Source organism: Rhopalosiphum padi, chromosome 3 (assembly GCF_020882245.1).
Source record: "Rhopalosiphum padi isolate XX-2018 chromosome 3, ASM2088224v1, whole genome shotgun sequence".
Classification (NCBI taxonomy): domain Eukaryota; kingdom Metazoa; phylum Arthropoda; class Insecta; order Hemiptera; family Aphididae; genus Rhopalosiphum; species Rhopalosiphum padi.
The window spans coordinates 46,174,594-46,318,772 of record NC_083599.1 but is presented as its reverse complement, the minus strand read 5'-3'; the positions used below and the strand labels follow the sequence as shown (position 1 = coordinate 46,318,772).

Sequence of the window (144,179 nt, the reverse complement as noted above, 5' to 3'; positions counted from 1 at the left end):
ACTGTAAAAATAATAATATTTTACACGTTATAACTAATAGTTATATGTTCAAAGTTGATTTGTCTAAATTTGATTCAATCATTATAAAATAGTATAAATTTGAACTGATAACTAGTAATTTTAAAAATTAGGTCCATAAAAGATTGTTGAAATCATAAACTTATTACTACTCACATTCAAACCCGACGGTTTTTAAAGCTTCTATTGTTAAAATACAAGCATTACAAATTTAATATCGATTAACATAATACTATTGAAAATAATGAGATATATATGAATTAGATAAATTAGATAATATTAATCTTCAAATAATTATTGCCAATGTGTGTTTTTAGAGAGATAAAGGTTGTTAAATAGAGGATGCGATTTACAAATAATGTAGGTAAAGTTGTATTTGGTTACATTATTCTTCAAGCATCATAAAGTTATACCTAACAGTACATTAAATACAAAAATAGTAATATTCAATTCCAGATTAGTCAATCGAATTACAGAGTTAAACTCGATGGGACGCGACAATTATGGGCCGTACAAGTCATGAGAGGCTACTTAAGGAAAATATAGTAAGAATTAAAATTCCAGAAGTGAAGGTTATATGTTGTACTTGCGTAGTTACATAGACCCTAGTGCATGATTGTAGTTTGTTAATATTATATATGGACAATATGGTATAATTACCCTAGGGGCGAAAAAGTAATGTAAATGGTTTTTGAAAAAATTATAAAATATATTATTTACTAATATGATATGCCTTATTACCAATGCAGTCTAAAAAAACAAAATCGAAAAAAAATTAATGTCACTAAAAAAACATAAATAAAAATTATTCATATGTATTTGTAATTCTTTTATATTATCAAAGCTAGGAATTAACGAATAAAAGTGAAATTTATATTTAAACTTTAAGCTAATTTACTCATTGCTTTTTTTCAAATGAACTTTTAACTTAATAAGTTAATTTCTTTGTTAATATCAACTTTCCAGTTAATTTTATACAAAAATATCTAAATTAAGACAATTTGTGTCCGAAGAAAAATGCAAGATTTATTCGGAATTTTTTTTTAAAAAATTGGTTTCTTGATATCTAGTTTGACTTTGATGTATCATTTTAAATTTCCCCAGTAACTTACTTAAGCGTCAAGAAAACCTTTCATATAAACAATATTATGATAAGAAAACTTATATTTGGATTGTGTGTCATAAACGAATTAATTTTTTATACCTACTATTTTTATTGATTACCTACCAACTTCTAATCACATTCAAGCAGGAAAATATGTTTAGAGTTAAAAGTTGAAGAAGCAGGGAAAAATTATTGTACTTGCATAGTGTACATCAGTACATGAACACATGATTGTATGTTATTGATATAAAATATAGACAATATGGTATGTGTACCCAGAGGGCAAAAATATAAAGTAAATTTTGTTTGAAAAAATTGTAAAATATATTAATTATTAATATGATATGCCTTACTATTGTAGTCCTCTAAAAAAAAATTGTAAAATTACCATTTAAGATTTTAAAATTGTATAAATATATTGGCTTATTAATATCTAGGTAATATTTGTATTTAGATGACTTAATTGGAATCCTATCTGTTCTGTATTATATTTTCAGCAAAATCACAATAATTGAATAAATTTATATTTATAAGTATAAATCATTACTTCTATGATATAATGATACTTGTGTATTTCTTACTTAATATCAATTTTATCTTTTAATAATTATTTATTTATAAAGTTATTTTTGTTACCTTCTTTGTTGGAATCACAGTAGCTTATAATACTTATCGCTGTTAATATTATTGAAATTTTAGAAGAAATCATTATTATTGTTTAGATTATTATAAAGAACAAGAATATACTTTATTATTGAAAGTTTAAAGATGATGTGATTATTTTCTGAAAATATACGGCTGTTTATTAACGATTAAGTACACATTACAACCTTATGTTGTATTAAGCTTTAAAAAATACTTAACAGCAAACAACATTAAATTAAGCCAACAGATTTCCACACACATTTTTACATATTCCTTACACATTTAATATAAATAAAAACGATTTTTAACAGCACTAAAGAGAAATCCAAAAAATGAGGTCATATTTTTTGCTATATCGATGGCTGTTTTATTAATCTTTAAATCATTTTAATATTATATTAACAAGCGATACGAAAAAGTATTACGTAAAAGCTATGTTAAGAAAGCAATTATGTTATAATTATACAAACATACGTTTTTATAACTAATAACATGACAAAAAAATGATAAAAATAATATATTTGTTGTAAACTAAGTTAAGATGATGTTTCCGCAATATAATAAGTTATTAAACCAATAATTATAGACGTTCATTAAATATAAATAACATTTAAAATTAACTTGATTCTCAAAAATGTATATAGTATATACAATAATATGCATTATATTCAAAATATATAAATAAAAATAAGCCTAGGGAACCTTTCTGCCTTTACAGAATACTATTATTTTTTTCATTAGCAAAAATATTCTTGTTGAAAATTTAAAAAAAAATAATCAATATAATAACTTGTTTTATTATCATTCGAGTTAAATATAGAAGCCGGAGAAGCAAGGCTCATAAACGTTAGCAACTTATTGATAACTTTGCGAATTCAAAAGCTCGTAAAATTAAATTTTAACTGTTAAAAATACATAGGTAACTGTTATTTTTTAATAAATTATAAATGTATGTATACAAGACAATAAAAAATACTAATAAAATAAACTATTAAGGAGATACTACATACACCTAATTGTATTCTTTTATATGTAAACCAAATAAGAAAGGGGCCCTGTATCATTAAAACTTTAAAATTGTTTAAAATTTCTTCTGGGTTAATATTGTTTGATATAATGATATGTCTCTCTCAATATGTATGTTGGATAAACTGAAAACCGTTTTTGTATCAAGACACAAATATAATATAAACTTCAAAAACCTATTAAAATATATTATATATTGTACAATATTAGCAAAATCAATAAATTATTGCTTTTGTGATACTTTTTTTTCAATGAGGTTAAATATGTGATATCATACTTAACCTATAATTAGTAATGCGAATAAAAAATAAAGATGACTAAAAAATTCCTCTACCATTTTCTAGAGGAGGTGTTAATTAGATATAAGTATAAAATAATTAAATAAGTAACAATAAGTTATGGCCTAGTTATGATGTCATATCTTTTGCTATATCGATGACTGTTATTTTAAGCTTTAAATTATGTATAGATTAAATTAATAGGCGATACGAAATAGTATTACGTAAAAGCTATATTAAGAAAAGAATTATGTTATAATTAAACAAACATTCGTTTTTATAACTAATTACATAACAAAAAAATGATAAAAATGATATTTATATACAGAGGTGCCAGGTTTTGAAAATGTCATTAGGGACACTATTTTATAAACACGTATACAGTTTTACTTAAATATTTACTTAACATTACTAATCGTTAAACAATTATTAAAATATAGTTATTTGTTGTTTTTTATGTTATAACATTTTAATAGTATTAGGCATTAGCAATTCCAATTTTAGGGAGCTGATCTCCCCCGTATTTTATCAAGCTCGTGGGGGGGCTGCAGCCCCCGAGTCCTCCTATACTTGGCGCCCCTGTTTATATATATTTGTCCAAAACTAAGTTAAGATAACATTTCCGCAATATAATAAGTTTTTAAATCAATAATTATAGACGTTCATTAAATGAAATATGAATACCATTTAAAATTGTATGTATATAAAATAATAAAAAATACTAATAAAATAAACTATAAAGGAGATACTATATACACCTAATTTTATTCTTTTATATGTAAACCAAATAAGAAAGGGGCCCTATATCATTAAGACTTTAAAATTGTTTAAAATTTCTTCTCTGTCATTATTGTTATCTATGTCTCTCTCAATATGTATGTTAACATATTAAAACATATCAACAAACACATTGGACCTTATTTCTATCATTATTACTAAATATATTATTACGATAAATTAGTTTAAGTTAATTTTTAGACAATCTGAATTATTTATAAAGTTAGGTATCAGTTATCAGCTTATAAAAAATAAAATGGGTACACATCAATTCTATCATTATTTAAAATATTTCGTTTTTAAAGTACTTTCATCATTCCAAAATATATAACAATACAAGATACAATTAATATAATATTAACAAAAAAACCCATTGGTTTTAGTTAACAAGCTCGTTATATTGGTTAACATTTTATTGAAAATCTATAATATGTTGCACAATATTAGCAAAATCAATAAAATATTATTTCTTTTGTACTTATTTTTTTCTTCAATGACTAATGAGGTTAAATATGTCATACTTAACCTATAATTATTAACGCGAATAAAAAAGAAAGGTAACTACGTGGCATATATAAGTAGTCATAAATATGATATAACTAAGGTATAAATAAAAATAATGAATAAAATAAATCCTTATTTGGATTCTATAATATGAAATATAAAATAATTATTACGGCCCTTTTAACCCAACAGATAAAAACGATAATATAATAATTTAACAAATAATAATATTAGTGCGTAATAATTGATAAGTATTACAAATACATAAAAGTATAAATAATTAAATATAGCTAATGCACGGCCATGTAGTAATTCTATTGTCTATTTAAAATAAAATCGTTTTTAGACTCTTAACAAGATTGTGAGACTTTGAATGATTTGATTTTAATGCTATTAAAATAAAAACATTTCTTAACATCACCTCTAAAGAACTGTCGGAGCACTTTTTCAAAGTTCAAACTTTTGAAATTATTATTGTATTATAAAAAATTCCATTTTTTAAAAATATTTGTTCGATGATTTCCTAGTATAAAATACCTAGTAATATTCACTGAAAATAAATAATAACATTAAACATAATATTTATAGAAATGCAAATAGAAAGAAAATGATTTCACAAGGGCCTGATGAAGACTATGGTGCAGTTCAAACTGAAAATCAAATTGTAGACATGCCATTCACTGAATATGAAAAAAAAAGTAGATTTTCTCAGTAAATTGGAGCTCACTTCAAATGATATTCGTGCATTAGAAAGGAGAACTGTTGACCAATCTAGTAGTGACGAATGGCGGAGACAACGTAAAATACGTCTCACAGCTTTAAATTTCGGAAAAATTGCAAAACTTAGAGCTACTACTTTTCGGGCAAATACTGTCAAATATATATTGTATGAACTATGAACAATGTTGCTACAAGGTTAATTATTTTTTATTAAATTTATCAATTATAAATACGAGTACATGATAATAAATAAGTAAGGTTAAATATTATTTACTTATTATTTACTTCTAAATAATAATTATTAATTGATACCTAGATTTTTCGTTTAGATATGGAATTGAAAATGAGTCAATTGCGAAAAAATGTTTAGAAATTAAACTAGGTGTAAATATTCAGCCTTGTGGTCTTTTGTACATCGAAAATTAACATTTTTGGCAGCTAGCCCTGACGGTTTAATTGATAATGACGGAATAGTTGAGATTAAATGTCCAGCCTCTATTAAAGATATGACACCAGAAGAAGCAATAAAAAATTAAATTTTATGAGTCTTAAAGATGGAATTTTGAAATTGAAAACCACACATAGTTATTATTTTCAAGTACATGAACAATTGGAAATATCAGAAAGAAACTACTGTTACTTTGTTGTGTGGACACCTAAAGGTATCGTTTTAATAAATAAACTATTTCTAATAAATAATATTTTATTTATATTGATGGTTCTTATTTTGGTATATAGGGATGGTAATTGATAAAATATACAAAATTACGATTTCTGGAAAAAAGTTAAACCTCAGTTAGAGAAATTTTACATAGAATGTTTACTTCCTGAACTTGTCGACTCTCAGTTTGATCGAAAACTTCCCCTAAGAACTGGGCTGAATTTATAAAAATGTAATTTTTTTATTTTAATTTTATATTATAACTATTGTTTGACTCCAGTCTTACTTAATTATTATGTAAGAATAGCTATTAGAACTTTTACCTCAGATAATTGTGGCATAAATAATAATAACAAAAAATATATAAAAATAATAATCCATTATTTAACACACGAGATTAGCCGCGTTATTCAGCTATAATATATTATTCATTTCACGAAATTCACAATTAAAATACAAAAATAAATTTACAATATAACAGCTGGTGGGTGTGCAAGTGTGTGTGTGTCGTTCGGTGATAGCAACGCAAACCACATTTATAATTTAGTCTTAGTCAATAAATTTTAGTAAGTTTAGAAAACTAGGTCAACCTATTATATTTTACTATGTAAGATTGTAAGAGATAGGATTAATGATAATCTTTATGTAATACCTATATATTTTAATATCATTAAATTGTTTACTTTAAATTAATTGGCACTAGTCGATTTCGTTTAAATTACATAATGTAATTCAAAACTAGTATTGTTGAATTTATTACGATTGTATAACTGTTAAAAGTATAAAAGTTAAATATACAATCAGGGACGACTACACAGATAGGAGCTCACTATAGCCTCAATATAATAGTTGTGTTGTGTCTACGTAATATATAGTATATACCAACTAACTACATATTAAAGTAAATAGTTATTACTGGTTAACGGATTTGAATGCTAATTGCATTTTTTCCGAAAACGTTGCTTTTCGAGCACAAAGTTTGTTTCATACATCAAGAAATTAAAAAATTTAATCTTTATTTTGCATTTTTTGCATGTTTAAGACTACTCCTTTTAGAGCATTATTTTGATATTTTTATGCTTAAGTCATTTTTGTATAAAAATAAAAAATTGATAAAATTTGATAACAATTTAGTTAAAATTCATTATAGTATTATTTATCTTGGCTGATCGTACTTCTATTTTATTATTTGATATTCTTTTAACCGATCAGAAAAATATAAAGCTAGTTTTTTTAACGAATGTGATATCTATCAAAATGTTGTATTTATTTTTGGGAAATAATTTTCAGGGTAAAATAGAAATAGGAGTAAACGAATAATTAATAAAAATAAAAATAAAAATAAAAATGTAAAAAATAACAAAACAAATTTTTTCAATGTTAAAAATAATTTTATAGTATTTAAAAAATAAATCTGTTGTGAGTGCATAAAATCATATTATTATGATGCAGTTTTCTTGTTTTTTAGAACATTTAAATCCGTTTCCTAGTAATAACTATTAACAAATAGTACGATATTAAATTGTAGTGTTTATTTATTAACAACTAAGTACTCATTGCAGCCATAGATATTATAAAATATGACAAGTCGTAAATGAACAAATAATATACACATATTATACAGTTTAATTTTGATTCTACAAAAATAAAAAAATATCAACTACCTATCACATTTGACTTCATTTATTAATTATTTTTCATTTTATTTAACTTTGAACCAGCTACCAGTACAATTATTTTTGTTAATATAATACATTGTACCAATCTCTTTTTTCTATATTCAAAAAATCGTACAACTATGGCTATTTATTTAATAGTATAGTACACCGTACACCTATTATAGATTGTATAGGGTTCTCACTTAAAAACATTTTAAAAATAGTAGCCCACCCCTGTTAGTAATTTATTGATTTATAATTACATTTATAAATGTACAACAGTCTGGCCGTATAATGTAATTATTAATTCGTAATATTTGGCCTAATTTTTTTCTTAGACACATGATACGAATGCACGACACATATTATTTAATAGCTCACGTTAAAATGTCTACAGGACCAAATCCAAAATTAAACTTTATTTATATTTGTTACATACCTAATTACATATAAAAAGAAGTAGGTACTATCACTATGAACTATTAAATTACTATAGATAAAAAAAAATATATTTTCAAAATAAAAATTATACAATTTTTACCTTTTAAACCAATATAAAAATGATATTACAATAGGGTATATAGGTACTATACATTATACATAAGCCAGCGCTGATCGTGTGGCTATTATATTATACTAAATTGTTTTTGCTTTTTTTTTTATATATATATATATAATATATTCGTTAAAATAGTTAATATGTCGTATGCATATTAATAATATAATCATAATAATAATTATTATTATTTATTTAGCAAATAATTCTAATTCTAATTACCTAACCTAACCAATTGCAACCATTTATATACAAAAAATAAATCAAATATTATCATCTTAAAATCTTTATTTAAGCACATATTCAAAACACAAATGTTTGAAAATTATTTCGTAGTGGGTCTCTACATCATACAACTAAACTACCTACTGACTAAATGTCATACTCATAGGTTCGGCGATGATGAATTAGACAGTATAATATAGGCAATCATAATTAGTTATAACTTATTATAACTTATAAAGCTGTAAGTAATACATTTGATATCGATGAAAAATTTGATATTAAAGGTGACCGGTAAAATTGTAACGGGGTACAATTGTAACATGGCCAATAAGTTGTTCGTTAACCAATACAAAAATCTCAAATAATTATAATAGTTGGTTCTCCTGTATAACAATCGATGTTTCAAGCAAATCAATTAATCAACTCAGACGAAACTGGTATTTATACTGTTCAAAATACAGGAAATGTAATTGCAGCAAAGGGGAAAAACAGGTTGGAGCGATAACTTCAACAGAACGTGGAACTCTAGTTACAATGTGTTTGGCAGTAAATGCAGTTGGAAATGCTATCCCTCCATTCTACAATACTTATTTTCCCTATAGTAAATTATAAAGACCATTTTATTAGGGGTGGTCCATCCATCAGGTTGTATATGCACATCTAACAAATCAGGGTGGATGCAAGGTGAATCATTTTTAATTTTTATGCAACATTTTACTAAACATGTACGTTGTACACAGGAAACTAAAGTCCTAATACTCTTAAATAACCACGTGTCACATTTGTATCACATCAAATTTTATCCATTTTTAATTTTTTATACAAAAATGACTTAAAACATAAAAAATGTCAAAAAATGCTCTAAAAGGAATAGTTTTAAACAAAAAAATGAGAAATAAAAGTCACATTTGTGTTTGGAAAACAATGTTTTCGGACATTCAGAAAGAAATGCAATTATAGCTTATAGTAATTTAGTATAATATGAACTCTTCTGCACTACCTTAAGCATAGGCGAACATCGGGGGGGGGGGGCTTAGGGGGCTTAGCCCCCCTCAAATATTTTAATAGACCCCCCAAAATCGAAACTTAATTTGAAATTTTATTATAATGAAATACAGACAAGTATGGGAATACAAAAATTAGTTATCACTAAGTTAAGTGACACACGTTGGAACTGCAGGTACCGTGACTGTGAAGCTGTAAAAAAAAATTTAAAAGCAATAGTTCTAGCATTAGAGGAAGAAATTGAAGAAGAAAGTGACAGAGATGTGAATGAGGCAATAGGTAATTTTTTGAATTTTAAATTGTAATAATAATTCTAATTATTTTTATTTTATTAATTTTGTTAAAATTTATTTTTTCAAAGGAATACTTTCAAGTATTAGAAAAGTAACATTTACAGTTCATTTATTCATATTACAAAAAATTATTTCTATAATTAACATCTTAACAAATAAACTACAAGAAAAGACAGCAACTCTTGGTAAAGTAAGCAATCTTATCGAAGGTATCATTGCTTCTTTTGAAAGTTTAAGAACATATGTGGCCTTTTCTGAACTTTGGGGAGAAATATCATTGTTTTTGAATGAACATAACATATTGATTGAAATTCCATCTCTAGGTAAATTTAAATACTTGATATATGTACAGATAATAAAATAAATTAAGGTTTCAATATTATGCTTACTGTCATATAGGATCAAAAAGAAAAAGAATGGGGCCAAATACTTTAAAAAATTTTGTTGTCAATACATCTACTAGTGACCAAAATAATATATCTAATGATAATACAAAACAGTCTACTACAGAAGATTATTTCAGAACTAAATTTTTTTATACTGTCATGGATGTAGTTATTGCAAATTTTAAAAAACGATTTTCCCCAGAAAGTCTTATGATGGCTTCATCTATAGATCATTTTTTCAATCTGAATTTTAATGATAGTCTTCATTTTATTAACCATTATCATGTAAATACCTAAAATTATACTACTCTATTGATTTATAAATTACAATATTACTATTAATATATTATTTTATATTAATTTTTAGTCTCTAATGAATGTATCCAAGGAATGTCTTAATTCAGAAATGACAGTGGCTAAAAATGTTGTAGTTAAAAATATTGGTTCTGATGTGAATATTGACATAACTGATGTTATAAGAGTTTTGTCAGAAAACCAAACAGTATTCCCTAATTTGCAAAAACTATTTACAATAGCATTAACGATACCAATCAGTTCAGCAACTTGCGAAAGAAGTTTCAGTGCAATGAAAAAAATAAAAACTTGGCTAAGGATGTCGATACTTCAAGATAGATTCAGCAACCTTTCTATACTATATATTGAAAAAGATATGTCCAAAAAAATTAATAGCAATGATATTTTAAATATCTTTGCTGATAAAAACAGATATTTGCTATTAAAATAAAATTAATTACTAATTATTTTTAAATATATGTTATTTTTTTTTATTATTATAACAAACATTTATATTTATATTAGTAATATTATATATTTATGTATAGGAAAGGGGTGCGGGGGCGAAGCCCCTTCGAGTCACTTTATATTTGATTGTTATAGCCTCCCTAAAAATTTAACCAAATGTCCGCCTATGACCTTAAGGTAAACAATTATAAGTCAACCATAAGTAATTCCAAACTAAATAATCTCCTCATTGGCTCAAGCACATGTCTACATCAGTTACCGTTGTTCTTTGTTGTCTAAAATTTAAAAAAAAACAATTTCTATATAATAACTCATTAGCTAAGTAAAAAATTTGATTTAAAATAGTAACCAATCAAATTATTCATCGACACATAATTTGTGCCAATAGTCAACACACTTGTGTATAGTATGCATTAGGTAGTATGTTAGTAATTTTATTTCCTCAAAAAAAAACCCACTAGGTACCAAAAACAACCGAACCAAACCAAACTGGAACAGGATATAACTATACCGGTGGCAGTGGTGTTGCGGTTTTTTTCTTTTGGTAAGAATCATTCTCTGCAGTAAAATAATACTATAGTACCTACTTATCGTACATAGTATTACAATAGGTACCATTGGGAAACAAATATTTAACTAATTTATAACATTCCTTAATTTCTTTAATTTAGGTAGGTACCTATTTAACATTGTTAATATGTATGTATAATTTTACAATATAAATTAATATATGTTTATACTTTCAAATTGTAATATGTCGTTGGAAATAATATTAATATGTAAGTAATAGTGTAGTACCTACATACATCTATTAAATACTATTACACGGAAACATATAATATGGATGTTGTTAGCTCTGAGCCATTTTATTTATAGTAATATTTTAGCAAGTATGCCTCAATGACTTAAAAACCAATGAAAATTTAGCAAAAATGTACATATAATTTGTACCTGCATAAATTATCAATATTATCAACTTCGGAAAACTCACGTTAAAAGTATTGATACATTTGGCATCATCTTTGTTATTTTTAAAAGCACAAATGTATTGTCATAGGCGCAAATAGGGGGGGGCGCTTAGGGGGTATTAGCACCCCCAATTTTAAAACTAGCACCCTCAAATACTTTTTTTATATAAGCTTTTTTATAGCTATTTAACGCTATGCCCGGAAAATGAAGAGCTTAAGTACCCTCAATTTTTTTATTGAAATTGCGCCCATGTGTATTGTGTATTTACATATACTTTTGGTTAATTCTAAACAAGGTTCTCATATAAATGACTCTCAATGAAAACATGAACATCCATATTATTTTGTTTATTTAAATGTATGAAGAGCCACGCCGGGCTGAATTATATTTGTATTTTCATTATTGTTCATTAGTGACAACCCGTATTTTACGAATTTATTAAAATATGCAATAATACATATAATTTGATACCTACTCATTATTATTTACATGATTTATTCCAACAAAATACTAAATAACACTAAATAATGTAAATTAATTTAACGTAATTTAAAAGTAAAATCATTCTTAGCAAATAATGTGTTCTTTTAACGTTTGAAATACTTTATTGTAAATGGTAAATGAATAAAATAAAATGTATTACATTTTATTTAAGGATTGATTAATGTCTAATGATTATATTATTTCAAAATGGAATTATGTATATACATATATAACGGTTAAGTATAGGCATATCGCATATTGCCACCAGTAGGTATATAAAAAAACGAGCTCCTTTAATACCAAAACACGCAATGTTATTATTGTTAGTTACAGATAAATTTAAAGTTAAGGATATGAAACTTACCTACGACTTATTGAATTGCTGTTGATGTGATGGACAGCGATAAATACGGCGGAGTACGAATAGTACGATTGCGCGCGTTTTACATTTTTAGGTATACGATTGCGCGCAGTGCCAGAATAACAAAGAACATAATTTTAACCATTCAAAGGCGTACGATTGCGCGTGAAATTAGTTGCGGCGTTGCCAAATTTTTTGTTAAACAAAAATTAAGTTATATCATAATTATTTTTAATATTTAAATACAGATACAAATACATTTATTCAGAAACAAAGAATCTAATGCTAATATAGCTGTATTATAATTATCATTAGAACAATTTCAATTTTCGACTTAAAAGGGACTGGATAAATGCGAGAAAAACTGTATATAAATAGATATAAGTAGATATATTTAATGTAAGACTTTTATTATTTCAAAAAAAAATTTTATTGTTCTTTTTTAATTTCTTATTCCAAAGAAGAATATTTTTTGTAGTACAGTAAATAAATCAGAGCCGTCATATGGTCTGTCAGATAATGATGATGTGTTAATAGCTGAAAAGCATATTGAAGTAATGTTTTGACTAGTTTATTTATTATTTTATTTTTTGTGTACCTACTACCATTGATTATAGAATAGACAGATAGCCCATACAATGTTAATATTTGGCGACTATACGTAGGATGCAGCCACTATGGAGCGCTAGTGTAGTCGGGATGCAAGGTGGTGGTACCCCGATCATAGATTTGTAGCATGGATGTACAGGGGGAGGGAGGTAGCTTGTCGCGCGGTGCCTATCTAAAAATAGAATAATAATAAGAAACTGAAATGCTAAAATCATTGGAAATAATAATTATTATCACTACTATCTTGTTAATCGTTCGCTGTGCACTAGCCCGCAACTCGCATTTTCTTGTTCTGTTTTCTGTAGTGTGTAGACTGTATAATTAAATTAATTACTAGTCACAAATTACGTATTTTAAAAAATATTAAAACATGTCTGGAAACAAGTGCCAATATTTAAATTGTGGCAAATCTAAAAAACAATTTCCAAATTTAAAAATGTATCGTTTTCCAAAAGATGAAAGAAAAGAAATATGGATAATAAATTCAGGTAAGGAAATAATTTTAAATTTTCATAAAGCATTAATTCGAATATTATTTTGTCGCTTCCTAATAAATAATTATTATTTTGATTTATTAAAAAGAAAATAGGTATCTATTATATGATAAGTGATTTATAAATTTTAAAATATATCATTTACCTACCTACAAATATTATTTGTTATTTTATTAACTTATTTTTGTAAATTTACACAGGAAACACAAGTTTGTTTTCTGTCGAACCAGATAAACTCCATAATATCTATTCTATATTCTAATGTCTATTCTATAATCAATGCTACTACTTATATAACCGTATACTTAATAATTAAATAATATAAACTGTAATTGTGTTCACAGGAAAATGTAACTAGTTGTGCTACAGACAATAAAAATATATAAAACTTTATCACATTAAACAGCATAAACTATTCACTTGAATTCAGCAATGATGATCAGCATATGATCAATAATTGGGAAATTGGTAGCTAACCAAGTATTATTTTAGGTACACCTGTGTCATATTTTGAAAAAATACCTATGGATCAGGTTAGCCTAACCTAACGCAATTTCACTAAAATAACAAGTTTTTTCCATCGTGATCTTGAAGTTTACATTCTAATGAGATTTATTCTATTAAAAAATTCACAGAAGACAACCATATTATTGATAAATCACTTTTATTGAATACGTATATATTTTAGCCAATTGAATATATCGTATAAAAAGTAAAGAAATCTACTCGTAATTAGACATCAGTGATGTCACATCACCATTTATTTTGATTCATTTTGAAATTTTAAATTTTCCATTTTCCATTTTTTATTTTATGTTAAAAGTTCTCAAAAGTTTATTATTTACCAATTAAAAATATCATAAATTATGAATAATTATAGTATTTTTTATAAGCTCATTTAAATTTAGAATTGTGACAACATTCGTAAAATCTCGAAGATTTTTAAATTATTTTGTACTAGAAATTAATAAAAAATTTATTTTTATATCTTAGGTTTGAAAATTTAAAACAAGTTTCTTTAAAAGTGTTCAACCTCTCTATTGTACATTAGTACAAACTAGATCCAATTTCTTATATATCACAAACCAGCCTAATAATTAAAAATAATAATTGAAAATCTATCCATTACATATAAAAAAAAAGTTATATCATTGTCAAACCAATACAATTATTGAACAGAATTTAATAAGCGTAAGCATCATAATAGAATGATATTACAATTTACAATTAATGAAATAATATACATAGACATATTATAATATCTAACAAGTAACAATAAATTAATATTCAATTTATAAGAATATTTTTTTCATTAAACACAGGTATGTTATTACGACTTATGATTATTGATTAGGTAAGATAACAGGTGAGAATTAATAGGGTTACTCAATACTCAGGCAGCATGTTAAAGTAATAAAGTACCTATAGTTAAGTAATAACTAATAATTGAATTAAGTAAATTAAAAATTAGATTGTTAGTTGTTTTCTAATAATTTATTAGTATATATAAATAATAAATAATACCTAAATTCACCAGAAAAATATAAAAACCCTATACTTTATATTTAAATACCAACTGCAATATTTAAACATTTAATGCAATAGCAATATAATAATATATTATAATATATTCGAATTAATCATGCCGAGTCGTTAAAGGCTCGTTGCAATATTATAGTAATAATAACACGATATATAGGTGGATGACATAATATAACGACTCGGTCGTCCGTGATTCACCCACCGCGGCGATTTAATAGCCCGGGCACACGCGCCCACCAGCCCGCGGGACGCTTTTAAACGATGTGACTTAACCCGTATTATTATTATTATTAGCGTTATTATATTACAGTTATTACGACGTTGTCGTCGTTGTACTTACACAAGTTTCGCAAATTAATACACACAACGGCAGCGGCACGATCCAGTACGGGGACCGATCGCTTACCGGTTCTGCAGGAATAGAAGGGGCGGTTTAATGGTGTGGGAGGGACTTCGTCGGTGGCGGCGGGATCGCGTGACTCCGGACATAACGGCGTGACATACGCATCGGTAATTCGACAGGTACACCAAACGAATAATATTATACCACCTGCAGGCTACTACTATTAAAATATAATGTCAAATACGCAGTGGCGACCGGTGACCTGGACAAGCGAGGAACAGAGAATTACAGTGAGTTCCGCTTAATGTTATCACATTAGTTCAGAATGTTCAGATCATTTTGATTATATAACCGCGGTTGATTTGATAAACGATTTTTTTTAATGATTCTAAATTTATACGCGTGCTTAAAATAAAGTAAAAAAATTATCTATTTTCTATTGTACCTGAGAATCTGCTAGTTTCATTTTCATATTAGCCTGAAATTAAAATTCATATTTAATTAGTATGTACTTATATATAATTTTTAATTATTTAAAATTAAATAAATAATAATGTGTATGCGCATTCAACATTATTGTAACTTTTGGAACAACTGAAAAGTATCGTTATCACCGTATTTTTGAATAGCTCCTTTTAACTTTTCCAAAACAATTCTGTCGCATAATGCATACACGTGATAACAACAACCACTGATAACCTGCTATACATGAACATTAAACAGATTTCTTTTTATTTAAAAAAAAAATGTAATTAAAAAATAGCAATGTATTTTAACTCTAATGATTCTGTTGAGTAGATATGAAAGCACCTCATACACTGCACTGACGTCTATAAGTAAACATAAGTAGATAAGTGCACTGATGTACGCTTATATAGTAGACATTATAGAGTGTACCTCGTAATTGAATAGGTCAGTGTAATGGATGTGTTTAATTTGAATTCAATGATAAATAATTCAATACAACCAACAATTTTGTGCATTAAGAATAAAAATGTATTTTTTTTTTTTTTTTGTAGTAATACACGGTAAGTCAAATTAATTTTTGCAGAAAATATTGCATTTGTTAATTATTATATTACTATATTATTATATATTTATATCATAAATATTATTATTGTTATTATCTTTTGAGTTAATTCCAACTTTGGATTTATTGAATAATAGTGTGAATACCATTGATTATAGAGTAATTTATTCTATAATAATAATATGATCGCGTTATTAACAATTAACGATGGACGAGCTCAGGCCAACATATAATTTTTGTCATTACTCGTTGACGGTCATATCTCGTGTTGATTATCTACTCACCCGATCTATAATGTAAACTTAATTTTAGAATTCGGGTTTTTAATTCCTGTAGTGTTTTCCATTTTCTCGTCTCTTTTTATTAAACTAATTATTTAATAAACAGCCTTACTAGTCCTACTCTACATATGATGAGAATAGTGCACTAGGATTCATTATTTCTATTAGGGGACTAAACCAGTTTATGTTATGTGTTACTGTTTTTAATGTTATACTTATATCGAATTTAGTTTTTTAAAGTTATCAAAAACATGCATTAAAATAGTTTAGTATTTTAATAAATTAAATAAAAATAAAAATAAATAAATAGGCAATAAAAGCTTAAAAATAATCTAAATATTATTGTTTATAGTAAAATTACCTTCAATTTGAAAAACGACATAAATCATAAACTATTGAAAATTGAGATTATGCGTAGAATGTGTTATATATGGATCGATTCTTAATGTGTGGAAATTAAAAAAAAATAATATTTAATTTTAAGATGGTTGGACCAAATAATAACTAAACAAATTAGTTTATTGCAGTATTATACTACTCCTTTTTGTCCAATCATTAAAATAATATTTTAATATTATTTTATAGGAGTAATTGAGGCTGATTGCGCATATTTGGGAATAAATATAAATCCAGTATGAAGTCTATAATAATTCAGCCGCACATTTACACTACGGATAATCGCGTAGGTAATGTATGAAAATTTTCAATTAATAAACAAATAAGTTAGCAAGTAGATAACTGCACTGTTGTATTATCATTGTACGTATAACGAGGGAAGTAGTCCAGGAACTTTACATGCACAATGCACCTCTCCCAGGCCAAAATGTATTTATTTTTTTAAATTTTGTATCCACTAGTACATAACTAGTAGCGTAAAAACAATTTTTTATTGCGTTTTCTTCGAAATATCTTTTATTGACTTACGTCATTTCTCAAATAGGTGGTTCAAATATACGAAATAATAATTATAAATGTAAAAGTTTTTAGTCTTTCAGTGGCGCCAAACTCGGACTTGTTTTGTGAAGCAAAATCTAAAATTGTGGTTTATTTGACTTCTAATATCTAGATCACACGCTATCATTTATCAATTATAATATATATAACACCTTATTTAACTTTATTAATAACTCAGTAACCCAAGAACTCACCTGTACACACCCACCCACATATTTATGAATAGATATGAAGCGATCGCTTACATGACATATGTGTTCGACGCCACAGAGTCTTTGTGAATAATATTTTTGAATTACAACAAAATAACTAAAATTGTAATTTTTCGTTAAAGTATGTAACTACATAAACGATTATACTTTTACTCGTAAATAAAAATATTAAACATAAATTGTAACAAAGTTTAAAAATTCCTGTTTTCCGTAATTTTTTTTTTGAAAAGTACCTACTGATCATTTTAAATTATAATCTTTAAAAGTATCAACAAAATCCAATTTGCTACCAGAAACAATCCTCAATGATAAAGATAAATTTTTGTTTAAATATGATGTAACCATACACACACTTCACTGTAAAACCAATACATTCATGATTCATAGCTCAGAATTTATAATGAGTATTTCCAATAATATCATATTATTGGAAATACTCATTATAAATTAATAATATATATATTATTAATATGAATTTAATTCAATGTAGCTAGGTATAAAGTTATATTTAATATAGACATATAGTAGATAGTATAGTTAAAGGGTAAAATAAAGATACCTGATAAAAATACATTAGCTATCAGCATAACAATTATCTAAAAATAAATACAAATACTTTTCAATTGATTAACAATAATTACCTAATTTTTTTTTTCTTTGACGTTTAAACTCGACCATTGAGGTTAGTAACTCATTTAAACACTATTTAATATATAAATATATGAATATCAAAACATATAACCTATATATTCGAAAAAATATCGTAAAATAACCTACCTACTATACTAACTTAATAAATTAATTTGTACAATGACAACAACTTACTCGCGCGTTTAAGTTTTAATTAAATGTAAACTACTTGTATAGTTGTATCTTTAATACTTAGGTATATCTAATAATTATAGCAAATATAGTATTACCTATATAAAGACTAACATTTTCACTTATTATTTATTGAAATATAGCATGTTACGAGATCAATTTGAGACAACAAACTCAAGAGTTATTTCTCATGTTAGAGGTGAATAATAAATAAATATTAAATACCTATTCCTCCCCGCCCGCCTTCCAAGTAATATAATAAGTAATAATATAGCACCAAGTTTTATCCAAAGTTCAATTGTTGCATTATTATTATTTTTAACTTAGGTTTTTTTAGATATATATATAAATTTACCCATGAATATTGGCTAACAGTTTAATAATTAGTTTGACAATCCGTTTGTTAGATTATCCCGCAAAAACAATGTCATTCCTAACACAATGATACGTATTATTATTTTACAATCTATGGTTATAGCTAAAATGAAAAAGGAATGGTTTTCGTTTTCGCCAAATATACTTTATTCCAAATTTATCGTTTGAGATTTGAGATTTGAGAACCACTAGTCATAATTTTTGGTCTTTTTATGTTTTAATAAATGAGCATAAAACCTAAAATATTGCCAATATAGAGTTTTTGAAAATAGTATAATTATAATATAATATACTATATCTTATTATGCTATGTAATTTGTACCATAATATGTATGCCTAGATTTGATGGAAAATCAAATCAAATCTTTTTTTTTACTTTGGCAGAAATAATATAGTAGGCGGAAACGAAAATTTTTGTTTTTGTGGAAACGAATAACTCCCAACGCACGCCGTAGCCGACGATGATGACAAATGTATATAGGCATAATATATAACTACATAATCGTGGAACGAAGTGAGGTCGGGTCGGGTTATGTAATAGGTAATTTGTCCTAGATTAGCCTTCCTGTGTAAGCGAGCTCGCGCGTGTGTGTATTATATAGTTCCAAACAAAAGTCGACTTATTATTATAACTTTTACCGAAAAAACGAAAAGTCCTGTCACGAAACATCAATTAAACTATATGCGTGGAGCAGCTATATATATATATATATATATATATATATATATTTGTGACTGTTGTTGTGATAGTGAGCCCAATGGGTTGCGTGTGCGCGGGGCGCGGAAGATTCGAAAACGTTCCGAAAACTTTGCGTATTATACGACGACGACGTTAGTCACTCGTGTCCGGGACTTGTAGCACTCGCGGCCCAGCGAGACAATCGCGTATTCCGCTCAGCAAACGAAATATAGTCTTTGCTGTCGCGCAAGTTTGCCAGCCACGTGTAATCGCTTGCCACCTATGTTTTTCATTATTTAGTTTAATAAAATACATAGGTACATAAACGTATATATCGTTAAAATTATATCGTCGTGTCGTGCAGTCGTTTCCACAGAGGTTCCGTCGGGTGGCTGCGATTCGATACAGTATATTATTATATCATAATAATACCTACTAGACCAAAACGAGTAAGTCGAGAAATGATACACCCACCTGTTTTGATAAACCGATGATAAACGTGGCGACATCAATACGTGATTTACACATTTTAATTTTTGTATACCTATAACTGATTGACAACTTAATGTGTATACATGAATTCTAGTGACGCAACCAAGGGATGGTGGAAGGGTACCTGGGCTTAGGTCTGTGCTTAAGTGAGGGTAGTCACAATGGTCACATAAGCCACAACTGAGTATATAGTATTCACGGTATTCACTTCAAGCGATACATTTTATGCAGTAAATTGTAATAATATTTTAATACCTACTAATTAATACCTATATAGGTATATATAACGGATCATCTCTCTGGATATTTCTGGTTGTACTGCTGACGGGTTTCTATACGATTATACAAATGTTATATATTGTTATAGTACTTAAACAAATATATATAGCATCAATATATTGATTCATTATATATTGAAATATATTATACGAAAACAATTAAGTGAAGACAAGTAGAGATTTGAGGGGGATGAATAGAAGATAAACACTATATCAACCAACAAGACAGCTTTTTTCATCCCACAATTATCTAGGATAATAATTTTAAGTTTGAGTACGATCTATGATGACTTTGATAAAATGAATAATTTGAAAAGTGAATAAGAATAAATATGCATTGTGACCAAGTTCACATTGCAACATTGCAGATACTGCATTTGTAAGATGCTATAATTTGAAACAATAATACTGGACATTGAGCATTAACAATATATTTATACTACTGATAAAATTAAGCTTGGTTTTATGTTTTTATACAATATAATATAAATGGGCTTTTCTACCTTCATTTAAACTAAACGGTATATGTAGTTCTTCATTATATTAGTAGTATTTCTTAATTTCTTCATAATCTCATTTATAATTGTTTGTCTTTGGTCCTTTAGGCTCAAGTTTATAAATTATAAATATGTGCCGGACACGGAATACCTACATATAATTATAAAAAAATATTAAAAGAATGAAACACTTTAATCATTACTCTAGTCATCCACTACACCGACTATAATTCATTATATTTATAGCCATAATATGTAGATTTTTTAGTTTGAGTACTGGGTTGGAGAAGGGGCGGAGTGAGTATCTCATATAAAGTCATTAATTACCCTGTGTTTTCGATATAGGTTCTTTAATAAATAAGTACAATGAGCTAGTAATATGTTCACAAACAATTAATAATAATTTTGTTCAGTGTCTTTAAGATCTTAATAGCGAATCGATAAATGTATTGGTTTTACAATAATAATATGTTTACCTATATTTGTTTTGTCTATCATATAAAAAAGTAAAAAAATTCCTAACATTTTTCAAAACAATACAAATCAAAAACTATAAAAAAGGAAAGTATTAATGAGAAAAAAAAATTGTATTCTCGTTATAAGTTAAACATTAATAACCGTAAAAGTGACGTAAATACTTAAAATGTTTACAAAAAAATTATATTAGTATTTATTAATATGAAGAAAACATAGTTTTTTTTAATTTGTTTATGGTTGTAACAAACATTCAAAAATTAATTTTTTTTTATTTATTTAAAATGTCTTATGTAAAAATGTTCAGTTTATACTTCAAATTTTTATAAAATTTGTTAAAATAACGAACATATAAATTACCTATTGTGTACAGCTCAAAATGTATTGAATTATTAATTTTAACACTTAAGGCTTGAAAAATTATATATGATTCCTTGTACATTTTTTGTAGGAATTTAAAGTAAATTGTTTAGTGATAAACTGAATAAATTTTTATGAGCATTTTAAGTTCCAATATTGATGATATTATTGGATACTCATATACCTACGTTTAAGAACAATTGATCAGTAAACGATTTTCATAATTTGTCATAGAAACATATATTCAACTATGACTTAAATTATCATTTTCTAATTTTCTATACACAATTAAATGTTCAAAATTATTTTTAAACTGTTTATATATCCGTCCTATTAAAACTATTCTACGGTACTTAAATTATACGTTACATCAAATGTTTTTTGTTAATATTATAGTTAATTATATTGAATATAATATAACAAACTTATTATCCTTAGAAAATATAAATAAATAACAATCCTTAGTATAATAGATAAGATTTTTTTGCAAAAATTAATTTTTCTATTGTAGTAATGTAAATATAATTTTAATTATAATTAAATAATAAATAATAAATTTGTTTAGTAATACACCTATAATCTATATAGAAAATATAAATTGACATATATGCTCAGCTCAAAATTATTAGTCATGTGGAATTATGTTTTATTGAATTAAAATTAAACACATTCATTACAATTACCTAATCAATGACAATAGGAGGTACACTCGGAATCGTATTATAATATATACATCAGGGAATAAAATGTTCACTGTGTTTTTCTATTATGTTTAGTGTCAAATAAATTTTAAATTCTTAACAATTTTTATAATGTGACTGTAAGCCGTAGGACTCAGTATTATTCTTTCACTCTAAAAACTAATTTTACATTTTTACGGTTAAAATAACGATTGGCGTGTTGGTTAGTTATTATACGATGCACATGGAATCATTATTATTATTGAGTTTCAGGAAGGGATTTTTTTTTTTTTTAGATAAAACAAACACACATTAAGCATATTTCTTGGTAGTTAATTCAATTGAATGCTTTTAGTTTTATTACCATTTAGTAAGACGTACTCTCGATAAATCATTTATAATTAATTTTATTTAAGAGTACCTATACCAAATGAAACAAATAATTACGTACATATCTACTTATCTACTTATCTATGCATATTTATGCATTCACTGTTATTTGTTTTAATCAACTAGGAATGTAATGAATAATAATTCACAAAGAAAATCTTTAAATAATGTAGCTACTGCCCGTTATACCATAAGCATTAAATTTCATAATATAATAATTGATATAAATATATGTATAATAATTATTATTTGTGTACCAACAACAGTTCGTACCCATGTACTTCGTTGCACGTAAAAGTTTTCAACTTCATACCAAGTAAAAACAAAACAAATGGAATCACGCTAAACTCATTACATATATAACTCAAGGATGATGGGTTATAATTAATAGCACTTTATAATAACCACTGAGGCTAAAACATTTTGAATTTTTCATTAATTGAAAAAAAATCCTATTACCTGCATTTTATCAATTTCGGTTTCGGAGTGTATATTAAACATTAAACAATTAAGTTTAAAATTTCAGACATCTAATAATACATGCGTGTGATTGACGTAAACTTCTCAATTTCATTACCTAATTTTTGGTGGAAAAAAGCATGTATGACACATACCCAATACCCAAATAATGTGTAAATTATAAACTTTTTTAATTTTTAATGTAATTTTCACCATACATGTGATTTTTTTTTTTTTTTTTTAATTTTATTACCAGCAGATATATTATACTTATTTTAACAATTAATGAAGTTTTATTACTCTACTGATAAAGTACTTTCTGAGATGTGTGTTTAATATAGGTTAATAGATACTAAATAGTATATCTATATATATATATATATATCGGTTTAAATGATATGGACATCCAGCATAATACTTTTATGTGATATACCTACACATTCACTTAAACACTGCCTATACAATGTACAATATACATTAATACATTTTACAGTGAAACTTCCATACAACGAAGTCAAATAAGCAACAAAAATATAAAGGAATATGTGATAATATGGTGGAATTCGTTAAATAGAATTACGTATTTATTAACAATGAAGGTCATGGTTCTTAAAAATATTTCGTTAAACAGAAAATTGCGTAAAATGGGAGTTCGTTACATGGAAGTTTCACTGTAATTATAAACTTATATATGTATATATATGTATATGTATGTGTTATGTGTATTTAAATTCCTCAATTTATTCTAAGTTTTTACTATAGTCAAATCAAAATTTTTCTTTTTTTTTTAAAGGGGGGTTTGATATAAACTAAGTTAAATTTAATAAATAAATAAAAAGTTAATTTAGTGATTTAAATTTTAGAAAGATTTATTAAATAGGTTCATTGGAATATAGGTACTATAACTATATTTTTAAAAAAATAATTAACTATCATATACTATATTAATATTTAACCGTTAAACTGTTTGACGAGTAGGAACCTAATTCTTAATGTTTAAACAATAAATAGGTATAATAGGTATAATGCTTCAACATATTATACCTATATATTATTAATATTTAAAAAAAAATTACGACTCGTGAGTTATGAGGAATAAATAAATAATAATTTTATCTTTAATTTTGTATAATATAATAAATTATAAAATCAATAGTAATACTCGAACACAACACACCTATATATGTTATACCTATATATTTGTAAATAATTTACTCGTGCAATACCCAATAATTATCAGTCCACAGTCACATAACATTTTTTAAACGTTAATGCAACATAAATATACAATAAACCAAAATATTCAGCAAAAATACTTGTTGGACTCGTCTATTTATTGTGATTTTATCTTTGGAATCGTAACTGTAACATTGTAATAAAAAATAAGTTTTCGAGTTGGCGCGACTCGACTGCGCTTACTATATAGATATAATAAGTTATTATTTCTCAAGAGCTAAGACCTTAACCTATTATTTTTCTTGTACAACACCAGTTTATAAACTTTGAAACAAAATAAAACAATTACAAACCTTAAAAGACATTAGCCAAATATTTACATCGATACTAAACAAAACAATAAAAAACTTGTAAACGGGATACATATCGAGATAGGATTTCGAACACCAAGTAAAAACTTTAACAAATAATAATTATTATTGTTATTATACATTTTAATGCTATGATAAATTTATTACACTAAAAAAAAATAATATTATAGACGCTTCACCTATTATTACAAATAACTAATAAACATATATTCATAGTTTCCCCACAAGTAATTAATTTGACCGTGAATAATAATAATTATTATTATTATTGAAATTGAATAGTGAATTGTATTTAAAAATTTGTTGTAATATTTATGTTTCACTTATATATTAGCATTTGCTAGACACAGAATAACTTTTAAAATATTTTGGTTCATCTTGAACTAAGCTTGAAATTTTATTTTAAAGTTTCTTTATATGTTGTTCATATCCAAATTAAACATCAATGATTTAAACGTACTATAGCTTATCCTTGAATGAGATTTTTTTTATTAATTATTATTCCAAAAATAAAGGAATTTGAAACATTCCATTATTATTTAAATTAAACATTGAAAAATTCTAAATAATTTAATTTCAATTTTTATGCTATATACTTAAAACTTTATATTTGTTATAATTATGTACAACTTGGATTATATACATATTCTACTTTTATTGGAAAATATTTACTATTAGAAATATAAATATCTACTTAATCAGAAATTTTTAGAAATATAGACGAAAATATTGTTTACATATGGAATCATCTTTTGTATGCTAGTACAATGATTTATCATTGAGTTCAAATTGAACTCATCCAGTGAACTACTCATTGATGAGCAGACAAGTTACACTCTACACATCCTATAGCTCTATGCTTCTATACTATATATAACAGAGAAAACTTCCAGTTTTTTATATTATAATCTTTTATTTTAAATATCATATTATCATATAAATATCATTTATCTATATTATTTGTATACTTTTTGGTTATACATGAATGTATGATAGATTAACTCACTAACTGTATAGTACTGTATCAAAGAAGGGAGTTGATCGATTTTTTTTTCTAATTTAATTAGTCTATCATACTATGTATATGTGTCTATGTCTATATACCAACTGCTAATGGGTCTAATTAATATATCGCTCGTATTGTAGCACTATATACAAAATATGTTGCTATATAATTAATCATAAATGTATATTATTGATTTACGTAATATGTTGAATTTATATTTTGTAGGATGACCAGCAAGAAAAAAAATAAGTCAAAGCACAAAAAAAAGAAAGGGAATTTAGATAACGCGGACGACAGTCTACGAATACTTTTACAAGACGAGGCGTTAGTATACTGTAAAATGGAAAACTACGAAAAAGCTATTCATCAATATACGGCGGTAAATATTTTTGTTGTTATTATTTAAAAATCAGGTTTATTAAAGACCGCCTAGCCTTAGAATAACCTAAATTATTAAAAATTCGCACTGAAAATTTTTTTTGCTTTTTCATTAATAGGTACGTCATAAAATGTTTTATTTTTTGCTTTTCTGTGTATATATGAACTATTGCGCTAGAAAAAGTTATTTTAATCTTAGATCATGTTAAAATAAGTAAAAAAAAAAAAATAAATAATTAATGTAAAGGGAGAATTTAAGAAATTTAAAAGAAAAAAATATATTTTATTATAAAACATTTTCAAGTTAGAATTTATTAAGAAATGTCATTATAATCATTAACATTGTATTAATCATTGGGATCACGACGTTGAGCCGACAACTAGTAAGCTGATAGGATATCAAGCCGACAGGGTATCTAAAATTCTAATTTAAATGTTTAAAAATAAAAAATGTATTACTAAATTATAATTTATTATTCATATTTCATACATTATTAATATAATCGTCTAAAAATATTCGTTTTAATAATTAAAAATTTAAAAAAATAAAAATTTAATTTATAGCTTTTAGCTTTATATTATAAGCTATACTTTTTAGAAAATCTATGATGATCTAAGATTTATTATCAATAATATTATTTAAACTTTCTTATTTTTGACCATAACATAGCCATTTATAAAAAGTTTGTTGTTCAACAAAAAACACTCCATTGTTATAAAATAAAATACGACGATAGCACAAACATTACTGATTCAAAATAACATTAGAGCAATAGGACATAACACAAATGTATAATACTGGTTCTATATCTTATCTCAAATAATTTCTTTGATAAATATCGAACTTATTATTATTTGGAAATTGTGGATATAGCCGATATAGGCACACAATATATTATCTTTATTGTAATAAATTTAGGGCCCGGATTTATATGCAGTTGCATGTTCTTTCTAAACAGTCCAAAAAATAGCTAGGTAAGCTACAAGTTTGATTTTTAGTCAATAGATCCGAAATATAAAATTTTATTTTTGCATATTTTTGCATATTCTGTCATTTGTTGACATTTAGTGCATATTTCAGTATTTTACGATTTTTTATTGCATATACCTATACGGTTTTTAAATGGATATAATATATTATGTAATATTTTGCTTATTTTAATTAAAACAACGTATTTATAGTTATTTATATATACATATAATTCATGTAATTTGACGAAGTCGTTTTTTTATTTTATCTGAGACCTATCTGTACAAGTAGTAATCTGTTATTGTCTTATTGAGTAGGTTTTAGTGAATCATACATTAGTCGTGTTTATTTCTTCGTTTTTGACGTAATCCGAGTGCGTAACTTTCATTCGATTTTATTTATTTATATTTAAAATGCCGAAAATCAGTGCAACTACGTAGGCTAAAGAAATTTGTTGCCGAATATAAAAGACATTTTTAATCGATGTTTTCGCATATTTTTTATTTTATAGGGTATATTTTTAAAAAATAAGATCATAAATGTATATTTTATAGTGCATATTTCTGAGGTTTTTAGAGCATATAAATCCGGGCCCTAGACTAATAATAATACCCAACGTCGGCTCAACAGCTGTCGGCTCACCGTCCTAGTCCCGTCCTAGTCATTTTACTGTTTTTTTCACTTCTTACCTATACGTTCATTTCAGTCGTAGTGACCCATTGATTATCAGTCATCAGACCTATTTAATACAGTATACATTTAAGTTAATTTAACTAGACATTTGTTTAGTATTTTATAAAAGTATTTAAAAGTGATATTTTAAATACTTTTTAATTTAATGGATACGTTTTAAAAACGTTTTTATATCATGCAACAACGCAAAACATGGGCTGCACTCAGCAACAGTAAACTATAGACAATTTAAAAGTTAAAACACCTGTCATATCAAAAACTGCGTAAGCCTAAAATTCAAAATATTTTGAATTTATACAGTTATGGATTATGACATAACAACTTTGAGTTTAAAAATACATTTTAATTAAACATTTTTAATTAGAATAAAAAGAGGTCTTACTATACAAGGCACTATAAACGTTTTTTCATAGTACTTCACTACTTCTATTCAAGGTTTTAGTTTTAATCCTAAAATAATGTTCAAAATAGTTAAAAATAGATAGCTACACTTTATAGTTTATACTATAGGTATATAAATACAATATTTAATAATTATTAAAATACATTTAATTAGCAATGTAGTTCGTAGATATGACTAATATAATTTCTCGTTTCTCTCAAATCACGATGTAATACCTATAACATATATCTTACATAGGTACATATAAAGTGAAACTTCCATATAACGAACTTCCATTATACGAAATTTTCTGTTTAACGAAATATTTTTAAGAACTATGACCTTCATAAAAAAAACGTAATACGTAATTCTATTTAACGAATTCCTCTGTATTACGAATTTATTTCCTTGCTGATTGCCGATTGGACTTTGTTATAATGGAAGTTTCGCTGTATTATAAAATAAATTAAATTTTCAGTATGCATTTGTCCGGTTAATTTATGATCAGATTTTCTAGTGAAAACACTGAAAACTTATCGTGATTAGTTCACATATTTATAAATAATCAATGTGTTTTTTTTTTACATATTGTCTTCTGTTCCCGTAAAAATACCATTTGTCAATGGTGTGTTTGAAACTTTGAAAGGATTAATGTTACCCTAAAAATTTCGTTCTAGCTGTTTCAAATTATGCTCATTAATTACGTTTATTCATTTTTTATGGCGCATTATTCAATAAAGCATTACATAGATAACTATCATAACTTTACACAGTATTTTATGTTTTTTTGCAAACAATTATGATAACAAAATTTAATAGGTATACTGTATAAGATTCTTCTTTGGGTTTTTCACCAATAAAAAAAAAATTACTGGAAAGTAATTTTTTATGACTGCAATTTTCTTACATATATTTGTAGTTAAAATTTGTTCCAACATTGGATATTATTTACCTTTATATTAACTTATCTCCTCAAACATTTTTTTGATATTCTGTTGTACTTTAAAAAACTAATAACCGTAGATAACGGAATTTTCATCAAATGTTTACATTAGCATTTTCTACACAATATGCAGTATAATTTTTTAACATGTTGACACTTTTTGAGCTATTTATATATACATTTGAAATTTTCAATTCTTATTAGTTTTTTCTATATAAATATGTTTAAAAATTATTCATCATGACAACATTTTTGAAAATTTAATACAAAAATCCCATTTAAGTTGTTCTTATATCTACATAAAAATACATAAGTACAATTTTTTTTTATTTGCATTTTAATTTCAAATTTGAATATTTAAACCAGTGTTTCTCAACCTTTGTATTATGGCGACACGCTATTAAAAATGTTCATACTTTGTGGCACACAATAAAAAAATAAATAAAAATAATACCTATTAATTTTTGTAAATATAGTGCCAACAAGGTTCGTACAGTATGTAATATTATATTAGTACTTATCGCAACATGTTTGGACTTACCCCGCGACACATCGGTTGAGAAACGCTGATTTAAACAATGAATACTTAATGATATTTATTATTTTATTATAATTTAAAACTTATGTATATTATTATTATTATGTATTATATTTTATATATACAATAAATATAAATATATATTATTATAATCATAGGCGATGCGCACGTGTGCCTACTGCCTAGGCACTCCCCCCCTGACATGTAATTTTGTCTCAAAATTTAAGTCTTATATCATATATATGAGGTCCGTACTCCGTATTTTAACTAGAATGTTACTAGAATAAAAATGTTATTTTTTCTAAAATAAGTGGTAAAAAAAAATTTTATATTTTGAGATAAAAAAAATAATACATCATAAAATAATTTAAATTTGTGCGGTAAAACTTATGATTATAACAGCTAGATGTTATTGACTACAAAAGTAAAAGTAATAAATAAATATTGCAATTATCTTAAAACTAGATTATAGATTCAACTATATCTAATGAAATATTATATAACTATTATTGGTACCTACTAGAAATATCTTCATTGGTTAATATGTGATATAATGTAAGTAATATGTTTATTCTTGCATTATAACTTATTAAATATGTAGGTACATGTTTTGAGAGGGCCCGAAAAAATTGTAGGCACCCCCCGAAATTCAGGTCAACACATGCCTATGATTATAATAATTATTAAATACAGTGAAACTTCCATATAACGAAGTCGAATAAGCAACAAAAAAAAAAAATCATAATACGGAGGAATTCGTTAGATAGAATTACGTATTAATCAATAATGAAGGTCATACTTCTTAAAAATATTTCATTAAACAGAAAATTTCGTAAAATGGAAGTTTGTTATATGTTTCACTGTATTAATAATATATTAATATATAATAAATACAATGTGTTTTGAAAAAATGAAATCAACCTGCCTCAACTTTTGATGCAAGGACGCATCACAAAAAAGCTATGGTGGATATAATGATGTGCGCCTAAGCCATCATATCTTTTTTAAATTTAAAATGTATAATAAAATAATTTTGATAATTGTTAGTAATTAAGGATAAGAATAAGTTACAAATATTAAATAGGACAAAATATATCGATAAGATATTACACACACACACACACACACACATACAACTTCAGAGTCAAGGCCCCAGACGCGTTATTATTGTCTTTTTGTACGGTCAAAGGCGAGTGTAAAAGACTATACACAGATCATCTATGCAATAAGACGTAGTAAGTTAGTTATAAATGTTTATAATAAATTAAAATATGCATATTAATGTGTGTTAAAAAAGTTAAATAAAATTAACAGCAGTGAATCAAAGAAAAAAGTCTTATTATTTTAAAATATAAATCGGTCACTTCATATTATATCTTAGACGCAAACCACGGATTCAACAGGCAAGTCGCTACAAGGGTCGGAGAGGTAATATTACTAAATTATAATATAATAAGTAATTGATTTAAAGACATATAATCGTCCCCGTTAATTTAGAGTCTTTTCAATTATTACAACTAATAGAAAAATAAATAATTTTAATAGGTATATCCAAAAAAATATCATCATGAAATATATACTATTTTTCTAGTTCAGCTTTATAATATTTAGCTTTAGCTTCTTGTATCATGTTAATGTATTCCTATATTTTAAATAGTGCTGTTTAAGTTTATCATTTAATGGATGTTTTTTTAAAGTCTTATACTCTGGTGTAGTTTATACCTACGACAAATCGATATAATAATTGCAGTTGTTACCCAGGGTTTATTAAGAACAATTATTTTCTTCTTTTTTTTTTTAAAGTTCAATAAAGTTGTTTGCTGCAGAATTTACATTCGAGTTATTCATTACTGGTGACCAATCGTATTTCTTTAATAAGCATGATAATTTAAAATGATCAATTTGTTTTATAATTTTTGGATTTAGTGGATTGTTCCTGCTGTGTATTTATGATTGAATTATTTATAAAAGCAATTATTCCATCATTTTGATTTATATATTTTGTAGTCTTGAACATAATATAGTTTAGAATTTGAAATTGATTGTAATTTAGATTAGGTAAACCTAGCCAAGCCTCTGTTAAAATAATTACATCAAAAATAATTTTTTGATTAGATATCTAACATTATGCAAAATTTGTCAAAATTTATATTGAGACTTCTTATAGTCTAAGATATATAATATTTAACGATTGATCCCTATTTAATATCACATTCATGTCTTCCCAATTCCCATGTACCATTATAAGTAATTATTTGTTTATAATTGTTGGCAAAATTATAACTAAGTATATTATTAGCCATTATAAATTTAAGAAAAACGTATTATCAATTTTAAATTGACTTTCCTTTGTACTATAATTTTTACATTTATCAAAATAACGCCCAATTTTTTATAGTAGTGTAATGAAAATTGATTGATTAATGCATTTTATTGAATACGAGATTAAATAGTGAATAAGAGTAGGTCAATACTAGTATAGTCAATATTAATAATTGCGTCTTATTTTTTTTTTATGTATATATAGTATAGTTTAGTAGTGTGAAAATAATCAAAAAGAATTAATAATTTCAGTTGTTTGTGCTTATGTATATACATAACCTACTTCATGTTATATTATTGTATGTTTTATTTAAAGTTTTTAAATAAACTAAAAATATTGTTAAAGTTAATGTCAAATTAAACCCAAAATTAAATAAATTTATCTTATTACCTAATATATTACAGATTATACAGATTAAAACAATGGTTGGATAAAGCGATAACGAATTAAAGAAGTATAGATACATTATAAAAAACATAGATTATCGATTCTTTTTATTTGTGTTTTTTAGTCTTTTTTGCAAAAGATTCTACCATTCCTTGTCCAGATATTTCGGTATCCAAGTTCTTTTGATTTTGATCTAATATCTCTCAGAGCATGCAGCTTCCTGTTGTAAGCTGTTAACCTTTTATTAATGTATATTCTTGATTCTTTGGATTCCTCTCGTTTTTTTTTTTTTTAAGAAAATTCTACGACTATTTGAGGTGCTTCCAAGTTACGATTTTATAATTTTCGGTATGCATTTTTAATATCAAAAAGATTAATATTGACATATATAATTTCAAATTTCAGCAGTGTCATTAACTGTTGTTTCAACATTTTCATTATGTTCCTTTTTTTACACCACTTATTTCCACTAGACACGCTCTTTCATTTTGTTCTAATATGCTGATTTTTATTTCTAGATTTTGTATTATACCGTCTTTTTCTTTTAAAGTTTTTTCGAGTTCTAATATCCGGTTACTTAAGGTTAAGAGAGTTTTATTAGTAGTTGTCTGGTTTTTAATGAGTTCATCTAATCTAGATGTTATAGCTCTGGTGTCTAAATCACTGTTCGTATAAATATTTTGTGCTACTGATACCTATTGGTTTAGATATATTTTTGATAGGTGTACTTTCTCCTCTGTTTATTTAAGCTTTTTTTTGCAGTTTTCACAGTCAAAGTCCACCCCTTTTGATTTCTTAAAGTCTAAGGCGTTTAAGGAATCCGCGTTCATGTTAGAGCATTTCATATATAATACATGATTATATGTAATATATTAAATACTGTCCTTATTTCTCGAAACTGCCACCTTACATTTCGAACATGATGTCGTACTTGAACAAATAATTAACAAAACACGACTTAGTACAATGAACGATCGAACTAAACTGACTACAGTAGAACCTCGATTATCCGAACTATTCCGTTATACGAACTCTCTATTATACGAACTGCAATTAACGTATCCGAACGCAGGGAATCAAAACGGGTTAAGATATTTTGGGTTACGGGTTTTGAGTTTGAAGCCGGTGAACATTTTTAGTGGGTTTTGGATTCATCACCGGGTAAATTTAAAAAAAATATAATAAACATTATAATATGTTCCTATATCCTATGTATGTAATGTCACTAATTTATTTCTAATAATGTAATTATATAATAAATAAAATATTAATAATAATAATAAATATAAATTAACAAAATATAAAATATTTAACTGTTTTAAAAAAATTTTTTTTTAATTTCCAATAGCTGAACTTTTGCATATCCGATCTAGGTGCGGTCCCAATTAATTCGGATAATCCAGATTCTACTGTATATACAATATACATACGTAAACATCTAAGTGTATAACGTTCAAATAATAAGCAATATAATATGCTAAATATATACACATATATATATATACTAATATATGCTCGTAAAAATATTTCGACCAAATGAAAACGTACTATTCAATGTCTAATTAATAAATAGTCAACTAGGGCCTAAATCTTTATACATAACACTTGTCATGATATTTATATGTGATGCGTGTGACTACCGCAGTGGTGGCAAGGTCGTCGTCGAGATATTTGTACATTATAATTCTTCACCTTTAATCGCGTACCACTGTGTCATGACAATATTACATTATACCTACTTTAATAATATTATACCTAATCGTGTAGATACGGAAAATATTCGATTTTTACCGATTCCGTAGCAATTTAACACCGTCGCACGCTACCCGTCACCGCAAACACCACACGCGCACACTTACACTCGCATAGGTCACACACACACACACACACGTTCAGTAACGAACCGTACTAAGCGTTTAAGGTGCGGCTAGGCGTGGTTACTATAGCGACAACACGGAGGTGTTGAATCGACATTTTTTTCTTCGCCTTTTCCAATCACCACCGCCAGTATAACATACTCGCGCGTGTACCGTTAATCGGCCTCGGGCTACTATCCTTCCTACACTACACGAGTGGTCTGCCATCGTACGCGTCGGCCGGAATAAACGCGTGTGACGTTCGTCGCGCGGGTGTAACTGTCACGCCGCCATCATCATGGCTGGGCTGGGCGACACGTCGGGCGACATACAACCGGTGTCCGATCACGCCAAGGACATACTGCAGATGACCCGCGACTCGGAGATGATGCAGAGCTACGTTCGGGTGGGCAAGTCAGACGAGTCGGACGACTGCGGCGGTGGAGGTAGCGAGGCGAATGGCGCATGCGTCGGCGGAGTCGGAGTCGGCTTCGGCCGAGGCGAATCGGATTCGGACGATCTGGCCGGGACGACGGGCTACGCGGTAGGCGTCATCGGTGCGGGCGCGGGCGACGGCCACGGGGGGTCGGGCGCCGGACGAGTCGGCCGGAAGGGCTGCAGGGCGACAGCGGGCCGGCGTCACGGGAGACGTAAGGGAGGTGCCGGCGGTGGTGGCGGCGGCGGCGGCGGTGGTGGTGGTTCTTTCGGGGGTGGCGGTGGTGGCGCGACCACGACGTTTGACGAGCTAACGGAAGAGTTCAAGACGCGCAAATCGGGCACCGGCACTGGAGGTGGTGTCGGTGGTGGTGGCTTTGGTGGCGGCTGGGCCAAGCGGCACAAGCGCGACTCCCGATCCAGGCTGCTCGAAGAGGTGTACACGGACAAGGACCGGGCGGCCGCCGTAAACCTGGGCACGCGCGACATCAAAGCGTCGTTGCGCATGAAACGGCGGCAGGATCGGAACCGAACGCTGCACATACCGTCCACGGCTGAGTCGCCCACCCTGTTGGCGCTGGCCCGGCACTGTATCAACGATGTGAACGTGTCGCTCGAGTTCATCGATAAGGTTAGGGCAGGGATGCGGGTCGGGTCGGGTCGGGTTTGAGAGATCTTTGGTCAGAGAGCCTGGATAATATGATTATCTAGGCTTTGTGCTAGCTTTGGCACATTGCCGGTGAGTTTATACTAAAATGTACACTAGTTTTTACTCGTAATTCATAATAATAAATAGCCCGTTAGCCCGGAGTCTTGATATTTTCATCAAATTTTGATACTAGCATTTTCTAGACAATTTTTAGTTTGTTTTATTACTTATAGAATTAGGCTATCGTAGCAGAATAATTATATAAATAAATAAACTATAAAATACCCTTAGAAATAGAGGCTAAAACACTATATCTGTTATAAATTATTTGTCGTATTCCACGTTTTATTATTATTGAATCTTTATTTAGCACGTCTATTACTGTGATCTTACTCGCTACTCGATGACGAGGTACACTCGAAATATACTTAACAGTAGTTATGAGCAACTTCCCCAGCTTTCATGAATATGTTTTTCAATGTAAATCCAAATCTGACCATAATATAGAAGTTAAAATGCACACCATTTAATGTAATATTATTAGTATTATTACATTCTTGAATCTATACGTAACGATTAGGTTACCACTTTAAAATATAAATTATACATAAAAAAAATATGTGATAAGTAATTGTGAAAAATTAATTAAATTAAAAAAAGAGAAAAACTGAAAACTCTATGTTTTATTGTTGTAGATATAGTAGAACGGTGAGAATAGATATAGTAGTACCTAACTATAAATAATTAAAAATAGCTTAAAAATATTAAATAATCTAAATATTTGAAAATTTCATTATTGATATTTCAAAATATTAAATATATGTTATAGGAAAGATGGTTTTTCTTAAGTATTTAAATTTAAAATTCACAAAAATATACAACTTATTTAAAAATGTAGGTAATCTTTGAGTAATTACACTGTAACCAAATAATCTAATCAATTTATAGATGCAATTTTTTTTATAAACATTTTAAGCTAACATTTGGATGAAATTAAATATTTATGCAAATAATAACAATTTAGTTATTTTGTTGTAATTTAAAAATATTATTCGCGGGTACTTGAAACGTTGAATATTTAATAATTATATATTTTATACTTATACTAGAAATTCGTCTGTCAAAAAATGTGTGTGAAAAAACACACTGGGATGTTTTGACCTTTATTTCTATTAAAAGTACTTTATAATATATTTATTTTTATTACTATTAGTAATTAGTAATACGATAAGTTGGCCTAATTTAATAAAATGTCAAAAAATGTCAAAAATTGTAAATTATAAATTTCGCAAAATATTCAAAATATTTTGAATATTAAATATTAATTATAATATGACTATTATATGGTGCATTTTTTTGGTGCGAGATAATTTAACATTTGTTTAGGCCACCGAATTTCTAGATACAATACAATACATTTAGGCTAATTTTATGCTTTTACCTTCTGTTTATTTCACGAATCTATTCACACCATTCTACGGTAAATATATTAAATAATTAAATCAAACGTTAATAACAATAATAGATATATAATATAAATATAATTTAGTATTTACTATTATAATAATTATAAATATTAATAATACAGTAATTTTGCTACTATAATAGTAAAATTAATTAGGTATATAAATATATTATAAATATATAATATATACATTATACCTACTTAATATTTTTAATTTTATTATTTCATAACTAGAAACTTCAAGTATGAATATTTGGTGAAAGTTTTTCATTTCCAAAATATAACAAAAAAAAAACAAAAAAAATTATTGTCTAAATCTGGATTTGCGTGAGAATTACCATTTTTAGTATTGAGAAATTGTTATTTTGATCCTCCGAACTCCAAAGTACTAACTAGGTTCGATTTTCTATAAAAAAAAAAAATAAAAAAGAACCACTCTTGAAGTTAAAGATTGAAATATTTTTACTGCTCCTAAAATTATGTCAAAGTAGGAAAAAAATACGTATACCTAAAATCAATACTTTACAATTTACAAGTCACGTGTATTCATTACATTTAATTACTATTTTACTATTTATTTCAACTTCTAAAATAAGACTATTTATAATCATTAGATAATATAAAATAATACAAATATTTAATCGAGGAATATAAATAACAATAATATATATTATTTAATTGTATTATCTACCTATTAGTTATTAAATTTATTTGTTTTTTTAACAGTTCGAATTCTTAAAAATATTTTATTTTTAAATACGTGTTTTTATATTTTATTAACTGACACACTATTAACTGCAGTATATAAAATATATAAATAAATAAATTGAAACTAATAATATAAAATTTAGATATGCTATAAGTATCAATATTATATTTAGGTATTTTATTATAGTTTGTAGACGTACAGCAATATATTTTGGAATACCTAATGATAACTGATAAGTGTTGACTTTGAACAAAATAATTGTGTTAAACTTATATAATAACCACTGTCGATTTTTCGACATCTGTACTAAATACTAATATGTATGTCATGTAGGTACTCGTATGCAACAAGTTTTATATGCTGAAAATCTGAAATATTACACGACTATTCATAGTACTAAGAACTTTGTGTTTGGTACGCGAATATAATATATAAACACGCCACACGCGTGTACTATTCATTTGGCTTAGTTGGCTTCACGAAATTCAATATTGGATAAATCTCAAGTTTTAATAAACACCTTTACAAGTTCGTGTTAAGGTTGTCAGAATGTTTTGAGTTATTCGTGTTAAACACTTAATGACGGCAATTTTCACACGTATAACATCATCAATGTTTGCACTGATCGTTTTAAGTGAAGTGTAAACAGACAATTTATAATTATAATTTTTTTTAATTATCTTCCTACTTTTTAAACTTGTTTCTTAGTTTAAGTTTATCAAATTTCAAATCTTCATTTTATTTTGGTAAGCTGCTTGTCTTGCACACGCACAAACTATGCACTTTTTTAGCAATAGTCAGATTACAAGGTTGTAAGTATGCGTGTAACTTATTAGTTACAATGAGTACGGTGAAATAAATAAAAATCTTAACGGCCTGTACATTTCTCAGAATTTTCTCTATATGCATATCGAGGTCAACGCACTCGATGAGCAACGTTAAAGTAAATCATATTAAATTAAATCTTTTGAAATATTTACTTGGTGCATTAATATAATATTTGCACTATTTAATTTTACTTACAATTTTAACGGTTTTAAATAATAATTATAATTGTATCACAGTTATTAATATTATGACTGATTTATTGTCATAGATGTTAATAAAATGCATATTTTTTTTAAATTTAATAATTATAAATAAAACATATTAGTTATAAAAGTACAGCATACATATTTTTTTTAAAAGATAGATAATAATACAGAACAATAAATAACAATGTGCATTTTATAGTTCATCGTGATCAATGGTTGTTTATTGAAAACGTACATAGTGCAATGTGGTGAATATAAGTAGAGTTTCTTGTACATATACCTTTATAATGTTGTATGTACCTACAACTGTGGCACGCGATAATTTTTGATTTATTATTTTTGTTTGAAGGCATTGGAATTGAGCCCCAATGACAAAACGGCTTTGGTTTCTAGAAGCAAATGTTATTTGCTTCTCGGTCAACCACGTTTGGCATTAAAAGACGCCGAAGTGGCGTTGAACGAAGACAGCACATATCTGAAAGGTATCGTAAGAAAATTACAACTTATACTGTATAGGTACAAGGTGAAAAAAATTATACAGGGTATACCTAAATAATATTTTACAATATCTAATCTAAAATGTTTAAATATATCTTATGTGAATATAATTGTGCAGTAAAGGGGTTTTTTAAAATTTTAAAAAAAGCTGGTACTTTTGACGCAGTGTTTCCAATTATTCGGTGCACCACTGCAGTACTACACGTCCATATACTCGGTTTAACGTTTAAGCCATAAGCCATTAAGATTAAATTAATATAATATAAAAACATATTTTATCCATAATGACTGAATGATGTTTTAAGAAAAAATGCAGCAATAATTACCAATAATTGTACTTTGTATCTTGTATAGATAAATTTTAATTTAATTTTAAAGGTAAACAAAGGTGAAAATTCAAAATATTATAAATTAGGTACAGATCAATCAACTATACTCTATAGTAATAATAATAGTTAGTTAACTAATACAGTAGACGCCGCTTATAAGACTCACAGATATAAGGTTCAGTGGCTTATTAGACTCAAAATTGTCTGGTACGGTCCGGACGTATTAAAATACATTAAAAAAAAAAATCGGTTATAAGACTCAACACTTCGGTTATAAGACTCAAATTTCGTAAAATAAATAGTAGAAAATAACTTTTTTGGTTATAATTTAGAAATTAATTGGTATTGAAAATTAAATAATATTCGTGTTGATTATTATACAATACGATTACGAACAGTATATTTTCAGAATATTAGAACAAAATAAAAAACAAACTAAAATTACAAATTTTTTTCAAAAATAATTTTTCAAAATAAAAATAAATACATTATACATACATTCTTTATAACTTTTTATTAATGTATAATTTTTATAATATTTTTATATGTATTGTATTATATCAGGATTATTAAATTTATTCAATGATAAGTATGTATAATACATATAATATATGTCAAATCAATAGTCATTGGTCAGGAAACAACATTTCACATTATGGGCAATAAACATCTATATTATCTTTAATTCATGACTTCGTGAGTCGTATTTTATAAGTAGTGTGTATTTTAAATTATAGTACGCTTTAAATCTTGGTAAATTACTGTCTTAATGAGTTTTATACTTACATCCACAATATCAATAAAAAAAAAATTGTTTATTTTAATTTATAACTTTATAAGCATCTCTAACAAAGTTACTATTTAGAATTTTAGATTCTGAACGGAGTGATGAATGTATTGATTTTACAATGATGTGTGTTTTTTTTTTTTTGTGTCTGTCATCACTTTTTGAAGTAGTAATAATGCTTCGATTTTTGACTTCAGCCCTTCTTTGAAAAGGAAAATTCATCTAGTTGGTACTTTGGGGGGTCAAAAGTAAAAATTTCTTATAGTTTTCAAAAGCGTCGGGAAAAACCCTGAAAAAATTACGGAAAAAACGGGAATTTTTACGCATAACCACTTTTTGACAAAATCGATTTTTTGATTTTGCTGTAACTCAAAAACGAATCATTGTAAATACTTGAAATTTTCACCAAATTTTTATATTAGCGTTATCTATTTACGATTAAATTTTTAAAATATTTAAAAAAATTTTAAGCTACTTATAGACAATTGAAATTTTTGATTTTTTTTAAGTTTTTTTTCTTAAAATGCTGATAAAAAAAATTTGGCTATCCAAAAAATCTTTAAAATTTCATACAAGGTTTATTATAAGTTGAACTAATCGTAGAAAAAAAAATCAAAAATCGTTCGTCCTAATTTTTGTTTATAAGCATTTAAAGTTCAAATATTTACGAAATATATCAAAATCGCGAAAATTTGCAAGGAATTTTGAAGTTGAAAATTCATAAAATTGTTGTGATTTATACTTAAGGTTTAAAAATCTAATACAAGGTTATCCATAAGTTTTCCTTTAAGTAATTGTAAAAAAAAATTCTAGCGTCGATAAAGAAAAAATTTTATGAGCTTAAGAAATTTAATTTTTTACGAAATCGCGTAAAATAACGATATATTACAATTTAAATATAGGTAATAATAATATGATATATCCTGCTAAAGTGCTAATTACCATTAACAGACAAATCATCTCCGTTCAGAATCGTTTTTCGTATACAATGATATCAGTCGTTGCATTCAAATTTAACACACCCATTATAGTAACCAGTGACCTACTCTACATCTCTACTATACAGCAGAGCGATACCCACTTGCCCACTTTTTTTTAATATATATATTATATACATTATACGAACACCAATACACCATGATACAGAACAATGATTCTAAATCTTTTTTAGTCAACGTCTGTCTTTTTGGAACCCTAAAAATATGTTGAAAATAAAAAATGTTAGTTACCTTTTCAATGTTTCTTAAACTGTAAACCTTGGAAAAATATCAATGGGAAAAAGTTGTATTAATCATGCACATTTAAATAGTAGTCAATTACAGTAAAAATGTTCGTAAAATAAATAATATAAAATAATTACCGTGTTGGTATTTTTATCTTTTGCGACCGCTTATATAGGTAGTTATATGTGTGACATTACACAAAGATAAAAAAAAACAATAGATTTAATTGTCAAACCTGACATGAGAATTCAACTTTCATCATTATAAAGCCTAATTTTAAGTATATAATATGCTACCATAGTAACATATATATACTAACATATTATGTTATAATAAAAAGCAATTTCCATCATCTCACTAAAATTTAAGTTTAAAAGTTCTGATTGTTTGTCATTTTAAGACATTTTGGTTAATTCTGAAAATAATTTTTTAATTAAATAAATATTATTATATTAAATAATTGTCAAATTTGTTGCAAATATCTTTAAACCTATATAAAATGTTGCATTAAAACTATAGCAACAAATTAAGGGTTCTATGATAAAAGTAGACATAAAAAAGGTTCTTGAGATAAAAAATATTAAGAAAAGTTGTTCTAAATAATAAATTAAGACTCTCCTACTAATCTAGAATTACTATTATTGACTACATTGTCATCAACACTATCATACACGACATAGACATATATTATTTAATATTATTTTATTTTTGTGTTATGCAGCTATTTATCAAAAAGCGGAAGCACTGTACCATCTTGGCGATTTTGAACATAGTCTCGTATTTTACCACAGGGGACTCCACGTTCGACCGGAACTCGAACAATTCAGGCTCGGCGTTCAAAAATCTAGAGAAGCCATCGAGAACGCTATAGGTAAGTCCAAAACTCCAAAGGTCATCCACATCGCCTGAATTTTACGGCTTGAGTGTAGCCTGCAAAGGCCACTAGGGCCAGTACAATTCTCAATTATGGAGGGGGCGAAAGACTGCACAAAACTTCATTATTTACTACGTTCCTGAAGGATTTAGAGCCGTCCACTCATTAATCATTAACGTTTACATATACATTTTTTATTTTACAAAATTTTTACATAAATCTAAATAACGCGTTAAACGTAATTTATCAAAAAAAAAAATTAGGTGCAGAATAATGGAATAATGTTTTTGTTTACGAACCCACGAAATAACGTTTAATAATACTGGGCTTATTAGGTAGGTAGGTACTCAATATGTAACATAAGTGTAAAATTACGAAAATGGCACTATATAAATATTAGTTTTAATGAAAAATATTGAATATACTGCAAGTACCTACTAGCACAAAAAATAATATTAAGCAAGTCTTATACGTATTTTTCAACTAAATTATTCAAAGACTTTAACTCTGTGTCTCTGTACAACAATTATTTTATAGAAATGTTTTTTATTTTACAAATACAAATTTAATCAATTAGTTTTAAACCAACGTCTTATTAAATAGTATACGACAGAAAAATAATACAGATTTTAACTACTAAAGCATAAAAATCAAGTCTATGTTTTTTCGTAAATAGGATTGAAGTTATTAAATAAAGCCCAAACACATTACACATACTATTAATTGTAAATATTATATTAAATACAAAAAGTCTATTTATCAACTTAGTGTATGTGATGCAAATCTATTTAATCTTTCTAATAAATTATAGTAAAATTATTAAATAATAATGTAACTATTAATAATATGCTATGCTTTGCTTTTCACAGTTTTTTCATATTATATTCATTATACGCATAGAAAATACCTTTTTTTTTAATATTATAATGATAATTTATTTTTATTAATAGATACCTACTCCAATTTCACCAATAAAAAGTTATTCTCAATAGTGATTATGTTATATTTTATAAAAATTGTAATTATATTTAAATGTATCATAATTAGATCATTAGGTATATCATTATAGGTATCCAATAAAATCATTATTAATATATTATTAAAAGATTTCAAAATAAAGAGTGTTGGTCGATAAAAGAATCACTCTGTATATTTCATAAGCGCTAAGTATAAAAGATATCACTGCGCAGGAAAAATGAAGGACACCGCCATCGTGATACAGCAAATTGGTTGGGGAGACAAGCGTCAAGCGACCGTGGCTAGAACAGTCAATGGAGGCGATGTTGGCGTCGGCGGTAGCAGAGGATCGACACCGGCTGTGACGGGGTCGACAACGAGGCGCAAGGAAGCAACAGCGTCGGCTGCTACTACCAAAAGCCAATCGAAAATGCTGCTTAGGGAATTGTGCGTAGACAAGGAATATCTGGAACACTTGACAATAGATCCAAGTAATATAATTATTTCTAGATGACACAGTAGACATTTTTTCTAATATTTTAAAACGTCGCAGCAGAAAATGTGTTATAAATAATTATATTGTATAAATATTAAATAAGCAATTAAAATAATTGATTTCTACAAGTAAAAGTGTTAGACTGAAACTGGCGGACGCTTAAACAATAATCATATATTTATAACACGTATAAAAATTTGTGTAATTTTTTAGGATCACCTTTTGATTGATGTATTTTTTTAAATGTTTGAGGTTCTCGTATGCAACAGTTAACATTTCAAAATAATATGAACTCAAATAATAATAATAAGTACAAATAGTTAAAACTCTCTTAGTATTAGTTTTAATTATTGTCTCCGCAAAATTTAGCTTGATAATAAGTCGTATTTTTTTCGTACAGATATTGTGAGTGCCATTCAAGAAAACGATAACTATATACTCTCCGAGGCGAAAGATGGCATTAGTTTTTTGAACGGCCGAGAAGAATTCTGGAAACAACAAAAACTTATTAATTAGTTTTCTGAGATAGATCCTAGATCGAAATGAATCAGATATAGTTGTACTTAAAGTTTAGGTTAAATACCAATATTAATTAAATAATTTTAATTTTTTTTTATTTATCTATTAGTAAATGTAATAATGCATAATACCTATAATTTATAAGGCTATATAATATTGGTGTTATGTTTTTATTAATTAATTAATTAATAATAAATAATAATATAGTTCATAAATTGTATCTTTAATCATTCATATTAGTATTTAATAACTGTGCGAATCCACTACTTGGCACTTGCCCAGCAAGATTATTTTAAAAAAACTCAGAAAAATTTGCAAAAGACAGTGATAATGAGCTACAATTTCTACCAGCAATTGAATATGAAGTCAATGTTTATGAGAATGACAGTAAAAATGAAGAAGAATAGAGTTTAGACATTGAAATTTAACAAAAATTAAAAATGCTTTGAAATGTTCCAACAGTTTTTAAGGCATTTATATTATTAGGCATGCAATTTTCTATAATAGGTATGCAGCATGCAGGTCGAGTAATGTGAATTTAGTAAGGACTGTGGAGTGGAGCGCGCCCGAATGTATAAGCACATAATATATATTATTATCAAAATATCAAAAACGCACTACGCACATTTATTTATTATTTTTTTTTTTATTAAAGTATCAATCTTTTGCCAGTTATATTAATTTGCCTATAAACCTATTTATACATTTCCGAAGTCATATTTAAATTCGTTATGCGATTATAATATTTATAATGTTTAGTATTTCAAAAGATATTAACATGTAATAAATATTTTAAATAATTAGTTATTTTTATTAAACCTATTCCTTGTAATAAGTGTTTATAAAACAGAAAATATCATCTTCAATTAAGTTAAAAAAAGTTGTCAATAGATTTATTGGCTAGGTAGCTCTAAGCATTCATATATAAAGGATAAAATGTTTTCTAAATTTATAATTATACCACCCATGTGCAACCATATAAGAAATTATTTTTATGTTATTTCACTTCAATACTACACCAATACACTACAATAAGTATGTTTTTAATATGGCCTCATTTACGACATAAATATTTTTAATAATTATGAATCTAATATATTATAAAACAGTAATATATTTAAAAGTTGATACAATTCATATATTTGTACATTGTACACAGTTTAGTCTATAGTCTATACAACAAAATAGTAGATATCAAACTATTGGTAATACCATTACACTAAATTTATTAAAATACTTAATTAGTTTTGAACATTATTTACTTTTTAAATTAAAATATTATGCTTAATTATATACATTTGAAGATAATAAACTTGATTTTATCATATTTTGTATAATATGATACTTAAATTAAAAATACATAGTATATTTACAGTTATCATTTGATTACACGCAAAATCTTTCTATCCTCGATCAAAACTAGTACAAATATCAACTATATAATATTATGTTATACATTTTTAATTTTTTTTAATATTATTAAAGAATATAATTATCAAAATTATCAATTTTTATCATCTTAAATTATAATAAGAAAAATATTTGTATAAAAATTTAAAAAATATCTTGTAAGAAACTTCATTCTTTTTATACAATAAAAGCGGACTATTTTAATATCACATGTATAAATATATATAATCAGATAATTTACCATGGTTAATAAAAAAATATATAATTTAAAATAAAAAAACCACATAAATCAAATTATTATAATTAATTATTGGATTCATGATAAAACAATGAATAATAGCAATAATCGAATATGTAATTTACTTTTAATCACTTATTTAATAAATAGTTATACTTATACTTTCATATATATATAAATATGGCTTATACTAAGCCAGTCTCTTACAGTTATTTTGAATTTTACAAATAATAAATTGCCATGGAATAATATCGTTTTGATCTTTTATTAAACGTATTGCCATAGGTGTAGAATATTTAAAACCTATTTTACAGTAATCTGGTAGTATCCATCTCTTACATACAATACAACGACCCATTACATTAAAGTGTATCCATAGTGTACGAGGTATATCTTGTCTCTTAAACGGTACACAATTATCCATCAAATTGTATAATGACAAATGACTAAGTGATGTTATAGAATCTTCAACAACGTTTTTTTGTACAGTTTTTAATGCAGTTATATATTTAAATAAGTGATCATCACCTGATTTAACTTTACCACGAATTGAGTTATTTGACATGTCCATTTCGTTAAACAATTTAGAAGATAAACAATGAGGTAAGTATACTAACTTATTGTCATTAACAAACAAGGCTTTGAGTTTCTTAAGTTCACCAATGAATTGAGGCAAATATGTCTAGAAAAAAAAAACAATTTTTTTTTAATTATTCATTAGATTAAAACAATGAGGTATTTAAATTTATTTTGTATATAAAATAAAGCATGGTTTTTACATAATAATAATAAATAACAAAAAGATTAATTCATTTTTATCTTTTTAGAATTATAAATCAAGAGCCTGAAATTATATACATTTGCAAGTGCTTTGAAATGTTCATATAATACTAATTGTAAATACCAAGTTTGATTTTTCATATTTGCAAGATTCGTGTATTTAACATCAGATAAATCTATAAATTTACTAATTAACTTTTTAAATTGGAGGTCTATTTGTTTTGTTTTTCTATCCCATATATAACATAAGTATCAGATGTGCATTTAGTAGAACTAATCTTGCCTTGTTGTTTTAATATTAAATCGAATTAACCTACCATTAAAATTAAAGTTGAATATATTATTTGTTTTTATTTTGGATTTTTTTTAATGTTTTAATTTTTTATAGATATAGATATATCATAAATTTAAATTGCATTATTTTACATACTTATAACTTGTATAAAAATTGAAAAGTCAAAACACGTCATAATACAAACACAGATAATGTTTGATATTTCACAATTCACTATAACATTAATGCTAACAATACTAGATTTGTTTTGTTGAAAGAAAATTCTACATGTTAGAGAAAAAAAACTAATAGTGAACTAACACAACAACCTAATAAATATGAAAAAATAAATACATTTTATTTAAATTTAAAAAAAAATGAACAGTAAATATTATCATTATTATTGTTAATAAAATAATGTTATTATTAGTTGAGTTAATAGAATATAGCAATTAATGATTTAAATCAAAAATTATTTTGATTTTAAATAGGTATTTGAGTATTTATTATTGTAAACTAGTTATATTTATAAGTTCAAACTGATTTTCCTGATATAAGTAATAAACATTTTTTCATCGTCTCATCGAACACTTACATTAAATATAAATAAAATTATTATAATTGCATATTCATATCATCACTTTTTCTTTACATCATATAGTATTAATTTTTAAATACATATAATTCCAAGTTCTAGATTAATAATAAAAAATAAAGAATAATGCATTTTTAGATTTTTACCTAAATTCTCAAAATTAATATTTTTTTTAAATAATCTTTTCATGTACAATACACAATAAACATTAAAAACTATAACATTATCACCAAGTATACTAAAATAATAATAATACTTATTGGGTATCAAATAGGTAGATGCAACAGTAAAATATGCATTCAAAACACAATGCACTTGAAAATATTATAAAAATCATATAACTACCCACAGTTAATCAGTGCATTGGAGAATGAAATAACAGAAGAAAATCATAAAAGTTTATAAAAGTGCATTGTAAAAAAGACAATTATTAGAGATAAGTAGTAATAAATTTACTAAATTACCAGTCTATTTTTGGTTGCAGATAAAGTTTGTAGATTTTTTAGGAACATTATTTCAAAAGGCAATCTTGTTATGCCAATCGAATTAATTTTTAAAGTTATTAATGAACCGCATATTACTGTCATGGACGTCCAATTCCAAAAGGTATCTTGATTGATAGGAAGTTTACTACCCGATATGTCGAGATATTTAATTGATAAATGACCAATTTCTACAGGGATCATTGGCAAGTCACATTTTTCCATCGTAAGTGTGGTCAAATATCGCATGTTCAACAGACGATTATCAAAACGATCAACAGATACAAACTCGACAGCCATTATATCAAAATGATTCAAAACGGCTTTTTTAGAAGGTACCGACTTGGGCATTAGACGTGTAGCGATGTTCACATTTTTCCCTTCATGAATTGCCTTAATGTGACTGTACAACATGTTAATCTCTGTCTTGTTTTGGGAATCTATCGACAATAATTGTTTGGGCTCTTTAAACTCCAATCCCATCTTCCCTGATGCAACGAATTTATGGTATATTTTATTCAAATTTGCCAAGTTGAAGTTTTTAACCTGCGGACACGATGAGTTCTTCACGCACAGATAATAGGCAGAGTTTATTTTTTTAGTCATCACACACGATTTGAGCCGCCGCGGGTTCGACTGTGGAACGTTTAAATCTTGCATAGTAAGCATACACCGGATTAACATCGTTATTATAGGAATACAATACGCACGTTCGCGATCAATCAAAAACGAAGTCTTCGAATTTCGATGTTTATTGTTTAAATAAAAATATAAAATCCAAGCTGGTCGTATAACATCTTTTTTCCGATTTCAGTTATCGGTATTACAGCGTTTCGTGGGAAATAAAAGTTATCATGAACCAAGATTAGACTACTATCTCAGTGATAAGTATTCAACAAAGTGGTGGCAGTATTGAATTTGTTAATCGTGGTTGTTAAATTGGTGTTTTATTTTTATTTTCTACGCCCTCCATTCTTACACCGATGCGGTTATGGAGGTAAAATAAAGTGCTGCTTGATATTATAATTTGAAGGTGGGCTAGCGTCTTATGGTGGAAGGTACAACGTATTAACCACAAATGTACAATTCTCAAGAATATATTAGGTATAAAATATTTTCGACATAAGTAACCAAATATGTTATTTCTATTTCAAGTTACGCTTATACTTATTTAAAATGTTTATATTTATAAACAGCTAATAATATTATATATTATTATTGTCAATAGACTAAAGAGTCGTTGGAGGTCATTTTTTGTTCTCAGTTCTCGCTACACACGCAAGACTTACAAATTACAGTAGCCAGTAGGTATTGAATATTGTGTTACATTTTTTGTGTAATTATGATGTGATATCAGTAAATTACGTAAATTTTTTTGGTTCAATTACCTACTAAATTATTTAATTTTTACAATACCTACCTTCTGTCAAATTTTCTGGGCTTAATATTATTTATGAATTTCATTATTTCAAACCATTAATCAATTTATTATTAACAATATGTATTTTAAAAAAATAACTTTTATCAAGTTAATTGAAAATTTCCATATAATTAACTTAATTGTCAGAAAAAAAATTAGATTGACTATTTATTTTAAACTTTTCAAAATGTTTTCTATCAACTTAATTTAACTCAGTTTTATTAACTTGCATAGGCTTGTTAAAATTGGTATTAAAATTTTCAAAATATCCTGATGTGTTAAACAATGAATAGTTTAGTATTTCAAAAGACATGAGCATGTAATGAATATTTCAAATAATTAATTAATTCATCCAATGTATTTCTTATAACTGTTTATAAAACAAAAACCAATATCTTTGTTTAAGTTAAAAGAGTTGTCAACAGATTTGGCCAAGATCTAAGCTCTCATACGTTTAGTCTCATGTATAAAAAGAAACAATTTATAAATTTATAATTATACTAACTTCTTTTATGTACATCTGTGCAAGAAATTATATTTATTTTATTCAACTATGCTACCAAACCAATACACTCCAAAAAGTAAGTTTTTAATATTATGACCTCATTTATGACAAATATTTTTAATAATTAGGAATCTAATATGTTATTAAACAGTAATATATTTAAAAGTAAATTTAATTGATATATGTTTGTACACTATACATAGTTTAGTCTATACAGTAAAATAGTAGATGTCAAACTATAATTAATACCATTTCACTAATTTTATAAAAATATTTTATTAATTTTGAACCTTATGTACTTTTCAAATTAAAATTATGCTTAATTATATACATTTTAAGATAATAAACTAGATTTTATCATATTTTGTGCAACATGACACTTAAATTAAAAATACATAGTACATTTACAGTTATTGTTTGGTTATCTGCACAAATATTTCTATTTTTAATGAAAATTAAGGCAAATATTTGACTATATAATATTATGCAATACATTTTTTAAATATTACCTATTAAAGAATATAATTATCAATTTTTTTCATCTTAAATTATAATAAGAAAAATATTTGTAAAATATTTTTTTATAAAAATTTAAAAAATATATTGTAAGAAGAATCATACTTTTATACAATCCAAATTGGCTAATTTAATATCACAATGTGTTTATTATAAATTTATGATCAGAAAATCTACTTAATATTAAATATACAAAGGTGTGCAAATCAAATTTTTGTTAGTTACAATTAATACAAATAAAAAATAAAAAATGAACATTTATTTATTAATTATTGTTCAAAATAGTTAACTTTTTCATTTTTTATTTGTTTATAGTTTTAGTACAATGAGTAAATTATTGGTTTCATGAAAAAACAATGATTGATAGTGATAATTGAATATGTAATTTACTTATATGACCGCTTAATTAATAAATTATTATACCAATATTTCATATATATATGACTTATACTAAAACTGTCTACAATTACTTAGAATACTACAATACATTAATTGAATTACTATATCGTCCTCATCATCAGCATCAAGTGAGGGAAATGTATAACTTATTAGAGAGAAATCGGGTAGTAACCACACATTACAACGAACCACTAAATTAAAGTACATCCACAGTGTATGAGGTATATTTTGTCTCTTGAATGGTATGCAATTATCCAATAAATTATTTAATGCCAAATTATTTAATGGTTTTATAGCAGAGACCTTTCTTTACAGTATCAGACATGACCAAATAATGATTTAAGTGAATGTATGGATTGGTTTTAGGTACAAAAGATAAACTATTCTTAAAATAAATATATTTAATGCTTACAGAAGATAAATAACAAGGAAAGTATAACATTAAATTGTCATTTAGATACAATTTCTTGAGTTTCTTAAGTGTCCCAATGAAATAAGGTACACATAATATCTAAAAAAAAATAAAACAATATTTTTCTAATTATTTATAGGATTAAAACAGCTATGTATTATTCAGAATTTTTAAATTGTAATATTTTACATACTCACAGTAGCGGATCTAACACCCGGGCAACCTGGACATGTTCGACAGGGCCCTGGCCATATGGGCCCCCTTGGCGAAAATAATCAGATTAACATTAGACTTCATAAATAAATAAATAGGTATTAAAATAATTGTGCTACAATAAACCATATTATTAAAAGTTATTATATAATACAGAAAATATCATGATATTAAAGCAGTGAACTAAAAATACCAAAACTGATATTTCTCATCGACAAATATTGACCTATGTATATTTTGTTTTTAGTTTGGCAATTGGCTTTGTAGTAATTTTATGTAAAATTTATAATTTGAATGCATAACTAATTGTATTTTATTTATTTGTATTCAATATTTATGTTGTTTTTAAGTAACTGAAGCAATTTTCTTTATAAGTTAGAGTTGAAAGTATTATGTCAACAATTTATTTGGGAGGAGGGGGTTATTAAATAATTAAGTGGAGACGCGGGCCCTGATTTTAAATATCCGATCAGGCCATTTTTTTTAGATCCACCACCGAATACTCATAGCCTATATAAAAATTAAATCATAAAAACTCAAAGAAAGTACAATGAGGTGAGAGGTGATCTGTATTATAAACATTAATCCAATATTATCAATAGCAGTTGGTGTTTAGTGAATAAGTTAAAAAAAATATGCTTACCTAAAAATATCCATAAGTTAGGGTGAGCTACATTGAATTTGTTAATTGAATAATTGCAAAGTATTGTGGAAACTTTCGAGATGATTATTTGTTCGTCTAGGACCTAGGTAATCCATTGCCTGAAACAATGTTTGATCCCAATTGTCTGAGCCAATAGCTAAATATAAGTATTTAATTGATTAGTAAGTATCAATAATAATAAAATAGTTGTAATTTATTATTTTTTTAGTTTACTATAACAATAGAAACTTCAAAATAAAATATTTTCAAATGAAGAATCCAGTTTAAGATTTCAACATATTATAAATATACTTATTCTTACTTTTCATAGTAATCAAATAAACTTGCCATCGGTATTCCACGATTCACAGCAAACATTTTCACCATGTCAAATGCTGGCTGAATATCACCAGGTGGTAGCAATGGTAATGCAAATAGCATCCTTAGAGCTTTTGAAGCAAATTTATTTGTATTAATTAATCTTAAAAGCCCCCCTCTTTTTCTCATATTTTGCCAAACTGTCTTTAAATGGTTTATTTTTTTAATTAGTAAACTAGGTTAAGTAAGTTTTTTTTTGTCTTTAGTAAATATTATTTTACTTCATTATAACTTTATCGATGAACTTGCTTGGTTGTGGTGAAACCAATAACTTGTGATTCGTGCAGTCGGGAATATAAATGTGAGAGTATCTCTAAGAGCAGTTTCATAATCCGTTATTATGATGAATGGATTAAGGTTGGCCAACAGAAAAGTCTTTAAAAAGTTGAAAAGGCAGTTGTAGGTGTTTCTTGTTTTACACTCCATAAGGCAGTAAATGAGTAAAGTATAGGTATAGACTAAACACAAAAAATATTTCAAGTTTTACTGTCTTGGATCCTATATAAAGGCTAATATAATATTTTATGGTTGTCATATTATGGTATATTTTATAATTTTACACAAAGATAACAGTAGTATGTAGCTACTAACTATATTGATAAATAATTAGTCAGGAACTAATAAAATGAAGTTTTAGAACATTTAATTTGCAATTTTATTATATTAGTAATAAAGCAGTTCAAAATAATTGTAATATATATTTTAAATAATTTCTTATTTTTGAGTTACCTGGTAATTTTGATTAAAAAGTACAAAATTTCAATAATATTAAAATTAAACATACGTAATTGTCAATCATACAATGAACAGTTAACAACTGACTTCCCATATTTGACGGCACAACCTTAAAAATGGGATCTACATGGACTTCTTCAATATTGTTAGCCAAAACTAATTGCAATAATGAGGTGGGTGCATGAAAAAATCATGCTTGCTTTGCCACCCACATCATACAAACAACCCTTGAACATGATCTCACCATAGCAAGAGTACCGATGTAAACGTCCTTCATCAAAAATACTAGCCAAATCAACCAGAGAATGGGGTAGAGATGGCAGAGATGATCTTTTGGCTACTCGCATGATACTTTCAGCACTCTAATAAGGATAAGAGTTAGAAGTTTCAGGATTTCTATGAAAATAAAACTGTGTTTACAAAGATTTCTTAGATTTTTCAAATGTCAATGTTTGTATGTATTTTATAATGTATTTATTTGTTTTTATAACGAAAAAGACAAGAGTATTACTAATTTATTTTTATATTTAAAAATCTATGAGATGAATAATAATCATTAATGTTTTACATATTAGGTTAAACAAAAAGTAAAATTATTAGTAATGGACCTACAAAGAACCAAGAACAAGATAGTTTTAGTCACTGCAGTATATCCACCATTTTTCCTTTTACTGTTGATCTAATGTAGAGAAGATGTGTCATTTTTCAAAATAAATATGAGTAAATATATTTAATTATTAAATTAAGAGTCAAGTTCTCTGTATCATGCTTTATTTTAAAATAAACTTTTTGTGACTTACAATTTTAATAATTTTATACTTATGACTTTGGTGTTTAGTCCCATAACTTATTATATTATTTTATACTTATTTATAAAATTTATTGGTAAGTAGGTCGTAGATAGACTAAAAAAAATATTTTTAGTTCGCGTACCTACCTATTGTACAGTTACCAAATTATGTACTTACCTTACCTTCTAGCTTCTTCATCATAAATATGCCTCAATGTCAAATTTTCAGATGAAGCCCTTCTTTTAAGCACTTTCCTTAATGCTCTGACCAATGTTCATTAGGATTCCGAGTTTGGTGGCCATTATATGGTTTAGTAGTATATTTAGATTCCCTATTAATTATAATTAGTATTAATTATATCTCTTAATATTATAAAATTATAGATATTGTTCATGCCATTTAGATCTTAATGATCGAGGTGGCCGTTCATCAAATTTTGTTATACATATTAGTAAAATAGGACAATTAGTGTTGGGTAGTAATGTAAGATGTAACGTGCGATACTTGTTTCTGTAACGTAGATACACTTTTGAGTAAGATTAGATATGGTAACTTCGTTATTTTTATCATTTTTTAAAAGTAACTAAGTAAAAGAACATGTTACATTATAAATTTAATTATATTTTTTATTTTTTGTGTCTATACACCATAATGTGGTGTTATGAAGAGGCACTTGGTAGGCAATCCTTCCCCTCGTATCTGCATCAGGAAATTTAATATCTATTTTCCCAGTATAGATAATACAAATAAACGATTTTGTATTAAGATTATTTTCGGTGAAAACTGATTATAAACATCAATAAATAGTAGCATACAGGATTACTGAGATAACAATTGCTATAGTTAATTTATATTTAGATCGTATATAATAAAATATTTAGATTGATTTAAAATGGACTTTTTTTATGAAACTTAAATAACACAAGAGTAACGTCATTGCAGTAACTCATTACTTTTGTACTTGAGTAACTAACAAGTAGTCTAGTTACCTGTTTTATTTTGTAACTTGTAAAACGCTAGATAATAGACTCACCAAAGCACATAAGGTAATTACTAATTTCAAAATTTGAACTTTCTGCCTTTCTGGGATAATTCCTGGAAAATTATGGTCTACGTTATCACTTTCAGTAAAACTACGTTCTGTCACAGAATAATATAATATAATATAATATTAATATTCTGTGGTTCTGTCGTTCTGTGATAGTAGTTTCAGGCTTTCAACTTTCTGGGATTAAAATTCTGTATACATATTTTATGTTATTTTTTTTTCTATAAGAAAACAATTCTGGAGCGTTAATTTCCACCTATTTTATTTTCCGCAATTTTACTTTTTATAATTTTATTTTCTATTCCTTTATTTTGCTGTTCAATTCACTTTATGGATTTCAAACGTTTGTGTCGTTTATTTTTTGGAAAATTATTGGCCTTCCGCCTGGGCCTGAGGTGCAGTGTACTAGTGTGGCCAATCGGCGACAATATTATATAAGCTTAACGAGCGCTATTACATCCAAGATGGTCGTATAATAAACTTTTTACCATGACAAAATACATGTATTTTCAATTTTGTCATGCTTTTTACTATAGTAATTACAGAATATGGTCTGCGGGTTTGGGAACTTGGGTTTGTCATGACAAATTGCGTCACAGTGATGCCATTACAAATAGCACAAGTATTTTTTCATCTGACCCATATTTATTTTATAATATTCCACCACAATAGGTATTAGGTAATGTATGCAGTATGCATTACATATTAAACACTTAACAGTAATGGTGATGGGCGATTTTTGAAAGTAGATTTTCCAGAAAAAAAAACATATAGTTTAGTGCAAATATCACGTATTTATTTAAACAAATCGATTTGACAAAAAGCCACCAGACGGCCGACACAAATCAATAGAAAATCGACATAAAACTATGCGACAAAAAAACCAACCGACACAAGACCACAAATCACCATCCAGTCTTGCCAATATTGCAGCACAATTATTTAAAACGACAAAAAACATCAAAATAATTAAATGTTGTATGATCATTTATATTCTATTCCGTATATCCTAATTCATTTGTTATCAACATTAACTTAGTAATTATATTTTGTCATGGTCAGAACGATTTTAGATATTTAAGCAGTTTATTAGTTTAAGGTAACATAAACATATTAAACTGTGCTTGTCAGTGAGACGTTAACTATTATAATATACCTACCTAATAAATATACCTAATACTACTTGATACCTAGTTGATCAGTACCTATATATTAATGTCGTCAATGCCGACGTGCCTTAGAATGGTGTGATTAAGTCATGGTGTTAATGGCTTAAAATTAATACAAACATCATAATATTGTATATTACGATTTACGAAACAATATTCGGCATATTATGTATTTTGACAATAATTGTCAGTTGCTATTACTAAGTACAATTTGTAAGAAATCTAGTATTATGTTTACAGATTTGTTGACCAAGCTTATAATAATTTAATAAATTTTAAGTTATAAATGTCATATATAATAATACCTTTAGTATTCAACCTTTTTCACAAAGACATCAAGTCATCAAATGAAATCTGTTCATAAATACTAATTGAAAAAATACATTATTGATTACTATAGTTTAACCACTTATCTAAAAAAAAATTGTCTACGTCTTTACCATGTCACAACTCTAAATTGCTCTACACATTTTATTATGTTAAAAGAAAAGTAAAAATCACTACAAATTATTACAATATTTTATTTATTATTAATATTATTTGTATAAACTAAAAAGTAACATTCTGTCAATTTCAATTTTAAATATCGAGTATAATTAATTTTTTACTTAACATTTATTTATTTTTCTTATGCTGATAAAATAAATACAAATGCTTTACTAAAGAGACTGCCATTGAGAAATTCTCTATACATGTTTTGAACGGTAGTCGGTAAAAAATGACACGGGTAAAAAACGTCACGGAAAAAAACGACAAAGTTATAAGTTATAATAACTAATAAGTAATATAGTATAGGTATAGTACTATTATTATACTATAAGTAACAACAATTACAGGCCGAGCGTCTTATCGAACCCATACCAAATAACTGTCGTAGATAGGATATATATATATGGTAGGATTATTGATATAAACTGAAACATCCATAGATTTTGTGTCAGTTACATTTCGACGTGAATAGGTACGTGATATATAACCATCATTTTTTTGTAAAACATGGAAGTTATTAAATTATTAACGGACGTAAACGTATAACATGGAGATGCACAAAAGAACGTTCTTTGAAATGTCGCGGAACGATGTACACGGACTTAGAGATTGGACATTCTCAAATTGGAAAAGTCCATAGTCATATAGCTGATAAACACGAGGTAAATAACTTTTTTTAATTCTACTCAAATATAGTATATAATATGATTAGAAATACATTTTTTGAATAAAAATCTTAGTCTATAATATAAAAATCCGGGAACTCGCTCTGCTGTATAGTAATTAGTAGGTGTCGGGACGTTGGGGGCGTCTAATATATTTGCGCGGAAATTGTTCGAATACGAAAATTGTTTCGGTAATTGTTTGCATGTTCAATATATTCATTCAAAATAGATTTGAAAATAACATTAAAATATTTTTTTTCCTTACATTATTAATTCAAAATTGGTTTACATAGCTTAACATGTCATGTATATTATCCCTATACCTAAATATTCAGTTGAAAATTGGAAATGGGATTTTTGTACCCATTAGAATCCATATAATGGTCGATAACGACAAGTTATCGATATGATGCGTTTGCAATAAGCCACATTTCACTCTGTTGTGTTGTGTGTGTGTGTGTGTGTGTGTGTGTGTGTGTGTGTGTGTGTGTGTGTGTGTGTGTACTGTGTGTTAAAGATACCTAATGTGATATGTTATAGATTACAAAATATTTTTTTTTTTTTTACGAACAATAATTGTATTTGAATAATTTTCCTGTGAATAATTGTCACGCGAACTATTTTCAGCGAAAAATTTACGTGATACCGTTCAGAAAAGATATTATAAATATTTGGTAATAAAATTTCAATTGGATTATTGGGTAGGTGAATGCCATAAAATGTACATATAAAATGAAAGAAGCTGCAAAACAAACTAAAATGAATCCATCAGAAATGTACGAGTATGCCGAAAATGTGAAGACTTTAACCCACAACCACAAGCTAGAGTTCCACCTGATCCTATAATGAAACGAACAATACGTAATCAAAGAAAAACTAAACATCCAGCGACCAGCTAGTGAAACTAATATAGTGGGAGAGTGGTGTACAACTGGAAATCCGGATAATAAAAGATTACTTTTGGTTGACGATGGTGACGAAGATAGGTTAGTTATTTTTGCAACCGACGAAGGACTTCAAAATTTATCAAATTATGATATATATATATTATTTATCAAAAATCGAAGATTCATGCAAAGTTACAAAATAAATTAAAAAATATCTGTAATGAATATTCAAGTGGGGAAAGAGATATGCCAAATTTTTTAAATGCTATAGCATATACTATACGATATTTTTGATTTTTAAATTTTTTTTTTATATAACAGCTATATTTAAAACTATTATTTATAATTTTAATTTTAATTTTTATATTTCACCAAATTGCTTATAGTAATATTGTGCCTTTATTTTATCAATAAACTTAAAAACCATGATTGTGGTTTTTAGATAAAAATACAATTTTGACGTTTTTTTCCGCGATTCGTTTTGAACATTTGGACATAACATTCATTATTAAAGTAGTTAATATATTCAAAGATGTCCAAATATTTTAGGTTAAATTAAAGGTGCATAATCAAAATTGTCGAATTGTGTAAAAAATGTATTAGTAATTTATAGGTAACTGTTTTATTATTATTTTATTTATTTACTTGGATAGTTAGATAAGCTATTGGTTTTGTCATACCTATTATAGTTTTGACAGTTTTAGATTTTCTAATAATTTTCAATTAACATTTATAATTTAACATAGAAAACATTAATAATTTCTAATAAATAATAATACAAATTAGGAATTCGTTAATTCATATTATTATGCATTTTTATTTGTTTTTATTATCTATCTCTTTATCACCACGTATACGAGCATTGATAAAATTGTACAATAACATTCGTAACCATGGTTACATGTTTTAATAACGTATTTTATTTGAATATAAGGGATATCATGGATGAACAAACTAAGAAAATCGTTTGCCCCAACTGGTGTGAAGAAAACGCATCGAGGGTCCAGGATACTTACACCATATTATCACTGATATGAACCCCGCATTTTAATGTCGTCGTGTTAATACAGTGTTCTTCTGTATGGTGTTATTTAAATTTGTAATACATTGGTCGATCCGCATGCCAAGTGGCTGTCGCTTACAACACACAAATTCTCAGACGCAAAATTGTAAGTAAATTTGTCAGCAAAGCCGTTTTCCCCCGAATGCTGTTAAGTATTTGGATTTCCGGGACTCCGGGTGATCAGTAAACTTTCTGAAACACTAGAACCATCATTATATCCCCATTATATTTATCGGTAGAGACACATTACTATTTATTTTTTAATTTACGGACAGCTGAAATTTTTTTCAGCATTGTGAAGTTTCATCATTTCGACAGTTTATACAAATTCGGTAACGAGAGTGTGTTACGCTACCAACAATGATATTACTGTATGACGTGTATCATTTTATACTGTGCGTAATTATGGATGTGACACTTTATTTTATTAATATGATTTCTTATTAATTGTCAGTTAGTCTTTTAAATTGTTGTTGGAATATTTTCACTCATATATACCTATGATTTACAACCTTGTTTTTTGTTTCAACAGATCAACATTCTTTGTAACTTGTAATATAGGTTTAGAATTGCCGTTTTTTCTTGTCTACTTTTACATTCATTTTTAACACAATTAATTATTAAAACACTTATTTTGATTTATTGTCAGTAATGTGCTCATTGATATTGATTATTGATAGATATAGATATAGTGCAGACGTACTAGTTTGAATATACATTTGTAAAATCAAAAAATTGCTTTAGTAAAATGTATAAATGTGTTTCTTTGTCATATCATTTTGACAGAATAAAAACTTGTTGAAAATTTAAATTATTTTTTGCATAATCACTTTTAATTTTATTTAAAATAGTATAAAAATTAGTAAATACTCGTTGACCGTTATACAGTTTTTTCTATTGGTGGAATTTGTTTTGAATAATTCAGATATTTTATCAGAATTATATATAAAATATGTACATTGTACTACCATAATTTTTAAATTATTAAGTTTTTTTTTTATTTACAAACATTAATTATTTTTGTTTTAATTTCAAATTTTTTTGTAAATGTTATTATGTTAAACATAGATACATAATAAATATACCTAACCTACTTGATAGTATTTGAAAAAAATTTAATTTACACAACTATTGGTCAATTTTTGGTAGTATATCAAAACAAAATTTATAATATTGCTAAATTATGCTAATTATTACTAATCTTCTAACTTGTTTCTTTGTTTTAAAAAGGTTTTCCCTTTTTATTAATGAATATATTTGCTTCAATGTTTGAATAATTCATCAATAACTCTCTGATATAAAAGTCAAGATGGAAACAGTTGTGATAGAATCTGAAGTATTTGAAACTACTAGAAACGGTATTGATATCTTGCTAGCTGAATTAAAAGAGATGGAAGATAATTCTAATAACGTTGAAAGTTGTTCTATGATGAAAGACGATGTTACTGGTGCCATCGAATCATTGTGTATTGCTGATACTCATTCAGAATATTTCAATGATAGTGATTCAGACACTTTAGTTGATAACTTTAATGACAATAAAAGTGAAGTGAGCTCTAATGGAGAAAATCAACAATTAACTTCTACAATTGAAGATCCAAAAACAATAATGGACCAAATTAAAAATCTTCGATGTTTATTTACATGGAATATAAAACCAAATAATGAGAATAATTTAATTGTATTGATGCAGAATAAATATGGAGAATACAACTTAAATATTTGTTCATCTGAGTTTACATTAGAAAGGTATGTTAAATTTTAATAAATTATTTAGTTTCACTTTTAAAGTTTTAACGTCCTAAATACACAATATTCAAGATAACTGCTAAACTCTTTCCAAAAATATATAACTACTTTGTACCTTCGTATCTGAATTGACCATTGTTTTCATCATATTATAAAATAGCCTATGTATAAATTTGAACTTCTAAAATCAGCTTACCTATTTTTTAATCAAAATCTTATTCACAAATAGTAATAAATATATAACTACCAATAAAACTAATTATTCTAAAAAAATATAACTGTTTAAAAAGATGTAAGTAAGGACTTAACGATAGTGTTGTCATGACTTCTTGCTAACCATTAAAAGAAAAAAATTTTAAATAATTTATTCAACAAGTTTTCTAACAGTAGGCTATTATTTTATTCTTTTAAAAACTAATAATTATATATAAATCAGTTTGTATGGGATATGAAAGATGCTTATTTAGAATATGTGTTGTCAACTTGTAACTGATGGCAACAGGCCACAGAGTTATATCATATAAAGTATGTTTGGCAATCTTTATTTGGTTCTATGATTATAATACTAATGCTTAATTAAATAATTAATTTTGATTGTTATTCTTAGGTATGTGGGCAATTTAATTATTTCTTATGAATTGTTTCATAAGAATGAACCCGAATTAGCCCAAATGAAATTGTTGGAAATTCAGAATTGGCTTGATGAATTAGATAAAGGTACTGACGAGTTTTATTTGTCTATTAAAACTAGTCTTCACCATGTCACGAAAGCTACTTTCATTCATATGTTATATGCTACAAATCTTATTGAAGAATGTAAATGGGTAAGTTATTAATTAAGAGTTATTCTTTTTTTCATTCTTATTTTAATACTTTAAGAATTTATAATTTCTTTCCTAAGCTTATAATAGGGTATGAGATTTTTTTTTAAATTATTTTTTTTATAGACTAGTTTAAGTTTATATATTTCAATTATTTTAATTAATAAATCAATTGACTAAAGTAATTCATCAAAATGTACTATCATTATTATTTTTTTTTTATGTATAAAAAAAATACTATCAAACCCAATTAAAAATAATTAAGGTGATTTTGATTTAGCAGTGTAATTCAAAAATGTTTAATTGTTTGACAAAAAAAGAAACATAAATGTATACTTTTTAAATTTTAAATTCCGAATTATTGATACATAATTATATAAAATATAATATACACCTGTAAATAATTATTCTTTAGTTATATCATACAGTTTAAAATTATCATAAAATTTATCATAACAATTAACAAGGTTCTTTGTACAAAAAAAAAAATATATCACAGGTATGTTAGGTATATGGCCAAAAGTATTTCAATTTAAAGATGGTGGTTTTAAAAATGTTTAAAAGAATTTAAATATTTAACTGGATTAACCAGTTTTTTTTTATCTCCCTCATTAAAAACATCAATTTTGCTTTCAATAGAATCATATAAATTAGCTTAAACATTAGTTAATTGATTTATTATCAAACTTAAAGTGAAGATAAATATGATAGAATATTGAATTTTTACAATATTTCAGTTTTCATGTGTGTAAAATATGAAAATTTAAAAATCATAATAATTTATTACACTAAAATTGAAATATTGTATAACAGTCAATGTACAAACATATATTTTTAACTTAAATTTGTATAATATATCAATAAACAAAAATATTAAGCAAATAACGCAAATGTGTTTCTGTTAGTGCACATTTGCTAAGTTGTACTTTTTATAAGATGTTGACAACTGATAACACATGTGAATGTGATATCCCCTTAATTTTGGTAATATGTAAAATTGTATGATTAAGATTGAAGACCAGGTTAAATTATATTAAAAACACAAAAATTGTATATTAAAATGGTTTATAGCACAAAGGAATATGCTCGGGAATATGTAAGATTGCACTATAAAAATGCATAAGTCATATAAAAAAACTTTGAATTCATGACTATAATTAAATTAATTAAAAAAAGAAAATTAGGTAAATGTTTCTTTTTTGAATTAAAATTCATAATTATTAAATACATTTTAAAATTATGTTCAATAAAATTAAATCTTCTACCACTTCAAACATTATATTTGTACAAATAAAAACTATGTTCTATGTTATACTAGTTATTGGTGCATATTTAAAACAATTCAATAAGGTAGGTGTTATATCTAAATTGACTTCTGCTTTACCAGACATGACTTTTATAACTCATAAGATTTTATCATTCATTTTTTCAATTATATACATACATTTATCTTTCATTGTTTATTGTTTCATACTTTCAATTAGTTCATTATTTGATTATTTCAAGTTGGTAAAATTAAAGAATAACTCAGATAAGTGTAATTATATGCTAAAGCTAAACCATATTAAACTGCATTATTTTGTACAAGCTGTTTCAGCTTTTTCGTGCTGATAGCATTGTCTTTTAAACTTTCAATCGCATTTTTAATGCAATTATTTGCATAGACAAGTGTAAACATTTAACCATGTTCCCCACTTTATAATAATAGGTTTGGGAGTTAAAAGTATACCCTGTATTTAATTTTGTATTTATTTAAATCTTTAGTTATGATAATTCAAACTTCATTTATACACAACAAATTTTTTTATACATTAAAGCTAATTATATGTTTGCATTAAACAAAAACATATTGTCTGTTCAAAGTTGTTATGAAGATAGATAAGTGACATTGGTGAATAATGTATTGAATTTATGGAGATGGGTTTTTTTTGTTAGTACCTTTTTAAACTGTAAACATACTTTGATTTACCACTTTTGGTTTATAGTAGCAAAATGGATCTAATAGGTACTTTCAGAAACCAGAAGTAAAAAATACACAGTACTTTTCAGTATAACCTGAGAAAAAAAATGTAGGAAACGAGAGTTTTTACGCAAAATCAGTGTTTTATAAATTTTTGTTTTTTGTTGTTACTCTTAAATGAATAAATATCAGTAGACTTAAAATTGTATTCAAAAATTCATAATAGCATTTATTATTTACTAGATTTAAAATGTTTGCTTTTTATTTAATATTTATTTATGATATATTTTTGTTTTCTTTTAAAAGTTTTAAAAATACAAGATTCCTTATAGGTTTTTCTTACAAGAATTATAAAAATTAGAAAGTAATTACAATTCTTCAAACAATTTTTATAAGCACCAGAAATTTAAATTTTGGTGAAATTGGAGACTCATATATAAATTGACGGTTTCTTATCTAAAAATTGGAGTTTTATTGTTGTAACTTAAATCTGTATATTAATTGTATAAACTTTAAACATTCAACTATTGCTTAAATTATTGTTTTCTAAAGAAAACAAATATTATGTTGGTATCTTAAGATTAGTTTACTAACATATGTTTCAGCAATTTGTGCTAAATTAATGACCATTATATTATTGTTTTTTTTTTTTTAGATATTGAATGATGTTGTATTATATTCCCATATGAATTTCAAATCAAGAGCAACTATTCATGCAATATGTGCGGCTGTATTAACGGAATATGGTGCAAATAATATAATCTATTTACAAAACGCTTGCAACAATGCAAAGCTAGCATGTGATTTAGATCCTATAACTTCTCATTGGTATTATACTTATTCACTTGCATTGACAGCTAACAGACAATTCTTACATAAGTCAAATCCAACTAAAAATGAAATTAATGCAATTAATCAAGCAGTTATGTTGTCAAATGGGAAAAATGCTCTTTTTAATTACCATCAATTGATTCTATGTAGATATGATATAGTAAGAAATATTAAAAAAAAAAATTCCTTGGTTAAACAAAATATACAACATAAAAAATGTGTTTATATTATCAAGTAAGTAAAACTATAAGAATATATTATTATTTTTATTGCTTATGAGTTATGTTTGTAATTAGACAAATATTTATTACTCGATATAAATAATATTATAACATAATATTTTTAAGAAAATTTATCTTGAAAGAAATTAGTAAAAATAAAATTCTAAATTCAACATAAGACATAATTTGTAAATATTTAAGAAAAAACATTTTAAGTAGAAAAATGTTTGTTTTAGAAACATAATAAGCATGGATCCAAAAGACCCTCTTTTGGTAGTTAAGTGTGCTAGAATTTTAATGACTCTTCCTATTATGGTTCTTGATTTTAATTTGGGAAAACAATGTTTAATAAAAGCCTTTGAAATGGCATCAAATGATAAGACGGTTTTAAAAGCTATTAGTGAAGCAGTCAACGCATATTATAATAATATTGTAAGTTATATTCAAAAATAATATACATTTATTTAAGTTAATTTTTTTTTTTTTAATTTTATTCTTCAAAACAGAAACCTAAAACAACTGTAACTAATCCAAATCAACCACCACCAAGGATTAAAAGATCAAAACTAGGAATTGATTTAAGACTTATAATGAAAAAACATATGAATGGAGAAGATCCTGTTCCTTACCTGACTAATTTAGTTTCTAAATATGATGGACTTGAACAATCAATAGTTATAGCTCAACTATGTTCCTATATAATATTATTCACAGACAACCTAAAATTTGGCATTGAACAGTTTATTAAGTTGATTGAACAACCAGGAATTGCCAATAATAATATTATCACGGTAATTAATTTAAATATAATATTTGTTTTCTATTCCTCACTTATAAATTATCTAACTATACTTTATTCAAATTATAAACTATACTCACTGGTAACCATTTTTTGTCATACAATAGTTGTTTTTCACCTCGACTGAATTAATTATATTGCCCATTTGCACAAGTTAGGTACTATATTTCATACTTTATTTATTACTTTGTCATTAATTAAATTATTTAGAAATTAATTAATGATGTAAAAATAAAATATTTGTTATGCTATAAATTCTAAGCAAAGCTAAGATCAGTTTTACAATAATTTAAGTTGGTTTTAATTGTATCATAAGTGATTTATATTTAGATCAAATTAGTTTAATAAAGAAATTAATTATTAAGAGTAATATTATAAATAAATTAAAAAATTTCCTTACAAATAAAGACATAATCCACTCATAATGATTTTTTTAAAACATTAAATATAATTAAATTAAAATGTAATACATTTATTATAGTATGATTACTATAATAGATCACTCAATAACAAGATATTCTCAAAAACTATTATATAACAATAACTTTCTTAGGTTTTAAAATGTTCATGACATATCATACTTAGTTTTTAAATGTCTTATAAGTATTTTATTTGTTTCAGAAACATACTTCATCATTTGGTTCACTCACATTTAATTTATCAGAACTAATTTATAATCAAATCAGATTAGCTACAAATTTAAGCGGCACTTCTACTGAAGATGTATTGTATTATTATAAAATGTTAGCTAAAATCATGGAAACATGTAATTTAGAGATTAAAGATATAGACTCATCAATGAAAGCTAAGCTCATTGCTGATTCATCTGTTAAATCAGATCGTTATGGATTTTCAAATAGAAGAGTCCAATGTGAGACTGAGTCATTAAATACTAAGAGTGTGAACAAAAAAAATGTTTTAAAAAATAAACATAAACGGTCAAAAACAAAGAAGGTCAATCGAAGGAAAGTTAAAACACCTAAAGTGTCTTCTGATGGGTATAGGGTCAGACTTTCCAATAAATCTACAACTTCGGCTAAGTAATCAAATTTAAAAAAATGAACAGAAGTGTACCAGCAGGTATTTCAAACGTTTATCTAACATACGACAACACTTGAATTCAATTAATGATTCTTTTGCTGATTTTAAGAGGACACTACCTAGATAATAAAAACCATATAATTATCAATAGAATTTTCTGCTTCAAGAGTAGAGTTTGTTTACATTTAATTTTTTTTTTTAATAATAAAAATAATTTAATGTGAATCAATACCAAAATATTTTAGGATTGTTGTAAAATCACTTTATAGAAGAAAACATTATCTATGCTAAAACAAAAACATAATTAAATGTTCAAAGACTTAATCCGTTTATTTTTAATAAAAAAATCTAAACTTTAAAATTTTGTTTGATTTAATAAGAAAAGTGCCTCTCTTCACACTGGCATAGATAATTTAAAAATATATTATAATATATAATACAGTTTACTCCCGATTATCCGTGGAATAGGGTGGCAGGACATCCACGGATAAACGAATTCCGCGGATAATCCGCAAAATTAAATTTTAGAATAAAAACGAAATTGAAATTGAAAATTATTACATATACAGTGAAACCTCCACTAACGGACACCTCCCAATAGCGGACGTTTTTTGGGGAACGGGGACATTTTCACTACTTTTCAATAGGAAAACCTCCGAATAACGGACATTATTAATTACAAGTTTACAGGATGCTTTGTCTGCTGTAAAGAGCGTAAATCATTTTATTTCATCAATAGAGGTAAAGAGCAATTCTATTTTTACTTCTGCTGTAACATTAGCGAATGATATTACTAATGAGATTGTACAGAGACGATGTAATTACAAACAAAAAAAGCTCACCGATTTTTTTAAACAAAAATAATTTAAAAATATGTACAACATGTATAAAAATATATTTTAAATAATAATATTTAATTTGTAAAAATATAAAAATGTAATAATTTTCAATAAATAATAAATAATAACATTACACATAATATATGTATGTATGTACATACTTAGTACATTATTATAGAAATAAATTTCAAAAATTTATCCCCTCTGAATAACGGACAAAATGTTGGTGACCAAGAGTGTCCGCTATTCAGAGGTTTCACTGTATATTATTAAAAAAGATACACATGTATGTACAATGAATGTATGTATGTACATGTATAAAGAAAAATTAACAAAAATTATAAATTATTTATGTGCAAAAAAATCAGTCACAAGTTGTTGTTTCTTTGTTTGAAAACTCTTCTTTTTAACTTGTGATTGAAGTTTATTTAATAACATACCTATAATGATTTATAATGGAAAGATACAATACGTATATATTTTTTTGTATACATATAGGTATGTAGACGATTCCGTGGAAGACAGCGGATAATCGAGAGTAAACTGTATATTCTATATATTTAAAAATAAATTTGGTAATTTTAGTATAACAGCCTCTGTGTTATTTATTTGCACACGTTCTGTTTTCTCACTACTGATTGTTAGTGGGTAGCGTCCTCTTAAGAGGTATTACTAAAATATGTACACATTTAATGATCTAGAGATAGATTTATTTTTAGCTTCACTCATTAACATATTTTATATTATACACCTATGAACCAAATTATTTAAGATATTTATATCAGTTTCCTTTTAAAGTCTAATTTTGATATTTTTAAGCTTTCATAAAATATTTCATGATGAATAATACCCATTTTATATTTTTTTCAACAATAATTTTTATTAAATTAAAAATCTAAAATCCGATCTAAATTTGAATCTTCTCTATAATTTTGTTCATAGAAAAGGAATTTTTTTCTAACACGTTTTGATAATAAATAAATATCCTTTAAATAAAATATAATTTTAATTAAAATCGTGTAGGTTTGAATTCATCAGATGAAGACAACAGTCCATTTAAAAATTCACATCCAATTAAAAAAAAACCTACAACATTTATGCATCTAAAATTTAGGCCACAAACAAATTTTGTTTTATTTTTTTTTTTTTTTTTAATAAAATTTTTATTTTTTTTTAATTTTAATAAAATAATGAAATGTATCTATTACTATATCATTCTTTTTTATTTGTTACGTAAAAAATATAATTTTAATATATTGTATTACTTATTATTAAAATTTAAATATATTCAGTTAAAAATGTTTAAACTATTTTATAAGAATTTTGTTGTTTTGTTTTTGTTTAATATTTCATTGTATAAGAATTTAGTAAAATATTTTACCATGTAGGTTCATAAAATAATGAAACACATTATAAACATGAAGGATGTGTACTAGTAACTACCATTTTTTTTAGAACATGTCAAAAAAATTAAGTCGTTGATTACTACCAAAATGATACATTCCACTTTTAATAATTTTTATAATATATGAGTATAATACTATAATTAAGGAAATACAACAAATAAAGATGTTGTATTCATAGGCATGTAAACGAGTACAGTACATGCAGCATACTCCAAATTTTTTTTTGTTTTCCTGTGTGTTTGTGATTCGATTATACTTTATTTTTAAAATAAAAGCCATGATAAAAGTTTACGGTTATATAAATAGATAATGATAGATAAACAGTGTTCAACTGATCATTTCATTGAAAAATCTCTAATTTCAATGAGGAATAGTGAACAATATGATGAAATGTTTGCTAAATGCCTGAAAATATGTAAGGAATGTGATATAGAAATTCCAGAAGTCAAAAAAAGAAAAGTATTCATAAAAGTAGACTCTACAAAAAACCAACACCAATGTTTGTGTCAAATTCAGAAGGACTAAAAGTAACAGTTAATTACAAAACCTTAGATATTTACCAAATATCAATCCATTTGGATTACGTTCAAGGCTCACTCAGGAAAGGCTTGATATGAATGTATGATAAATGCTGTAGGCTAAATGTTAAATTTATAAATAGTATCAAATCAATCTCTATGAAGTACTACAAAAGGTATTCTTAATCTCTTATGATAGAGATAAGTATGGTTAGATAATCATATGTTGATGCTTAATGTATCTAAATCTAAATATATGATCTTTAAAATCAAAGAACACTCTTTAAATCATAACTTTGAGCTAAAATTACATCTTTTTGGTTGTAACTTTAACTCTTGGGATAATATAGATTGTAAATGTAAAATTTTGGGAAAAGTAGAAGAATATAAGTATCTAAGTATCACATTAGACTAAAAATTGAAATGGACGTGTCATATCAATAATTTAATTTCCAAATTACGTAAATTTTATTTATTTTTAAAGATGTTAAAAGTTATACTTCAATATAAGGATGAAAAGAGTTATTTATATTACTTTGGTACAATTTATTTTTAGTAATGGAATAATGTTTTGGGGTTGTGCTTATAATACACACCTTGAAAAACTAAAAGTCACAATTAATAGTATTATTCAATTTTTATTGAGCAAACCAAAGTCCTTTTGTACTAAGCTTATATTTAATGAATTGGGTGTACAATACTTCGATAAAATATTTTTTACTAATGTATTACTGCTAGTAAATAAACGGGCATTAATTGACCAATGTGAAACATAATTATAATACTAGATATAAATGTAACATAAATATTGTTTCAAGTAGTAATACTACTTTTGGTTCGCAATGTACACTAATGGTAGGATCAAATTTATGTAAAAAATTGAATATTAATTAATTTAACTTCAAAAGTGCTAAGGAATTTAAATTTTTCTTGTATAAAGTAGGCTTTGGAAATATTTGAACAAATGTTTATATTTGTTTAAATTATTTTCATTACTTTTTTGTTATTCTGTAACTAATATTATATTGTTGTTAACTTTCTGTGACATAATAACATATGTATACCTAACTTATAAACTGTACTCTCCCAATACAATCTATGCTTATAGGGAGTGTTGCATATTGTTTATTTGTCTTAATTTTTATGTGTATTTTTACGATATTTTAATTTTTAAGTGAATTATGATCATTTTCAAATATTTAATAATTTTATACTCATAACTCACCTATAAAAATTAAGATATCGTTAAAAGCCAACGAGAGAACACAGATAATGGTCTTACCTAAAAGTTTGATAATAGGTCAATTCACTCTAATATTAAAACTAAAAGCACACTATTGAAACTGGTGAACGAAAATTTACTATGTCGTACGTGTAAGACGGTGACAACACTGACAACACATGCGGGTGAGACGTCCTCTTAATTCATGTATAATAGCACACATATATTAAACACAAACAATACTGAATTAGGACCTCGTCAAAGTCAAATTAGGTATAGATAGTAGAACCTCCATTAACCGTGCTCACTCTTAAGAAAATTTAAAAATAACTAAAAAGTATAGACTGTAGATATATATGTAGTTATAATCGAACATTTTATATTAGGTATATAATAATATAATATACAATATTGACAAACGTATTAATGATATTTTTGACGATAACAATATGAAATGAGAAGTGAAGTAAGGAAAATTATTTCAAACCAAAAAAAAACGAAGACTGATAACTTCATATTTTAAGCCTTGATAATTTATTATATACCTATAATATTGTGGATATATAACATTGTATGAATTTCTAATTATAAATAAATAAAAAAATGCATTATTATAAAATGTCTCGATTAACCGTGCCTGGTTTTCATTTATCCACGTGACTCCCTCCTCATCATTGCCCTGGATAATCGAAGTTCCGCTGTATATATTTTTGCGGAACTTATCTATTAAAAATAATATTTGTTCAAATGGTTACAGTAGTGTTATTTATAATTGTTTATTGTTTGTTTAGGTAGCACTAGCGTACTAAGTACATACTACAATACAATTATGAATTAATCGTTTAAACTGTTTAAAACAAACTATAAAAAAAAAAAAACACTGCATAGTTTTTTTCAAATTCTATTATATGTAAAAAAAAAAAATACCAGGAATCAGGATAACCATTTAACAACTAAATTGATAATCCTTATGCGTATTATGGTATTTATCAAAAAGCGAAAAGCAGAACTCAAAAGTTTTATAAGCAAAGTGAAAAATACTTAAGTCCATACAAAATATTGTTGAACCTGTGTATTTTAATTATATAGATTTAATTTCATAATCAATTATTAGAATACTTGCTTTGAAGTTAATAAAAAAAATTGAATATATTACATTATTTATCTATCTTTTGTAATAGGTGATTGAAGGTAAACATACATTTTATAGGTAATGATATCATATACAAATTCATTTTTGACTGTTAGTGTATGGGCTTATTAGTTATTACTAAATCAAAAATTAGTTTTATCTAGTTGCTATTAAGTTTTCTTCGCCATCAACTCAAAAACAACACTGTCGACGGTCCGGATTAATCTAGAAAGTACTAATAAATCCAGACGAATTGATTCCAAGTCATAATCGATCCAGCTATCCTAAAATAAAAACAAAAAAAAATAATATTAATCACAATTAAATGAAATATTACATAATAAAAATTTTTAAAAAAAATAAAGAATTCTAGTTTAATAATAATAATAAAAAAAACTTTAGACTATCCCGACGTCAAACGGGACTTTGCTCCCGTTTGCTTGTGTCATCGATTCGTCAGCTAATAAAAAATTTGTAAAAACTGGTTCAACTGTTTATCTCAAAAGCCACGGTTAGGTTAAGAGTAAATTGACCTATTATCAAATTTAAAGGTAATAATATTATCTAAAAAGTAAAAATAATATATACATATGCTTTTATTGATATTAGCATTTTAAAGTGAGCTATGTAAAATATTACAACGTTAAAATATTCATAACTCACTTTAAAATGATAATATCAACAAAAGTATATGTCATTTTCTAGATAATATTCTTACCTTTAAATTTGATAATAGGTAAATTTACTCTAATATTAAAATGAATATCACAAAATGTGTTTTTCTAAACGCAAATTTGTTATGATGTACATCATGTACCTAAGTTAGTAAAACAGAGACATAACACATGTGGGTATAGGTATAATAACATTGTACATGTACTATTGTACTAACATTTAACAGAAACAATATAATAATTAGTTTTTATAATAATATATTAATATAGTGTATTTACTACTATTTATTAATTTTAAAACAATCACATATTTCGGTTTGACAAGCACTTTTACACGAACAACTTAGGAATCTCTGACCTCAAGATACATTTTGGACAAAGGGGGTCGTTCACATTGTGTACCTACTAAAATACGTTGTGGTGAATCAGTGATAATATGTAGTGCAAGGGTTTCCTATACGGCTATACGAGAATAATACCTATAAAGTTTCAGATCATTTTTATAATTAATTGAAATCTAGGTAATATTTTCATTTATTTTCATTTACACTCGTAACAGAAATGATATCGTGATTCAATACCTATCGTCGTTTTTATAGTAATTACCTATCATTATTTTTATAGTCTGTTAAATGAATACTCTTACTAATTTTAAGGTATTTTAAAGTAGATTTTTATATTTATTTTTAAATTTTATAAATGCCAATTTTTTTTTAGCAGGGGTTCGTGAGACGTAACTATTATTTAATATGATGTATTATAACAAGGGCCGAGAAAAATTACTTAATACATAAAAAAAATAATAAGGAAGATACTTATATAATATTGTGATGAGTACCTACTACCTACCTACTCTAAAATAAATTTAAGATAATCATCATATTATAATATATTATTTTTGATATATTTTGTAGCAATTCCGTCATTTAAGAATTTTAAATTTATGACTGTATCACAATTTCTGTTCTAAAAGTTGACAGATGGTCATCGGACCCTGTTCGCACGATTGCTTTCATTATTGAAGAAAAAATAAGATGTACATAGTAAGAACTACACATGGTCTAATCAAAGGATGTTTCAATTCTGGAAATTGCAGCATGCCACATTGCCACTGCAAATTTTATTTTAGCTGAACCGGTTGACAAACAAAAATAATTAACCTTGCATGACTGTCCAACTGTCCAAGTTGTATCTAGAAGTCAAGTATTCTTAAGTTATTCATGTAAAAGTGCTTATCAAACCAAAAGATGTGTTTATTTTAAAAGTAGGTAGCTTAAAATGTAACAGTCGTTCAGTCGTTGTCACAATTCATTTTCCTGCTTTAATAAATAAAAAATAATTATAATATTGTTAATAAATTAATATGATACAAATATACTATATTATTAAGTATAATAATTTAAGTTAAATTTAGGTGTGTAGAATAAGTTGTAGAAGTTATAAAAAAACCCTTAATAAATACGAGTACCTACTTAAAATCACTAATAATAAATCTAATCAAATTTGATGTTTCCGTTAAATATTGTATTTCAGTACACAAAGTGAACACTGAACGACCACATTGTGAAAAAAATTACACAATATTAAATTTGAGTGACCATTTGTGAAAATCGAAAGATCGATTTCACGAAATGCTACGACATGGAATAAAACATTTTAATAGTTACTCAGTAATTCTGAAGTGAAGATCGAAGGAATATTATTTATATTATACTAATTTAATATTTGATAAATTGTAAATTTTATTTATTTTGAAAATGTTTATGATAGGTACAATATACTTGAATATTATGATTATCATAATTTACAGATATTTTTTATTATTTAATTAATTAATTTTCCTTACAATATCAAAAATTTTTTTAGGTATGAAGTTAACTGTGATTCAACATTCATAGTATTACAAGATATATGTACAATTAAAACTTACCTGAATAATACTTTGTGCATTACTGTCTTTACTGTCTGTTATTTCAATTTTCCTGTAATTCCTCATGATAAGTTTTATTCTGAAAACAAAAAGTATATTAAATTACAAAACAGATGTAATGATTTTTTGACATTTAACATCTGCCGCTTTCATCCTGGAAATTAATTGAAATCAAATTTTTCTAATTTGTTATAAAATAATATGGTGTAATAAAAATGTAATATTTTAATGCATAATAAATATGTTGTGAATAAAAGTTGTGTGTAAGGATAGGTACTCAATTTTATATTTTATTGTACATAATATAATAACATTATAAATTCTAGAACAATTATTATTGATTGGGTAGGTATCTAATCAATGTAAAAATGCAATTTTATTATATTAAGATTTATGTTCAATCTATTAATAACAGTCACTTTTTAACCGAGCCCAAAGAGATTAGTGTTTTATTGCACTAATGCACTATAATTTATAATAGGTATTTATTATAATTACACAACTGTTTTTTTATTATATACCTAAAATACCCGAAAGAATTATGTTGAAATCATTATTTTTATTTTTTATGTATTACTTGATGAACTATTGAACTACCTATCCGTATTCCGTAAGTATATTAATTAATCATTGATCAATAAATCATTTGATAAGTTGGTATGATAAAAATCATTGTATAACAAAAGAAAACTATATGGACATATTCTTCTATAACAGTTGATGCTAGGATGTATTTTTCATTCAATAATTTAATGTTAAGTGTTCCCGAAAAGGCTGAAAATATTCCAATATCAATTATCAATCAAAATAAATTCAAAGGCGTAGATAGAATTTCAATCGGGGGGGGGGGGGGGGCAGTGGCGTAGCCAATTTTAAATCATTAAAACTCAATTTATAAGGTGTAAGAAATTTATTTTAGTTTGAAGTGCAAGGGAAATGCACTTGCCCCCCTGCCACACCCTCGCTACGCCCATGATCAAATTTATACAACTTATTGAATAGATGATCAAATTAAATTGTTGGGAAAGTTTCAAACATTTAAACTTTAACTATATGTACATAAATAATAAAATTAATTAATTTTTCCTCGTATTCCAGTGCACAATGCACATGCCTAAAACATAGAACACAGTTGGTGATCAGGGTAACCAGTAACAAACTGACAACCATACCTACATTGTTTCATAGTGATCTCATACAAAATTATCATAGCTAATATAGCTTCAACACTATAATATCGATCTTGTATTTTAATAATATATAATATATTAAGTTTTTCAATTTTTTTAATAGGTAGAGATTAAACGACAATGGCATATTTAGGATTTCTTTATGGAAGGAGATAGAATTAAAATTGTCAATGCCAAACGGCTCAAAATTATATTACCTTCTGTTAGAGTGATAAATAGAAAAAAAAACACAACTATAACCATATAAAAATTGCTAAAAAAAGGTGGGTCAAGGGGGGAGATATATCTCCCTAATCCCTTCCCCCCCCCCGTAAATACACCTCTGTTAAACGATAGACGGCAAATATAAAAACTACATGATGAAAGTAGAAAATATATCATGTTGTCAAAACCGGCTGTAATCTACGATATTAATTCGTGTAGTCGTGGATGAATACTCGAAACGTTAGCAGGGCACCTATGTTCCCGAGAGGAGCACCTACGCTAATACATATTATAGTCTATTATACGATAGGTGTAAAACTCACTTGTAAACTGCAAAAACCAACGATGATTTATACCAGCTGTGCAAAGTTCATCGCTTTTGAATCGTATAATTACGTCGATGTCGGTGCACAGACTAGGGTCTATTAGAAATGCTGTCAAAACTAATAGATTTAGTTTGATGACGTGAAAAACGATATAGGTAATGGCGTCGTTAGTAGTTGACCATAGAAAAGTATATTTGGAGGTGATTTATAGTGACTTGCGCTTTGTAGCCCGTTGCCGCTGTGGGTGGTGGGTACGCAGGATGGCTTAGTGAATATAATGGCTGCTGCTCACTGGCTGTTTGTCGCTAGACTGAATAAACTTAATATATCAAAATAATATTATCATAACAATTTTTTTGTTAAAAAGATTTAAAGTTGTTCACTTTTTATTCCATGTATGTGTCCTGGGGAACATGCGCATTATTATTATATGCGGCCCACGGGTGGCTCATTGATTTATAGCGATGGGGTGGCTGGTGGTTGCAAGACGCGCCTGGTCACATCATTATACACTCCCGTAGTCCATCTCATCATCGATCAGATAACCGACCATACGATATCGGTACTTGTCGGTAGACAATAGTCAAATCCTCCAACGACATCGTGTTTCGAGACCGGTGCGATTAGTTCTGCTTGGGTTGTTTTTCGTTGTCGATCGATTTATTTCGGTGGATCTTTTTGTGTAAAGTTGAGGGGCAATCAGTGTAAGTTTATTGATTATTCATTTTATTATATAGTATATTTCTCTACAATATATTGACTTTATTGTGTATTAGTATATTACTTTCAACAATATAAAAAAAACCTGCAAATTTTAAATAATTTGATTAATTTATTAGCCCTTTGGCGAGCAGCCCTTGAATAATGTAAACGATATACGAGAACAGCCTTGGAATGTTTAATTCTCAAAAAAAAATTAAAAACTAAAAACTAAAAATATAAATATTAAATTAATAGTGTTATAATATAACTGTTTAATAATGACCGCCAACCGCGTGGTAGGTTTGTAGGTTTTAGAAAAATAGCTACGTTCACGCATTTTTAAGATATTAAAAGCCCATAAATAGGGTGGCCATTCGTCCCGGTTTTAACGTCATGTCCCGATGTTCCGGCCGGTAATTAATAAGCTTGTCTCGGCTAATATAGAAACTGAGAGAAAATAACTTTTTGTACTCTTTAATTAGTCATATATATACGTGTCACGGCACGTCCGAATTAGTTGTTACAAAGTGTATATCCAAATTAATTCCGGGTTGTTAAAAATTGTAGTTTTTGTCATATATATAATTTTTATTTTTATTAAAAAATATAAAATAAATAATAATAAACATAATATCTTTTTTTAGTTCATCCATTATAGGTACTCCTTTTTTATAAATATGATGTAGGTATAAATAATATTATTGAAGTGAAAATTTGTAACAAACATTTTTATACATTTTAGATATTCATTTCATTATTTTTGGATTTATAAATGTTACCTCATTTTTAGATTTTTCTATTTCATATGTATTTATATATTTATGGGAAATATGTTCAAGGGCGGATTCAGGGGGGAGGCACGGGGGCAAGTGCTACTCCCATTGAAAAAAAACATACATTTTTATCATATTGTTGTTTTTTGGTGGGGGGGGGCTATATCTATATTATATAGTTTTTCCCATAAAGTGCCCCGACCAATACATGGTGGATCCGCTCTTGAATATCTTATGATAATATTAAATCATATTTTGCCTTTTTCGAAAGTCTTTATTGAAAACCAATTTGTATATTAATTTTCAGGTACGGGAACTAATTGGGATGCAGCCTCATGTCAAATATTTAGTCTTGGTATTTTTTTGGCTATCCGTAATCATCAACATCATTGGAAAATTATGTGAAAAAAATATAATTATTCTTTTCCGTCGTAACTTTGTTAGAGAGAAACATATTTTAACATTTTAGTAAACATATTATGAGTACTATGTTTATGTACATTCCCAGCGATAACTGTAACTTAGGTTTTATTAAGCGCATTTGTAGATCTTATTCCTTTAAAAATTCTATATTTAAATTCTATAATTATTTCTCCTTTGTTCGTTCCCATTTAGAACGATGCTGCCTTATTTGAATATATATACATCAAAACAAAATTCTACCCAAGAATCTGTTCAAAATTGTTTTTTTATTTCCTTTAAATTTAATATTCATAAACCTTCACACAACTCTTATAATAATATTATACTCTTTCTTAATCTTTTATCACATAATGAAAGTTGAATGCTTTTTACTATCTAAATTTCCCTATAAATTATTATTAGGCTCCAGGAGCGTGCCTAGAATTTTTTTTTTTTTGAGAGGGGTTGAACATTTTACCGTCTATTTTATGAAAATTATGTTTTAAATTCCTCTGAAAACCTCCCGATGGTTGCTGATAATACATAATATATCTTTGATTTAATTTAACTTTTCTATTATCCTTATTCTATTTGTAACATATTTTATAGTTTTTGTTATTATATTCATTTTTTTATTATTAAGTAAATACTTAATAGATTTATATTTATATAATATTGTACATTCATTTATTTGTATTTTCTGTACACATTGTTTAAAAATTGTAATATGATTCACGTCCCTTCATTTAATAAAATAAAAATAAAATAAAATTATACGCCTCAATTTATTTGGGAGTCAACCGATTATCCTAAATGTCGAAAGATCACATAAGGTACCTAGGAGTCATTCTAAAGCTCTCTCTCCACAGGCATAACGAGATAGTTATATCGAGGGTTGCCAAATCCGCTATGGTATTAGTGAGACGGATACCACACATAAGACAAGTGGTCTCTGACCTCTGTCAATGGAGTAGAAAGCTCCAGGACACTGTCGTCCACAGCCTGATACTATTATGTCATATGTGACGACGGCCCGCATCTGGTCAACTACACAAATAATAGTTAATACCGCCAAGAACAGGGTAAATCTGGTCAGGTACTGAGGTACTAGATGATGGTGGCTTCGAGAACTAGGCACCAGAGCGTATATTGTTTCAGGCGAGGACTCACTCCTGTTCCTGTTAGATTACATGCGGTATGCACGATGCATCTCGCTGATTCCCTGATTTGTTGGCCATGACAATTCAGAAATAATACTCACAAGACGCAGTGCGTTTAGCAATGAAATATTACAATTATTATCTTACTGTTGATTTATATCATTCTTTAATGTATACGTTCGGAGTATCAAAAAAATCGATATCACAATTTTATCTGAAATTGCAAAGCATTAATAATTAGCTTTCATACGTTATGGTCAAACTCAAGGGTTTCAAATGATTTATAACAAACATATTCAATATGGGTACTAGGATCAAGGTTACTACTAAGAATAAATCTGAAATCTATAAAACTGCAGCTATTATTGGAACATGAAAGAATAGGAGCTAATGATAAGAAAATACAATAGGAGACTGGATCCTGGTAAAATCCATGGTTTTTCATTTAAAACAATTGAGGGATAAATAATAATTATGTTAAATTGAATTATTCAGTTTCAGTATTACAGTTAAATGGTTAAAATCTTTCTGGAGCATGATACAGACGATACAGTCATCAATAGAGTGATATACCAGTGTATAGTATAAAATTATCGGCAAAACATAAAATACGGCTACGAGAAAGAACATTTGAGACGCTATTAACAATTAATAATGAGAACAGAAGCGGCAAATATGTCCTACTGTAATTTAATTATAATATTATCTAATATATTAGTTACAAAATATTGTAGATATTTTAAAAAGTCTTTGAAAAACTAATAAAATTTCTATTGAATTATTATAGATTTTAATTATGTAATATTTATAATATATTGTAATATTTTGATGTTATACATAGTTTTAATATAAATAATAATAAAATGGATATAATAGAAGACTGTATAATATATATTTTGGAATTGTATTATCAACTTTTACTACGATTATTTAGTATAGTAAGATATATTATTTTATTAACAATACTTTAAATGAAATTAAATACTTCACTTGATACATTTTTTAATCAATTTTGTAATTTTTACAACGTTTATAACATGTATCTTTAGTTTGTGTTTTGTAGATAAATGTAATTTTATTTATAATTAAACAGGAATGGTAGAAAATTATCAATCTCAATCTAATGATTCGTTTACTCACTTATGACTAGTGAAACTAATAGAAAAATAAAATATATTTTTAGCAAATAACTAAGGAAATAAAAAAAAACACGACAAAATGTATTGCTTAAAGTACTTATTTTATAGAGGTCTCTTATTAATTGAATCTTGCGGGGGCCTCGCCCCCCCCCCCCCACCATAATCCGGCTCTGTTGACAATTACTGACAATTTTCTGTTCCATTGTATTATTAACAGTTTGTCAATATGCATTTTTAGTTACCATGTTAACTAAAAATAATAATTAAAGATTAAATGTAACTCTTAAAATAATATTTATGTATCTAAAAAAATCATGAAATGATAAATGTTTAATGTAGGTAGCTACTATTAAAATATACTGCCATTATTTTTTAATTCTTCTGAAGAATGAAGAGATAATATTATTCTCGAGAAGTTCAGTTAATTAACCCATAGTCCTGCGATGGTCAAGTAAAATATTTTTTATTTTTCGAAAAAAAAACAAAAAACAATTCGACTAAAATCTAAGACACCTTTCTTTAATGTAAAGCATATTTTTCTGTTTTTGCTTCAAAGTATATTTTTTTTTCAATCAGTAAACAACTAACATATTTTATTTTAAATTCTGATCAAATTATTATATATATATTAGCTTTACAATGATTTGTGTTTTTTATTTATTATTTTTTGTTTTGTTTTAGGGTGTCATAAAAAAAAACAATTCCCAGTTGTTTTCAAAATAATTGAGCGAAAAAATACGTGTTTTGAAACACCAGCTTTTGATATAACCAATTTTTTTTAATTTAAAATGAAATAACAAAAAAAAATGTTTACAAAATATTATCTTTTACCTACATTGGCTACATTAATATTTTTTACTGATATAACTCTGCATTAAATTGCAAGACTCACGATTAGATCCAATTCTAAAATAAGTTCCGAATGAACTGCTAACAATAAAACTTTTTATTTTAAAAAATAAGTCTTACATTTACTATTATATTTAAAACGTGACAATAACTATTAATATTATCCTTTTATCAATGTAATATTAAAATTTATAGTAATTAAAAAAATTTTAATGAGTAAATGAAAGTGTACAACTGTCAAGTATAATATGAAAGTAGATATATATTTAATACCTACTATTATTACCATTATTATCACTAACTTTTTAAAATTTTGTTTGGACTGATTGATGTTGATTTTGAACCTTTCGGCTATCGCGTGAACTGATTTCATTAAATATCAAAGTGGGTCATTTTTCTTATTTTTTGCTCTATAGCATATACCTACAACAGTACTGATTCCTTATGCCAATGAATAAGATTTTCTTTGAATTAGATCCAATTCTAGTAACCTATAAAGCTATAAATACGTATATTTGGTATTGCTATAAAAATTAATAATATTTAATATTTTTTTTTATTGAGTTTGTGATTTATAATAAACCGTTATTTGCCGTTATTTTATATTTTTGACTACTCAAACAAAACGCATTTGCACTTTTATGGTAAACTTTATTTTTAATACTGTTAAATCAAACTTTTGAGAAGCCTTGTATAGTTGTATTAATTGGATTACACTTTAAAAGTGTATATAGGAAAGAATAAAATTAGACATTTTTTTAAATTCGCAATTTCAAACATCTATTAAAAATAATTCCAGTATAAAATACTTATGAGGAGTTAAATTTAATTTAAATTTAGTTAAATTTTCAAACCTTACTATAAAAATTAAAAAATGAAGATTTTATAAATTATTTACTACTTACTTGTAGTTAATTTTTTTGTGATTTTAACAATTTTGTAAAAATTTGAACTTAACATGAATATAAAAAAATACCTATGTTGATTATATATCTTTATAATATTATATAGACATAAGAACAACACATATGACATATGGGATCTACAATTAAATATTCAAGAAATTTGACCCATCAATAAATGTTTTATCGTCATTTATAGAAAAATAACTGAAAACATAATACTATAATCATTTTGTGACAATTATCTACGGTTATTCGATTTTAACTTACAACATAAAAAAAAAATCGTTTGGAAACATAATTATTGTTTATTATACGAATGAATTCCAGCCGTAAAAAGGAAGCTTCAAATAGTCATAAAAATGAATGTGTCTTTTCGGTAAACTTTTTATTTTTGTTACCAATAGCAAAACTATAATGAAGAATGTTGTATTAAATCTTAATATCTTTGATATAAAAATAATTTTTTTCATAAATTTCTTAATTTATTTAACCTTCTTCGAAATAATTTATAATTTTCGAGATTTTGTCAAAATTTTAAATTTAAATGCTTATAATAAATCGTGGTTATACATTTTTGAAATGGAAAATTAAAAGCTTATTAGGAATCATGTATTACATTTTCATACATTTTTATCCATTTACTAATCAGGTTTAGCGTTAATATTCCCGATTTAAAAAAAAAAATTATTTGTTATTCCCGATCATTTAAAAAGAAAATCTGGTAATATTTAATTTTGACCTCTCTAAAATACAAACTAGATTCAATTTACTATCCATAACGACCGTTCAAGTTGAAAATCGATTCATTTTATCGACTACGTTTCGGGTACACAGACACACACGACACACCCACACATAAAACTCACACCCAAATCAATACATTCATTGCTTCACTGAGAATCTAAAATGTAGACTAATTTTAAGTTATTTATAAGAATTTGAATTTTTTTGAATAAATACATAGGCATAATTTTGTTATACCTATCACCTATGCATTTAAATTTCAAATGTTGAGAACAATTATTTAAAATCACTAAAATTTGTAAATTATAGTTATTTAATATTTTGTTGTAGGTAGGTACCTACTTCAAAATATATTATTCTTTTATTAGGACTTGAAACGTGTCATTTACCTACTGGCTACTACATAATATTACATATTATATTATATCTATTATACACAATGACATTTTTATTATGTTATGCTTTATTATATGCTATTTATTTCAATATTCCATAAATATATTAATACCTACTGTTCTACAATGTTCAAGGTTAATAACATTATAACATTCTTTTTTATATGTGTATATCTTCTATTACATGTTTTTTTATTTTTTATTTATATGTATTTAGTTGTAATTGTTGAGCTATAGTACTTTAGATATTGTAAGCTATTAAAATAAATAATAAACACTATAACAGCTAGTAATAGTACATGAAATATTATTACATATTAAGTAGGTATTTTAAAAACATACAATTTCTATTAATAATGGGGTGCATAATTTTATTGCAAATTTATTTAGAATTCTATAAATTGGAGTTTAAATACTAAATTTTACTGCATCACCATGATAGATTTTCTCAAATCTCAAATTAATAGTTAAAGGATTTGTTTTAGTTTGGTCTGTAATCACCTCGAAGATTTAATGAGAATTCCATTTTAATTTAATATAAGCTGGTAGGTACTACTGATAATGTTATTGACAACTTGTCATGAGATTTTCTGTTTTAAGAAAAGCTCTTATTAAAATATTATAATATTTTGTTAATTATAAAATGTTAGTACATTATATTTTTATTTTAAATTTCACTTGAATAGTTAAGTTTCACTTTTTTACAAGCAGTTATAAAACAAAATTTATTTTTGTAAATTAAATATTAACTATCTATTTTTTCTTTTTAATAAATAATCCATAATTGTATCCAAATATAACTTGTTGAAAATAGGCAATATAATTACATTTTTTAGCATCAAAATTAAATTTAATGCTTCTCATAAAATAAGTATCTAGATAGAGAATACTAGAGATAGTATGGATACATAGCAATATTTTGATTAAAAAAGTATATATTATATTGTAGTATAATAATATAATACTATAATAGGTACCATCATTTCTGAAATACTATCTTTTTATACTTAAATACCTATTAATTATCACATTTGCTTATAAAGTTATAAACAATTAATTACTAGTATAATTTTTACCTACTATATTTTATTTTTCAAAACCTATAAAGACATCTGATATCTGCAAGTAGGTACCTATTTGACTTACAAATTACATTATGTAATTTGTTTATTATTTCATTATTGTTTATAAGTGAAAAATAATTCAATGTATTTATTATATATTTATATAGAATAATAAATAAAATATGTTAATATTTTTTATTTATTATTATTATAATTTAAATATTATTAATTATTCAATATGTTTAAATTTTAAATTAGTCAAAACTCAAAAGTGAAAACTAGGTAATTTATTTATTTATTTTAAGTTATTAAAACATATTTTTAATATAATCTAAAAAGTTTTATGATATAAATCATATTATCATAGTATAATATTACTATAAAATTACATTACGAGTAAAAATATAAAGGGCTATTTTTAAAATTTTTTTTTTATTATTATACTTAAGTAAAATAATTTCTTCTTATCATAATATTAATTATACCTAGTTATTAATTATAAATATATAACCTATACTTAATACAAATGGAATTATTTGTAAATATTAAGTATTTTTAATGTATGAATAATATCGACTGCTACCTATCCATTAAAAGAATACAGCATGTACATATTGATGTATTTTTTTACTAGTTATTTTAATTATCAAATCCATAAATGTGGACTTAGGATTTTCTATGAATATTATTAGCATTATCTACTTAAAAATTTAATAAAATATTTTGGCTATTATTGTGTTATTTATTAATATTTAAAATTGTCTACTTTTTTAAAGTTATTCATCGATTTATGATTATAAAAATGCTTTAAAATTGAAAAATGTTCTTCATAGTCTCTATATTTCTTTATGAGAGTTTGAAGTAAATACGAAATTTGTGGTATAAACACATTATTCATAAAATGTTAAAAATTAATATAAAATACATTTTCGATATTATTAATGTTTTAAATGTTCAATGTATATTTTATATGTTATAGGTATCTAATATTTAAAAATGTAAAAAATAAGGTTCCATACTTCCATGTGTTTTTTTTACAATTGTAAGAAAACAATTCGAGCATAATTCCAAATCCAAAATTATTTTTTGAGCACCTAAAGTTTAATTTTTGACGAAATTAAATATTCAAGTGTAGTACAAAGATGTCTCATCAAATAATGTTCGTGTACAATTTTTGTTGTTTTTTCGCAATTCAAAAAGTATTAGGTCGTGGTAAACTTGAAACATTTCTAGTGGCGACGCCAGGATTTTTTTCTAAGTAGGGCCAATGGGAGGCCAACAATTATAAGGTGGGGCCATAAAAAATTAAAAATGAGTATATTATTATGTCTTAGACTCTTAGGCGTTAGGTTAGGCCAGTGGTAGCCGGTAGGGCACTAGGGCCATGGCCCTACCTTGCCCGTCCCGGGCGCCGCCACTGAACATTCCGTTGCAATTTTTAAAATGTTTAAGCTAATTTCTAGCTGTTTATTTATTTTAAACGATATTACGTACAGCAAATACTATGTACTTATGGTATTTGCGTACAGTCTTTACCTAGGCGAACACTAATGACTTATCATCAGTATGCCTATTGCCTACTCGTAGGTACTGCCTCGTCGTGGTGCGCGAGTGAGTCTGACGTTATCAACCACGGAATACCGCCACGGCAAAATACAACACGTCGACGTCGGCTACGATAACAACACACAATAACAAAACAATAACAATCAGCCGCGCGGCACCACCACCGCGGCAGCTGCTGCCGACGACTTCTCGCCGACCTGGCGCGCGCGCGCTCTCGTCGTGATAAGCGATCTCCGCCAGAGTTGGTGGTCATTCGCTGATAAAACGACGACGACGACTACGACACTGTCTATACGCGTACCGTCAGTTTCCGAGGCGTAGGCATTAGTAGTAGTGTTAGCACCGTAAATATTGTCGGACACCGTTTCGATTTTTTTAAACAGCGATCGCGACTCGGTCTTCCGCTGCTCTCGTAAAACATCGCAGTCGCCGATAACCTCAGTCGCGTGCCCGCCACGATCTACGTCGTTCCAAGACCATGACGCGGCCCAGAACCGTGCGGAAGAGTTGCTTGTGATTCCGGTGAGTTGGTCTCGACCGTCGTACCGGAGATATTTGGCCGACGACCGTCAGTAACGTCCGAAACGCCGGCGGCCGAGACTATTTCCGTACTATTTTGCCCATTCGCTGCTCCCCGCCCTTCGGTCACACGCGCGATGGATTCCACACGAGCCTATGTCGCGTACGCGTTTATACTGAAATAGCGTTTATATTTAAAACGAAACAGCAAAACATGCCTATTAGCGTTGTTAGACCCGGTCGAACTTGACCTGTATTCCATTGACATCTGGCCCGATTCGATAAGGTTTATAGTTTTTTTGTTGCCAAGTTGCCAGGAATCGCGTTGTTTTCTGACAGACACTCGCAGAGCGTCGTTTCGTGTGTTGTTATATCTATTAAATACTTTCATCTACTCCACAAAATGTGGAAAGCAAAATTGGCTATTTTTTATTTTTTTTGTGATCATTATTGACAATGTTACTTATTTAAATATTCATTGATCTAAATAACTCGCATCTTTCTGTGCAAAGAATAGAATATATGTTATGGTTTTAAACTTTTAAAAGGATACTTCAGATACGCATGAAGTAATAAAGTGAGAGAATATTGTTTGAAGGTTCCTACTTGCATTTTTCAGAAGACAAATAAAACAACCTCTTCCAATTGGATGCGAATGAATAGGATAAACATTGACTTAAATTTTTTTTTAAATAATAAATTTACTTTCCATTTTGTTGTTCACCAACTGATTAAATTATAGATTTATTACTTTTTATTAAAAAATCATAGCTAATATACTTAATAATAATAAGGATATTTACCTAATATACATAAAAAAAATTATTAATTATCTACTCAGTGGTAACGTGTTGATAAGCAAGTTTTTGTATGTTTAAGATACCATTTTAATAATATGTTCAAATATGTAGATTATTTTGAAATGTACTAATTTTTCATACCTTATTATCTAGGTATTTCAATTTTATAAAGGTACATGGTTTGTAACACTTACATATCTAAATTATTTATGTATTTTTCAATAGTTAAAAGAATTTTAGTTTGTTTAAATATTTTTCATTTTTAATAATATTGATAATTATTAATTTTAGAATGTAGTATAAAAATCTTTACTAGGCATCTAACTAATTTGCAATTAGTAATATTTTTATTTAAATTTTACCCATAGGTATTCTTTATTTCTTATTCATAATAATACATTTTTTATATAATTTTATCTAATTTTTTCTTTATAACTAAGAAGTATCTAGTTTTTCATAGATGTTGTTTTGATAAAGTTGTAACGTTTTAAATCAAAAATCAAGTATGAACAGAATATTAATATTATGTATTTAAGTACACCAGTCATATGACATATTATGATAATAATATATTGACATATAAATAATCAAATAGGTATTGTTTTTTTTTTTGTTCCGTGTGATTTTTCAATTAATTGGGTAATGATTGAGATTTGTAGTTTTTATAGATATATATATTTTTAGACCATGAGGTAAAAACTTAGAAACCTGTGGAGTTTTTATTGCCAATTATCTTATTTAAATTCTAATTTGTAATTAATTATGTATAGGTAGTTTTTAGGTACTAAAATTGTTTTAAACAAAAAATAGTAATTTTTCATTTGGTTTTTTAGTGTAAAAATATTAAATTATTTTTCAATTGAGTTATATACACTTGGTTTATATTTATTTGACCTACATAATTTACATTTTACACAATTTTTTATTTTCTAAGGAATAATTAAGTAAGTTTAAAGTTAGGTAATATAATTAGTTATAGATATAGTATTTGGTTGAACATCATAACTTATAAGTGCTATGTGGTATATATATATTCTTACAAATGTAATTGTCATGTTAATTACATTTATTACAATATTTAGGTTGAATTTATAATTAATTTATTCATATTTTAAAAAAGCATACATTAGAGAACATATAATTTAGTATAAAATGCACTCATAAAAATTAATCTAGGGGAATAGGAAGTGAAAGTTACTGTTTTAAAGTAAATAATACTAATTAATAACATTTTTTTTAGTGAAATATGTGGTTAATAGGATTATTTTATTTGTTTATTCTGTATTTAGTTAAACAACAATAATAATAATTAGTTCCATACGTACATAAAATGTATCATTTTTCTTAATTAAATTTGTCGGTTATACCATTCCATGGTTTTCTGTTTCACGTCAGTTAACTTTGTTTTAGTTAAAAACAAATAAATAATATTAATATTGTAGTCCAACAATCAACAGTTTAATCAAAAATCACTCACAAATAATTATTGCGAGTTATTTTTTCTAAATTTAAATATTATACTATTAATTATTTTCAATTTTCACCAATATAAAATAATTATTTAAATGCCCTTAAAATTTAATGAATAAAATGGACTCTAGATACACTTTAAAAATGTTTAAGTTTGCATAGTTGCACATTTTTATTAGGGACTGTTATTGAAATGTTAAAACTTCTTTGATATAAAAAACACATTTAAATGAAATTTTCTTAGCGTCATGTAATTAATTTTATGTTTAATAATAAATTATTTAGAAGTTTTAGTAGCCAATCCATAATAAATGTAGTTTTATTTATTCTTAAATAAATAGAACAGTAGGTATTGGATATTAAGGAAAGTAAAACTCAATGTCTATTTAATGGTTTGAACAAATTCTACATTAATTGAAATCAACTTGTAGATTCAAAAAATGTAGTAAATTAATTACATACTATTTACACATTTTATACAAATATTTTACTTAAATTGTTTGTTGTTTACTATCTTCTACCTATGTACTAGGTATTATCAATATAATTATGGTTTTAATTTATAATAATTGATCTATATAGACTCAAGATTCATTGTTACTAATTATTACCATAATCATGATAATTATTTGCCAAATGATCAAACTGTTTTGTATTAGACTTTATACAAATAAATTAATGATAGGAATGTTTCTAGAAATATAAATACTACATTGAAAAGTTGTTGAGGAATATACTTCACATAGTGGCATCCCACTTTGGATTTACCTAGACCTAATTTAACTGCAAAAACACTACAGTTTTTTTTTAATGTTTAAATTTTTTCTTGTGGCATTTAAAAAAATATGATATTTATATGTTGATTTTTATGATAATATTTTATAACACTCATTTTCCAACACATTCTAACTAAATAGTTGTATATTTTAATTTTAAACATAAAAATGTTGTTAGAAATAAATATATAAATTTATATAATATATATCAATGGTATTTTATTAAATTTAATGATTCCTTTTATAGGTTTTATGAAAAAAAAATATGAATTCAGATTATAAGTGGAGAGAGCAAACAACACAAGCATCATCAAGACTGAATGGGCAAAAAATAAGAGATTCTGGTGAAAATGAATCAAACATTAATAACTTTGTTCGTAAACATCAACGCAATCTATCATTACCCGTCAACAATGTTTTTCAGTCAACAACGGTAATGTATTATTGTATATTATAAATTACTAAAATATATACTTTTACTTAATTAATTCATAATTTTTTATTTTAGACAAAAGCTGATACGTCATCTTTAACTACAATGTCTAATTCTAAAGGTGAGTTTATTTCAATAGATGTACTTAGAGGATGTTATACCCGCATGTGTTGTCTCTGTCTTACTATTGTAGATCATAGTAAATTTGTGTTCAGCAGAGTACATTTTGTGATGTTAAATTTAATATTAGAGTCAATTTACCTATTATCAATCTTAAAGGTAATAATATTATCTAGGGCATTTCATAGGCTTTTATTAATGTTTTAATTTTTATGCGAATTACGAGCATTTTAAAGTTTTAATATTTTACATAACTATAACTCACTTATAAATTAAGATATCAATAAAAGCCTATAAGATGCCCTAGATAATAATATTACCTTTAAGTTTGATAATAGGTAAATTTACTCTAATATTAAAGCTAACATCATAAAATATGTTCTGCTGAACGCAAATTAGTAAGAGAGAGAGAGACCACACATGCAGGTATAACGTCCTCTTAATTAAATTGCAAAGATACATTTAAATTTTGTATACAGTATTTATTTAACAACATTTAAAATTGTAATGCTTTAAAATATTGAAATTAAGTAGAAAAAAACATTAATACTATATACCATTTTATATATTAATAATTTAAAATTATTAATGGTTGATAAATAACTATGAACTCAAGTACTCTAAATCTAATTTTAATTTAACAATGTAATTAATATTAATCCTCGTATTAATTTGTTTTGGTTTTGTTTACATCATCTATGAATTTAAGGACAATTAATAAAATATAATTTTATTAATTTTTAATTTTTTTGTTTCTAGGCAACGGAGTATCTTATTCTAGTCCAGTTCACAACAATTACCTAGAATCCAATGACTGTGATGATTCCTCTTCTAATAGTGATACTGGTAGTACAGGTACTTACATTATTGAAAGAAATGATACATCTAATGATAACAAATCTGAACAATCGCCTGATTATGACGATAGTGTTGATGATTTTAAAAAGTCAAATTCAATGGTTAAGGTAATTTAGTTATTTTTTAATATGAATATAATTTTTGATTTATCAGTGAAGTTTAATTTATATTTATAATTCTTTGTTTAGAAATTACGGTCTAGTTGGGTCAATGAATGGCATTCAAAATTGAATCAAAATAAATCATCTCTTTCAAGTCCAAAGCCTTTACTAAAATCAGGTGAGAGTACTGTTTAAATTCAATTAAATTGGTCTCAATAATAATTTATAAAAATAATTTTCTTTTCTTAGACATCAAACCTAATTCCCCAATTTTAATGAAACATACGAGGAAATCAAATATCCCGTTGCCAAATGCATCTAGTATAAAAGACTTAAGTGTATGGTTTGTTAGAATAATTTGAATGAATAAATTTATATTAATACTTGCTTGTTAGTATATAATTCATTCAATGACAAATAATTTTATAATATCTGATTGTTATAGGAAAATAGTGCTAAGAGTATTAACAGTGATGACGATACCAGATTACTTTTAAAAGATGCTGAGAACTGTGTTTCTATGCTAGAAGCTAAAGTTGAAAAAACTGGTCACACTGCTATTCAATATAATCGAACTTTTAAGTATGATCTATTAATTTATTTTAAGTAAATTTTCAAATTTTAATTAAGTATTAAATAATTTTAGCTTGCGTCGTGATAGATTTACAAAACTGCAACAAGATACAAATAAAAAAATTGTAGATTCCAAGACTGTCAATGATAAATCTAACTTATACAAGCCTTCAAGCCAAAATTTAAGTTCATCTTTGTCAAGAGTTGACTGTGGACGTTATAGTTTAAGAACATCCAGAGTGCCCCAACCAAATTCAGTATGCAGAGTTATACTTATTTTAAAACATTGTAAAATTAAAAAGAATTCGTTTTATATTATTTTAGTCACCATTGTTGTCTGCTCGTAAAAATTTATCATCAAAAAAAAAATGGAACTCGAGTATACTTTGCAACAAAGTTCAAACTCCAAATAAAGAAACAGAATTGGAAAATTGGAAGCGACGTAAAAACTATGACCCATTAAAAGCAGCTGCTCAAGGAAAGAAAAAAGATCATCAAAAACCGTCATCTTCCAAGGAGTTAGTAATTTATTTATTTTGTATTTTTTGTGAATATTTTTCTTAAAATTAATTTCAAATTTAGTAAAAATGTTGAAAACTCTGGTAATCCGGTATTGAGGTCAGCATCTTTTCATGGTCGAGACGGGTTTTCTCAAGAAGATGATAGTGATGGTTGGGAACAAAAGAGTTTACATTTCTATGATCATGTTGATGATTGGCATAAATTACCACAACCGCCTGCTGTGAGTAAATTTTATTAGACTTTTTATCAACTTAATATTACTGTCTGGTGGTTAATTTTGTTGATAATTTAGACATCCAGAGATCATTCACCTCCACCATCTAAAAACGAAAATCTTTCTTCATCAGCAAATTCATCACTAGCTATGTTGCCTACTCTGGTCAGTTAATAATATTTTGTATACATTTTTTAAAATATTAAAATATTTTATTGTATTTTATGTTAATGTAGATATCGGCACATAATGGCTCCCCTACATTTTTGCATAAATCATTGTCTGCATTTAATAGCTCTACAAGTTCTTCTCTTGATGTTAGTTCAATGGTAAAGAATAACTCAACATTTGTATAAATATTGGTGTTTACATTGCATTTAAATTTTCAGCCAGATGCTTTATTTGACGATAAAGATACATTGGATATGGTTCAGTTATCATATAAAGCCAAAAAACGTGGTATTGAACTTATGAAGAGAATAAGGTTTGTAATACATAAATTGTTGATATTATGATCATAACATTTAAAATAATGGGCAATAATTATTATTTTTTTTTAGAAAAGAGTTACCAGAATATGACGATATAATACTTACTAGGGGTATTGCAAGTATAGATATAATGGATGATTCGTTACATATTCCAATGAAATCATGGGGTATGTCAGTCTCGGCAACCAATATTAACTGTGTCGATAATATATTCAGAAGTAAGAATTAATCAAGTTAAATAAAAATATATACGAGCTAGAATGAGAATATGACCAAGTTGTAGACTTATTTAAGTTACTCGAGAGTCCTTATTAGTGATACTTGAGTGGAATGTATAATAATAATTATGCAAACTTAAATTAGAGGTTATGGCTGAGTGTGGGTAGACAAAGTTATTTTTTCCTAGTCATTATCTGCAATTTTTCATATTTTGATTTTGATATAGGATCTTCATATATGCACAGTTCATTTTTTTTTTACTTTTACTTACATGATCCATTCAACAGTTTGCTTCTTTATAAATTCATAATTTATTGTGTTAATAATTATTAATATTATTATCAAGTTGAATATACTATTTTATTATTTTATTTCAAAATCAAAAGAAACTAGTTTAGAGTATAGCAAATAAACTATTTATGATCAAAATGTTAATTAAATTTTTGTTTTATCATAAAAAAATCACAAAATTCATCCAAAAATATTATATAGTATATAATTTATGCATGAATAGTATAAACTAATGTGCCTAAAATTATCAAATATAATAATATTACATGGAAGTTTCTTAAATCTTAATAGCTTTTTAAATCAATTTAAATCTTTGATTAAAAAATAACTCTTATATGATGAAAAAATAAACGGTATTAGGGTATATGAGATTTATTTTTTACATAAAGTGAAATATGATTATAAAATCACCTATTTTTTAGAATTTTAGTTTTAACTTTTACTTTTTTAGAATTAAATGTACATTTTATAATTTAATTTTTAGTACTTGAAACCATTTTATTCAGAGACAATGATAGCAGAGAAAATAATTCAGACAATTAATCTCCAAATATTTTGTTAAGTTAAGTTATTGTTTGTTTGTTTTTTTTTTTTTTATATATTATAATGTTATATTACTGCAATGCCAAATTTACCGTGTGATAAAATACAATAGTGTAATATTATATTTTAAAATAATTGATATTAGTTTTAATTTATTTGTTAAACAATACTTATTTAAAAAATATAAATCATCAGTATTATTATGCTATGTATACATGCAAATGACAGTGATATTTTGTTTGTATTTTTAAGTGTATAAATGTACAAAGTATATCACTTATTATGTTACTTAATATTTGACTTTCTCACAGAATTCTGGTAATGTGATGCCTGGTGGCTTGTACAGAGGTTTGCAAAAATGAAATGCATTACGTTGGCGGCGATATAAAACAAGTTGCTGTTCATGTTTTGAAGGTGTATGGACTTTGGTATATCTATGTTTAAACATAATTAATGATTTGTAGATAACGTAAATGAGCTCTACCACGCTGACCAAACTGCAACCAAGAAATAAACTTGCCATCCCACCAAATGTCACTAATAAAATGCAAAATATGAATTTAACATTAATTTTTGGACAACATTTCTTAATGTTGATGCATAAAATTGTGCAATATAGTATATTATAATATGTTATTTAATACTATACTTGTATAATGACACTTATAGATCAAATACGATATTCAAATAATATTAATTAGAAATTGTAAATTAGTAAATCAACTTTGAATGACTTAATCAATTTAAGCCTAAGATATGTAAACACCAATTTTAGAATTATGAAACTGGTTAAACTTACCTAATAAATCTTGTGTAGTGTACTTCATGGACCTTAGGTAACTGATAGCAAATCTTTCTTTGTAATGTACTTCTATGTGTGTATAAGCATGTGGAAATGTTGTATAAGCCAAGAAATCCCTAAAAGAACAACTAGGATTTATACACAGCAGTATCACAAAACATGTTTATATATTATATAGATTATAGATATTAAATTTTTTTCTATATTTTCTAATTTCTTGTATCGACCAAATTGAAAGAAAACAAAAATTCCTGATCACCAAGACTATAAACAATAAATCTGAGTGGTAGTTTTGAAAGCAATGCATGGTAAATAATATTGAATTCACAAGACGTCAAATTAAAATTATAAACATAAAGCCTACATTACCACAACCTATATCTTGCTTACCTTGACACACGGTTACCAATTTATGTAGGTACCTACTTTGCATAATTACGGATTTCTGTCGTGTATCCAACAAACGAACACGGGTGTGGGCAACTGCAATTCATGAACTCCTGTGCACTCCATTTAAGAAATCCAAATTCTTCTTCCGATTCCCGAGCGTTGTGTTGAAGCACTATAAAACCCGATCAACAGCTGTTAAAATTGTTAACTCATTTATGGTTTGTTTTATGATTTATATAAATAGTTTAACATTTATTAATTTATTATGTTAAATAACAATTAAACAATGCGGCTTGTACATTAAAATTATAATTATAATACATTTATCAGGTTTCTTCGAAAGAAATTAAATTAAATTTTTTCGTATAGCGTAGATATAGACAATTTCTTTAAAAAAGTGCTCGTATTTTAGATTGCTTGGCTCGTATCGTTATTATAGGAATGACCGATAGCGGAGAAAGAGAATATCCTCGTTTTTATATAGCGGTTAAAAGTGCTGTGCATATCGATATTTTTTAAAACGTAATTTCAATATTTTGCCGTTGCATTTCGGATTATTTTCATTATTAATACAATTTTATAATATTACACGAGTACATTAAAAAATGACAATATTATTTTGTTGTCAACCATTGACGATCTACAAAACAAATTTAAATGTATATGTATATAATAATAATATTATAATAATTTCTTACAGCATAATATTATAGAATATAGATAATTATTATAGGTAATTAGGAAGAATCAAGTTTTATTTGCCGTTTCTATTTATATATATATATAGACTGAATACTAATTTTTACCAATAAAATACTTTTTTTTTAGTTTTAAGTTAAAATTTTATTTTGGCGCTTACACAATATAAAATATTACCGTACGCCACTGCGAGCATATCATATTTAGTGATATAGGTTGACGGTCCGTCTCCGCTCAGAAACGTTATTCCTTATTCGTATGTAATAACATCTCATTGAATTTAAATTTATAAAATAAATTACATAAACTCATTCGACACCCAAAGAACATCAGAACGATACCCACTTGTCCACTTATTCCGATAGGTAGATACTTATTAATAAATGTTGTACAACTCTCATTTATACACAATATAATTTGTGTGTATCTAACTCATCGTTAATCATAAATCATATAGATAATAATTAATAATATTAAAAGTATTAAGTACCTTTGATTTTGCTGAGACATTGTATGTGTTCAATTCCACATTGTTGCTTGCTCTCTATAACTACAGAAATCGAATGTTTAGTCCAGTCACGTTATTTCAATTTTGTAATTGTTGGTACCAAAATATTTGCAGACTACTTTGAAATCATTACCAAATTACAATGATGTAGTGATTTATTAGCACGACATATATAAGTAAAATTAAGTCAAATACGAAAAGAGTTTCCATAAAAGCACAAAAAGAAAATTGAATAAGGATGGTCTTCGTCTTTTACACGAATTGAACTTTGAAGAAACAAATTTCAATCATATTAAAGTTACAATCTCTGGAACGATAAATGTTAACAGCAATAACACCATATTTACGCTACTCGTTCTTCTGCTAGAAGATTGACAACATACAATTTATCTTATGAAAAAGGAGATGACGATTTGATTCAATATTTGATTACAAACCGTAAGTGCTGCTCAGTAAAATAATTAATTATAATCACTGCATAAGTTCTTATTGAAGAATATGACAACACGATCAGCCCTGATTTGAGATATTGTGAAGAAAATACTACTTTTGAAAATAACGCCATAGCATAGGACAACGATAAACGTGATCAAATATGTTAGGATTTTCAACGTATAATAAATTCGAAATTTGTTTGATTAGCCTTAGATCTACTGTGGCTACGTGAAGGCAAATCTCACGTACATGTTATTGTATATTTAAAACGTAGAAAATACGTCTCATACTTATATAATAATATATTATTATGTTTTAATAGAATTTTATAATTTTTTTTTATATATTTAGCCATTTAGGTACCTGCAAGACAAGTACAAATTTAATTGCATGCAAATATGCATAGGTTAACGTAGGTTAGGACGTTAGGTATTGCCTTTCATTATTTGTTTGTGAATATTGAATATAAGTAGTTATAGTTTTATATTTACATATTTTCACGGTTTTCGATGTAATAATTCCCGAGCCCTTATAGCTGTTGTAGCAGTAGTAGGTAGGCGATGCAATTTAAAATATAAATAACTATAAATGCGATTTTCTTCTTATTATTTGTTGTCGTAATTCGTTTATCATATAATTTGTTAATGTTATCAGTTTACTTTTTGCAGTGAGTCACTACTCACTACCTAATTATCACTTATCAGACCACAGTAAGAATTTAGGTATTTTTAAAAAATAAGAAAAAATACATATCGTCATATTATTGATCCATTATCCAATATAAGTTTTAAATTACTTATCGGTTATTTTACTGTTAGTAGACAAAAGGAGATGCTTAAAAAAAAAACGAAAAATTAGAAATTAACACTCCCTTCCACCAATCCAAATGACTCGGCTTTTATAGTATATACATTATACATTATATACCTATATTTATATATATATACAATATACAATATACATATATGCTATATTGCTATGTTTATAAAAAACGATTTGTATATCTATTTAAATTTAGTTATTTGTAAATTTGTAGCTATAAATATTATAATGATAATTACAGAAAACAATTCTTTATGATTTTTAGGTTTTCGATGAACCTTATTGGTGGTCTATATATATATTTATATATTTGAAAGTTAATACTGGAATACTGGAATTTGCTTACAAGTCTTACAATTTAAATAATAAAAATTAAATTAATTAATTTGTTATGATTGATAATATTTTAAAAATTTAGCTATAGATCGTTTATTAGAAACACTGGAAGGATCACCTTCTATCTTGATTTAAAATTTAAAAAATACTTAGGGGCTAGACCGGCGACTGCTATAGGGATATGATGTCTTTTAAATGGCTTACAAAGTGTTTGAGTAATAAAATATATTGAAACATGTAAATTGTATATTTCAGCAAGTAATAATCTACGATAATAAAATAAGTATGTGTCGTCATTTGGGTGAAGACGAAGAGAACAAGAGATGAACATCCGTTCGATAAAAGCTTAAAATTAACCTGTATGGAATATTATGATCCAAATTATTATATATATTATATTTTTACCCGGTTTAATATAATATTAATATGTAATAATAAGCCATGTCTATAATTATTCAATTAACGTATTGTTATACCTTCCACGTCAAAGTAGTACGGCGTGCAATTGCACATTTTATAAGTAATCTTTAGTCGGCACTCGCTGAAACAGTTGTCCTCGGCGTTACTCCTGGACGACGGGAAGTTCTTCGTTTTCGTCGTCCGCGTCTCGTAGAAGAAACATTTACGGTCCTTTTCGTCGAGTCGATGTAGTGAATCGTCTGCCCGTATGTGACTCACGCTCACCGATATCCGCGACGATTGGTTCAGTTCGCTGTACACCTTGTAGCTGCTTGAAATGTCCGGGAAGTCCTCGGGCGTGTGTATCATTATCTGCAAGCAAATCAATACCTAAGTTGATTGACATACAAATTGAAAACATTTAAACCGTGATCACGTAACACCCTACGCTTTTTAACATCAAATATTAGGCGTCGATTGGTCGATTATTGATGAAATTTGAGTGCGCATGCGTCAATATATATAAAATATAAAATATGAATCTCGCCATTTTTTTTTACAATAATCACACACACACACACACACACACACACACACACACACACACACACACACACACACACACACACACACAAACACACACACACACACTATACACACTATTGATGAATGTGTACAACGCACAGGAAACTAGTTTTATTATATGCATATAAAAATATATAATGTTTTGCCCATTATATATAAGCTATAGCGTCCCCGAGTTTCAATAACGCGAACATGCCGTACGTTGTATCCTTTGGATCGCTTGTCGTTCGGAAAGTATTCAGTGACCAAACTCTTCATGATCAACTCGAGTCCTGTCATCTTGCCCGCAACATTGTTTTTGAGCGGTATCAGCTTGCCGTTTGGTTTGGCGATCGGTGGGTTGAATTCGCTGTCACTGAAAACAGTGAAAACCACAAAACGATTACAGATGCTATATAATATAGTTGTATAATATAGTGAAATTTAGTTCCTTAAAAATTTTAAATAAATATTTAAAATATTTAAAAATATACACATCATTATAACTATTATTTTGATATAAAAACCCGAATTAAAAACAGATTTCAGGTATAACGTAAGTGTACATCATATTATTAGATAGGTAATTAACTAAAGAATACTCTGAATCATCATTTAATAAAATGAAAATAAAACAAGCATTTCTGGAATATCGTCTATTTAACATTATGTCTTCTGTATCTTTCCCTTACTGTGTATTTTTCTAAATAAAAACATTTTGGACTTTTTACGTAATATAATACTGTATAATGTATAATGTCTATTATCTATACACATTTAAAAAGTTATTTAATTCATTAATTGTTATATAATTTTAGCATCCTTTACATTTCCAAATCATAGGAGCGAATGATACTTTTTTTGGTATATATTATATATGATATTTATATAATTTATATATTATATTATAGTCAAAATAAACAACTATTTAAAACTATATTTAATACTTTAATTTAATTTAATTATTATATTATAGCTGTTAATTGTGATAACGGGTTTAATTATTTATTTTAGTGAAAATAGTCGTTATTTTTTTAATTTTGTAGTACAAATATAATACGTAAGTATTACTATTTCAACTATAAGTGTTCAACCAAATCATATAAGCAACTTTGGCTAATTTTAATGTTCATTGTTAATACCGTTTATTTCTACTAATAACTTATACCTATAATCCATACTCGATGCTATCGAAATACTCTCACTAAATATTTTTAAAATTAATGATAACATTGTATAGGTATACTAGGTATTAATATTTTTTTTAACTTTTTCCGTAGTAACTCGAGTATTGGAAATGTCATTGTTAAATGGCGATGCTCGGGCTGTGGTATAACTGGTAATTTAAAAATGAATATTATAGTAGGACTAGTAGAAATGACTGATTCTACGGTTACATACGGCACAGCTCTAATGTGTTGTAACTTTGTAAGTTCTGTATTTTATTAATGACTTTAAATAAAAGTTGCTCTTTTAAATAATAATAAATATACTTAAAGGTGCCTCGCCTCACATAACTGCAGTATTGTATAATATATAATAATGCCCGATACGATTATGAACTATAAAGATGTATTTTAATTTATTGTAATTTACAATTCATTATAAATACTTTATATTGTCATCGATTGAAAATACCAAGTTTCATTAGAATATATTATAATATTGTAACTGTTGATTTCTGTGCTAAATTCTAGTATAAATTGAGAATATGCAGTAGGTACAATTTTAGTATTTTCGTTATAAAATGCTCATCAGTTGTTGATGCCAAAAAACGTATGCCTATATACTATTTTCGGTGGCTGGATGTTGGCATATTATTATTCAGTATGCACATTTAGAATTATGCCATATGGAAATTCGGGAACATTAATAATAAAGTCAATTGCCAATATTGTCGCTAAAAAAAAAATACGGGTTCAAATTTCACAGAGGCTTTTTTATAATAAGAACCTACTTGTTAAATTGTTTTTATCAGTAGGCAAAGACATATTTAATTACAATTTTACCTAGCGTTTAATTTTTTTTTTAATTTTATGTTTTACTTGATATATATCAATATAATAATTTTGTTAAAGTATTGCTTTTATAGGGTTTTAATTCATTGAATATACCATATACGCGTATACTGTATTGACTGTATTGTGTAGTATATACGTACAGTTAGCCTACAGCAATTTAAGAACGGTGTTATAAATTTATAATTATACTTATATTTACCATTACCAATGCCGTACACGTACATTACTATTACATCATACATGGCATACTTGTATTATACTACCTTACTAAATACGAATAAACAATAGACATATAATATAACACTATATTGTCTATATTAATACTATAATAGACAATAGTACTAAATAATTGCTGAGTCGATGCTAAATTAATCATTCAGTTTAGTGAAACATTTCTAAACTAAATTAATTTCTAAAACCCTTTAAGGAAATATTATTTTTGCAAATATTTCACGACAGTACCGTATTACAGATTATTAATTTAATTACCTATATAATACAGAAATAATATATTAAACTAAGAGTAATACCTATATATTACATAAACATAATAGTATTAGCACATTGATTGAATATTGACAAATCACACGTATCAAAAGAATAACGGATGAATTGAAACAAGACAGAATAATACATATTTTGATAAATTATGATGTTATTATTTAGTATTTACTTTGCCATCCTTTCCGACGTCTTGCTGTTGAACGAATAACAAAATCCTTCTTCGGTTCTTTGCAGTCGTAGTATATCCGAACAATTGAAACCAGTGCCTCTCCAGTAACACGTATCAAACACCTCGTCAACAGTGGGCATAAGCTAGAACGCATCGCGACAATATGGATGATATAATAATACTAATTAATAATAGTAGATAATGGTGTAAAATATATATTTGTGAATTATACTGCATGTAATATATAAGATATAACTATAAGTATTACTTTCAACATGAGATCGGAGATATTCTCTGATGGAAAATCAATCAGAACAGGGTTAGTTTCAGCGAAGTCTATAAGATCTTTGTAGTATGGATATTGTAAAATTTCCATAATGTATAAAGAGTTTTCGTATTTTTTTTTCAATTCTGGTTCGTTTTCGTATTTACTAAAAACAAACCACACAGGCGATACAGACGATACAGTGTAGTTATTATTATTTTATTTTATTTTTGTATAATATATAGAGTATTAGTCATTAAAGTCTATATTATAGACATGCTGTGCAATAATTATAACTTTGTTGTTATATAAATATAAATATAATTATTATCTACAAGAGTGTATTTATAGGAAAGCCCGTTTAAAAGTTATAGTTGTAATACATCTACCTAATATATAATAATACTAATACATATCTTTTATGTATATATCGCCAAAACCATTTTTGTATTTTAACTTTTAAACCGTTAGAACCAAAAGCGTCAAATAAGTACATACAATCATTGTACTCGAAAAATATTCACCGTCACCATTTGAGTTAATTAACACCATTTTACCTGTACACTTGTACATAATTTGTACACAATTAACACAATATTATGAACATGCATTGAGTATTATCGTGTTACAATAAATAAGTGTGATATAAACAGTCGTATTATAATAGGTATGCCGAAACGATAAAATTCGATATATATAGGTATAATAAGTAATATTCAATGAAGTACGATACAATAGCATTAGCTATATTATGAAAATAATGTCAATGGTTTTATAATTTATGCATAATATATAAACCAAAAATATAAAACAAGATTTTTACATAACATGCATGATTTTTTTTTATTTAAGCTCTTCTATTTTAAAGTTAAAAAATTATAAAAAGGTCGATTTTTATAGTTAAGTCTTAAAAATTGAATACAATAATGTTCCTCATACAAGTTTATCAAAATTTATAAAAGAAATTTTTTATAAAAAAATCATAAAATTTTAAAATTTATAAAATATATAGTTCGATATGAAAATATTTTAAAAGTAATAAATACAATTTATTGAAAATGCTATTCCAAAAATTTGGTAAAAATTGAAATATCTACAATTAAGTTGATATATTTGGGAAAACTGTATTTTTTATATAAATTAATAATAAGTTGTATTAATTAAATAGGTTATTTTGATTTTGATTCTATTGAAATCTAGAAATATCTATAGTGCATTCAATACTTTGTCATTCTAAAATGTATTATACATATTGTAACATTATTTATAAATAATTTTTATAATTTTATAAAAATAATAAATAATAAAAAACAAAATATATTTTATATTTTTGGGATTTCTATTAAAAATAAAAATTAATTTAACTACATGACTATAAAATTAACAACTTTTTAGTAACTGCATATATTGGAACGAGTTTTAAGTCACTACATTAAAAGATACTTTTAAAAATTTAAAAACTTAGTTAAGCATATAACTTGACTTTTTAATTCATCAATTGCCTATCTATAACTTAAATATATTATGTAATAGGAGCATAAGTAAATTTATTATCCCTTTTATGTTCATGACGTTCGTTTTTTTGTGACGAATTTACCATTCTCATCCTATATTTATAATTATAGTAATCGTTAATTAAGTTTTTTAGAAGTTTATTTAAAGTCATATATGTTGGTATCAAAATCAATAAATTACAATTTTATAAACTGATGACTGACAAAACACATTTTATTTTGAAATTTACAATTGTTTTGTGTCAGTAACGTATGTTAAGATATATATTGAAGTACTCATAAGCATCTGTTACTTATATTAAAATATCAATAATAAATTTAATTCGTACCTTAAAATCAATCTTTTAGCTTTCGAATAAAGAATTTTGTTTACGGAACAAATTGTTACTGCCGGAAAGTCGATTTTGCTAAGTGGAAATCGAGGATCATCCACTACGATTTGCATCGACGAATACGAGAAAGTTTTCCACGAAGCGTACAGATGAACAAGTATAGTGACACTAGCGACTGCCATCAACACTGCCCACAATAATCTATTACAAGATATTATAAATAAAATAGAAAAATTGTTAATAATGTTAAATTAAATAAAAATAATAATTTTGTTACTAATGTATAACTCAGATTCACAATTTTCAATTAAAATTAATATTTAAAATAATTTTCTTAACGATTTTTAGACTGCGTTGTATAAACAAGTAATATATGTATATAGGAAAATGGCACCATTGGGTACCTATCTCATGTGGCATATATTTTCATTGTATTAATAAGTTTATGATAAAAAAAATACAAGTTACACAAATGTTGCGGATTGTGAATATTGTCTCCTATATAATCTGTAAGATTGTGCAATTATCAATAATATCATTGTAATTTATAGGTTTATTTGTCAATAAATTTTTATAATAGGTTCACACGTAAATATAATAATTGTATTTTGAAAAACTTTTGTATTTGGTATTTTCAAATTAACTTTTAACAAGTTAAATATATAAAAAAAGTAACTTTTAACTTTAAACTTAACTTACATTTTTCTGTATTAACTTAACTTAACGAGTTAAAATAATTATTTAACTTGCCCAGCCTTGTATAATATATACTATACCTCGTATAGCCGTATAATGTCGATTGGTTATGCTAATAGACTGAATGAATTGTTAATTCTGATTTTGGACAGAGATAGTTATTATTAAATTGTAGTTCTTAGTGTTCTTACCTTTCCCAAGGAGCTGCTTCCTTGTGGACGACGTACCGGAGACCATGCAATGAACTCTTTTCGCAATAATCGGTCCAGAATGTTTTTACAGACTTCATGGTGGTAGAATAGAATCGTCGGTATAAAAAGGTGTATCGATAAATTGTATATTTTATAATAATTCGAACCCAATCATTATTTATAGGTATAAGTGCAACTACTAAGTAGGTACTAGTAAATAAAAATATCACCGCTGGTCGCGCGGACCATTATATTAGAAACGAAATAGTGACGTTCAATATGTTACACAAACAAAGGTCATGCCCGTAGGGCGTATTATATTAAATTTATTATTAATTCATATTTTTATTTACAAACTATGTTTGATATTTTATAAAGAAAATATAATTTATGACAATTATACTACGCGATATATACGAATATTAAGATCAGATATGACTATACTATACTTGAATTATTATTACCTGTATCGATTATTTCAATAACGGTCGATTTTAATCCAACGAATTGGAGGCGTATACCGAATACCAATATCATTCAAACAATTTCGCAGTCCTGTGTGTAGGTGTTTTTCGTTTGAATCTGATATGTCTATTGCTTACGGTATAATAAATCTAAACCGTTTTTACGGTTCGGATTTGTATAATATTTGTTTGACGTCTTGGTTAAAATAATAGTACCTGTCTAATATTTTTAATATTATTATGAATATTATGTGTAAACTGTTTATAAAAAAAAAAGGTAAATTTTTCAATAAACATCGAATTAATAATTTACAATAATTTTTGCTATCAATAGAAAAGCTATCGTTAATTTTCCAAACAGTTGATTCAATATTAATTAAGGTGTATTTTACGTATATACATAAACCTCCTTACATTATACATATATATATATAGCTATCCAACTTTCATTATATCAATATTTGTACTATTTTATATCACGAGAGTAATGAACAGTACAATATATGTTAAAAAATGACGTATACCTATTTAAGAGGTTTTCATGTCTTTCGTTTGTTTGTCAATATATAGGCCCATTAATTATGTAGTTTTATTGTTCATACAATCGTCAATCACCAACTATATAGTTCTTGCCTTATTCGTCGAAATATAAGTACAAATTATTATTTACATAGATTGTATGTTTACATTATTCAATATTTCAATGCGTATTTACATCTAAAGCGAACAAAGTAGTTGATCAACGCTCAAGTATAATATATAGTAAAATATTATATATTCGAATCATAATGACATAATGTTATGATTTTATTTTTTATTTTTTAAGTCTTATTGACACTTTAGGTAGGTACATTTTCTACGGGGAAAATATAATTCTTGTATTGTTTAAAAACAAACAGTTTATATGTTTATCACATGCGTGCAGATATATACGTACTACGCAGTACCAAACAAAATATTACCTATTTATATATGATTTTACACATAGTTTTGCGGTTGAACCTTATTAATTAGCACCAATGTTTCTGTAGCCCGTTGCACATTTGTAAAACTGTAAGTCTGTAAAGTAAGGTAATTTAATAATTAAAAGTTTCGGAGCCAACACGTTTTTAGTATAAACATTTTCCTCTTAGGAAAAACTCTCATATTTCAATAATTTTTTATTTATTATTTGAAATATGCAAATTTTATACTAGTCGTAGAGATTAAAATGAAAAGAATTGAAGACAATTTTAATTTTCAAAAAAATATTGGAAAAGTAATCTAAATAAACTCAGTATTATGTATAATATTTTTTAAGAATATTATAATACTAGGTATATTTAATCTAGTGGTAATCCAGAAACAGGATAAAAAAATTATATATTCTATGTTATATATAAGTACCTATAATACTGGCTAGTGGTTACTATATAATTAATCAATTTATACGTTTTAAATTATTTTTATCAACATTATAGTGAATTATTGTAATGTTACTACTCGTATGTTAGATAATATAATTTTATCGATTTTTTTACGTGTGATTTGAAGAATTAAAGTTCTTATTGGGCATAAGGCATTGGTTTACACACGTAATTTCAAACACTCACTACCAAAAAAAAAAAAAATTAAAAAATGCGCAAATTATGATGGTAGGTAAATTGTAATAAATAGGATATAGCATCTATAATAATATTTTTGATACAAATGTCGATTAAAAAAAATTTGAATAATAAAATAAATACTTTTTAAAAAGAGTTTGAGTTTATTTCTGTATTATTTGTATACTTATTTGCATACATTAATTAAACTGTTCGATAATAATCTGTCTGCACCTACACTATATTGTTGCTATTTTAAAACATATTGCAGGTCATGTATATATTATATAATATTATTAATAATTCCAATAATTAAATGAAATACAATTAACAATAAATTACAAGTTATTTTTATAATTTATTATTGTATTACTTTATTTTTAATCAAGCATAATAATTCACTAGGTACTCATAAATTATAGTCGCATACTCGCGCAAGTGCACTATTTTTTACTGTTTTCGTCCTACATGTTGATTCTTGTGGTTTTCTTACAGTTTTATAAATTCATATGTCATATGTGTACTTACTGATAGTAAGTATATAAATTCTCAATATTTTTGAGAAACGGTGGTGATAGTAAGTGTTCCCTCCCTCCCGTCGAGGAAAAGATATATTTGTCAATGTATATTCTCTCCTTGACAAAACACGCCACTGTAAGTAGTAGTTGTTGATACACACCGCGAAAGAGAGTTCAGAATAGTTTTCCTTATTTAATAATTTATTAATGAATTCAAATTTAACACATCTATTACTCTGGCCTACTAAATTATGAAGTACAATCAAAACATGCTAAATATGCACAGCACAGCGATTACCCCTGTTTTCTTCTTTTGTTTATTACCTATTTTATATAAAAGTCAATATTATGTAAGAAAATATGGTTAAAATACGATTTCTTTTAAAACATATATTTGAGCATATTCTATAATTTTATAGTCTTTAAAGTATATTTACAATTTTAATAAGTATCATATTTGGTCTTGTTATAGCATGCTGCAATACTTGGTATCTTCAGTTCAGTTTTTGAAAATTAAGATTATGAAGATTTTAATAAAGAGTAAAGACAACCAATTCAATAGAATTTTTTTCTGCGTCTCCTTTAATTTTTTCAGAAATTAAAATATTACCATTTACCAACCAGTAATAGGTAATAGTATAATATAATAAATCTAATTATTATTTAGGTTGTTAGGTATAATACCATAATAAATGAATACATAAACATTTCTATAACTTGTTTTGTATTTATTTAAAATCAAAATAATTTTTTTTTTTAAACGTGGTTTTAATAAGAGCATATTTAGAAATTTTTGGTGCATACAAGCATATTTAAAAAAAATATATTTCCGTGATTTTTAGTGCTTATAAATCTAAGCCCTTAATAAAATCGCTTCACCTATGTTGCATCTCATCGTGATGGGTTGTTGACTGTTGTTTCATTTGTATTTATTGTAGAGGATTTGCACAATTACCAAGAATGACTTGTAGATGACGTAAAGGATTTCCACTATACTTACCAAGCTACAACCAAGAAACAGACTAGCTACTCCACCGAACGACACTGTTGGACGTAAAATTATTCAATATTATTGTATCATAACGGGCCGATTTCGATACATAGGTCTTACATAAGGTATTAAAAAGTTTTAGTTTTGAATTTAGTTTTAAAAAACCATGATGTAAATATTTATCGGCATTGACGGTAATATTACAGTACAAACCATTTTTATACCTAAATTATGCGTTCCAAATTCTATAAAAATTAAATAATTTATAGAAGAATTACTCAGATATTTTAACTTAGAATCTTCAAACACAAGAGGTTGGGTAGGTTTTGAATATAATGTATAAATTATAATTAATATATAAATGTTATATTATGTACCTATACTACTATAAAGAGTAAGAATAAAGAAACATTTTTTTGAATTTTTCAACTGGTTCTCTATAAGTGTAAGGAAAAGCGTCAAACAATTTTGAGGTCATTTAATGTGTGATTTCATATTATGAAAAAATATAGTAATAAACCTACCCAATAAATCTTGAGTAGTATATCTCATGGATCGTCGGTAGCTTGTAGCATAAAGTTCTCTATAATTGACTTCCAAGTATACATCGTATCTCGAAGATGACGGTTCATTGTTAACAAATTGCCTTAAAATAATAATAAGTTATTAGATCGATTACGTTTATATTGACAAATATTTTAGTATTATGTTAGATCCGCACTTAGTAAAATAATACTAATATAATAAAAAAAAACTCAAATTTACTACCTATCACAGATGGGACCATATTAAAATTAAATTATTTAATAAATAACACGAAAATAATTAGTTTTAAATTTTTAATCAATTTTATCTATTTAGACTATTCAGAGAGACCTATAAAAGGCAAATTAGTTGTCAGATCACGTATGATATTTTGTTACAAGAATTGTATATACAATATTTATTTTAAGAAAAGCCATTATTAAAATTTTAAATAATATTGTTGCTTATACGTTATACTCATAAGAAAGTGGACAAGTGGGTACCGATTTGCTATACATTAGGTTTCGATTGAAAATGATAATGGAATAAGACAAGTGCTAAATTTGAATTTATTGCGAATGAAAAAAGAATTCTGAGCGGAGACAGTCTGTCAACTTATCACTATAATAAGTTTATTTTTCAAAATAGTTTTTGGAATAATTATTAAAGTAATTTATATTGTACTATTAATGATACGATAAGTTGATTTAATTTTAGAGAAAAACATTGCATTTATTATATTAATAGTATTTAATCATTATAATAATAAATATTTATAACATATTATTAAGTATATTATTGCGATTAACTTTTTATTTAATAAAACCTTATAGTAAATACCGTCAAACAGTGTCAAAAATTTTAAAGTATAAAATATTTTAAAATTATTCTTTATATTTTGAAAAGGTTATTGCGTGTAGTTAAATTCAAAATACAGGTATGCCGTATGCATGAATGTTTTAAGTCCCCGCGAGACCACGATTAATGATTCTGAATTATAACAAAATAATTAAAATCGTCATTCATTAGTAAAATATATAATTTCGTCCAAATTTGAACTTAAAATACCTATGAAAAATAGTTTAGATTGTACATTATTTAGATTTTTTAGTTCTAGTAAGAATAAAGAAGTACCTACTAATGTGGAATATTGTATTAAATTTTCTAATACCTTAGCTAATGCCTAATAGCTATAATCATTTAAGATGCATACAAGAATGATCATGCTTATATATTCTTAATATTTTTATACAGATATAAGATCAACTTATGTGGGATTTAGTATTACATTTTTAAGAATTTTTACTCAGCGAATAATTTTTTATCGTTATTTATAGAAAATAAATAAAAAATTATTTGAGCTTACTATATTGATTATTTTGTTAATCTCGAAAAAATATAGATGTGCACATATTATAGATCGTACGACAGTTTTTTAGAGTACTAGAGTTCAATATTTTCAGGACATAATTCGTACATACACGTTTCTAATGTATCTTATATCTCTATAACGTAGTCATATCAATTGCCAGTAGTAATGAAGTATCGAAGTATTTCACTGTGATGTACTTACCTATTTTCATACCGAAGCTCAGTAGTATACGTCATAAACGAACAAGGCGGTCGGCAACTGCAGTTCATAGCAAATGGCATGCTCCATTTAGGAAACCCTGGTTCGTCTTCTGAAACTTGAGGGTTGCGTTGAAGTACTAAATAACAAATAATATAATATTATAGTGCGCCAATATAAAAGTTATTTAGTTATTTTATATATAAATGTTCATTTTTTAGAAATTATCAAGTACGTTTTGCGGTACTAGCTGTACCATGTACATACAATTTTCGATCGTACATAAATATTTCACATGGAAGGAACTTAAAACAAAATATAACTGTCAAATAGATTCAATGTATTTTTTAAGTCACGTTCAACTAAAATCGATGCTATATTATTATTTAAAAATTCTAAACGATAAATACAAATAGGTATTATAAGTTACATATTTTTTTAATTGCACAAATTAAATGTTAATTTTAACGAGTTTCTAATAAGAGGAGTGACAATGTATCATTTAAGTTATATGTACGTATATTATATTCAAAATTGGCCTAACATTTTAACAAGTCTTTTCCAATAATATATAATTTAAACTTAGAAGTTATAAATTATTTATTTATGGGTATGAACTCTTTTAGCACATTATAATTAATGTTTTAATCGTTTGATTAAAATAGGTTGAGTTGTAAACTTGTAACTTGTAAGTGGTTGTAATATAGCCAATATAGGTAAATCCATACAGCATAGTTATAATAGATAATACTATAATAATATTTAATATATAATATCGTAAAATGCACAGCCTTACTATCGTTCGCTATCAAACAAGGTATGTGTTCAATTCCGCAATGACTTCCGAGGCCTATAAAACAACATTGATACAATTATTAAAAATTGTTTTATATAACATGCAACTACAAAAAAATGTATTTTTTAGTCGCCTATATTGTAGCAAGCTGAAATAATCCTATACATAATATACAAAATACAAATATATAAGACGAAAATTGGTAAATGACGCCATTCTTCGGTCAATGACATATTTTACCAAAATGATTTAATCGTGTAGTTAAATTTTATAAAAAACACGTTTTAAACTTAAATGTACATTTCTCACTGGTCATTGACATCATTTACCAAGATTAGTGGTCAATAATAATAAATCTAAAATAAAACACTAATTATTTTATTACTTAATTGATTGTCTTACTACTCATTTAATAAAAAGTATTACTGTATTAGGTTAATTGAAATTAATAAAGTAGGTACAAAATATATTATTTATTGGTTTTATTTACAATTAAGATTACTACAATATTTCCGCTGCATTGCAAGCACATTTTTTAATGTTACAATAATTTTTATAGTGACATCAGTACCTGCAGCTATTCTTAATCCTGCGTAGAGTTATTTGATATTTCCCTATCTTTAAATTTACCAGAATAAAAGCGGAGATACTAACTAATAAACTAATAAACCATTTCATATTATTACTCGGGTTATATTGAATGCAGATATCTTCGTTCTGATTAAAAATATAAGCACGTTTTATAACACCCTGAATAAAATGACACTTTTTTATGTTACATATTTCCACATATTTGGATGTAAATACACATTTTTAAATATTTTACTAACAAGTACATATTTTGCAAATATTTTATATTTTATAATAATAATTTCGAAAAAAATAAAGACGTAATTTTAAATCTCAATTAGGATAATGCAATTTCTATTGCAAAAGCAAAATATATTATGCAAAATGACGAGCTTAAAAATAATTTAGCATATATTTTATTAAATTTTTGTTTTTTGGTTGAAGTAATAAAAAAATTAGAAACATCGAATCTCAAATTAGTTGAAAGTCTAGCAATAGTGGAAAATGCAGCAAATATACTAAATGAAGTTCGAAAAGAATCTGGAGTGATAATAAAAAATAAATTAAATGACGTACTAGCTAAAAATGTTGGTTTAAAAAATATAAAAACTATTACTTATTAGAAATATTCTTCTAAATACAAATAAAAATCCATCAATGGATATTAAATTTTTGATAATTTCTAAAATTTTCTGATACATCAAATATGAAATATGCCCCATTAACCTCAGTTGACGTGGAATGCTTTTTCAGCTGATACAAATCAATTTTAAGATCGAACCGCCACACATTTAAATTTTAAAATCTCCAAATGTACATTATTGTTTCAAACTGTTTCGAAGTTGAATAAATTAAATTACAAAAAAAATTATGTTATATATCAGAATTGTATATCTATATTACTTTTTTTTAAATTATTAAAAATTAATTAAGAATATACATTTTTTGTTGTTAAATATTTCATGATTTTTAATACATATTTTGGCAAAAATAACAACATAAATATTTACATATTTTGACTTTTTTTTTACATAAAAACCCGCGCCCTAGTTATGATATTTAAACATTAAACGATTAAACGAAGCTCTGTTGCGTATCTATTATACACTTAACACTGAACGTTCTTAAATGTCGTTCACACCGATATATAATATATAGATGAATTAAACATCAATCTTAAACTAAACTTATAATTGACGTCAATAACCGAGGAATGTCTACATTTACATCATTTACCAATTTTTAGCTAAATGACATCATTTGCCGTTACTATGCTTACATCATTCATCGTAACATATTATATAAATATAACAACCATAGTATAATGTAGATTCCCCGTGGCTGGCTGTTAAATTAATCGTAACTCCTAAATCATGCCTACACCTGTTATGGTCCTATCGCAGTTTTTTTTACTATAATTTATAAATATTTTTATACATTTAAAAGTTGTTACAACTCACTGCACCTTTGTACAATTTGAAAAAGTATTGCGTACAGTTGCATGCCTTGTGGATGGCCCTCATCCTACACTTGATGTAACACGTGTCCTCGTTGCTGCTCTTATGTAACAGTGAGCTAAGGTTCTTTGCCTTTGCTTTGTACAAGTAGCATTGACTGTTCTCACTGTCTAGACGGTCGAGCGACTCATCCGCCTCCACCTGGGCCACGCTCACTGATATCAGCGAGATGCGATCGCGTATGGCGTGCACCTTATAGGCGGTCGCCACGTCTGGAAAGGAGTCGGGGGTGTGTACCATCACCTGTAAGGAATAAATTACGGTTAACTCTGCCTTTATAAAGTGTCTACTTCTAAGAACTTTTTTTAAAAAATAGACTTACAATTATCAATTTATTATTATGGTTACATGCGCACTTATAGGCGTTTATGTTACCAAAAATATTTTTACGGATAAATTATAATAGACATTTTTAACGAAAATATTTTTGATGTGAAAAGTAGGTACTAATACGTAGTATAAAGATCCATGTATAATAGTAGACTATTAGTAGTAGGTATACACTCTGTAGTCTGTAATAATTCCAATTTTAAATGAACATACCATTATTTTACATGTACATAAGTTGATGATTTTATAACAAAACATATATTAGATAAAATGGATTAAGAACACTACTGATGCAAAGCTCAGACAACATACTATAACGTCTATAATTAAGTAACTACGTCGAATACAACATTATTTAATTACATTAGGAATTAGGATTAGTTTTATATTGAAACTGACTTCCATATTAAGTTAAAATTAAATAATTTCAGTATAAGCATAATTAAATAAGTTATATTTATTTTTAATCGATATACTCGTAATAAAAATAAATATTTAACAATTAAATTTATAAATTCTAAGCGAAGAAATTGATTTATTGGTTTTAAAATGATGTACTCGTATACTTGAAATTTTTACCAAATATTAATATTAGCAGTTTAACATTTTCTAAGCATAACATCATAATTTTCAAAATATTTTGGTTTTTTTTATGTTATTATTAATTATTTTTCTATTGATATGGACTATATATATAACTGTATATAACGATACTGAAAATATCTATTTCTTTATGAATAATATTTAAATAGACGTTGGGATTCAATATCAGCAATATACATACAACAATCACAAAAATATATTGTAAGTACCTATTTACTTACGTTATAGCCTCTTCTGCGATCGTCATTTGGGAAAAATTGATTGCTCATATTGCTCATTATTAATTTAAGTCCGGTCTCTTTGCCCGCGGCGTTGTTTCTAAGTGGAATAAGTATTCCATCCGATCCGATAAATGGTGGGTTAATTTTGCTTTCGTCACTATAATAATAATATATTATATTAAAATAAAACATTATTATAAAAGAATAATTATACTAAATTATAGTCATAATTCACAAGCTTATAGGAAAAGAAATGATTAATAGAATAAAAAAAACATACTAAATGTCTATATACGAGTATAAACGTCATATTAGGTACCTACCATTTAAAATTGTTATACCCTATTTATATAACGTGATATATATTGAAATATAAAATATGTAGATTTCTTTATGCGTATTTTTGTTTTCATACGTTAAATATTTCAACGAAAAGTTTTTTCTTCTATAAAAATACAATTTTTAATGGTTTCAAATGTACCTTTAGATTATGTATATATAATTTATATATATTATATATATATGATCTAAGTGTGTAGTGTGTTGTGTGTACCTATGTGTTGTAACCTACCTATCTATATGAAAAACATCTAAGTACTTACATATAACGATAGAACAGATACTTTATAAAACACGGTATACTGTGATTGAAAAGTCTACTATAATAATAATTATAGTTCGATTCTAGTTATTTAGTTCTACAATAACTATTAACTATAATAATATTCGTCGTATTATATTTTAAAGTTATTATTATATTTATATGTTATTAAGCCAGGTTCATTTAGCTATATAGTTGTGTCTAGTTAGTAGTTCCATCACTTCCATGCATTGTATTCAGATTTCAGACTGGCTGTTATAATAGTGATATTCACTGACCGTGATTGATTGCGAGTTGAGCCTAGTTCAATTTTTAGACACGACACGATAAACGGGTGTGAACCCGGATTTATAATTTTAATGTATCAGACTATAAGTGGTATGGATACCATTATATCGTGCGCAACCTTAATTATTGCATGTGACCACTTAGGTATAACTTGTTTGCTTTTCGATCATATTTTGAATACATTTTGCTTGTCCTATAATAGAACATGGACAATGGACATTTGTTCAATCCATAGCTACATACAATATATTATATTGGGTTTATAATCGCCCTGCGTGGTTGTAACTAGAAATTCTTGATAATAAAAGCTAATAATATGTTATAATAAAGGCTCTCTAGTGTCTAATTGTGTCAGTAGGGTATGTACCTACTTTATACTCCTCTCGGCTGTTTGGCTGTTGAACGAATAACAAAATCCTTCTTCGGTACGTTGAAATCGCAGAATATCCTTGCATTTGTACGTTATGCCTCTCCAAAAACATTTTTGAAATATGTCTTCTATGGACGGTGCCAACTAAATATCATGATTTATTTGAAATATGTTGAAACAAACTCATTAAAAGATTAAAAATCAAACGAAAATATAATGAAAATAACTAAAACAATAATTTACATCTACGATCTATAATCTACTATTTGCAATGGAATAACACGAAACGTGTGCCCCCTGCAAAAATAAAAAATAGCCTGTTGGTCTAAGGCTCAAGGGACATGGATAAAAATATATTAATGTATTTTATCGGATCGTGATCGATGTACCTATAGACTTATCTATTTGAAAAATGTAATTGTTCAATATTTTTAGATTCTGAGCGGATCGAGGAATATATTGATTTTATAAAGATGTTTTTTTAAGGGAGTAAAAAGTTTCGATTTTTAACTACAGCAACTTTTCTTAAAGAAAAGTGAATATAATTGGTTCTTTAAGGGGTCAGAAGTAAAAAATTCCCAGTATTTTTCTTACTTATCGGGATAAATAAACAAAAAAACGGGAATTTTTACACAAATCAATTTCAAAAGTTGTTTTTGTTTTTTTTATGTAACTAAAAATAACAACCACAGATTCGTGAAATGTTCACCGAATGTTTAAATTAGTATTATCTATAAGTACACCATAAAATTTTCAAAATATTTTGACTTTTTTTGAATTATTTATAAAAGTTAAACATAAATCCAAAATAATTTTTTATGAGTGTCAGAACTCAGAAGTTGTTATAATTGCAGTAAAAAAATATTAAAGATATATAGGAATGATTTTTTAATAAGCATTTAAAGTTCAAATTTTGATGAAATACGTAATTTAAAAATGTATTTTTTATTACAAATCCATAAACCATAAGTACCTTATAGGCAGTTAAACTTCAATACTTTTATGGCATAAAAGTTTGAACCAATTTCATAGCCATCATAGGTAAATTAAAGACCACCTTAACTTAAATGTATACCGGCTATACTTAACAATACTGTATAAGTGCGCGCACAGGAGGGGCCGGGTAGGCCATGTGGCCCACCCTGCGAGTCGTACCGAAATTTTTATACATAGTAATACATGATCTAAACATCACGATTTTTGATTTTTTAAATCATAAAACATTAAATAGGTAGGTGAAAAATAACACTGATACTCAATGATAATAAATAATAACAAATTAAATGTCTTTAAAAATAAAATTGATAACATATTACCATTACAGATTGCGAAATTTTATATTTATTTATAAAATTTAAAACTATGTTGGCAATTAAAATATTTCTTATTGAATTTAAAAAAAATATGTATCTGTTTTTTATCATATATTCATATGAATGATTTATGCCTTAAATAGTGGGTGATTATGAGTAGGTAAATTAAACTATGTAACATTTTAATTGTTTCTTCCATCAGAGTTCAGGTTTCTTAATCTTTATTGACTTAGCCCACCTTTCCACAAATGTCTGCGCACGCCTATGCAATACCGTTTATAGGTATGTACGACTGTACGAGTATTCTTTTAAGTGTTTAACCCAGCGTGACTTACTTTTATCATGAGATCAGATATTTCGTTTAGGGGTATTTTGATTGTAGGGAGATTTTGTAGAACATAATATAGATTTGTATTGTGTGGAAACTTTATCCTTCCAAGTGCCTGTAACGAATTTGTCCATCTGGTTCTTAAGTCGGAATTGTTAGAATATTTACTGAAAATAAATAAAAAATGTAGGTAAATGCTATAGATGTATAACGTACCTAATTTTACCAACAGCCCACTTTATAGGTAGATATAGGTGATAGCATTGATTATATAGGTATTATTAATATTTAATAACCAATGGTGATAGATATCTATAATACCTATATAAAAGAATAAAATGTATCTACCAACATATATTAATTCGCGTCATAACAGGTACATCAGATATTACTCAAGTACCTAGCTATTATAATACTCCGTATTAATATTTCATAGTGTGGGAGATGGTATTTTGCGCCACAACAGATAAATTTAAGCACATTACAAAATGCCCTTTTATTTAGTTTTATGTGGCGCAAATTACATAAATATATTTTTCTTTAGGTTGTTTTTGGCACAAATGACATATGCGATACGTCCCATAGTATAACTATATTTTATATATTTTATATATACATATAGGTATATATAAAGGAATTGATAATTTAAAGGACTAATATATATATGTGTGTTATTCTTTTATCAAGCAATGCCCATTATTTCAAAATCTATTAGTTTTTATATTAGTTTAAATAAATTAAATTTTTTTTAGTTATAATTTTTAAGTTTTTACTTTTTTAATGATATAGCATACATTTTTTATTTCATATTATGAAGCAGAATATTTTTCGGAATATTTCGATACATAAAAATTGAAATTTGGATGAGTAGTGTATAATTTAATAAGTTATTAAGTATTTTATAAGTATTTAAAGTTTAGATAATCGAAGTAGTAGACCAACATTTTGCGAGGTATTCCTGTACCTACTTCTACACTCTGCTCATTAATACTTATATAATTCATAAACGACATAAACTACTTGTCCGAATTTCGATTTCATGTATTGAAATAGGTACCTACTTAAAATTATATCCTGCTTCGGAATATGAAACTAAAAATGTATGTTGTCATTAAAAACCTTAAAAATTATAATGATAAAAAAAATGTTGTTTTATTTCGACTGGAAATTATGTAAAAAAAATATTTTCTAAAACAAATATAGATTTCGAAATAATTAGTGTTGTTTAATAAAAGAATCACCCTGTATATAAATACTTATTAGTAGATAGGTACTTATTACTTTAATTACATATATTAAAATTAAAAATATTATAATAACTAAGATAATAGTTTTTCACCTGTGAATTTTAAGTTTGAGTTTCACAGCTTATTAATTTTTTTGTATGCATATTAATTATTTATTAGTTATTAGTTTATTACCAACTTGCAAATGCATAATAATTTATTTGAACAAAATTAGGTAGGTACTTTATAAGAAAAAAAGAAATTAAAAGGATGCTACACCCACATTTGTCGTCTTCGTCTTAAAAGTGCATAACATCAAATTTACGTTTGGCAGTTTACCTACCTACGTTAAGCATCAATAATTTAAAAATTGGAGTGAATCGACCTATTATGAAATATAACAGTAAGAACTTTATTTACTGAATATATATCTGTATACATTGGTTTTATATCGATACTCGTAGATCAGCTTTTAGCGGAAACGGGAAAATGGACATTTTATACACTAATTTATGCAAAACTCAAAAATTCAATGATTATCTAACATAAAAAAACCAACATACAAATATAGATTACATTCTACTATAAAGTTTTATAATAGGTCGATTCATTCTTATATTTTTAAATTTACTAACATAAACGTGAACTGTTGAACGTAAATTCGTTACGCATTTATAAGACGAATCACGAAGACAACAAATATGGGTGCAGCGTTTTCTTAATATCATCGCAACCAAATAATTTGGTGCATCTATAGATAGAGACACCACCTTAGATATATTTAATAATTATAGGTATCTAATCTTATATCTATTTTCAGATTTTCTAATTATTTTGTTTCTTTAAGATACAGTAAAATAGATAGATACAAATAAAAATAAATAACTCAACCAACATGGAAGAACTCTATTTCTAAATCTATAACATAAGTATATTTTTATACATTATATATAACTATCTACTTTTATAATATTTCCAAATGTTAAATAGCTTAATTTATTTTATTGTAATAATTTGTCATTGTTTATTAATTTCCAAAATATTATCTAAATACGAGTTAAATATTTACAAATTATTATATAATAAATAGGTATTAAACAGAAATTATGTTTAGAAATCTGGTTATTATCAATACCTGGGTATTGCAATGATGCCATATTAACATGTTATATAATTGTAATAAATCATAAAAATAACGTTTAATTTGATACTTAGGTAGTGAAGTTAAAGGTTAGCCAAAAATTGATTGACATTAATCAAAAGTGTTTATTTAAGTAGATATCAAATCTTATATATTATATAATGGTAACCATGGCAATTCAGAAACATACAAATGGCATATACCTAATATAAATTTATTACAGTAGATAGGTATAGAAATTGAAATAAAAACTTTAAAATTAATTTAATATTATTCCGATTTCAGTAGAAACATTTTAATTTTAAGATATAATAATATATTCTTTCATAATTATTTATGTATTATAATACAAAAATAATTTAAATATAGAAACAAAACAATTGCCTTATATTTAATTCATAGTTTGGTATAATTTATGATGCTTACAATAAATTATTTAAAATACTACAATTTTAAAACAAATACCAATATACAAAACAGAGATATATCTGAAATTAGTAATTAATAATCAAATAAGTAACCTCCGAAAATATTATTTTATGTTGAGTTTAGAATGCTTAGATAATAGATACCAAATATGCAATTTTTCAAAATCATTCTATGGGTTTTTGAACAAATAATAACATTTCTGAGAAAATAAAAAACTATTTTTAAAAATATTTCCTTTTCGAAGATACTTGGAGACATGCAACTATAATAGCTAACTCCCTTTTTTTTTGAACAAATAAAATTTATTATTAAAGTATCAATTGATACACTCTACTTCTAACTTTAGCAGTTGAAATATTATTTAATTATATAATTTTTCCACAATTCTAATCTACAGTTGTATTTTATCAACCAAAATAAATTATTATTCAACTTTACTCGATAAACATAATTTACATTTTATGTGAGCTTAAAACACTCAAAGAATTAAAAAATTAATTGTATATACTTAAGGACTAAATCGAGAGCCTTTGAGTATACGATCTTGCTGATAGGACAAATAGTAACTGCTGGAAAATCAATCTTGGTGAGTGGAAAACGAGGATCATCAACAGTGATTTCCATTGAGGAGTAAGAATACTTCTCCCAAGACGCTGAGACCAAAACCACTATAGCAATGCTGGCTACAATCAACAACAGTACCCATATAAATCTGTGTACAATTTAAAATCATCTTAAACCATAAAAAATATAAGTTATATAATATATCAATCACATCAGTATGAATAATTAGATACCTCATCAATGGTTTTTCGTCTTTTTGAATAATGTGCCTTAAACCATGTATTGAACCATTTTCACAGTAGTCAATCCAAATAGATTTTAGAGTCATGATAAATAAAATATTATAATATTGTTACATAAATATTATTATATTTGAATTTAAAAATGTATTACAAACATTAGACACTGGATATGTGTTAAATGTTACTGGGATTCAAATACAATACAAATGTTGAATATAAATAGTTACACATTTATGGAAGGGGCGTGGGAGAGATGATATCGTTAGATAAGGAATGAAAACAGTTCAAATAAAAGGGCACTATTAAAAAAAATGACCATTATTTTTAATATGTTTATATATGAATATACACTATATATATATATATGTATAAATACAGAATATGCAGACATAATTTTTAATTTTACTTAGATTTAATTTACTATGAAAACCATGGTCAAAATTATTGAATTGATAGTTGATACTGTACTTCAAAGAACTATTAAAGTTGCCAAACGTATGTGTGGTTATCAAAATCTATCACCATAAGTAATTGTAGAACATTCTCATACATCAAAAGTGCATGTGTTTATTAAATACAATATTAACTTAAAGCAAAGGTAAAGATAACTGGTAAAAATCAAATGAATTAAAGATTTGATAAAAAAAAAAACAGTAGTAAAAAATAGGTTAAATAGTTTTCAAATATCTTAACAACAGTTATTGTTATTTTGTATGTACTGTATTGCTTTATAGTAGGTGGGATCACTAACCACTTATATGTTTGACAACTTCTACTGACTAAAAATAATTAAACAACACCGATTAAATTAATTGAATTTAAAAAAAAAGGTAATCAATAATTATATATCAATGTTTATGAATAAGGAAAATAATTAAAGTTATTAAAGCTTATATTTTGTTAGTTTAAGGTTGAGGTTCATCATCGTGATATCCATTGTGTGGTGGTGGTTGTCCTTCGTTTTGAGCATTCTGAAATTGCATCCGTAATCCATCTAACAGATTAGGATTAGCTGTTTGTAGGCGAGTAACTATAGTTTGTCCACTACAAAACAAAATAATAATTATAAAAACAAATTTAAATTTATCTTTAATACCTATACACATTTTTATTTCTAGCTTTTTAATATTATATAAATTATTTGAAACAGAATTTATAGATAAATATATAATAGCACATAAACTACACTATAATAATAATGAACATACACATTTATTTCTAGTATTTAAAAAATACTCACACTTGCATCAGTCTATCTAGTCCTTCACTGCCAGAATTAGTTACATCTCCCAAAATGTTGTTTATCCTAAAAAACATATAGTAATGATTTTCATTTCTTAAATGTTAGCCTTTGGCAGTAATAAAATTATCTAGTAAAAACAATTGCATACACAGAAGAAACTTCTGGATTATCAGTCATGATACGTGCAGCGGTTTCCATTAAATTTGGAGTTGCCATGATAGGAGGGTCATTTGGTGATTGTGAAGATGCTCCAGAATTTGTTTGCAAGTTATTCAAAGTAAGCTGATAGTTCCGTTGATAACCCTGGTTATTAGGATCTAATTCACAAGCTTTTTTATAACATGACACTGCTTTGTGATAATCTTTCAAGTAAGAAAAAGCTAATCTAAAAAAATAAAATACTCATAAAGATTATTCTCTTAATAAGACAAAAAAATATTGATAACAATTATAATAATATTCTATGATTTAGTATCTTTATATTTAAATAAGTACTCAATAATACAATTAAACCTAAAAATTAGAAACCTTACAATAAAATACATCTATTCCATAAATATAATATATTATATTAAGTTAAAAGCCAAAATTACTTTGAATTTGTAAAGAGAAGCATCTAAAAAGGTACTAAATTGTAATATAAATTATATCAGTAGTTAAAACCGTATTTTCTAAAGTGGAATAGTGCTAATTTTTTTAAATTTAGTATGATAAACAATAATAATTTTGATAGCTATACAGAATACTAAGTAGTTATTAAATAACATTTTCTAACTGTACTGTACTAAGCATAGATTGATATAGCAAAAATAAGTTTAAAGATTGAATAAGAAAATTAATAAGTTAAACCGAAATGTATAACGAAGTTAATGTAATCATAGCTTAAACTTTTGAAGTTTAATTTTTAAAATGGGTTAAATTCATTTTTAAGACAAAAGCCACTTGAATTTTTTAACTGATATACAATAGACACTAAGTATAATTCTATTTAACTACCTTTTTAGTAACCTAATAAGTATTTGTGTTATATTAATAATATAATATGTAAAACAATAATTCAATCCAATATTCTATGGTTTTGTTATTATAATTAATTTTCAATGAATGTTGTTATTAAATATAATAAAGTAAAATTATAATCACCCCAAACGGCAATATGCTTTGCAATATGTCGGGTCAAGTTCAATTGCTTTCTGGCAATCCTCAATAGCATTATTGTACTTGCCAATAGCATTAAAGGCAGCAGCTCTGTTGCAATAATAAATTGGATTGAATGGATTTAATTTGATCGATCTGAAATTAAAATTAATATTGATAAAATAATTGTAATTAATTATAAAAAGTGTTAAAAATATAATGGTACATAAAAGTGCATCTTACATAAAAATGTATATTTTAAATAGTATACTTTTATTTGAATTATAGTTAAAAAGTATTAAATTATTATTTGTACATAAAAAATATCGAGTAGACATTTAATTATTTATATTTTAAATTATACTTCATTATTTACTTTAAATTTGTAAATTAATTATGTACTGAAATAAAACAAATTTTAAACAGTATGTAGTAGTTAATATTTAACCTTTACTGCACCCCCGGGTCCTGGTATCAGACCAGATTGTCAACATAGAAGAGAGTGCAGGTTCTCTCAATTAATAGAAATATTTTTAATAAAATTGTATTAACGGCCAAATGATTATTACCTATTATATTATAAATGATAAAACATTTTTTTTTATTCTATATTAAAGTAAATTGTGATAAACAATTAATTTACTTTTCATTTTAGTATAATACACAAATAAAAAATAAAAAAATTTTTTTTTGACATTTTATGATTATTACTAAGATATAGACATATTCAATGGAGCATGTTATATTAAAAAAAATTAAAAAAATGTATAATACATTAAAAATAGACTAAATAATTACCACCAGGTATCCCCACTCATCATTAAAAATGAAAAAGAACAATATTTATGAATATTAATATTTTTAAGTTATAAATTACTTTCTATTATTAAAATATTTAAAATATTAACCAAGAAGTTTATTATAATATATTATTATTTTAACATACATAGTATAAGCATCTATAGCCTTGTCATTATCTTGAACTTTCATGAAATCATTTCCATACTTCTTATAGTTTTCAGCTTCATCTTTATGAGCTTGACTTATTTCTGCCTTAATGTTTTCCTAAAATAAAATAATATAGTTCAATTAACATACTTGAACAATTAAATATAAATAATACAAATTATAGTTCATAAGAATATGAGAAATATTTAAATTAATATAATCATGATATAATCCACTAAATGAATATTTTAATTGCATACAAACATAAGCTATATTATATATATAATATAAATTAGTAATGAGATAAATATAATTTAAGACAATGTTTTAATTAATGAACTATGTAAATTTTATCTCATGTATACATATACAATCAATAATAAATTATTTACCTTATGTTCTTTAACTTTATAATAATCTTTCACAAGCTTTTCCAACTTAACGTCAACGCTATCTGATTCGGTTGGATTTAAATTATAGGCTGACTCAATGCACTGAACTGCTACTTCCATACTTTCCAATGATTCATCAGTGAAGCTACCATTGCTTAGTTGGGTTTTCAAATGGTTTACAATAAGTAGAGCCACCTTTTTTTTGTCTTCCATCTTGTAAAAATTAATACAAATAATATATTAGATATTACATTTGTTAAGCACTTACATAGTATATTAACACTTAGTTTAGTAATCCAGATACCACCTACTATGAATCTAATACAGTAAAACTTCCATTTTACAAAATTTTTTGTCTAACAAAATATTTTTAAGAACTATGACCTTCATTGTTAATGAATACGTAATTCTATTTAACGAATCCCATATTACAAATTTTTTTTGTGGCTTATTTGACTTTGTTACATAGAAGTTTCACTGTATAAGTTAACAATATTCATGATTCATTTCTTATTTTTATTTTAAAATGTCAAAACATTCGTAAAAATATTGCTGAATCATTAAAAAGTAAGTTATAAACATGATAAAAAAGGTGAAAAATAAATATACTAGCTTCTTGGTAGTAGCCATAAATTTACTAACCTTGCTATAAATAAACTAAAGATGTTAAACATTTTTTGCAATGAAAACTATAGTTTTTAGGTTATTAAATTTTTCACTAAAGGTTACGTCATATTTTATGTCTGTATATTTTATCAGTTTAGTTGAATGACACCCTTAGCAATAATACTCTACAGTAATTTTAACACTTCTATTTGTAACCCAACATTGATTTATTTCCAAGAATTTTAACTATAATTTATAATTGTGATAAAATTTATTACTAAGGTAAAGTGCATCTACATAAATTATAGGTTTTGTTAACCCATGGAAAACGACGTCTATAGAATCTTAAGTATATTAACTAATATCATTATTGCATATTACTCAGAAAAGTTATTAAATCATTAGTGTCAAACCGGATGGGTCACTTATCTATACAAAAAGTTCAATACTTTTTTGTTATCCCAAATACCACAAGTCTCAATTCCATTATCTCGACTACCTCCTCGAAGTCGTGACCAACATGAATTTTTCATTTATATAATTAATATAATACAGTAAAACCATTGAATAGCAAACATTCACAGGATTGACAAAATTGCCCGCTATTGGGAAAAAATCAATAAAATAATATGTATGTATTTATGTCTGAGAATTTAAATTTTATTGACTTTTAAAAAAATATTTTACTTAGGTTTATCATTAATTTATTACAATTATTTAGAAATTGAGATGTACAAAAATATATTATACAAAATAAGACTGGAGTTGAGTAACTAATGACAATAAACCTAAAATAAGTTTGTATTTCTTAGATAGCTGTCCGTTATTTAGACATATTTAAACACTTTGGACTAAACCTAAACCGGTCTGCGTTCGTTATTCAGAGGTGTCCGCTATTTAGAGGAGCATTATTCATTATTTTCAACGGGACTATGCCGGGACAGGAAATTGTGTTTGTTATTGAGAAGTGTCTGCTAATTAGAGGTATCCGTTAATAGAGGTTTCACTGTACCATGATTCATATACAAATCAAATGTTGTTTACAAAATTTAATGGACGTCATTTCTGCACTCCAGCAATATATAAAACAAGGTAAGTATTGTTAAAAAAGACAAACGACTATTTTCCATCCAATTACCAATACGCATATATCTTTTATTATTGACATGGATTAATATTACATTTCCAAAAAACTTCATTTTTCACGAAATATAATTTTTTTTTAAGACCATTTTTACATTGACAGTGTCTTGGAAGTAATGCCTTCTCTTGAAAAATTCAACATCTTTTTCATAATTCGGTAAATTCCAAAGATTCATAATAATAAATACTAGATAATAACTAAAATAATAAATTTGAATGTCAGTTAGATATAACTAATATTATCATTTAATAGTGCTGACGACAAAGATTGACTGAAGACGACGGTCGTCAATATGTGTAGTCTAGATAATAGATAATAGAATTAGACTAGCAGTAGTCGCGGCATCGGCCAGTGGTCAGGATAACAGAAAAGTACCAAAGTCTTCTTATCCATTAAAGCTGTACTCATACATTGACTTGAATATTTCTTCACCGACCCTGTTAAGAAGTCTGTGGACGCGAAGATCTGGTATATTTAATAGCATCAAAATAATATGATTAAGACTTATGATAAAAGCATTAAACGGCTACATCTTATAGACTACATCTAACAATGACTAGATTAATGTTTTAAAAATATTGTTTACATCTAAGGAAAAAGATATTCGGAAAACCGAAATATTTTCGAAAGTATTGACGTGACGACAGAGACGCGATAAAATCAAGAAATACTAATAACATAATGGCGTGTCATTTACACTGCACGTAAACACGTATAAAATCGAATTCAACATACCTTACACGATGGATTATTCGCAATCTTTAATCTTTCTCACTGAACTAGTATAACAATATATAATGGTAATATAATGCCGTTTAATCGTTCGAATGCCGTACCTTGTTATATAAGTATTACGGTTTATTAGCGAGTAGCATTTTGTCAAAAATAAAAATGGCCAAGCACTAGGCAGTCCACAAACCCGGAATGACTCGGTGCGTTTGCTATGATAACGAGTTGTGTTAGTAGGTACATGAAGTGACGTATTTGTTAATAATAATAATAGTAATAATAATAACACATTTTGTAAAAATCGACAAACCACAGAACAAACGAAGTTCGACCACGTATCTACGACCAATACGATTGGTAGTGGTCACGTCCGGTATGCTGAAATGCTGAATCATTATCACGGTTTCTTATCAAACCGTTTTTATGATAAACACAAAAAACGAAACGACAAAATGTCACAAAACACGTTGTGGTCCGTGTTTCTTACTTTATCTATATTATCCAATATCCATATCCACATGGTCGGCTCTATTTATTCGAGAGAATAAATATTTTTGTTACTGTAATACTGGATTCCTTGCACTTGCCGTTCTTTTCATCACTTTTCATCGTCCGATTGCAAACCAAACTACGCTTCGATTTTCAGGTAAGAACCGTATAAATTTACGTACATTGGTGAATTCGTTAACTTTAAATTCTGATAAACTACAGGTTTTAAAATGTTATACTTGAAGATATTTGTAGATATTTACGATCTGTATAGGCATGAACTAACCAAGCTAACCATTGAAATATTGGTAGTTTGTGGAAGGCTCAAGGCACTGTAGCATACTGTCATGAACTCGTTCCAGTACTCTCATGACCGTATTTGGGTACTTTTTTTGTGCTATTTTTTCTCTTCGCTGTTTGTTGAAATATTCTTTGGATTAAGTCTTGCATATATTATGTGTACAGCAGAATCGATTGCATATTTTGTATGCAGCTGAATACTTTTCCAATCTATGTTGTTGTTAGACGTTTGTCCGTTTTATCTTAACATAAACTACTGGTTAAAGATGGTTTGAATTGGTATCATATCCAAGCAATCTAATACAATTTATCCGAGTGTTTTCAGTTTTGTATGCATTACAAATTACAAGTTTAATTATCTCATTAAAAATGTGATTAAGTACTTCTCATTTTACAATTTAAAATTTCAATTAACACTTCACTTTCCACCAAACCATCTACATAAATTTCTAAATGATGTTTTTGTAATGTATTTGTATTGCATAGAACAGTTATCTTTTTAATAGACTTGTTTTATCAAGCGCAATCATTTGAATTAGGTAAAACCACTTATATATTTCTAAAGTGTTACCGAGAATCAGCTTTATTTGTTTATTTATTTATGTTAACTTTTTTTGTTTTCTTGTGTTAACTATGTATACAGAAAAAATAATTAATTATTAATTTATTATACAGATGTATTTTGGTATTGTATGATTAGTTTTAGTTTTATTTACAATTATGAACTGTTAGAATTACATTCATTATAATTTCTATAAAATAGAAAATAACATATTTATTTATTGTTACGGGGTAATTTTAGATTGTTAAAGCACGCAGTAGAAACAATAGCAAATATAACTTTAAAAAAAATACTAAGATCTTATTTTTTAACAGGTTTGAATAGTTCTTTTTTCTGAACATTTTTCTGTTTGAGTCAACATTTATGGTTTATTACTTTATTAAATATGGAACTGACATTTAAAGTTAAGTTAATTCCTTAATAGGTAGTTTGAATTGAAGTAGTTGGAATAAATTTCATTTACTTGAACTAAATTGTTTTTATAACATTCATTAATCATTTAATGCAATTGCATCTTTTTATAAAATTAAATCTGAAATCTTTGATCTAATAAATACTTATATAAATAATAAAATTAATAATAAAAAAAACTGTAATATAATGTAAAATTGTATTATATAATATAATAAATACCATATTCATTTGATATCATAAATAAATCAAAATAATTATAATTATTTATAGTTAATACAATTACATTGTCATGAAGTCGAAATAGACATCGTTGAATTACCATTTTACTAAAATGTCCCATTCCCACAACTAATATACATGGAAATACTCCTATAGAACCTATAAATATATTTTTTTCCACTTGAACTGTAATTTATTTAATCAATAGTTAATTAGCAAAATTTATAATTTATTGTGCAACAAACGTTATTTAAAATTGAAACAATTTTTAATTATTTATAATTAGAAATTTTAATAGATAATATTTTAGAATATTCTAGTTCCTTAAAATGTACTTATAATCATTTTTCACTGTAAATAATTGTACATCTAATAGTGATGAATCCATAATTGTATTACTATTATTATTATTTAATTATCATTAAAAAATAAAGTTTTCATTGCTAGTATCTAAAAACATATTATAGTAATATAGTGTTATATTGTTGGCATTTTTTATAGTTGCTGTTTATGATATAACCAGTAGCTTATTGCTTATAATAAAGTAATATTTTTTATTATTAATACATATTTTTATATTTGCTTTGTGCATTAAGTGTGCACAATTTTGTTTATTTCAATTAAAATAAGTTTATATCTATAATTAAGGTTTTACTTAAATGACAAAACTTTTGTTATTAAATTTACTCCATTGAATTCAGTAAATATGAAACATATTATTATTATGTTGAGAATCAGTGAATGGAAAACAAATTGACATTTTTTTTCCTAATGGGGAAAATAAAGTTTTTAAGTTTTTTTACAGTTTAAACTGTAAGGATATTGTTCCTACGTATGTTGACTCAATTTTGCTAGCGCATAACATAGAAAGTGTTGTGTCGAGAAGAATCCATTTTACTTTGTTATTTTTAATATTAGAGTAAATTAACTTTAAATTAAATTTAAAGATAAGATTTAGAGTGATTTTTTTATATTTTATTATAATAACTTTTTTCAAAATTAAAATATCAAAGAGGCTTGTAAGGTGTCCTAGATTCATATTTTTAAATTTGTTAATAGGTCAAACACTTAGCCATAATAGAGTAAAATGGATTCTTCTCGAGGTTTTTATAAACAGATGTTTATATTGAGTTTTGTACTATAATAAAATTTGTTCTCTACTTATTTTATATTTGTTCAGATATGAAATTGACAAAAAGTAAAATATTTATTAACTATTAAGATTTGATTAATTTATTATTTTTTAGTCTCAAAAAAAAAATGACAATGAAACGAACTTCAACAAAAAAAAATATTGGAAAAAAGCAAAAACTAAATACTGAAGATACAATTGACTATACTAAATCATTAACATCTGAAGATGCTGAAACAATTGAACCAGGATTTGAAGAATTAGATAATGTTGATAATCCTGTACAAACAAAAACTGAAATAAAAACTCAAGCCAATAAGAAAAAAGTACCTAAAACTGACAAAGAAAATAAATCATCCAAGAAAATTAAAGGAAAACCAAATACTAAAAATGGTGAGTATATTTTAGTGTTATTTTTTAAATTTGTATTTGTCTCATTATTATTCCTTATAGATGATAAGCCTACTGAAAAACCTAATTGGAAAGAGTTTAAAAAGGAAAAACAAGAACTTCGACTTAAACGTAAAACACAAAAATGTCCATTTTATGAAGCTGTTGTGAAAGCTAAGAAGCTCTGGGAAAGTGTGCGTCGTGATGATTGTCCTAAAGATAAAAAAGAAACCTTATTGAATGAACTTTTTAAATTCTCCAAATCTCATTTAGAAACAGTAAGATCAATATTTTTTAAATTTAAGTTTTAGATTTTATAGACGTTTATTTATGATTTTATAGATGGTTTTTTCACATGACACTGCTCGTATAGTTCAATGGATGTTGAAACTAGGAACACCGGAGATTCGTTCACAAGTCATAAATGAACTAATAAAACATGTTCCAAAAATGTTACTTTCTAAGTATGCTTGCTTATGTGTAAAAAATATGTTGAAACAAGGTGATGCAGAACAACGTAAAATTATAATTAATTCCTTGAAAGGAAAAGTCTATACATATACATTACATACAGTAAGTATACATGTAACAAATAAATACTGTTAAACATATTTTAATTTTGAAAAAATGATTTATTAGAACTCCGCTAAGATCATGGATTTGATTTATACGACTTATGCAACACCAGAACAGCAGAACACAATGATGCATGAGTTATACGGTGCATCTAGTATCTTATGTGAATCACCCAATGTATTATCATTTGCTGAAGTATTGAAAAATTCGCCCAACACGAAGGACATTATACTTGCAAAGACAAAAGATCACATTAGGAAATTTGTTTTAAAGTAATTATTATCAAAAGTTTAACAAAATTATTTCATAAAATACATATGTTGACAAATTAAAAAAGTAGTTAAATGAAAAATGAATCAAATGGTTTCAGAAGTTATATCAGATAATTAAAATATTTGGTCTGGCAGTATAAAATAAGTATATGTTTATAGAAAACAGCCAGGAACGAATACTAGTAGGATTCAAAGCTAGGCAAGATTAGAAGTTTTTTAATTTTGTTATGTTAGCAAATTAAGTTAACAAATACCATTGATTAATATCAGTTAATAAGTTAAGATAATTTTAAAAAAAAAATCGCATTAAGTTGCAAAATGATAATTCCAGTTATTTTATATTTGCATAATGAATGTGGACATATATTATGTATATATTTTGAAACATGTATTCATAGAACTCATATTTTAGACTGGGGTTGGAGAATAATTTAATTGTATTCATTAACATTTATAATATATAAGATAATTAATAAATAACTCAAATATTTATTTTGCATTATAAACATATAATTTATGGATAATAATACAATCACATTATGTGTGATCTATTCAATTTATTCACATATTATTTCTAGAGTAAATGTTGAAACAGACAACTACTATAGTTTATTTAAAATACCTAACAATAAGTAGCTTAATAGTTGTTCACAATAAGAACTAAGTAGTGAATACTAAATAATACTGCTGCAGTATAATAATTATGAAATGAAAAACTGGGAAAATGTATAATACAACATATTATAATATATAGGTACTTTAAATTCTATACAATTCACGATAATCATATTTTTAATTATTACCTAAGTGTTATGAATATTATTTGTGAGCATGTTGGTATGAAAGTCTTTATTTGGATGATTAATGTTTCCCCTATATTATTAGTAATTAATTCAAAGAATTAGTCTTGAGATAATATTGTTAATCAATTAATATAAATATAACCTTTTTAAAAAAAACCTAAAAAATATTATTTTCTGTATTTTAGGAACTTATAATTATAAACTGTAAAAAATGTTTAATTTTCTTGTTTAATAAACAATTTTTTTAATTGAATACTATGAAAATTCATTATTATATTTATAATTCATAATTATTAAGTTAAATTGGAAACAAATTATATATTGATTTTTAATTTATGTGAAGGCAAATGAGTTAAACTTAAATTAAATAGAACATTAAATGTTAATTTAATAAGTTGAACTTAACCTAACTTTTAACGTATTAATTAATTAATATGTAGCATCAATATAAATATTAATTAATATTTCTACAATTATTATGCATATAATGTTAATTAATTGATTTAAATTTAATACCCTCGATAGATCTAATATAATTGTATATTAATATTGCATGATATGTAATTTTAGACAAAAGACTTCTATGCAGACAACATTAGTTCATAATTTAATATATGAATACATTTTATATACTTCTGGAAAGGACTGTGATGAACTATTCACTTCACTTAAAGAATTTCCAATAGAACTATTTTATACATCAAAAAGTGGTTGTCTTCTTGCTATGTACATTATATGGTCTGCAAACTCTAAGGTAAAATAAATTTAAAAAAATATAATTTTTCTTAGATTATAAATGGCAATATTATTTTTAGGAAAAAAAGGCCATATTAAAACAAATCAAGACTACTGCGTCTACACGTGATTTGGCTACATCAGAATATGGATATTTAATTTTATTAGCTCTTTTCGATTCTGTTGATGACACAGTTCTAGTAAAAAAGGTAAAATCTGATATTTCTTTTAAGTCTTAAAATAATATTTATGAAATCATTTAAACACTTTATACTAAATTCAACTACTTTTTGGTTTCAGACAATTATTCCTGAAATTTTAAATAATATTGATACAATCGCAACTGATGAATATGGCCGCAGGGTTATATTATCATTGGTTGCTTGGAGAGATTCTTCATACTTTCATCCTCGGGATATTGAACTATTAAAAAAAGGAGAACCAATGAAAGAATGGTAATATTTTATCAATAACTAGCTGTACCCATGCACTTTGTTATCTGTACAAAATGTTAATGTTAACATTTAGCATGGGGATAAAAATAATATTTGGTGTATAAATGATATTTCCGACATATCAACTTGACATAAATGTTCTCCTAACATTTCATTTTTTCAATCGATTAACTGATTATGTATCATTTGTTAAAAATAATTTGTTGTAGGGGCGTATTTAGAAATATTTTATGGGGGGGGGGCAACTTTAAAAAGCTCAAATTTGCAAACATGGGGTAGAGTTGTAAAATATCGCATATAATAAAAAAAAGTATAAAATACGGTGAATGGGGGGGAGGGGGACATTTTTGTATATAGAGATTATGATATTTATGAAACATAATTAAATTATGATTGTAACTTTATTTACATTTATTATTTCCTTGGAAAATAAATATAAGCATTATTTAGTTAAACTATACTGGTATTATTAACATACATGCATAACATACAGTATAGCTAATTTACATTTAGTAGAACACAATGTGTGTGATTAGCTTAAGTATTATAGTGAATTAACCTATTATTAAAGTTAAAGGTAAAAATATCATGTGTACTTAAGCATTGGCTTAAAAATTAAAACATTTAAAAAAGCTTATGCTTAAGCACAGATGTTATTAATTTTGATAGTAGGTCATTTTACTCCAATATTAAAACTAACAATACACAATTAGTTCTATTAGACACAATTTTGTTATGTTGTATGTTTGTAAGATGATGTCAGTATACGTGAGTTTAGCGTCCTTTTATCTTAGATTTAATAAATTAAACTTATACTAATTGTTTTTTATATAAATATTTTCCTAACATAAAAGTACATAATTTAGGGACTATACATTTATTTATTTATAATTATATTTAATAATTAGGTTTCATTATATAATTCGGCATTTTTTTTATGTCTTATTATTTTAATGTAATTCTTTTTATGTGTTTATTATAAATATTTATTTTGTACTAGTTAATTGTTTCACTTCATAGAAAATTAATGCAATGCAGTTTTTAAAAAGTAAATAAATAAAACAATTTAGTTTAATACTGTTTTACATTAATTTGGTACAACAGTTATTATAGTAAAATTTTTTATAATTAATACAATCTGATTTCATCTCTTCTATTTAAAAAAATGTTTTTCTTCACTAAAAACATTGTCACTGTATTTCATTTTACTTCTTAATATGTTTGAAAATGAACTGATTTATTTGTTTATACAGTGAATTCTGCTTAATGTGCCCACATTAGGCGGAATCCACTGTATTTAAAATTTAAAAAAAATTCTTTTAATATTGTCTACTAACTCAGTATTTTAATTTTGTTTTATTTTTAATATTAACAGCAAAAAAGATGATGATGTGCGAGTAAAAGAACTCTTAAATGCCGTTTCCGATCGTTTTCTACAGCACATACAAGATAATCCAAACTTTTGGTTAAGTAGTGGGTCAATTGCAATGGTGTTACTAGGAATCCTAAAATCAGGCAGTGGTAATTTTTTAGTTCATTTATTAAGTAATCAAATAAATGTGGATTGTATATTTTTATAAATCATGGTTATCTACTCAGGTTATATAACATAACTTTTACTAGTGATCATTCATGGTATGTATACTATTAGCGCAATTAGTCATTAATTCTACTGTTTACTCATGAAATGTACAGCGATTCATTGATACTCGTTGAATATGTTTTCTTTTTATAATTATTATTTACAAATATTAATTATTGAATAATTTATAATTAATTATTTTAAAGTTCTGTGTAAGTTGTACAATCTGGTTACAAAATTAACCTTATTTTGGCTTATTTTAACAAGGCTTTGACATAATAATTTTTGTTATGAATAATTTAGTTTTTAGCATATTATGTTCAAATTTAAATTTAATTAATAGTAAATTTGTTAAATATAAAGATTTAAATGGAATAGATATAAAAATCTTTTGTTATGATATTTACTTTTTCAAATATATAGTACTAACTTTATAAATTAGCTGCAAGCTTTTGAAAATAAATATATAAAGTATAATCAATCTGACTTTACTCATTAAATATTATTTTTCTGATCATATTAAAAATATATATATTAAAGAAATCCTAAAAATGTCATAAGTCATAACATTCTTCTCAAACTTTGTCAATCATTACAATATTACATGTGCAGAAAAATTGTTTTAAAAAATGATAAAGATCATTGCAATGACTAAATATTCCATAATTACTAATACTAATCAATTATTTTTTTAATTAAAAATATATGGGATCAATAATAACATATTTTATATAATCAGAAAGTTTATTTCAATAAATGAAATTTGTTTATGATATTATAATTATATAATTTTCTATGAAAATAGTTTTTTAGTTCTAGAATTTTCATAAAATATGTGCTCTAGGAAAACCAAGTGCCTTATTACAACACTTGAATTAAATTAACTTATTGTTTTCTTTATAAACATAACTTCAAACTTAAAAGTAAAATATATTAGTCATTTTTATAACCAATTATTAATTAATTATTATTCGAGTAAATTTAAAATTATAATAATTGTTGAAAATAAAAATCAATAATTCACAATGGTATACATATTAAAAGCAGGCCAATGACTACTGGCGCTATTAGTTTACCAATACACCGTTTATAACACCCAGTTGGCCATATAGTTGAATAGTGCATCTTCCAACTTGATTACATAACCATGGTACAAATACATAATATGCACATTTTATTATTATATTTGAAGGATATACAAAACATTTATTGATTTATTAAGTGTGGCTAAATGGGTAATTGGATACAGTTAAATATTAAATTTTGAATAGTTGATTAGTTTTTATTTTTGCATCCATGTATTTATGGTTTTTGTTACAACCAATTATTATTTGTCATTTATTTTAATCTAGTAATTAGTAGATCTATTTATTATCTATAGTATAGATATAAAACTCAAAATAGATAACTATTTCATAATATCAAAAACTGATGTTGGCCACCATTTTTCAATGTTTACTTAGTTATCGTATCAATATCGTTTGATAACATGATGGTATCTATTAAAAATTGAGTGCGATTTGAATTTTGAAATAATGAGACGTATAGTTATAAACATTAAATTTTGATTTTTTGACAGCTTAAAATATTTATTTTAAACAATTTTTAAGTTTCTTACATTTTCACTTTAATTATGCCTTTTATTTGTTAACATAGCTGTTAAACATTTTAAATTTAAAAAACCATAAAAAAAAAAGTCAGTAAAGTACAAAATAGTTCTTGAATATTTTAAAAGTATTTGTTACAATTAAAAGCAATTTAGCTTCAGAGTGGTGACAACTACTATTATTATATATATATTTGTGATTATACATTAGTCTATACTTGACAAAATAATAATAATAGCACATTTGCTGTCAAGACATGATCTACCATTGTATATAATGTTGACACTCTAATTTTTTTAGTGCAATTCTTGTCTATAGATATTTGTATAAGGGTTTTTGTTTTATTTGATCGAAGATCATTATTATTTTTTTTTTAATTTAATTTATTAACATTCAATTTTTATTTGTTTTTTAGGAGAAAAATTGAAAGAAGCAATGACATCTATAGCAAACTATTTAATTGATCCTAGCAATAAAATAGAAGATAAAGATGTAAAAGTTCCTGTGTATGAACACTCTGGTCTTCATATGGTATTAAGGAAGATAATAGGTCATGATAAGAGTTTAGTGGAAAATAACGAAAGTATGACACATTTTATAGTTAATTTTTTTTTAAAATAATATATAATTATTTTTTTAATTTTTTTAGCTACATTTTCTGAAATATTGTCATCTATAATTACTACTGACACATTAAAATCATGGGTTCAATGTAACCGTGCCTGTTTTTTACTTATTGCGTGAGTAATAACATAATAAATTAATAATATTAGAAATTTATATTTATTATATATTAAAATATTTCAGAATGATTGAATCCGAAGTCCAGTTGGCTTTAGAAAATATAAAATCATTGATGTCAACAACAATGATGAATTTGTTAAAGAAACAAACATTTTCTGGGGCTAAAGTTTTAGTGACTAAGTTAAACTCCAAAGCGGCCAAGGAATAATTTATTTATTGAAAAATGTTTTAATTTTAGACATTAAACAATTAAAAAAGTGTGTTTAATACTTACAAGAGATAGAGATATCTATTTTTATAGATACAGAATTAATTATCTCTTTTTCCTATTATCTGCAATTTGTATCCACAATAAAAACAATTTTTTTGGTGGATATTCAATGTTTATTGCTGCATTTTTATCTTTGTTATAAATGTTTTTTTAAAGATACTGTATACATGTCAGACAACTTTTGAACAATAAAAAATTGACATGAAGTATTACATCCATATTTTTGTTAATGGTTTGATATATCATCTATTTTTTTTACAGTTTTTAATTTAAATAAAAACTGGTCAATCAAAATACATTAGTTAGTTGACTTTATCTAATTTACACTTTAATACATTTCACTGACATAAATAATTATTCACACTTTTTAAGTACACATGTTAATTAAAGATATCTTAAAAGATTATGATTAATTTCTTAAAATAACTACTTACCTAACAGATTTTTAATTAGATCTACCATCTAAAAAGGCACAACTAAAAAAATAACATATTTAAAAACTCACAAACCAAAAAAAAAAACCTACTAATTTTCTTAAGGTAAAACTTGTTTTTAGGGAAATTATCAAAGGTGTAATACAATAGAAAAATTTGTCTAGGAAAGTTAACTATTTAATTTTTTAGGGGAGTTTATAAGTGACCAAAAATATTACTAATAACTACTTTAACAGCAATAATTTAATATATGCTTGGTAATACTAATTTAGGCTAACTGGCCGTCTAAGGTTATAACCGTTTTTTGTATGCAAGGATTTAGAATTTTATCAATATCAACTTGTTCTTCAAGATTTTTATTCGACACCTTCTGTACTGTAATGAGTAGGGTGATAACCTACTTTCCATATCTTAATTTTTACTTTTGAATAAACTAACTTATGAGGGAACCTTATGCCATATTTTAAAACCTTAAGGGATAAAATTAAAAGTCATGAATTGTAAACTACAAAATTGTTAGAAAAATGTTGGGGATTTAGATGAATTTTGTAAAAGTGTTTTGAATGATTAAAAAAAGAAATTGTAGCTATGTATTTTTGACATACAGTAATAAGGAGCTGTGTATTTAATTTTCAAAGTTTTGGACCCAGTGATTAATGTTATCAATATTTCAAAATATAAAAACTACATTATTAAAATGACAAATAACAAATTACAAGTGCCATGTATCAATAATTAATAAGAACGTGTTGGTAAATATATAAAATCAGTAAATAAGACATTTATCTGCACCAACGAACACAAATTTATAAGTGAATGAATAAATTGTTTACAATAGGATAACTGTCTAGCATAGAAAAAGACCTGTTCTTGTCATTGGAAAAAAATAATGGCATTTAAATTTGTGTGTATTCTTGTGCTTATTATCGGATTCATTTGAAAATATAACAATACTAACAAAATTGTCTACAATACCAGTTAAATTACTATAATCATTATTGTTACCCAGACTGAAATATTTTGCTACAGCAATAATACATGTATTTTGTAATTGTTGTTAATCATGTTTAAGTGATTTTGATAATCATCAAAGTTTATGAGTAAAGTGAAAACCACTAGCCAAAATTGCTTCAATATAATATTTGGTAATAAGTTAAAAAATGATTTAAAGCATTTTCGGATTCAATCAGACAATTACAACACTCATTTAGGCGATGATAATGAAAATGTCTTTCTTTTAATGCTTCTAACCTTGCTTTTATATGTTATTTATTAACACCCAGTGACCAGTAGATATAATGTATAGATATTTAAAGTTATTTCAGTATACTACAAAGATAGGTAACAAGGAGCAACAAAATAAAATATTTATTAGAATACTTAGAGCAGTTAGAGCTAAAGACTATACGATACAATTATTTTTCTTACAATGTTTTAACTCCGATAGAGAATAAAAAAATCATCTAAATTATTAAATTTATTACCTTGAGTTCACATTCAGTTAACTAGTGCGAAGAAACAATACTTATTATTGTTGGTGGTAGGATTATAAAATGTGGACATTTATGATTTATCTTTAAGCTTTGTTTGGGAATTTTTTTTTATGTTAACTCCAGATTATCGAACCATTATTCCAAAGAGAATCGCACGCGTGAAAAGTATAAAACTCGTAAGCAAATTGGATAATGAAACTCTCAGCAATGGTTTTAAAAACCCAAAAACATGTACCCAGGGCCGGCGGAAGGTGGTTGCAAACTGACCACCGCCTAGGGCCTTGCGTTTTTATATGAGTTTTACTATGAATAATAATATGTGACGTTTTTTTTTGTATCTGATTACTTATCCAACAGAGTCATTAAATATATACAATATACAAGTATAATAATAGTATAGTCCAATCTTGATAAGGAATAATTTCGAATTGTTTGATATTCATGTGTTTCGCCCAATATTTGCCTCCATCGATAAACACACGAGTGAATAAAATATAGACGATTTCATTTTCTTATAGATTGCTTGTCAAAATTACGTAAGTAGCGGTCATTATACCTTCTATAATGAATTATTTAATATTACATTATAAATTATAATAGTCAATAGATATAGATATTTAAAATTATTATAGTTATTAAACTTCTGTAAATATTTTATTTGAACGTTTTTTTTTTACTGTTTTTACATGTTTATTTCGATGGCTAAGAGGCCAAAAGTTGTATGTCACAAACTCTAAATTTTACAGGAGAGCAGTTTTTAGATTTTAAATTATTCCACAACAAATTATTTCTATTGTAGATTTAAATTTGATGAATTTTTTTCATTAAAATACAAAACAAAATTTTGTTGACAAATAAAAATAAAAAATAAAAAGTATAATTCACCTTTTATCAAAAATGTATGTTAAAAAAAAAACAAACAAAACAAGGTACTTAATTTAAGATATCAAACCAAAGTTGAATTAATGTTTAAAATGTATATGTATAATATATAATAATATATAAATAAAACAATTAATAATAATACCTATTATTATTTATTATATTGTATTTTAATTAATTGTATCGACTATAAAGTATTAACCAATTAAAATAAAAAAGAAGAAACTCACAAAACTGGATACACAACAACAACAAAATATTACACGAGCGTCACACGTTAAATGATATTATTGATATTAATATTAAAATTGTATCGATAATAATAATATTATTACAACGTATCGACGTATCATCAGTGTTTAAAATGGCATAAATAGTTCTTCTAAAAAATAATACGTCCGGACATATTCATTTTTTATAAATAGATTAACAAATTTAATATTATCTAAAACATTACACGTCCAAAATTGAATGAATTGTTTTTGACAAAAGTAACAAGTCCGGACTTGTTATATTTGTCCGCTTAATATTTAGACCAGGGTAAAATATTTATTGTATGTCTCATTAATTTAGGACTTGTTATACGTGTGCACTAAAAAAACTTGCGCTAAAATCACAAAAATTAAAGTATAAATAAAACATGTTTTAATTACAATATTGACTTATAGTGTTTTACCAAATCAAAAAGACGACCCAGATTAACCCAATAGAATTATAAAACGATTTTGAGAAAAATTGGACATACAACTTTTGGCCTCTTAGCCATCGAATTTTAACATGTGTTTACGGTTGATTTTGTCCTATTGTTGGCCTTTTAACAAAATAATTTTTACTAGTTTATTTAGTATAGTTAAATTAAATTTTTATTAATATTACTAATAAGCAATATCTTTAAAAGGACGTTATACTCGCATGTGTTATCTCTGTCATCCTAACGCGTACATCGTGACAAATTGCGTTTAGCAGAACACATTTTAAATTGTTAGCTTTAATATTGGACTATTGGAGTCAACTTACTTATTATTAAGAATTTTATCTAGGGCAGTACGGCATCGCATATGCTTTTTATCAATATCATTATTTTGAAGTAGAGATATATTTACTTTCATAGCTTCGTGGTACTTAGATGTTAAATCTTTAACAACGGTTTCATGATTAATGATAATATTATTTTCGGAAATATTTAAACATTTTGTGATCTAGGTATTTTATAATTTGCTTCGTTTATAAGATCAAATGTATTTTGATCCACACAGTTAACTGATTTCACTTTATCGCGCATTTTCATATTTTACCAAGTCATTCTCTATTTGAAATTTATTAAATGAGATTGCTGAACTCTAATCAGTGCATATTTTTTCGTAGACCATTAATTTATTTCAAACTAGTGTCATGATTTTCATCAATGGATTTCAATAATTTCATAACATTAATTACATAATTTATAGTCATTTATAGAATGATTAGTACGTAAGAAAGAAGAACTTATTGACTTTTTGATTGGTGTATCGATAATTTTTTTACATTTCTAATTTTTAAAGATGTATTGTTTATAACTAGAGGTCGAATTTTTATGATTGTACATGATTTTAGTGTACCTATGCAGTTTAATCGATGTAAGATATATTTACAATTCATAGAAACAAACTTATTTTGCATAAAAAAAGTACCTATTAGAGGAATTTAGAGAATATTTGAGAATAAAACACAATATTTTTATTTTTGGAAATATTTTTCCAAAAAAAAAATAAAAACTTTATTATTACATATTATTTTTATGCACAATTTATACACCAATCAATTGTTATTGTAAACAAGATTAATTTAATTAATTTAAACTGAATAATTTTAATTAATTAATTTTTACAGAATATTAAAGGAATATTTTGCATTTTTAAGGACATAAAACATCTTATAATATCTTGTATTTTAAAAGAATATATTATTATCTTAAATGACATAAAAAAAAAATCATATTTAAATGATTTTATGAGAATATAAATCCGATCTCTACTTAAAACTAAATAGTTACTATACGTATTACGATTACCTTTATGTACAATAAAACACGAATGTCCGCGTTGAAGCGTTGATCGGGGTCGTACGTTATGTTGTATTCACTACAATAAATCGGGGGCAACTAAATAGATAAGTTGGATTGCCTATTTGGCAAAATTTTCAGGCATTCTACTTCTATTGTGAAATATTATAAATTATCGTACCATTGAATATTATCATTGATCATAAATTTATAAATACTAGTATTTATAATTAATGATATTAGTTTATTATCAAGTGATCCTTCAGTTATTCTTTGCTCTGAATATATACAATCGGTATTAACTCTACAGATAATAACAATTATATATATTATATTTATACATTTAATTTGTATAAATAACACGCTACTATTATAATTAAAGGACCATCCAACTCAAAACATTTTCTTTGGCTTAAATTATAGTGCATACTATGACGAATAAAATGATACCACTAAAATTCGTTTGTGAAAATCCGTTCGCTAGTTAAAGTGAATTTTGACAATGCTCGTGACTTCACGGTTTCATTCACTATAATAATTTATAATACACGTCAAAATTTATCCATTTTTGCTTTAATTGCTAAAATAACTGCTAATGAACTTATTTTTTTCGAATAAACTAGTCAAATGTATTAAAAAGTACCTCATAATCTTTTTATTCGTATAATTATATCACATTTTGATTTAATATTAATGAAATAGTAACAATTTTATTATACATTATAATACACCACTTTCATAACCAGGGCTCAGGACTTAAAGCACTTGAAAATGTTAAAATAAGCCGTTTTTTAAGCAAAAAGATTAGTTTAAAAAACTTTAATTTTTATCAAAAAAAAAAAAATTAATAATAATATAATTAGAGAATAAAGATTACAAAAAATATTGAAACTAAATGTCTAAAGTTTCTAAGTAAAAATTCAAAAAAAAAAATCTTTATATCATAAAAAAATTTAAAAATTATAAAAACTTCACTTTCGAGACATTATTTTTAATTTTAATTCTATCATAAACAAAATTGTAGGAAAAAACCATAAAACGTAGAAAAACTGGTCAAAAAAGCAAAAACAATCAAAAAAACTGGAAATAAGCATTTTTTTTAAAAATCGTCAAAAAAAGCAAAAATAGCACTCAAATTTCATAATTGAACGTATTGTAACATGACATACACTTCAATATCACTCTGCTACATTTTAATTCAATCTATAAAAATAAGCAAATGCTTTAAGTCCCGAGCCCTGGCCATAACTCGAGTTATACATAAATTAATAGATATAAAAATATATATAATGTTCCAAAAATGAGTTTATTCAAGTGTTATTGAACAATGAACTGTTCAAATAATTTTTACAACATATTATATTTAATATTAAAATGGCTACCTCCTTATAATAATATAATATTTTTGTTTAATAATAATTATCATAATTTCCTGTAACCATTTTCAGGCTGTTTATCTAAAACTGGTCACTAGTGATCAGCTATAATATATATTATTATGTTTAAACGTTTATTTGGTATATTATTACTAGAATTTCTAAGTGCATTATCTATTTTATTCAATAATTATTCCCTCAGTTTTTTTTTTATTGATATAATAACTACTTTGACAACTCGGGCCATTGGCTACAAGAAATTAAACATAATTATTACATCAGTCAATAAATTGTTACACTACGTTTAAACTTAGGTATAACTAAATTAATAGGAAAGAGAGCATATAAAAATTAATATTAA

The 144,179-nt window shown here is 25.8% G+C and overlaps 8 protein-coding genes and 2 long non-coding RNA genes across 14 annotated transcripts; 4 read left to right on the top strand and 6 right to left on the bottom strand.

Annotated features, from left to right (window-relative positions):
- The first annotated feature begins 34,314 nt into the window (after window positions 1-34,314).
- On the top strand, window positions 34,315-45,204 carry LOC132927538 (keratin, type I cytoskeletal 9). Its single transcript, XM_060992080.1, has 5 exons — window positions 34,315-35,492; window positions 39,068-39,200; window positions 42,277-42,426; window positions 43,620-43,877; window positions 44,283-45,204. The coding sequence occupies exons 1-5, from the start codon at window positions 34,725-34,727 to the stop codon at window positions 44,396-44,398; spliced, it is 1,425 nt and encodes a 474-aa protein (XP_060848063.1). The 5' UTR covers window positions 34,315-34,724; the 3' UTR covers window positions 44,399-45,204.
- A 778-nt stretch (window positions 45,205-45,982) lies between these two features.
- On the bottom strand, window positions 45,983-49,039 carry LOC132927385 (leucine-rich repeat-containing protein 69-like). The gene is made up of 2 exons (XM_060991902.1): window positions 48,163-49,039; window positions 45,983-46,731 (listed from the first exon to the last, which is right to left on the bottom strand). Exons 1-2 carry the CDS (start codon window positions 48,862-48,864, stop codon window positions 46,240-46,242), a joined length of 1,194 nt encoding a protein of 397 aa, XP_060847885.1. The 5' UTR covers window positions 48,865-49,039; the 3' UTR covers window positions 45,983-46,239.
- A 3,088-nt stretch (window positions 49,040-52,127) lies between these two features.
- LOC132926671 (uncharacterized) lies at window positions 52,128-55,330 on the bottom strand. Of its 3 annotated transcripts, none has more exons than XR_009661494.1 (4): window positions 55,226-55,330; window positions 54,370-54,523; window positions 52,611-52,737; window positions 52,128-52,445 (listed from the first exon to the last, which is right to left on the bottom strand). It is a non-coding gene; the product is annotated as an uncharacterized LOC132926671 (long non-coding RNA). The 3 variants fall into 3 exon arrangements; XR_009661493.1 differs by having other exon boundaries at window positions 55,182-55,319; XR_009661492.1 differs by lacking the exons at window positions 52,128-52,445; window positions 52,611-52,737 and adding an exon at window positions 52,830-53,797 and having other exon boundaries at window positions 55,182-55,319.
- A 4,183-nt stretch (window positions 55,331-59,513) lies between these two features.
- Window positions 59,514-68,893, top strand: LOC132926379 (uncharacterized). The gene is made up of 8 exons (XM_060990731.1): window positions 59,514-59,619; window positions 60,744-61,262; window positions 61,870-62,086; window positions 64,699-65,108; window positions 65,332-65,527; window positions 65,602-65,886; window positions 66,516-66,974; window positions 68,798-68,893. The coding sequence occupies exons 2-7, from the start codon at window positions 60,823-60,825 to the stop codon at window positions 66,936-66,938; spliced, it is 1,971 nt and encodes a 656-aa protein (XP_060846714.1). The 5' UTR covers window positions 59,514-59,619; window positions 60,744-60,822; the 3' UTR covers window positions 66,939-66,974; window positions 68,798-68,893.
- A 2,538-nt stretch (window positions 68,894-71,431) lies between these two features.
- On the bottom strand, window positions 71,432-77,634 carry LOC132926364 (uncharacterized). Of its 2 annotated transcripts, none has more exons than XR_009661421.1 (4): window positions 76,760-77,634; window positions 76,374-76,695; window positions 74,657-74,735; window positions 71,432-72,336 (listed from the first exon to the last, which is right to left on the bottom strand). It is a non-coding gene; the product is annotated as an uncharacterized LOC132926364 (long non-coding RNA). The 2 variants fall into 2 exon arrangements; XR_009661420.1 differs by having other exon boundaries at window positions 76,374-76,686.
- An 8,597-nt stretch (window positions 77,635-86,231) lies between these two features.
- LOC132926797 (uncharacterized) lies at window positions 86,232-94,227 on the top strand. 2 transcript variants are annotated; one of them, XM_060991203.1, is made up of 15 exons: window positions 86,232-86,597; window positions 89,888-90,073; window positions 90,149-90,194; window positions 90,953-91,158; window positions 91,240-91,330; window positions 91,402-91,490; window positions 91,598-91,734; window positions 91,799-91,982; window positions 92,050-92,243; window positions 92,308-92,467; window positions 92,540-92,626; window positions 92,698-92,778; window positions 92,851-92,945; window positions 93,022-93,170; window positions 93,947-94,227. In XM_060991203.1, exons 2-15 carry the CDS (start codon window positions 89,906-89,908, stop codon window positions 94,003-94,005), a joined length of 1,746 nt encoding a protein of 581 aa, XP_060847186.1. In that variant the 5' UTR covers window positions 86,232-86,597; window positions 89,888-89,905; the 3' UTR covers window positions 94,006-94,227. The 2 variants fall into 2 exon arrangements, with proteins under 2 accessions (XP_060847186.1, XP_060847185.1); XM_060991202.1 differs by having other exon boundaries at window positions 86,234-86,597; window positions 92,698-92,790.
- Window positions 94,228-94,229: 2 nt separating this feature from the next.
- LOC132926798 (sodium channel protein Nach-like) lies at window positions 94,230-102,108 on the bottom strand. The gene is made up of 8 exons (XM_060991204.1): window positions 101,923-102,108; window positions 101,655-101,797; window positions 99,183-99,336; window positions 98,474-98,768; window positions 96,387-96,446; window positions 95,234-95,369; window positions 94,805-94,923; window positions 94,230-94,542 (listed from the first exon to the last, which is right to left on the bottom strand). The coding sequence occupies exons 1-8, from the start codon at window positions 102,028-102,030 to the stop codon at window positions 94,295-94,297; spliced, it is 1,263 nt and encodes a 420-aa protein (XP_060847187.1). The 5' UTR covers window positions 102,031-102,108; the 3' UTR covers window positions 94,230-94,294.
- Window positions 102,109-107,924: 5,816 nt separating this feature from the next.
- On the bottom strand, window positions 107,925-120,928 carry LOC132924198 (pickpocket protein 19-like). The gene is made up of 10 exons (XM_060988363.1): window positions 120,834-120,928; window positions 120,545-120,748; window positions 117,248-117,407; window positions 115,601-115,743; window positions 114,341-114,497; window positions 113,135-113,429; window positions 111,100-111,153; window positions 110,307-110,442; window positions 108,733-108,854; window positions 107,925-108,261 (listed from the first exon to the last, which is right to left on the bottom strand). The coding sequence occupies exons 1-10, from the start codon at window positions 120,926-120,928 to the stop codon at window positions 108,137-108,139; spliced, it is 1,491 nt and encodes a 496-aa protein (XP_060844346.1). The 3' UTR covers window positions 107,925-108,136.
- Window positions 120,929-120,947: 19 nt separating this feature from the next.
- On the bottom strand, window positions 120,948-127,272 carry LOC132924199 (small glutamine-rich tetratricopeptide repeat-containing protein alpha). Its single transcript, XM_060988364.1, has 7 exons — window positions 127,048-127,272; window positions 124,563-124,775; window positions 124,169-124,287; window positions 123,229-123,378; window positions 122,234-122,470; window positions 122,083-122,148; window positions 120,948-121,886 (listed from the first exon to the last, which is right to left on the bottom strand). The coding sequence occupies exons 2-7, from the start codon at window positions 124,773-124,775 to the stop codon at window positions 121,748-121,750; spliced, it is 924 nt and encodes a 307-aa protein (XP_060844347.1). The 5' UTR covers window positions 127,048-127,272; the 3' UTR covers window positions 120,948-121,747.
- Window positions 127,273-127,526: 254 nt separating this feature from the next.
- LOC132924197 (pumilio homolog 3) lies at window positions 127,527-137,804 on the top strand. Its single transcript, XM_060988362.1, has 12 exons — window positions 127,527-127,687; window positions 130,273-130,550; window positions 130,611-130,825; window positions 130,890-131,120; window positions 131,187-131,395; window positions 132,769-132,952; window positions 133,014-133,142; window positions 133,234-133,388; window positions 134,764-134,909; window positions 136,993-137,160; window positions 137,227-137,317; window positions 137,385-137,804. The coding sequence occupies exons 2-12, from the start codon at window positions 130,286-130,288 to the stop codon at window positions 137,527-137,529; spliced, it is 1,938 nt and encodes a 645-aa protein (XP_060844345.1). The 5' UTR covers window positions 127,527-127,687; window positions 130,273-130,285; the 3' UTR covers window positions 137,530-137,804.
- Window positions 137,805-144,179: the final 6,375 nt, after the last annotated feature.

What these genes read in the sequence shown, in the direction of transcription:
- LOC132927538 (XM_060992080.1), top strand. Translation starts at nt 34,725, where the DNA reads ATGGCTGGGCTGGGCGACACGTCGGGCGACATACAACCGGTGTCCGAT. An exon ending in AGACAGCACATATCTGAAAG is followed by an intron (nt 39,201 to 42,276) that starts GTATCGTAAGAA and finishes TGTGTTATGCAG; the next exon opens with CTATTTATCAAAAAGCGGAA. An exon ending in AGCCATCGAGAACGCTATAG is followed by an intron (nt 42,427 to 43,619) that starts GTAAGTCCAAAA and finishes ATCACTGCGCAG; the next exon opens with GAAAAATGAAGGACACCGCC.
- LOC132927385 (XM_060991902.1), bottom strand. Translation starts at nt 48,864, where the DNA reads ATGTTAATCCGGTGTATGCTTACTATGCAAGATTTAAACGTTCCACAG. An exon ending in CTGCAACCAAAAATAGACTG is followed by an intron (nt 46,732 to 48,162) that starts GTAATTTAGTAA and finishes TTTTTTTTCTAG; the next exon opens with ACATATTTGCCTCAATTCAT.
- LOC132926379 (XM_060990731.1), top strand. Translation starts at nt 60,823, where the DNA reads ATGGAAACAGTTGTGATAGAATCTGAAGTATTTGAAACTACTAGAAAC. An exon ending in AAATGTGTTTATATTATCAA is followed by an intron (nt 65,109 to 65,331) that starts GTAAGTAAAACT and finishes TGTTTGTTTTAG; the next exon opens with AAACATAATAAGCATGGATC. An exon ending in CCAATAATAATATTATCACG is followed by an intron (nt 65,887 to 66,515) that starts GTAATTAATTTA and finishes TATTTGTTTCAG; the next exon opens with AAACATACTTCATCATTTGG.
- LOC132926797 (XM_060991202.1), top strand. Translation starts at nt 89,906, where the DNA reads ATGAATTCAGATTATAAGTGGAGAGAGCAAACAACACAAGCATCATCA. An exon ending in AGTCAAATTCAATGGTTAAG is followed by an intron (nt 91,159 to 91,239) that starts GTAATTTAGTTA and finishes TTCTTTGTTTAG; the next exon opens with AAATTACGGTCTAGTTGGGT. An exon ending in GAGTGCCCCAACCAAATTCA is followed by an intron (nt 91,983 to 92,049) that starts GTATGCAGAGTT and finishes ATATTATTTTAG; the next exon opens with TCACCATTGTTGTCTGCTCG.
- LOC132926798 (XM_060991204.1), bottom strand. Translation starts at nt 102,030, where the DNA reads ATGGAAATTTTACAATATCCATACTACAAAGATCTTATAGACTTCGCT. An exon ending in AGCGATCCAAAGGATACAAC is followed by an intron (nt 98,769 to 99,182) that starts GTACGGCATGTT and finishes ATTTGCTTGCAG; the next exon opens with ATAATGATACACACGCCCGA. An exon ending in GAAATCCGTAATTATGCAAA is followed by an intron (nt 94,924 to 95,233) that starts GTAGGTACCTAC and finishes TTGTTCTTTTAG; the next exon opens with GGATTTCTTGGCTTATACAA.
- LOC132924198 (XM_060988363.1), bottom strand. Translation starts at nt 120,928, where the DNA reads ATGACTCTAAAATCTATTTGGATTGACTACTGTGAAAATGGTTCAATA. An exon ending in TATCTGATCTCATGATAAAA is followed by an intron (nt 115,744 to 117,247) that starts GTAAGTCACGCT and finishes CATGATATTTAG; the next exon opens with TTGGCACCGTCCATAGAAGA. An exon ending in ACAGCCGAGAGGAGTATAAA is followed by an intron (nt 114,498 to 115,600) that starts GTAGGTACATAC and finishes TTATTATTATAG; the next exon opens with TGACGAAAGCAAAATTAACC.
- LOC132924199 (XM_060988364.1), bottom strand. Translation starts at nt 124,775, where the DNA reads ATGGAAGACAAAAAAAAGGTGGCTCTACTTATTGTAAACCATTTGAAA. An exon ending in ATAAAGTTAAAGAACATAAG is followed by an intron (nt 124,288 to 124,562) that starts GTAAATAATTTA and finishes ATTTTATTTTAG; the next exon opens with GAAAACATTAAGGCAGAAAT. An exon ending in AAAGCATATTGCCGTTTGGG is followed by an intron (nt 122,471 to 123,228) that starts GTGATTATAATT and finishes TTATTTTTTTAG; the next exon opens with ATTAGCTTTTTCTTACTTGA.
- LOC132924197 (XM_060988362.1), top strand. Translation starts at nt 130,286, where the DNA reads ATGACAATGAAACGAACTTCAACAAAAAAAAATATTGGAAAAAAGCAA. An exon ending in GGAGAACCAATGAAAGAATG is followed by an intron (nt 133,389 to 134,763) that starts GTAATATTTTAT and finishes TAATATTAACAG; the next exon opens with CAAAAAAGATGATGATGTGC. An exon ending in TTTAGTGGAAAATAACGAAA is followed by an intron (nt 137,161 to 137,226) that starts GTATGACACATT and finishes TAATTTTTTTAG; the next exon opens with CTACATTTTCTGAAATATTG.